The 105621-nt window shown below is 39.7% G+C and overlaps 2 protein-coding genes across 4 annotated transcripts; one reads left to right on the top strand and one right to left on the bottom strand.

Annotated features, from left to right (window-relative positions):
* Positions 1 to 14652: 14652 nt before the first annotated feature.
* On the bottom strand, positions 14653 to 61756 carry LOC117432192 (inactive serine protease PAMR1-like). Of its 3 annotated transcripts, none has more exons than XM_059002397.1 (13): positions 61476 to 61756; positions 44974 to 45141; positions 41343 to 41514; positions 40130 to 40244; positions 37818 to 38035; positions 34435 to 34542; positions 23745 to 23915; positions 22789 to 22980; positions 21948 to 22139; positions 21654 to 21720; positions 20333 to 20568; positions 19297 to 19592; positions 14653 to 17150 (listed from the first exon to the last, which is right to left on the bottom strand). In XM_059002397.1, exons 2-13 carry the CDS (start codon positions 45079 to 45081, stop codon positions 16620 to 16622), a joined length of 2406 nt encoding a protein of 801 aa, XP_058858380.1. In that variant the 5' UTR covers positions 45082 to 45141; positions 61476 to 61756; the 3' UTR covers positions 14653 to 16619. The 3 variants fall into 3 exon arrangements, with proteins under 3 accessions (XP_058858380.1, XP_033909637.3, XP_033909638.3); XM_034053746.3 differs by having other exon boundaries at positions 41343 to 41468; positions 61476 to 61755; XM_034053747.3 differs by lacking the exon at positions 34435 to 34542 and having other exon boundaries at positions 41343 to 41468; positions 61476 to 61755.
* Positions 61757 to 86248: 24492 nt separating this feature from the next.
* LOC117432062 (four-jointed box protein 1-like) lies at positions 86249 to 91295 on the top strand. Its single transcript, XM_034053490.3, has one exon. The coding sequence runs from the start codon at positions 86595 to 86597 to the stop codon at positions 87879 to 87881; it is 1287 nt and encodes a 428-aa protein (XP_033909381.2). The 5' UTR covers positions 86249 to 86594; the 3' UTR covers positions 87882 to 91295.
* Positions 91296 to 105621: the final 14326 nt, after the last annotated feature.

Raw genomic sequence — 105621 nt, 5'->3', positions numbered from 1 at the left:
AAAAACAAACCAATCTAACAACTATTTAGCCTAAACAGAAATGTATTTATTTATTTTTTACAATCTCCACAAACTGCAGGTTCTGTTGCATTCATAGCGCTTATAATGTTAGATATAGCTAGATATTACTACAGGGCGGACAATGGGTCAAACCAATATCTGTGTAAGGTGCATTTTTTTTGGTTTGTTTTGTTTTTTTGTTTTGTTTTTAATCAACGTCGGCCTTCTGGAGTCATCTTTCCACTTTTTATTTAATTTTAAACCGTTTAAATGCCTAACCAGAACAAAACATAGAATAGTGCATACACACAGAGCAAAAAAAAGTGGACGGGCAAAATACATAGTTGCCCTTAAGACTGGTTACACTCCTCTTAATTATTTCACAGGAAGTATTTCAGGACAATCTCTGTTACTAGTTAAAGAGTGAACATGGCTTTCAGACAGATTTTAGACATATATATATTTTAGCTCAAAGAGCCAGCTGCCCAACGTTTCGATATGTTGTACATATCTTTCTCAAGGGAGCCTGTGTTTGAATCAAAACATTGGAGTTATTTATAGGTTTGTGACGGCATGACAACTACTTGTTATTGTTTACATTCAAATCCATGATTTATTCTTACATGATGTAATGTTGTTCTATATATTGTGACATCATTTTTACTTATATATTTGAATCTGTATTAGTTCTAATTAACATTACTTTATATAAACTTATATTTTTATTATATCATGCAATGCTGGCTCTGAGGATCAGTCTTGATTTGGCCTCCCCAGCGCATCAGCATGCACAACTTTTGAATGAATTTTGTTTATTTATTTAAATGTTATATATTTATTGAAGTTAATTAGTTCATTCTTTTCTGTTGAGTCTCGCTGGCATAATCGTGTTCAGTCTATTTATCCATTTACTTTCTTTTATTCTTCTATATGTCGCATTGTCTAATTTGAGCTGTTCTACTACAAACTTTACATCATTTATGTCATGTCCCTGACTGGTGAAGTGCTGTACTATTGGTTCATTCATTTTTTTTTATTTCTAATTAATGAAAGGTGGTTTTGAATCCTTTTATATAAAGTAGTTCCAGTCTCTCCAACATATTTGATTTCATCACATTTTTCACAGGCTATTCCATAAACAGCATTGCTATTTTTACAGTAGGTATTAGTTTTTAGTGGATATGTGGTGTTCTTATGTTTAATTATATTTTTACTTTTGTCTATGTATTTACACACTTTACATCTACTGGTGCACATGTTCATAGAACCTATTTTGTCAATTATTCTTTTATGTTTACTGTGAACTAAAATATCACCTAAATTAGCTTCTCTTTTGAATGTTACAACTGGGGCCTTAAGAAATACTTTTTTTAATTTTTCTGAATTATGTAGAATCCGCAAGTGTTGCCAAACTATCTTAGAAATATTGGGCAAAAGTAATTATTAATGGGACTCTTTTGACCTTTTTATCTCTATTTTTATAATCTAGTAGATCATCTCTTTTTAGTTTATCCACTTTTCTTAACTCCGTCTCTATAATTCTTTCTTTGTATCCTCTTTTTTTAAGATTTGTTTTTAATACATTTCTTTGTTTTACATAGTCACTTTCTTTAGAGCATATTCTTCGTATTCTTATTCCTAGACCCTTTGGGATTGCCCTTTTAGTGTGTATCGGATGTGCAGAGGACATGTGTAAATACTGCTGCATGTCAGTAGGTTCAATTGAACCTTCTTCAAGTTTTAATATGGTATCTAAAAATCCTATTTCTTTTCTTGTCCATCGAAGGTCCACCTTAATATTGCTGTGTATTTAATTTGTCATTTTATGAAACTGGAAAAGAGATTCTTCTCCATGTGTCCAAACCCCCAAAATATCATCTACAAACCGAATGTATTCTAAAGGTTCTCTTTCCGATTTTCTAAGTAATTGTTCTTCCCATTTCCCCATGTATGTACTGGCAAAATGCATTCCTAATTTAGATCCTATTGTTGTACCATAGTTTTGTTTGTAATTCTTATTAACAAATGTAAAATAACTGTTTTCTAAAACTACGTTGATCATGTTCAGCACCTCTGCTGTAGGTATTGATTTATCTTGTCTATTATCTAGTGCTTTTTGACAAGCTTCTAAAGTTTCTTTACAAGGGACACTTGGGTAAAAGGATTTTACTTCCATGCAAAATAAAATTGTATTCTCTGGAAGGTTGTGTTTTAGTGATTCAAGTCTTTTTAAAAATTGTGTTGTATCCTTAACATAGCTTGGTAATTTCTCAACGTGTTACCTAAGTTGTTTTTCTGCTATTTCAGCTATTAATATATATTATATATTATATATTATGTATATATTATAAAAATATATATGCAAGTGCCAGCAGAGCAACAGAAAAAGAGGAAATATCGTGTGGGCAGAATATACAGTTTCCGTGCTTGCACTACTCATATTCAGGTTCATTGCCTCTTTAAAAATAGACCCAGGACACAACCGTTTTGTTTCAAAAGTGCTTAAGCGCTAAAATGTTTAATACAAAAACAATTTTTTAGCACTAACTAAAACACAGAAACGGGAACCTAACTAACAAACAGGTCAGCTAGACTGTTTACCTGCTAAAACAAAATCAAACAAAAACAAAACACACCGTTTTTAAACAAATAACAAGAAAAGGCTTTACAGTACCTTTTTCTTTCAATACACTTGAGCACACTATCAAGCAGGCTTCTTCACACACAGCAGCCCAGAACAGACTGGCTGCACGCTTTTTAAACCCTGCACCTGGCACTATTTTACAATACATGCACCCTACACAAACATTGGCTTGACCCATAGTCCTCGCTGTAGTAATATCTAGCTATATCTAACATTATCAGCGCTGTGAATGCAACAGAACCCGCAGTTTGTGGAGATTGCAATAATACATACAGTACTGTGCAAAAGTTTTAGGCAGGTGTGAAAAAATGCTGTAAAGTAAGAATGCTTTCAAAAATAGACATGTTAATAAATTATATTTATGACTTAACTAAATGCAAAGTGAGTGAACAGAAGAAAAAGTCATACACCATGGCAAGACTGAGCACAGCAACAAGACACAAGGTAGTTATACTGCATCAGCAAGGTCTCTCCCAGGCAGAAATTTCAAGGCAGACAGGGGTTTCCAGATGTGCTGTCCAAGCTCTTTTGAAGAAGCACAAAGAAACGGGCAACGTTGAGGACCGTAGACGAAGTGGTCGGCCAAGGAAACTTACTGCAGCAGATGAAAGACACATCATGCTTACTTCCGTTCACAATCGGAAGATGTCCAGCAGTGCCATCAGCTCAGAATTGGCAGAAAACAATGGGACCCTGGTACACCCATCTACTGTCCGGAGAAGTCTGGTCAGAAGTGGCCTTCATGGAAGACTTACGGCCAAAAAGCCATACCTCCGATGTGGAAACAAGGCCAAGCGACTCAACTATGCACGAAAACACAGGAACTGGGGTGCAGAAAACTGGCAGCAGGTGCTCTGGACTGATGAGTCAAAATTTGAAATATTTGGCTGTAGCAGGAGGCAGTTTGTTCGCCGAAGGGCTGCAGAGCGGTACACGAATGAGTGTCTGCAGGCAACAGTGAAGCATGGTGGAGGTTCCTTGCAAGTTTGGGGCTGCATTTCTGCAAATGGAGTTGGGGATTTGGTCAGAATTAATGGTCTCCTCAATGCTGAGAAGTACAGGCAGATACTTATCCATCATGCAATACCATCAGGGAGACATCTGATTGGCCCCAAATTTATTCTGCAGCATGACAACAACCCCAAACATACAACGAAAGTCATTAAGAACTATCTTCAGCGTAAAGAAGAACAAGGAGTCCTGGAAGTGATGGTATGGCCCCCACAGAGCCCTGATCTCAACATCATCGAGTCTGTCTGGGATTACATGAAGAGAGAGAAGCAACTGAGGCTGCCTAAATCCACAGAAGAACTGTGGTTAGTTCTCCAAGATGTTTGGGCCAACATACCTGCCGAGTTCCTTCAAAAACTGTGTGCAAGTGTACCTAGAAGAATTGATGCTGTTTTGAAGGCAAAGGGTGGTCACACCAAATATTGATTTGATGTAGATTTTTCTTCTGTTCCCTCACTTTGCATTTTGTTAATTGATAAATGTAAACTATTAACATGTCTATTTTTGAAAGCATTCTTACTTTACAGCATTTTTTCACACCTGCCTAAAACTTTTGCACAGTACTGTATATAAATAAAAACATTTCTGTTTAGGCTAGATAGTTGTTAGCTTGTTTTTTTTCTTTCTTCTCTCTATTAATTAAATTCTATTCATTGAAAAAAAGGAGAGATAACCAGACCGTTATTGTTTTTATATATTTTTTGAATAGGTGAAGTTAGCAGGTAATGTTCCTGTGCGGGGGTAGGGGTACAGGCAGGCATGAATATGTTTAAGTTCAGCACCAACCCTGAATAAAATGCTGTTCCTGTTATTAAGCAGTAGTAATAATCGGATGCAGTGGTATTTAAAAATAACAGAAGACAGTTTTCACTTTAGTGAAATAGGCTACAATATTTGTTTTCATTAAAAACTTTTTATTGAAATTAATGTTCAGCTTTCATATTGAAGCTTGTTGTGAACTACTCATTCAATCAAACCAAGTAGTGTAGGTACACGCAAGGCGTTTGAATATTTGGCCCATTGACCTTAGTGGTGAAAGTGATTTGTATAATTATACCCTTTCAAGTGATTATAATTCTGGTCAATATTCTTGAAAATCACTCATTCTTATATTCACAATGGTGATAGGGGATTTGATGTCCCACCTTATTTTGAATTTGAAAATGTTCCCCTTTTCTAAGGTGCTATTGTTACAAAGGTTCAATTGATTATGTTGATAAATGCACTCATATTGCCCCATGGCTTAACTAAGGAGGCTACAGCTGATCTTGTAATATGAATTGAGCTCATATTCCCTGGTGTATTGCCACCTCGTGTTTTCCAATTATCTAAGCATTTTACAAATTATAAAAACATTTGTGAAATTCACTTGTATTGCAAAGTATGTCTTGTGTACTGTGGAACAGATCCATCTTCTAGCAGCTGTCCCGATTGTAATTCAGACACCTTCATGATCGTATGGAAACTGGTGATGTTTTCATGTCTCAGCCTATAGAAAGATTTTTTACAATTCACTGATGCAGCCAAACTCATCATACACTGGCAACAGTCTCCTCGTACTGATGCACTAATGATGTTTACAATGGATTATGTTTTGAAAACCTGGTACAAAAAATTTAATTTAACAAAAATGCCTTGTCACTCATTGAATCTATTCATCAATAAGCTATGCAAGGCAGACTAGAAAGGCAAATTATGCAGTATGTTTCCTTGAAAGATTTGCTTTCATTACTTACATATCAACAGTCTACTTTCCAGATAGAACAGATGTTGTTGTTGTCCTAAAGCTTTTACAGGTTGTAAAGAAATTCAGTGGAAGGTGGCAAAATTATGCCATAAAATGTCCATTCTTATGTGAAGTATAAGATACTGATGAGGAGATTGCAGTTTCTCCTTTGAATTTGGGTAAAAAAAAAAAAAAAAAAATGAAGATGAATGAAACTATGTACATTTGTCCAATGCCAAATTCTTTAAAGACTTTTTTTAATCAGCTTCACCCTGTGCCACATGCTTTATACGTACAGTGCCTTGCATGAGTATTCACCCCCCTTGGACTTTTCCACATTTTGTAGTGTTACAACCTGGAATTAAAATGGATTTAATTAGGATTTTTTGTCACTGATCTACACAAAATAGTCCATAATGTTGAAGTGGGGAAAAAAATCGACATATTTTTCAAAATTATTTACAAATAAAAAACGGAAACGTCTTGATTGCATAAGTATTCACCCCCTTTGCTGTGACACCCCTAAATAAGCTCTGGTGCAACCAATTGCCTTTAGAAGTCACATAATCCGTTGAATGAGTCCATCTGTGTGCAATTAAAGTGTCTCATGATCTCAGATTAAATACACCTGTTTCTGGAAGGCCCCAAAGTTTGTTAGAGAGCATATCTAAACAAATAGCATCATGAAGACCAAGGAGCTATCAAAACAAGTCTGGGATAAAGTTCTGGAGAAGCACCAATCAGGGTTGGGTTATAAAAAAATATCCCAAACTTTGAACATCCCCCAGAGCACGGTTAAATCCATTATTAAAAAATGGAAAGAATATGGCACAACCACGACTCTGCCTAGAGAAGGCCGTCCACCAAAACTCAGTGACCAGGTAAGGAGGGCATTAGTCAGAGAAGCAACCAAGAGGCCAATGGTAACTCTGAAGGAGCTGGAGAGATCCACAGCTGAGATCGGAGAAACCGTCCATGGGACAACTATAACCCGGACTCTCCACAAAGCTGGGCTTTATGGAAGAGTGGCGAAAAGAAAGCCATTGCTGAAAAAAACCCATATCAAATCCTGTTTGGATTTTGCCAAAAGGCATGTGGGAGACACAGCAAACATGTGGACTGGGAAATTGGTCAGGATTGAGGGCAAGATGGATGGAGCCAAATACAGGGAAATTCTAGAGGAAAACCTGTTTCAGTCTGCAAAAGACCTGGGACTGGGGTGGAGGTTCACCTTTGAGCAAGACAATGACCCTAAACACACAGCCAAAGCTACAGTGGTTTAAAAACAAGAACCTGAATGTCTTAGAATGGCCCAGTCAAAGCCCAGACCTCAATCCGATTGAGAATCTGTGGCAAGACTTGAAAATTGCTGTTCACCAACGGTTCCCATCCAACTTGACAGAGCTTGAGCAATTTTGTCAAGAAAAATGGGCAAAAATTGCAGGATCCAGATGTGCAAAACTAGTAGAGACTTACGCAAAAAGACTCACAGCTGTAATTGCTGCCAAAGGTGCTTCTACCAAGTATTGACTCAGGGGGGTGAAGACTTATGCAACCAACAAATGTCCTTTTTTTTTGTTTAATTAACTTTTGTGTCACAATAAAAAATATTTTGCACCTTCAAAGTGTTAAGTATGTTGTGTAAATCAAATGGTAAAAATCCCAATTAAATCCATTTTAATTCCAGGTTGTAACACTACAAAATGTGGAGTCCAAGGGGGGTGAATACTTATGCAAGGCACTGTAAGCATGTGGTTTATGCAAATGAGCAACTTGCTTTGTGAAAGAAAATATGATATTCCTAATGTAGCAAACTAGTGTCACTTAAAATATACTACTCAACTTTTGCTAAGGGTCAAACTTTTTGGTCAAATTAAAAACATTACCATTAAATTCCTGTCTGTGACTGATATAGGCAGTCAGTTATTTTTTTCATCATTTTTATAAAGATGGCTTCATGAGGCTGGTATGAGGTCTAGAAGACCCTTAATCTGTTTACCTCTGACACTGACAAATCCAGGAACGTTTGAGAGGGGCTAGGGGTCAGACAGCGTGGGGAACGTTTCTTGCCGTATCATGTTGCAGACCCTATTAAGCATGCTTGGGACATGCTAAAGAGAGCGATAGGAGAACATCCACTGCAGCCAAGCACTCTGCAGGAGCTCCAGGACACTCTTATTCAAGAACAGGCCCAGCTCCAACAACATTGTGTACAGCATTTGATTAGTGGGATGTGCAGGCGTTGTTAAAGTATTGTCTCGTGGCAGACATGCAGGGTGATGATCGCTTTCAAAAACAAAGGCAGTGGGTCTTTATTAACTTTATTTTTATTATGTCTAATTTTTCACAGGCTAAACTGTATATTAACACAATCAGCCGTTCAATAAATATCACAGTATGAAAATCCTTCTCTCTATCAAAAGTTGAGTAGTATACAATATTTTTATAATAGAACACTTGAATTAAATAAAATCAAATGCTTTTCTATAAAGGTTTGACTTTACTGTGGTACAACTTTAAGAAACTAAGTCTAGTAGACAAATATTTTTATCAATGTCTTTATTATTACAATCGTTTTTTTCTTGTATTTTTATTATTGATTTACTGTTTAAAGTTTGGATAAACAGTTTGCATGTTAGATTAAGAAAAAGAAAATCCTGTAGCAAAACAAGGGTGTAGCAACTTCTGCATTTTTGTTGCTTCCCCTGCTTTTTCTGTAAATCAATGCTGCTTGCAAGCAGAAGTTGCCTGGAATTGATAAACTGCTAAAAACAGATAACAGATGTCTCAAGAGAGAGCAGACTGTAAGAATGGGGGGAGGGGGGGGGGGAGTTCCCTCCAGCGCTGTAACCTTGCTCTTGTGTGATTACAATAAAGAAACTGGAAACTGGAACTTGGTGTGTGACATATCACTTTTCTTACATTCACTTTAATGGTATATTGTCCTTTTAAAGAAAGGTGCAGTTTACAAGTAAAAGGATGAGCTTTGATACATGGTTTTATAATCAATTGCCAGTATTAAATTACAATTCCATTACCTGCTGTTGTAAAAGAAGTGCTGTATTTTATCTTGTAGCATTATTGCTACACAAATGTTTATTTTGATGTGAAAGTACCACACAACCTGCTTTCAGTGTTGTATAGCTTTAGAATTCCAAACAACATGTCTAAAAATATATTGTTGGGTTGTTTCTTGCTAACTTTGTTACATTAACAGTTTTTTTTTTCCTTCAGAAAACATAAAGGTTCACACTTTACAAAACAAGTAAGCTTGCACTACAGTGTACTTATGAAAACAAACAAACCACAAAAATCGCCCTGATTTTCACCTACTTGAATTAGGCAAGAAAACAAGGTTTTTCTGGCATTCCAGGTAAACGTTTTCTACACAAAACAGTTTTCTGGAAGTAGTAATATTCTATTTTTAAAATTTGTAGCAAACAAAACACGTACCAAAAAACATTCAAAGCTTATATGTAGAGCCCCGTGTTTTTCGCAAATACAAAATAGCACAAAATGTAACATAAATGTAACATAAAATGAAATAAAACTAAATGCAAATATAAAACTAAATAAAACGAAAAATCATTATAAAGCAAACATAGAATGACATTTTTAAATTGGGAGATTTATACAAAAAATACTTTTAATAAATACTTGCAATCGTAGTTGTCAAGGCTCATCCGTTACCATAGACACAGTCTGAAGGGATACTGAAGCTCTGAGTAGCACTTGCACAGATGTATAATTTGGAGCGAGTTGTTTGGGAATGAATTATAATGGAAGAGAAGAGATATTTGTTTCTAAAATTCTTAAACCACGCATTACAATTAAACAACACTACAAAGAATTGAGCATGAGGGGATGTGTGCAGCTGACAAAATAATGATGTGCAGATTTTGCAACTATGGACTGGAATGGGAGTCGAAAATTTATCCAGATGTCAAACCCCAGTTTATTTTATACCGGAGCCCTGCTTCAGTGCAATGTGATTGAAATACAAATCCTATCGTTTTTTTTTAATGGGTAGATTGTATGTGCAATTATTATGACAGCCCCACGATAGTAGGACAGTGTAAATGTGTATATATATATATATATCTTATTGTGTTTTTATAGAGGACATGGGCAGTATTTACTTTAAATAGGCAGTTAATTAAAGAGTGGGGGACTGTACATTACCGTTACTGCCGCTAATGAGAAATGATGGTAACTAAATTATTGTTCTGTGCGAGGTCTGTTTATGTCAAAATGTTTAATATTAATGTTTAATAAATATATATATATATATATATATATATATATATATATATATATATATATATATATATATATATATATATATGTATGTATGTAGTTAAACATGATGTGTACTATACTATGATTAATATCCATCTATTTGAGTTGTTTTATTAATGTGCATCTGTAATAAAACGACATTTGTGAAAAATAAAACGAAATCATGAAAAATAAAAATAATTTCACGGGGCTGTAGGCTACTTACATGTTATGGAATTTTATAGAGGTAAACCTGATTTCTCATTCAATCCCTTTCTGCGGCTAACTTTCATGTTCTCTCCCTTGCTCGACTCTTCGTGAGTCGATATAAATTCTTGCTAGCGCCTTTTCATAGTGCTCCCTCGCTATAACGCGGGTCTCGGGGGACACACAATATGAGCGTTATAACCGAAGAGCGTTATAAACGGGGGAAGGGTAACATTCCCACTCGTCGATCATTTTAATTAGCAGTTTTTAAAATATAAATAGCCTTGCTATACGGCGGTCGAGAGTTCAGTTCGAAGCAACAGACAAGCAAACCAAGTGCGAGAAGGGGAGCGGGTTGAGAGAGGGAAAGAGGGAATGGGCTCGCCCCAGGTTCGGCTGCCGGAGCGGGGTTGAAGCGAAGCTGAAGCATCTCGTCTCCCATAGAAAGTTGCAGCTCCTCTCACAGCAAAAACGTAAATACATTAGAAAACATAACCACGTAATAGGCCTAATATTCATAATTTAGTTATAAAACAAATGCTGAATAAGATGTCTGTATTTTAAAGTGCCTGCAGGTACTGGCCCATTCATTGTTAACATCATGACAACTTTTTACACTTCTAAGTCTGTTTCAAAACTCTTTTCAAAGTGGCCTCTCTAGTTCACTGTTTGAGATCTGTCCTCTAAATCACTGTAGGAAGAGTGAAAAAAAAAAAAACATAACAAGTGCTCTGGATTTTCTGTTCCGTACCACATCATGGATTATTATTGCTGTGTTACCTGTTTGACAATGTGGGCAATAATCCTTACACTATCAGTGCACTAGAGTGGACATTTTGAAAAGGGCTTTGAAACAGACTTTAAAGTTATAAGCATAAAAAGTTGTTAACTATGAAAATAAAAATGACATTATTTAAACAGTTGTAGCAACACATGGGGACGTGTAACGCTATATTTAAACAGTTGTAGTAACACGTGGGGACGTGTAACGCTATATTTAAACAGTTGTAGTAACACGTGGGGACGTGTGACGCTATATTTAAACAGTTGTAGTAACACGTGGGGACGTGTGACGCTATATTTAAACAGTTGTAGCAACACATGGGGACGTGTAACGCTATATTTAAACAGTAGTAGTAACACGTGGGGACGTGTAACGCTATATTTAAACAGTTGTAGTAACACGTGGGGACGTGTGACGCTATATTTAACCAGTTGTATAACACGTGGGGACGTGTAACGCTGTATTTAACCAGTTGTATAACACGTGGGGACGTGTAACGCTATATTGTTTGGAACCCCGCTACTTACTCTGGGTTCCCACAAAGTGTTTAGGTTGTGTTGAAGCACCACAAGCCCACCGGCCTCATTTGGCCACCCAAGAAAGTGCTTTGTACTATCTTTGTATTGTTTGCTAAACATTTTTGACTGTTATTGTAAACCTATTATAGACGTACATATATAATATATACAGGGTTTCCTACAGAAGAAGAAGAAGAAGAAGAAGAAGAAGAAGAAGAAGAAGAAGAAGAAGAAGAAGAAGAAGAAGAAATACCAGTATCTGAATTCCGCAGGGACAGTGCAAGGCTCTCACTAGTAGAAAGTGGATATATACCTACATTTTTGTTGTTGTGGTTATTAGGGATCCAGTATACCGGTAGTCCTTATGAGTTCAACACACATTTCTCAGTAGATGCTAATCCACCCAGGACTTTCTGGAGCTTCGTTCTGTAAGTCTTGCAGCAAGCTGATGTTAAGCCCATATTCGTCTTTTTGAAAAAATGAGTGGAAGCAACAGTTTTTTTCATGTTTTTGTTCTTTTAAAGCAAATCTTGCTCAGTGAATTAGGTTTAAGAGATTGTACTTCAACTCCATAGTTGCTGAAGCCTGGTGCTGTTGGTACAGAAACATTTAAATATACCCTCCCATATTTTAATATTAATTAGGTTATTTCCATTTGGAAGGAGAATTTCTCTAGCTAAAGAAAACTATATGGAAACCCACGCTACCCAAAAGTATTACCAAAATAGAGTGAGAAAAAGGTGAGACTTATTTTTCTTTTTCCATGGAAACCCGGCCATAGTTAACCTTAACCAATACTTTAAGTGCCATACAGAAACCAGGACCAGAGGACACAGTTGGAAATTAAATGGAGACACAGGACAAAGGGAAGGAGACACTTCTTTGCACAGAAAGTGGTATGGAATGGGTTACCTAGTCATGTTGTTGAGGCAGAATCACTTGGATCCTTGACATTTTTTTAAATCAATCACCTACTCGGAACCGGACAAGCTTAGATGGGCCTGAATGGCCTCCTCTTGTTCGTAAATGTTCAAATGCTGGTCCTGTCTTCCCCCTACATTCCTCACATTGAAATTCTGTCATTGATGTGAGCTGTGAGCGGATTTCTGCAGTGCCAATCCAACCTGAGAACTCACAAGTCCTATTTAGATTTTCTTTTGGAAGGGCTCCTTTTCAGAGGAACAATATGCCCACTTACAGGAGCTCTTTTTCTACCCCAGCCTTGAAGCTCACTGTGCTGTAAGTGCGCTGGAACACACTACTGCTTTTATTATAGAGCTCAGGCGAGCTGTGCACTCAGCCATCCATCATAGCTGGGTGAGCACTGGACAGGCCAGGATAGCGAGAGACTTCAACACGAAACATGGTGAGACAGAGAGCGAGAGGCTGACACAGAACAGGGAAATTGACTTGATTCATGGATGTGTAGACAGAAGCATGTCAAGACCACTAATCAATGGTTTAAAATACAGACTGATAGAGAAACAGATTGTTATATATATATATATAAGTGAAGTGAAAAAAAGGAAGATCATAAAAGCTTCAAGTTATATACCATAAAATACTATATATAGCATCTTCATGTACAAGCATCCCAGGGCGCTTGACACACCAAAAGCACCCCCAGTCAAAATAAAATCTTATCAAAAAGAAACACAAACTGAATTAATACACGGGGGGAAAAATTCATGTTATGTGTGATGAACCTAGAATGTCTTATGTCTGGCAGAGGAAAATTAAACACTTTTAGCCACAAGCCTTTGTTGAATAAATTAAAACCTGTCTCATTTTTAACTACATTTAGTAATACATGTCTGTTTTGATTTTTTTTAGTTTCTGTTTGCACTTTTTTTGTCAAATGAAACGGTTTTGTGTGCACGGTGTGTTTGTTTCTGTAGGCTGTGTTTTGTATTTGTAGTGTATACCTGCAACTACTGTTATAAACTGCAAAAAATGTTCGCCTTGCTTCACTTGGCACTGTACAAGACGGCATTGCGATTTAATTTATAGCTTGTCTGTGCGATATTTGAGTCAATAAATGGAAGTGGAAAGCAGATTGCGTAACAGCCCGAGTCTGAGATAATGACTGTAATCTTTTCGATGTGACCATTTTACCTCTGTGTGTTGTGAGGGGCACGTTTTTTTTTCATGACAGATGTGACACTGGCCTAATAGAAAATGAACACACATTTTCAGCTTTCCACATTTACTAATCTGAGTCGAAATGTTAAATGCAATGAAGAGAAGCTATAACAAATGGCGTGCTGCTACCCCCTGCTGGGGAGTTCTGTACACTGCAGTGTTGACACAGGAAAAGGCCCAGACTGCTTATGCATTTATTGAGTTGGAATCATGTGTTATCATGCTGCACTGTGTTTTCAATGATCTACCACGCTTTTACTGTGACGTTATCTTCACTATGGCATCTTCAGCTTGGTAAAACAGAAATAAGTCTGCAGTATCAAGAAATAGTACAAATTACAAAATAACAATACATAATTATAATAAGAACCATATCAATAAATAATAATAATAAAAAAAAACATTTAAAAAATAAAAAAGGTGAAGAACACAGGAAATTAATAAGAAAGATAGATAAAACACAAAATTACAAAAATGAGCAAGTCAAATAGATAAAAACAATTATATTTGTAAGTCAGGTTACAATTAACTAATGTATTCACGTCAACCCATTTTCTGTTTCTGTCATCAATATAGAGTGCAAACTGTGCCATGATGAGGCAATGTGATATGTACATGAATGAGTGCTCCAATATACGCACCTCCTCAGAAAACTAGCAACCAAACTCCACACCTGAATCCCTCCAGCAAACAGGCTCTCACACCTCCCTGCCACTGGCTTTCCACTGCCAGGTTCAGTTTGTTAAAAAAAATGTCAGTTTATCTTCTATTGCTCTGTAAAATTACAAAATCAGGAAAAACTATTTTTTCTTAATTTTGCTGCACCAATACAAAGGGTGATTAGCACATACAACTGTGGTATTTGCTATATCCACTAGGGGCAGAGTGTTGCAGGGGGCAGGTAATGGCACTCTGTGGTGTACCTGATACACTTTAAAGGTAGATATGAGTCTAACAGCTACATTGAGGCCACATAGGTGGTTTAAACTTCTGAGTTTTAAAAAAAACCACCAGGATTTGATTAAGAATATTGTCTGAAAATGCACCTAGATGTATTGACCGAAAAATAAAATAATGCAAAGTGAATTGAAACAATAAGTATAGCCTTAGTTAAGATAACTCCGATATTTCATTTCCATTCTGAGATTCTCTTAAGCCAGTACTGCATCTAGAATATATGTGCCAAACCTTTAGATTTCAAACTACAGCCAATTTTCTTGCCTGATTTGTTTGCACTGCAGTGTTGGCCTGCACAGTTGTCTCTGTGTGGAGCCAGCTCTTGTGCTCATAAAACTGTCCTTGAGTGTTATTATAGAAGCAAACAGCCATGTACACTTGTACATACATGTGTAAATGTTTTATTAGAATAACACAATACAATTTATTTACAGGTCCAGAACTCAATCAATTACAATTAGAACATCTCAACAGGTTACAAGAAGGTTCACACAGAAAAATCTACATAGTTTGATCTAAACAGTTACATCAACAACATTTGGTTAACGTTAGTATAAGCTATTGCACCTAAATACATACCTGATCATTGCTTTGTGAACTGCATAATATAGTAAAGCACAACTTCTAAACCTGCTCCTCATAATTGCATATTCTGGTTTATTGTATTCAAGTGATAGACACATCAAATTAATAATACAATTAATCTATGGGACCTATTTCTGGTTGAACCTCCCTCTGTATAGTATTTCAGACGAGGTCATGAATTCAGTTTTTCCTGTGTGGTGTAGTACTGGAAATGTGCAGCAGATGGCAATACCGGGGACTAATGTGTAAAATGATAATCATAAAGACAATATAAAAACAGCTGGAGCCATGTGGAGGGAGACAGCAGAGGATGTTGTACACAGTTGGGTTTCTAAATCAAAGACATACATGGCAATTGTTCAAATAGTTCAAGTCAGTGACACTGATTATTGTTGCCTTCAAAGAGTAAGTAGCGGGGTTCCGAAAAACATAGCGTTACACGTCCTCATGTGTTACTACAACTGTTTAAATAATGTACCTGTAATTTGTATTTTCATTGTTAACATCCTGACAACTTATTATACATAAATTTAAAGTCTGCTTGAAAGCTCTTTTCAAAATTTCTGCAGACATTTTGAAAAGAGCTTTGAAACAGACTTTAAAGTTATACGTGCAAACAGTTGTCAGGATGTAAACAATGAAAAGAAAAATGACAGGTACGTTATTTAAACAGTTGTAGTAACACGTGGGGACGTGTAACGCTATATTTAAACAGTTGTAGTAAGACGTGGGGACGTGTAACGCTATATTTAAACAGTTGTAGTAAGACGTGGGGACGTGTAACGCTATATTTAAACAGTTGTAGTAACACGTGGGGACGTGTAATGCTATATTTTTCATAACCCCGCTACTAACTCTTTAAGTTAACTTCTCTTTTAAAAAACATCAGTGTGAAGTAATTATTTAGTACAGGCTCCATGATTTAAATAGATGAGAAAATCACAGAAGTCACAAGAGACTTTATTAAAAATCCCAGAGTATAATGTGAAGTCTCCCGTGTGTACTGTATAATATAATCAAAGCATCTTAAAGTTTCAGGCATAATTGTTAACTTTACAAACAACACAGTGGTGTGTGTCTAGTGATTCTTAACAAGTTTATCCATCACTATATGTATTAACTGGTACAGTTTTTACTGTGCTGGATTTAAAAAACTACAAATACAAAATAAGTGAGATGTAACTCAATGCATTTGCTTTATACAGCATTGATTAAACAAAATTGAAAATACACACCAAAATTGTTCCAAACCAGTTCAATGGACAACAGCGTTTTTAAACATTGTTACTTATTACCAGCATAAGCAAAATTATCGCTACACCCCCCACCCCGATGTTTGGACTAAAGAACTAGAATGAATAGGAAACAGGAAGCAGCAGAAACTTGAATTCATCAGAAATGAAATATATGCATATCCTCAAATTACAAACATAAAAACTAAAAATTAATTAAAAGGTCTACAACATAAGAGACAAGTGATACTGTTGCTTGTACTAATGCTACGCTAAAGTCTTCATTAGATTCATTTCAGTACTACTGAATGTTTATTTTATCTGGGACCCACCTTGTCACTTGGAAAGTATGTACTGAATGGCCTCTAGTTCATAACTATCTTGTTGTTTTGCACTATTGGCAATAATGCCTTGAATATTCCTAAAAGCAAATACAGGGCCAATTACTGAGGTCAGACCTGATCTCTTCTTGTAGTCTATGGACAGGAATAAACCCCAGTCCATGCAGACGTATTTTAGGAGAAAGAAGGTCTTATTATTTCATGTTCTTCTCTATCCAGTCCTTGAAACTGGCGACTCTCGTGTATGCCGTGTAGAGCCCGGGGCTGCAGGCTTGTTCATATCCCCAGCTCACAAGTCCTAACAGACGCCAGACCACCCCGGACTGCTGCTGCCCGCCTGGAGAGGAGGACGAGGTGGCTGTTGCCACAGCAATGCCCCCAGTGTCGGAGGGGCAGATGTTGGAGAAGCCGTGAGGGTGTTCCCTGGCACAGAACATGTTGTCGGAGACACTCACTGAGATGCCATTCTGGGCATACTGACGCTCGCACGCCACGGCGTCACCCAGCTCAATGGCGCCCACCCGCACCGTCTCATTCTCGTGACTCAGGATGGACCATCCAGTGACAAAGCCCTGCGCCTCAGTGCCCTCCCCATTGTGGGACCCGGGGAGGCAGGCTGGCTGCACTCTCTCGCTGAGCCGGGCCTTGTCCAGCAGCTTGAGCACTGCCAGGTCCGAGTCCAGCACCAAGGGGTCATAGTTAGGGTGGACCAGGATGGCAGAGATCTACAGGGCAGGAAGTGTGGGAGTTATTGCTTATAATGGACTGGTGGTGTTACAGGAAGCAAACTTGACATAAAAGTTACATTTATTAATTTATTAAAGCAGCTGTTGGTGACAGAATTTGAGAACAAGAAAAAAAACAACAGATTTGGCTTTTGAAATGACAAATTAAACAAAATTAAATATTCTTAAAAACAGGAAATGTTAAACTTGTCTTCATAGGCTGAGTAATGAAGACACCACTATCATAGAGACCTTTTCTCTTTTAGTCAGACTTTTATACCCATTGCCCTTGTTAGCCCCACCCTTTGGCTAAACCAAAATAATATTAATAAAAAACATAACCAATTACAAAAACATAACTGTACAGTTTTGCCAAGGAATTTCCCCAACATGCATGCATTGTCCCACGTTTTTCTTCCTTACACTATTTCACCATTGAAATGCATTATTTAAAGTGTCCATGCAAGTCAATGGAATATTTTCCACCCATTATTAAAACATAGTGTCATGTGAAAAAAAATGTGCTCCTTCTAGAGTCCTGCATCAGGTTGGGTACCCAAGAGTCCCGCGGGTGACCCACAAAGCGGGCCGGGTTCGAGTCAGAATGTTAACTTTTTCCCAGTTTACAGTTCGGGTAAAAAAAATAAAAAAAATTTCGGGTGAGGCTCAGGTCTGAATTTAAATCCCCAAAATGTGTTCTGTCCTTTCAGCGTACTCGTCTGTAACCATTTCCCAAATAACGTATTCGAAGGTAAATGTATTTCCTGCAACAAAGCAAGAGGCGATTGGGGAGAAGGTGAATAATAGTTCGAGAAGTAAATCAGAAGTGTGGAATTCTTGGAATCATAGCGAATGCAAATAATGAACATGTGACTGGATTCGTTGTTTGTAAAACCTGTCATTATGTTTTTGTGTATGATGGGACATCATCTCTGTGAAAGCACAGGTGTAGCTCCCTTTCAACTGGTGGCACGAAACAAATAGACAGGTATTTTATAGTAAGGTAAGTAGAGATAGTTAATATGTTACTATGTTAAAATATATCCAGACCAAGAGGGAGCTATCACGCTGTTTGGCTATTGCATAAACTCAATCTCTGGAGATTGAAAAAAGAATGACTGAATATTTGTTTGAGCTCAGCATTAATGTGACTTAAGCGCTGAAGATCAAGACTTAAACTAGCCCTAGTTCTACTGTAGTTTGGTTGGCTCTATGCTTAAGTTAAGTGCGCCTTATAAAAAATACACATACATAATTTAACAAAAATAAGTATTACCAACTTTCATTTCTCTGCATCCTTTTTTCCCTTTTTAACCAAGGTTATTGATATAAGAATATCTATACAGTAGTAAAGTTAGCATTAAGAAATGCATATGATGAGATGCATATCCCTGGCAATATTACGGATTATCTTTTAGTATTGTTGACTTATCTTCTTTAGTACTACATCTTGTACTGTATCTTCTGATTGAGTGTTCGAAGTTACGGGTGGGGTATCACAAATTACTGCGCTCAAATAAACAATTCTCAAAAGGTCCCCCAGTGTCATAGAAAAGTCTCAATGGACATACACACCAATATTAAGAAGCCAGATACAAGACTTGCTACACACTATAACTCACTATTTGATTGCAGAATCTAGATGACAAACTCTTAGTTTTTTGAGGACGCAAAATCATTGGTCGCACACATGCTCCTAGAAAAAATGGTTGATTGTACAACAACTTTTTTTGTACTATATGTGACCAAATTGTTCGCATCATAGAGCCCTGAGACTTAAGCTCATGCACAGTACAGATAAACATGCTTTATGAATACATGACTCAAAATAAGCACAGGTTTAAAGCGCCGATAAAATGTTTAGACACGTGTAAGAGATAAATATGCTTTATGTATACGGCCCAAGAGTTTTGAATGAATGGTAACATAAAGTAAATAAATACCACTGTTTAAATATCCAGAAACATAAATCTTTCAAACAATTAGACTGTCTGAACCTAAAATAATTTATAAATAATAAATTAGAACAATCAGGTGTTTTACGTTCTTTTTAAAAAAAAAAGTAGAAACAGCCCTGGGTGCGCAGTTATGTCAGCTAGCGTTTATTTGTATATTTCTGTGGTGCCCCCCTACCGTGGTCTCTTACCTGCAGTTGCTGCTGGCTCTTGAGCTCCTTGGAGTCAGTTTGGTGGTGTTTGCCCACGAGCACACGGATATCAGCTGCCTTGATGACGTTAAGTTTGCCGAGTTCTGTGACACAGTGGGCTGCCACCAGGACACTGCGCTGGTTAATCAGAGCCCCGCTGCAGGTCAGCTGCCAAGTGTCCTGCTTGATACTCTCGTCCTTGAAGCCCGTGGCGGAGCGCCGATACACAGCTGCCAGCCAGGGCCACTGGGTGTCAGCCAGCTTCTGGAGGTTGAAGTTCGGGAGTTTACCACAAACTTTCGAAGAGGGAAAAAAAAGTGAGGTCTTAAGTAATTGTAAGACATAAAATACAACTAGCTTGCCAAATAGACACACATCCATAAAATTAAGGCATTAACACAAATGTATACTGGCAAACTAATACAGGTTAAACACATGCTGCATACAGAAACACTAAATACCAAAACAAAAACCCCAATGTTCGATGTGCATAAACACAAAGATATGCATACCAACTCTGTAAATTCCAATTTTAGGTACAATTAGTGTTTCTACACAACTCTCTACAAACTTTCTCAAGGAAGCAGAATTAGGGAGTTATGTGTTTCAGTGGTTTAGGATGTGATTAGGTTAGGATCCATATTAAGATTAGGATAAGAACCAATCCAGACACACCAGATCAGAGTTTCTGAGGCCACCTGTTTTAATTTTTGCAGCCACAACAGCCCCCCAGCAGGCTTCTTCATAATACTCCCTTCAATTGTAGTAATAGTATATGCTTTTCTAGTTTCATCGACCCATTTCATTGCTATGGTCAAGCTTGACTCTTACTGCTTCCCTTATGTTGCCGTCTATTGGTCTGGTATAATAAAATCTAGCATGGGGCCATCAGTAAATCTGGCTCGACTTTAGACCTGCTGACCACTGCCCTATATCAAAGAATAGTGATCAAAGTGACCAAATCCACCACCTTTAATCTGTGAGATTTTACACATACAGATTGAGGGTGAGTGCCGGGCCTCATTGCTATCCTCACCTGGAAGGCAGGTGGCGTGGCGGCCACTCCACTTGCCCGTTTTGAGGCAGGTGCGCCTGGTGCTCCCGGTATGCTGGTAGAAGGGGGAGGTGCACTCGTACTGCAGCTGGGTGTAGAGGTGGTGGAAACCAGGGGCAAGCTCCCCCAGCACAGGGGGGGCCTTGCTTGGGAGGACCTGTTTCTGGTGCTTTGCCAGGCTGGAGGATGAGGAGTAGAGTTTGTGCAAGGGGGTATTCCTACAGGGATCGGAGTGGAGACCATCACAAAAACAACATCTTCAGAAGCATTAAGGGAAAGCTTTGAAATACTATTATGAATAATAAGATTCAACCACCTATTAGGAGACAGTCAAAAATTCAGTTGGGGGTTCTGTGATCAAGTCTCTGTGGAAACTTCACTGTCTCCCTTCTTGTATAAATTGTTTATGCATTCTTCTAAAGATGAAGCCATCCCAGCCAAGAAGCAGAGACCTTCAAGAGTTCCTGCTAAGGGATGTTGCAACTAATTCCTCATCACAACTGGATTAGTAGTTTTCCCAACATAACTATTAAAGTGAGGGGAATAAACAAACTCTACTGTAACCAACAGTTCTATCAGCACCGGAAATATCTAAGCAGTCCCATTCTGGATTCAGGCCCAAATGTAGGCCTGAGACTGCACAAGTAAAAAATATCAAGCATCATCTTAATATGACAGTTTCTACCTTTTTATTTAATCTGTTGGATCTAAATGGTGTGTTTGATACTATGGATCATTGGTATTCTTTTGAGTTGCTTGGAGAGCTACTGCATGCAACCCTAACTTGAACTGCTCTTGTCTGGTTTAGCTCCTACATGACCATTGAGAGCAGACGCCATTGCTGTTGGCACCCAGATTCATAGTAGGCTTGGTGCTGATGCCACTGCAGCCACTTTCTGAATACCTCACGTATGCAAAGACCTGGAGTGGATGAATAACAACAACTATCTGCAACTAAATTGCAGCAACATTTGATGAACTATCAAAATCAAGCGAAACTGTCTATTTGACACTGGCTCCATGAGCATTACTGGATTGACTACAAGTCACTGCTCTTGACATACAAAGCTCTGATTTGGCTTAGAAATTAGTGAATTATCAAAGCATGAAATAACAAGGGCGCTCTGTATATCTGAATTACCAAGGACATAATTACACAAGTCCCCAGATCAATGTGAATAGTCAAAGAGTACTCTGAGTCACATTGGAAGTGTCTATTTATTTACTAAACCAACATTTGTTTGTTGGTTTTACATTCAAAAAATCAAAAATACACATGTAGAAAAGTTTTCCAGACAGAAACCTGAAGGGGAGTTGTGGGGCCAAGACCTTCTGTCTCACCAGGTCAGAGACCTTGGGTTCTCGGCAAGCTGCAGGAAGAGAACAAATAAAAACAATGAACAAGCCTATATTTTAGTGCTAGTCAACATTTTCATCGTAGCCTGCGGTGTGGCCCACTTCTCTCGCCACCATTCCTAATTAAATTGAAAAGAACCGTAACCTAACTTGACTTGAACTGAAATATGTTCTGTCAGGTAGAAATTCAGACAGAAGTTTTCTCAATCTTAAGGTGAAAAGGCGGCGCTGGGTGGCGTACCTCTGATACATTGGGGCAGTTTGCCACTCCATGTCCCATCAGGCTGGCAGGTGCGCTGGGCATTTCCACTTAGGCTGTAGGAGTTGTTACAGAAGAAGCGGGCGCCGATAGGCTCCCCTCCTGAGCCCAATGCCAGCAGATAGAAGCCATGCAGGGGCCTCCCTGGATCACCACATTGCTTCTTCTCTGGGACTGAAGAAGGAGTCAAGAACATAGGCGACTGCTGTTTATTGTACATTGTGTGCTTGATATACCGCGCAATACTACACCAAAAAGACCAAAAGTTGTTTCTTAGGAGGGGTTGCACCGAATAGTTGAGCAGTCGAATAGACAAGCGAGTTGACCTCAGAAACTGCTAGTTGACTAATCACACACTTCAATTCAAAACAGCAGCAGCAACATAGTGATGTTTCTGTGGGTTCATACTGTAGTAGCAGTGAGATAGCAATGTCAATATTGTAAATGTATGCAGCTGGATAGAAGTGCAGTTGTGGTTGTAATTCATTACATATTAGAACAATAATAAATACTTAAAAAAAAAAATCAAAACAGTTTTAAAATATAGTGCACAAACAACAAAGTGTTACAAAACTGTACACACACAAATAGAAAACCAGACATGATCAAATACATGATTTATTAATATTAATAACTAAAACATTTTTACCTTGACTATTCGACTGGCAAATAAGTAGTCATTCTATCCCTATTTCTTTTATGACTATCAGTTTGTATTATTCTTGTCATAGCCCCTCACAAATTTAGACCACAATCCAATGTAAAGCCCCGTAAAGGGCAAATTGGGTGTTTAGTAATTCACAACTCCCACTGAAGTGAATACCTTTGATACACTGGGGCTGCGTGCCGCTCCAGGTCCCCTCAGGTTGGCAGGTGCGCTGAACGTTTCCACTCAGGGTGTAGGAGCTGTTACAGAAGAACTGCACAGCTATGAGGGTGTCTCCTGGGCCGAACACAAGCAGGTGGAAGCCATTCAGGGGCCTCCCGGGGTCAGAACAGTGCTTCTTCTCAGGGACTAAACACAGGGAATTAGTGCGGACAGGATTAAACCAATACACAGGATACGATTCAAACTAACACCATGTCATCAATATCTAAAGATAGAATAAATCATTACAACTAAATTACACAACATAAACATGATTTTAAACAAACAAAGAAGCATACCTAAACCGCTGTTACTTCAACTACAAAAGGGGGTAACAGTCATTGTAGCTAGAAAAATAGTTAAGTAAATGGTCTGTGCCATGCACATCCATTCATTATATAGGTCTCACATGTGCAGTTTTGAAAGAAACACGTTATAGCAAACATTGTCATTTTAAAGCATATCTGGTACTACAATAGGTTAAATAAATCCATGCTTTTAGATTGTCTTGCACAACAAATTGTCCCCACACCTTCAATGGTTTATTTTTTGTCAATAACCAATCTGCTGCTTTCCCTATTGACTGACATGCGTTCAGCCAGTAACATGCTTTGACCCAGAAGACACTGCTGGGGTGAAATGACCCAGGAAGTAAAGCAGTAACAGACTTCCTGGAAGGCAAGACAATTTAATCTAGTGTGGTACCAGATATATGTTTTAAAATTAGCATACATGTTTGCTATGTAACAGTTCAGACCTGTGGAGCAAATGGAAGAGCACAATGGTTAAGAATTCTGGAACTATTTTGTTAGCTACAATTACTGTAAATGGAAGGATACCGCTAGTGAATTTTGTTTTGTTACACAATTGAACCAACTGTATAATATTTAAAACATCCAGTACCCCCTTACCGCAGCGTGGTGGCTCAGCGCTCCAGGTACCATCCAGCTGGCAAGTGGCCATGTGAGTGCCAATGAGGGTGAAGCCGGGGTCACAGCGAAAGGTCACCTGCCCCCCGAATCGGAGATCGTTTCCCTCCCTCATTCCATTGGCTGGTGCCGGAGGGGTCCTGCACATCACCACTGACAGTTCAGATATTTGAGAAAATCCACTTTATTACACAAGACCATTAGAAATTCAGCTTTCAGCAAATAAGACAATGTGCTTTACATGCTACTGTATATACTCAGGCAAACCAAGAAATGAGACAAGGCCTCCCGATGAGTACATTCCCAGTAGAGTCAGTGACACATGGGTATAAAAGCTACTTATGTGAAGGAAGCAGTAAGTTTCAGTAAGACACCTCATTTTTTTTGGTGTTGCCTGTAAACTTACAGAAGCATGTAAATATTTCCAGCAGTTGGACAGTGTATCACGATATGCATAATGCTTGACGCATGGAAAGATTTAATTGTTTCTGACAACAACAGGAAAGCTCTAATCTAGTGGTGTTATGACCACAAGTAATGTGGCTAGACGAATCATACTGTTCACATGTGGAGATGATGTGGTGCTGCCAGTGTTGTTGTTAATGTATACTGATGGAGATGGGTGTTCAAAGACAATAGGTCAATGTAACAGGGCGAGCAGCCCTGTACAGTATTTGTTTGTTTTATTTTAGAACGGGGTCCCCCTCCGGCCGTGTTATTTTGTGTTTGTTTGTTTGTTTATTTATTGTGTTTTAGGACGGCGAAGCGCCGCGTATATTATTATTTATGTATTTGTGACGGCGTAGCCGTTGATTAGAAAACTCGTGCAGAAGGTGGCCATCTCCCGAATTAATTAGGTGATTTAATTTGTTGCTAATTGGGAGATGGTCACCTGTATAAAAAGTCTGCAGCGCTCCAGCTCGGGGTGGTGGGTGTTTAGGAGTGAGAGCGGCGAGAGGAAACGAAAGCAAAACGAAATTAAAAGATCGTATTATTTTTGTGTTTGAGATTTTGTTTTGTTTATCTGTTTTATTTTGTGCTCTGTGAGCAAAGTGTCTTTTTTTGTTTAAATATTTTATTTATTTTTGTTGTATTTAAAATAAAAACGGCGCTGAAAGCCGGGGGTGGACCCCGTTCTAAAATAAAACAAACAAATACTGTACAGGGCTGCTCGCCCTACAGTGACCCATACATGCAAAACATCACATGATTTTGAACTTAGTTTTCCCTAGTGGAAATACAGGGGGAAATGAAGGGACTACCACAACCCTGGTATATATTTGCTTATATGCCAACAGTCCCGATGCATGGGAAGAAAGACACAATATTTATCCTTGGAAATTCTTTACAGCTCTAGGGCGTTGTTTGTTTTCTCTCTTTCTGCTGCTGACCCTCATGCACTGCACTGCCTGGCAGGGATTGTATTCACATGACCAGATCTCAGTTTATTGACATATGTCATATCCAGTCATATTGGAGAAGCGTATTGTTTCCTCGCTGATGTGTGTGATTTTGAGTATAATGTGGGAGCACATGGAATGTGAAGGACTGGAGCGCTACACTCTTAATTTCCATACAGAATTCGTTGATCACGGTTCTGTGATATATATTAAACGAAAAAAGGCCAAAAACCAAAAAATAAACATTTTCCTTAACGAAATAGTAATTGAAACTGGAAAGTGTTTAAAAGCTACAACGAAACCGAAACAAAAAAATAAACATGAAAAACGAATGTTCTGAGTTGTATTAATATTGTTTCAAGGAAATGCTATATAAATCATTTAATTTAAATAAAGTCAGCCTACCAGGTCCAGCAAATGATAATGGCATCTATTAAAGCAACACAAAAAAAGAAAGTGCTTGTTTAACAGTGACTGGAGTAAAAACTATTCATTTATTCTGCACAGTAGAGTTAGTGAAAAGCATGCATTTTGCTCATTACATGATAATGAGTGTTTGTGTATTTTTATGAGTCAGTGGCTGAGGTGGGATTTGAACTGGGGACCTCCAGGTTACAAGCCCTTATCTTTAACCACTGGACCACACAACCTTACTTGTGACAGCTGAACAGATTCCAGATGTTGGTAAGTATGTAGTTAGTATACTTTAATATTGAACACAAAATATACAGCATATCTGTATTATATTGAACACACAATATACAGCATATCTGTATACCCTCAGTTTTTAAACTATACTCCATACACCCATGCATTTTCAGAAACATTCATGACAACATGTACTCAACGGTGCCTTAATTAATCATATCAACTTCAACATTAAATAGACACAGTTTATGCTTACTAATTAATGTATACTGTCACTAAAATGTGACCAAAAAGAACCACATGTAATTCAGTTACTTCAAAACAACTAACTTTGTTATGCACTTGCAGTGCTGTAAGTGGACGCCCCTGGTCTCAAAGGGCCCATTTCACACACAGGCCTGAAAAACACAACACAGGCTCAAGTCCCAGTGAGCACTGTCTTTTCCACATCCTCCCAAATTCCTTTCCTTTTTCTGTTCCAATACATGGAGGGAATCATGGAAAAAACAGTTGCCTTGTGTGCACAGTAAACTTGAAATTCCTGTGCATTTGGCCTCTACTGCCTTTTGCCTCTAAAGTCCTATTAGTCATTGCTTTTGCATTTTATTCTACGTAACCCTTCCTTCTCCAGAGGATGAGGCAACATCTTTTAAAAAGCAGCTATCATAGTGTACTGATCTGTGGCAGGTCAGAGGCCCTGCACATGGAATTTTGTATATATTATGTGTTTGCGTGCGGTACAATTGTGTATATATTTGTTATTATGAATAAGTTCTGTAAATATTATGTGCGGTGTTGACAGGGGGGCAGTGTATCTTGCAGTGTAAATATCACTATGTATTACCCCCACCAACTGGGCATGCCTCCGGATTTGTGAGAATGTGTGTGTTTGAATAGAAGCCCTGATCTAATTGGAGCTGAAAGAAATGTGGCTAGATTGTAATTGATTTGTCAGCTGGCCTTGCCACATAGTAGACAGGGTTCTCCCCAGGAATTCTGTATAGCTGGGTGGCAGAGCATTATAGCCAAGAGCACTTTTAACAGAAAAATAAGATTGCCATTACCTTAAATATACTGTATAAAAAGACAAATAATTTGAATAATGATAGGAAATTCAATAATAAATAATAATCCATCCTGATTTGTACACAGGCTACACTGCTCCATTTACCCCCTGATCCTTTGCTTGCACATCATACCACCCAATTCCTTGCTGTAAAAAAGCCATTTCCATTTTTTTCCCCACATAACATCCTACCCGCTATCATGATGTTTCTTTTTTTTACGCACTGGCCCCTACTGCAGTTCTTCCAATTCGCTTTCTACAAGTTACTCTTCGTTGAGTATATCAGGCTGCTCTTTTCATTTTCTTTTTCTTTTTTCATCATCCACTTCGGTTTGGTAATTTCCACATTCATTGTCACAATTTTTGCTTTGAAAATATTCTGTTATTTTTTTTAGCAGTCATTTTAACATTTCAGCCTCTCGAAGTGCTTAAAACAGAAAACCCACCCCTTCAGCTCTCTGATTGGTTGAATGTAGTGTCAAGGAGCCACAGCTGTCATGTGGTTCCATGATTTTTTTTTCACCCAGCATGTGCAAGTGATCTAGTCTGCTAGCGGCACAATCAATCCTTATCTATTAAGGCACAGTAGCATCTGAAAGACGGACAGCTCTGGGTTTTTCAGCTGGGCAGCGACAGCCAGTTAGCCGGGTGCCCCGTCTGGCTGAAAAGGCCTGGGGAGAACCCTGGCCTAAGAGAGGGGCTTTGAGACAGCTCTTGGGTTCAGCTTGCGGAAGGGCTGACAGCAGCAGGTTGTGGTGGGAGATAGGCTTCGCTTAGCTGCTGCTTTATTTAATGAAATAAAAGCGCACAGAAAACACTTCCACTGCAATCCCCTGTCTCCTGCGTCTGTTATTCTCGCTGCTAGCCTTGACTGCAATGCTTCCCTTCCACGTTTTCGTAAACTGGAAATGAGGGCCTTTGTCAATACAAACAAACAATCCTCTGTAGATCCACTACATAGTTCAATAATTGGCAAGTCAATGTAAAACCACCTCCAAATAATAGACAATCTGGCACATAGTGGGCTAAGGCTGAATTATATTTGTAATATTTCACATTTCCTAAATTGTATGTATTTGTAGAATATGCTTCCTTGTTTCAATACCTGATAACGCTATAGTCATGTCACTGAAACAATATCAAACATTTGTTTAAAATATATCATCAGACCTACAGATTTCACATGAATACAGTGACATAGTATGTACTCATTTTTGTTTTGTTTTAGTACACTAGACCAATCGAAAATGTTCTAGTCTAAAATGTTTGCATTGTATTCAGTGTGTGTTTGAGAAGGTTCTGGCTCTTTAACTGCCCAGTGGCCCTTTTGGCCAAAAAGGTTGGTTAGATCTTTATAAAATTATATAATACTAGGACCATTGCAACAGACCTAGCAGATTGATACGCTAGGATCATTGCAAAAGCAGTAGCAGATTGATATACTAGGATCATTGCAAGAGCCCTAGCAGATTGATATACTAGGATTCTTGCAAGAGCCCTAGCAGATTGATATGCTTGGGTCATTGCAAGAGCCCTAGCAGATTGATATGTTTGGATCATTGCAAAAGCCCTAGCAGATTGATATACTAGGATTATTGCAAGAGCCCTAGCAGATTGATATACTAGGATCCTTGCAAGAGCCCTAGCAGATTGATATGCTAGGATCCTTGCAAGAGCCCTAGCAGATTGATATACTAGGATCATTGCAAGAGCCCTAGCAGATTGATATACTATGATCATTGCAAGAGCCTTAGCAGATTGATATGCTTGGATCATTGCAAAAGCACTATCAGACTGATATGCTTGGGTCATGTGTGAACAGGAGATAATGAATCCGAGCTGCAAATCTCCCTCCCGACCTAGAAGGGCGCTAAGTAAGGTTGGTGGTATGCCTTCATAGGGATCGGCCGACTCGATGGTAGGGCGGAACCGAAAGTCGGACATCTTGGCAAAAGGCCTGGCTGTGGGGCTGATGAACGGCTCTATTGTGATCAGCTGTGTTGTGTGCGTTGATTGAATAGAGCGTGGTGCCGCACTTAACACAGGGAGTAGTTTAGCAGTACAAAGGGGACACAGCTACGCGAGTATGACCCCTGACGTTAAAAACGTTGAACCCAGCCAGAGCGCTGTGTTGTGTGTTGACAGAGCTGTACGAAATCTTACTCAATTTATTAGTTTTAAGAGATCTTATTTCAACTCTATAGGTGGTCACTCAAGTCTGGTGCTGTCGGTAGTCTGCAGCAACAGACCACTGGCACCAATTCCCAGCTATGGTCATTTAATACATTTAGGGGTACAAACATGACTTTTTTTAAAGCTAGTCTACAATGAATTGCATCTTATTCCTAAGGGACATTAAAGTCTGAGCTTAAAGCAATTAGCTATCTTATCACTAAACACAGAAGTAAAAAGAATGAAAAAAATGTCTTTCTGTGCTTTGCAAAGGGTTTCATTATGCATTTATTTACATAAAATAAGAATAAAATCGTGTTTCTTTAAAAACAGCACATTAGCTAATTAAAGTGCAAATTGGTAAGATTTATGGCATTATTTTTTAAGCTACAATTATTTTAAGGGTAACAATGTTCAGTATTAACATATCAATGTTCAATTTGTCACAAAGGTTACTAAATTAATTACTCAGCCTTAAACAACACTGCACATATGACCATTACAACTGGGCATGTTCTGTACTAACATTGCATAGTCAAATGCACATTTAGTACAAGGGCACCATGTATCTTTTCTTTAACCAAATTTAATTACCAAACACATACATCCTGTTGTACATGGCACATGAAGTCTGTGTTGTCGGACAAGAGTGATGCATTAATTTTTGGAAAAGCCATTTCAATTTGATCAATTTTACTGACATAAAAAATTATAGTGACCAATAATATTCACTGTAGGAGACACCGGGGATTCATGCAATATGACCATGGACTTGTTATCCAAGGTACAGCATGAAACATTAATATTGGCCATAGCCAAACATGAAGAATTATATGATCAACAAAACAATTTTCTGGCACTGGAGAACAGAAGTGCTGCCTGGAAGGACCTTGAGTCAGCGCACCATCTAAACAATTGCGTTGTGATATTAGTATTCGTTCTATAACATGGATCTGTATTCGGCTAGAAAGATAGAAAGGGACTGTGACTATTCTACCAACATCGCAACTATGTTGTGCTGCAATACTATTTTTATTGGCCTGATGTTGATGCAAGAACATTTGAAAGTAAATGGTAATGCATGCGTTCTCTGTAGCAACCAGATTTTCTTACCTAAATTCTATACCAGCTTCTGTTCTGACTGCAGAAAGCTTGTTGTAATTCATTAAACCATGAGGTTAGCAATTTGTGCCCAGCCCTCGCCATTCAATTCAATTGGCTGTGATGCCAAGCCATTACACTGTCACACTACCTAGGATTGCACTTAAATACACTAGATGGTATTTTCTCTTTGCAGTGGATGAAACCACCAAAACGTTTCCTACATGAATCAGTTAGTGATGTGTTTGATAAATCAAGACCAAATTTGTCTGGCAGCGTTAGCTGTGACAAACCAACCATTACATTTGCGTTAATGAGGAGACTGTTTTATATTACCCTAACAGCTGAACAGGGTATACACCCTGTTTGGATATTTCCACTTTATTTCCTTAGTTACCTATCTGTTCATTGAACACAAATGTAACAGAAAACACTTGGTTTATTTTCTCAAGTCCCTTGGCAGGACCAAGCAGTGGGCACTCGCTCAGAGTTACAGTGCTTTCATTAGCACACAGCATGAAGGGAAATGAAGCATGGAACATATTAAAACAGTTCTAACGTTTCAAAGAAGGCTGCAGCCGTTTGTGTTTTCTCTCCCTCTTTCTCAAGTCTGAAGGATCTGGCTTCTCTCACAGAGGAAAAATCACAGTTGTGGTCTACAGTAAAACCTCTCCAAGTCATTAAACAAACACCACTACTGGCAGTTCCATTCCAAGCAGCAGGCCTGGCCTATGTGTACATGGTGCTAACAAAATGATTCCAGTAAAGGGCCCTACACACCAGACGAGACGCGACAAGCAAAACTGTGCAGCGATACGACAAAATGAATAGAAAATACACTTTTGGTATCTTTCACACCACAGGCGACATGGGGACGACACCAGGGCGACACTAGAACGAAGAGAAATAAATAGAATTGAATCCAATTTTTTGCGATTTGTCTTGCAACAACTAGGTAGTTGACCAATCAGAGAACAGCTTCAATGCACTTGGATAAGCAGGGTGAAGCAGTATCAAAAATGACAGAGGTAAAAATAATACTTGCTGTGGAAAAATACCCAAAGGTCATCGCAATTATAAAAATACAGATTTGAAAGGTAATATATGAGAGTCCATTTCAAAGGCACTGGAGAAGCCTAGTATGTATGATTTATTGACATATGTGTTGAAATACTATCAGAGAAGGCACTCAATTACTACACCACGTTGACAAATATGTACTAGTCTTGATCATAGTTTTATTGATCTGGCAGTTTTCCAATCTGTTGCATCGCTTCTGTGTTGCTTCTGGTGTGTATGGTCATGTCGCTGCGAAAGTATCTTGTCGCCCAATAGAAAATAGCATCACGCCTGGTGTGTGGTAGTCTTTAGTCTTACCTAATATTGCTATAATTTCATTGGTCTCAGACTCTTCTATATGAAAAACGCACGCATTACGGTAAAGGTGAATTTTATTTAATGGTAACTTATCTGATGCTATTGGAGTAAAGGTGAATTTTATTTAATGGTAACTTATCTGATGCTATTGGAGAGGAATATTTATTGAACGCTCTTTGCAGATAATTCAATGCTGTACTTCTAGTCAACTTCACACAAGTCACACAAAGGACTAAAGTCTGAAAGTCTTGTTGATTGACATGTGAGGCAATGTGTAAAAACATGTCAGTCATAGGAAAAGTACTGATTGGTATTCACATGATTCAATATGTACAGGTTCTGCGAGTTTGAGTTATTTTAAAGAAAATAAACAGCAAACATTAAGTTTAGTTTAGTTTTCTAGAGAAATATATATATATATATATATATATATATAGATAGATATATATATATCTATATATATCTATATATATATATATATATATATATATATATATATATATATACACTGTATATATATATATATATATATATATATATATATATATATATATATATATATACTGTATATACAGTGAGCCCGGGAAGAGTAATTGTCTAAAATAACAAAATATTGAGATTATTATTATTTTACAAGGACTCAGATTCACAGAAGCAATGTGTTGGATGTGTTCCTTTAACGGGAAGTACAGTATGGAAAAGTGTGTAAGATTTTTTCACCAATTCTATTGTTTATAAATGCCATGCATAAATATAATTACAAATCAAATACATGTTTAACATCATGCGTGCCTCTTTCATATAGGAGAATGTGAGATCTGTGAAGTAATGGTAATACACATCACTTACTGGAATTATGCTGTTGGCCCTGCTGTAAGAGGCCAGTGGAAGCTTCTTTCTAGCTCTAATCATTTTGACTCAATTTTAATTATGGTACTGCTTTCCAACCCCCCTAACAAGAGGTGGTCTTATGTCAATAGAATATTTCTATCTGTGTTCAATAACAAATACAGTACACACACACATGTATTTGAACTGTTTAGATTTAACACTGAGCCTTGTAATATTGTGGGATCCACAGATGTTAATGTAGTCTCCAGATAGTGGTTCTGGAAGTATGTTTTTAATATTGCATTGCTCCAGGATATTCAATACATCCTGCTATCCAGAGTTCCAGCATTTAGATTTACCTACAGATTGTTCTTATATTAAGTATGCTAAACACTTGACACTACAGTACATGCACTTACATGCACTAGATGGTATAGTCTCCCTCCATTGGATGAAACCAACTAAATATGTCCTACATGAATCAGTGACTAATGTGCTTGATAATCAAGGTCAAAATGAGACTGGTTGCTAATATACAAGTTTGTTCGGAAGCAAATGTATGGGCAGTCAGTATTGCACATACGCTGAACCTCAACCTGCAAGTTGCATGTTTGGGGGACACAGCCCAGCAATTTCTGTTCTTACTCTGGACACATGCATGCTTCACTTAGGTATGAGGATAAGTGACTTTTTATTACACCTTCAGTTAACAAATACACTGTTAGCTAAGTTAAAATGATTCATTGTTTTAATTTAATTTTAAGACTAGTCTGCTGAGTCTGCAGTACATATTTAATATATGAATCAGTCAAGAAAATAAGTGAGGCAAGGTTGGCTAGTAAATACGACTTTATATATTTTGTTTAAATATAGCTGATACAGCATACGTAAATAAATAAATAAATAATAGAAATAAATAACAGAAAATGTTTTTGAAGTTCATACTGCATAATTATCAGCTCTCTGTGTGGCTTGCTGACTGCTGCATAATCCAGTTTATATCCAGATCGTCATATTTCTTTTGTTGTGAGGAGACTATTGCCCAATGGTGTAAGGATGTTTTATCTATTTTTCCTCCTACGATGAGGTTTTATATACACACTGCTGTGCAAAAGTCTTAGACACATTCAGGGGTTATGAGCATCAACAATTTACTCAAAGCCTCCACTAGTGTTTTCCACTATTATAACAACTTAATACAGTTTAGTTTGGGTGAGAAGAAACCATGCTTGTTATTTAGCAATCTTTAATTCACATTGATCCGAATCTTCAAAGACTTGTGATTACAACAACTCAAAGTAAACTATACATGAGCAGCTAATATGAATTGTTGTAGAAGCTAATCCATCACATTTACCCAGTGGTTCTCAACAAGGGGGGCGTGCCCCCTGTGGGAGGCGCAAAGCAATCCAAGGGGGGTGCGAGAAGCGTCCAAAAATTTTTAATATATTTTTTAAATATTTAAAATGTATACGTGGCATGACATTCTGTAGATGATGCAGGTTGATTCTATGGTAGTATAACCCCCAAGATGTGCAAATTGTTTAAGACGTTTGCACAGCAGTGTGTGTGTATATATATATATATATATATATATATATATATATATATATATATATATATATATATATATATATATGTATCATTATTTCATTGTCTATACATTTTCTATCAAATGATTTGAGCCTGCTCGCTGTGTGTGTCTCTCACTCGCTCTGTCTGTCTCCTGCTCCTTCACCAGTTGTTTGATGTTCCATTTTTGTGTTTTTACGTTTCCTATTTTTATGTATTTCTTTTTTTCATAAAAATGAGGAACAAGCACGTTTTTGGCCCCATCATGAAAAACATCATAATTGGTTTAGCATTTAATTAAAGCGTATCCCTTACAAGAAATAATGACAGTAATTCAAAGGCATTTTGAACTCAGTATATTTGCAGCAGTACTCTTGAGCATCTATAGTAGCTTTATGGGCAGTATCACATTACTGCTGTACATTGTATTGTTATCTTGCTGCCTTATATCTTTGTAAGATCTGACAGATAAAAGGGAAGGGTGTAATATTGGTGAGTAACTCACTGTTCTCGCACTGTTTGCCTGTATAGCCAGCAAGGCAGGCACACCTAAAGGAGACAGCGGTGTCCAGGAGACATGTCCCGTCATGGAGGCAGGGCGAGGACAAGCAGGCTGAGGACAAACACAAACCCAACGAGTGAGGCCAGGGCAATAACGAAGTCTCACACTTCCACTACAGGGACAGTCCCGAGCACAAACACAGTAAGTGTAGAGGATGTTTTACTGCCCTATAGCATACAGGTCTTGTAACACCCACACCTAAAAGCTGTTCTATTCAACCAGTTAACAGTATTTAAATTTGACTCATCTAACAAGTACAGCTAAGGACTGTGTGAAGTACCAGTGGTAAAAATGTGTAAGATTAGGGTGAGAAAAAAGTAAATATATATATTTAAAAGTACTAAAACTAAGTTTTAAGAAAATAATAATTTAAAGAATCAGCAGTACCAATGTCCCAAACCGAAAAATATAATTTCCTAATTTCCTAAGCTGCTACGGGGTTAATGTGTTTTCTAAGTCAGAATGAAAGCTGTTGTGTTCTGAATGAGCTGTAACAAGATATCAATGAAATAATGATTTATGGATGAAACAAAGGAATGCATTAGACATTCAGAATCAATTACCATGCCTCCACCCTCTCGTCAGCTTGAGTTCGACTTTAAGATCACAAAATTGTCAAGACAGAAAAGCACCATCCCGTACATGGGGAAAGGTCTTGCTTTCTCTTCAAACCAGAATGGTTTACTTGATTCCTTATAGCCATCAATGGTTTGAAAAAGAATACTCTACAAAGTAAAATACGAATGATATGCTGCCCTGTCTTTGCAATCTGTCCAGGACCTTCTTGGAAACAATGGTCTTTTTTCCTGGTTGCATGTTTTTACATAAATAAAATAAAACAAAGTGGGATGCCTGGTTACCAAGAGAATGTACGAGCACAGAAGGAATGTGAGCCTCAGCCTGAGTGTGAACTGTTGCTGTGGTAACCCAGAACACTTTCCAGTTTTCTTTTTTATATAATAAAACAAGCACAAGCCTAAAAGAAAGAGTCACAATCTTATTTTCTGTTACATGGGAAACAGGAAGCCTGAGAAGTTATTGGCAACTGTTTTATGGTAGGACACAAGCTGCAGAGTCAGCTGTGGCTTTGCAAGCAATACATTGCAGTAAATCACTCAAGGGGTAAAGTAACGAACAAGAAAATATTTCTGTTCTACAATTATCCCTGTTCTAATGGAGTGTGACAGGGTGTCCCTGAGACCAGTTTCTGCCTCTCATTCTGTGAGTGCTACTGTATGGGAAAATATGTTTAAAGTGCAGAATTAGATAACCTTAATTTCAGGTTGGCCCCAAGGTGGGCATGTATATAAGCAGGCTGTTCGTGCTGCAATAGGAAGATGAGTCTCTTGCCACTTGATATTGGAGGCAAGTCTATTTTTATTTGTTTGATTGCTGTTTTAAAATTGACCTGTTCTGTGAACCAGTGGGACTAGTACCCACCAATATAAAATACTATTTTCCCCAAAGAACATTGTTTCTTTGTGCCAGTCCTTACACGGGGCATCAAAGTGTATATTTAAAAGTACTGTTTGTCAAAATAGTAACTAATGAGTATGTCCTTTATGACCTGCATAAGACAGTTTTGATGCTATGGCAGCTTACTGTCTAAAACATGTCTAAAACAAGGAGATGTACTTTAGTATGAAGACAGAGTGAAAAGCAGCATTTGTTCAGAGTAAGAGCAAAAAGACTAAGAGTGGAGAGAGGATACATTCTTGAATTGTACAATAAAAATGAATAGGGGTAAAGCCAGATTACTAATATTTTAGGCATGAAAAAAATATTTGATTCTCTCTCTGAAGTCTCAGAGTTCTCTGAGATCAGTCAAATTGAGGATTTTGCATGGCAATAAAGCAAGCATGAACCAGTTTGAAAAAATAGTTGTTACAAACTTAATATTACGTCTTAGTGATTATTGGTCTAACAAGTGTCTCTAAAAATATGTTGTTTTTAATTAATTGTGTGTTGCTTTATGAATATCTGACACATTGCATTTTGTATAGTATTTGGAATTTGATTTGTTTTCTCAGTCACTGTGACAGATCGAATGATTCTTGGTGTTAGATCTCCCTCCCGACCTGCGAGGGCGCTGTGTAAAGGGAACAGAGTACCCTGGACTAAATGGCATGACAGTTTATTCCCAGGGTTAGGTGGAAGTCGGCCATCTAGAAAGGGGACTGAGCTACGGTACACGAAACCAATGACCCAGACGGTAAACGGCATGGCATCCGCGGATTGGAGGAGCGGATGCGCTCGTTGACCAAGGGGTCATGGGTGATGTTATAAAAAGGGGACGTAGTGATATGATTTGTTCCTTTGTGAATGGTTAAATCGAACAACCAAAAGGAGAACCTGTATTGTGATACAGGAGTGTTTTGTTTATTTTGTTTGTCGTTATTAATATACTATTATATTATTATCTGGACGGCTAACACGATCCAGAGCTGTCGCCAAATGCCAGCACTAAACCCGGATCAACATCACTGCACTTTGTTGTCACTAAAGAACAGTTTTCACTACGAGCATAAGAGCACGCACTGTGGGCTGGTGTTTGTGTTTGTGTATGTGTTACGTGTGGGTGAACTGAAATGGGACTGTTATTATTTCAGGGCCAACCCGCGGATTATAAATAAGCAATACACACCACTGTATTGCTTCATTAACATTGTTATTGTTCACTGCTGTTAGCCATCAGGCATTGGATCATACAATTAAACCTTCATTGCACCTGGATTATCATTGTTTGTCTGATTATTGATCACCTGCACCTGCACACTGTTAACCACTTTGCCACAGTCACTTTGTTCAATTGGTACTACAAATGACTGTTTTGTAAGAACATAGTTTTACTTTTAGAGCTTCTTTCAATTGGAAACTCTTCCCTGGCTCCATATGGCTGACACCTAGGCTCATTGCTTTTAATAATAGTATGTTGCTATAGATGGATGCAATTGCTGATTGTATTTTTGCTGAAGTGTATTGCATCTTGTAGTTTGTGTTTGTACATATATTTATATATACATATTTAGGATATTTGCACATTACAAAGGAATTAAAAAACACACACCCTAATAACAAGGCAATGACTCTAGTAAAGTGAAAGGCACTGGATTACAGGTTTCAGTCAACAAATGCCATGACTGTGCACCTCTGTGCCTCTGCCACACCAGTTTTAGAGTGAGGTTGGAGATTCAATCTGTTTTTTATCATACACAGTTAGAGCAGATAGCCTTTGTATGATGCCAGAGATATACAGAGGGATGCTAGAATGACAGTCAACTTGCAAAGAACAAAGGTGTACTGTGCTTTTGTAATGTTGTAATTACCAGAATTTTCTTCAAAAGTGATATGAAACCCATCAAAGCTTTTATATCCATCCGACACGAAGAGGATGTGTAGAGAGCTTCCAGTGCTCCTAATTGTAGCAGGCCTCCCATTTCCACAGAATCTACCAATCACACGAGAGTAAACGCTGTCCCCGTCCCGTATCTCCACATAGTCATAGCGACAGTTGTAATCAAACTCCAGGCTGAGCATTGTGAACCTAGAGCAGAAACAGTGGAAAGAGGAAGAAGTCACTCAAGGAGCCAGACTACCTGACTGGTGAAGACATGGGGTGTATTTTAATGATCTAACTAAATGTCACCTTATAACCCTGAACAAATCTTGCTAGTGTTTATTTATCTCCAGCGGGGATTTCATGACCCACTTGTTAACATTTCTACAAAGAAAAGGAGGGGTCCCTGAGTGGCTCAGCTGCTGCGTGGTGTGCAGGGTGAGTTGTTTTTTTTTAAAACCTTTATTTTACCAGGTAAGCACATTGAGACTAAAATCTCTTTGGACTCCTGGACACCTAGCCAAGAACGGCAGCAGCAACACAATACAACACAGTACAAAACCATGGATACAAAAATGAAATACTTAAGACACAAACAAATCATAATAATACAGTCAACAATCAAATAGTAAGAAACAGTAACAAGTCTACTCAACTACTTAAAACATGCACCACTCTCAAGTAGATAACTGTGCAGCTTACTCTTAAATTGTACTTAAGTTTAGATTGTAAATCATTCCAAGACCAAGGAGCAAAATAGGCAAATGATCTTTTGACAGCCTCTGTACACACTTTAGGAACCGATAAAATTAAAAAATGTTTGCAATGTAATACTGTATTTACAAAAAGCGACTATAAAGGCTGCATGATATATAGGATCCAGTTTGCTTAATGTTAAGGGCGATGCAAACCTATAGACTGTGTCCCCATAATCAATTTATGGTAAGAATATACAAGCAATTTGCCTTTTTTTAACTACAGAAAAACAAGATCGGAGTCTATAAAAGAAGCCTATCATGATTTTTTTTTATTTAATAAGGCAGTATCAAGCAGCCAAGTCCATCAATCTGTCAGAGAATTGATAGCCAACTGGTTTCAATTTTTGATTTCAGACACTGCTGGCTTCACAGAGGCCAATTATCACTAATCTATCCAGTGTTGCTTTGGGTTACCTCAGTGAGCAAACTATCCTTCAGGTGTCTGCTTGAGCTCACCTCGGTGAAAACAACTGAGTTTGCATAGCCAGGACGCAAACCTGCACTGCCTTGACTTACCCTGCACACCACGTGACCTTTACCAGGTGAGCCACTCAGGGACCCACATGCTATAGATTTGATAAAAAAAAAAAAAAACTTTACATATGCTGTCTGCTTTGTTGTACGTATCACTATAATATCTTTATATCTTTCTGAATCATTTAATTGTTGCTATCTCAGGATCACAATATTTTGAGCATCTGTACTGTTCTATATGGGTTTGCTGCAACAAGTCCCAGCCTTAACTTACCCCTGTAGCCATTAAAACATGGTCACGAGAGTGGCACGACAGAGTGAAAGGTGTCAGTATTGTATTACTACTCGAAGAAGAAGAAGAAGAAGAAGAAGAAGAAGAAGAAGAAGAAGAAGCTTTGAGTTTGATCATGAGAAGATCTTGTAAAAAAACCAACCACATTGTGGTTTGTCAAACTTGTACTTTACTTGAACAAAAGTTATTGTATTTCTTGCTCTTATTGTATTACTTGTATTGTAACGCTTGAAATGTTTTTGCTTACGATTGTAAGTCGCCCTGGATAAGGGCGTCTGCTAAGAAATAAATAATAATAATAATAATAATAATTGCTTTAAAAAAAAACGTTATCTTACACATGTCAGATGATGTTTTAGATATGTGAGAAAATTCTCAGAATCACAAGATAATTATCTCAAGATCGTGACACAACAAAGAGTTGAATTCTCAGAATATGGAAGCAGAATTTCAAACATTGTGTACACAGTGTTGTTTTTTTCTTTATTCAAATCAAACAAGTTGTCACAAGTTGAAGTAGTATTTTCTCTTTCGTATTCAGAATGTGTTTGCGCGAACCAGTTAGCTTTTCTGGTACTCAAGCCATTAGACATTACGCAACCGGTTGTGAGGGTCATCAATTACATCAATGTAGTTCTTTTATATTTTTCCCCCCTTATGTAAGATACAGAATTAACTGTAAATATTAATGTACCTGATAAAATAGACTTGTTAATTTGCCTGTTGAGAAATATGGATAGACTTAGTGTTTTAGGGTTCTTGGTACTCAACACTTACCTTAAATGAATGGTGAATTCAGGATCAACATGCACTGTCCATTCACAGCGAGCATTGATGGGATAGCTCTCAAGCACAATTTCACCTCTTGGTGCATTAATAACGCCACCACATTCTAAAAAGAGGAAAATGGAATGATTGGTACAGGATCCCTACCCTCAAAACTGCACAGAACAGATTATAGTTATTGATGTGAATACAGTTTTGAAAAAAGAAACATACTACCAGTTATCAGTAGAGGCATACAATGCTTTTGCAGTGCACCCATATGTATACCTACTTTAATCTCAATGGATCTGTGTTCAGAATATAACAAGTATACTACCCCAGCAAGAACACCATAGTATATAACATGCAGCTTGTCTATAAAGCTGCAGAAACTGTCCTATATTTCTCCTCCTCAAAGAGTGTGTGTTATACTCCAGATATTACAATGGCATTCTAGTGAAGCTGGTTATGAAAACTCTCCATGTGTGTTTCACCCTGAATATCATCAGGCAGAAGAACCCAATGTAATAATTCAAAATGATGCACTCAACACAGGCAGAAATGTCTGTATATGATTTGCCTTGTGGAACAATTTGTCCCTGTTTTTCACTTAGTGGCAAAGAGGAAAGAAAACATGGAGGATATACTATAGTCCTTTTTTCATTTTAAGAACGGGGACCAGGACCAAAGGGCACAGTTGGAAAATAAGTTGCAAAGACTCAAATCAAGGGTAAGAGATGTATTTTACACAGAGAGTAGTGGGTGTACAGAACAGGTTACCAAGCCATCTTGTTGCTGTGCTCGAGTCATTGGGATCCTTTAAGAACTGACAAGACAAAGTTTTGGGATCAATCAGCAACTCAGAGCATTGATGGGCTGAATGGCATACTCTAATTACTAACCTTTTTATGTTAGGTTCTTATACATCCAGAACTAGTAAACACTCAATCGTGCTGTTGAATTAAAAAAACTAAAGAAACAGAAATGCAGTGACAAAGGTTTCAACTTGAAGTCTTTTTCAATCTATTCAATGAATAAATTGAAAAAGACTTTGTCAAAAGTCTGTCATTGAATTTTAGTTTCTTAAATTATTTCTTATATACAGAAAAAAGCAGACATTTTATACACCTGAACATTTCTGTGTATTTAAAGACGGTTCTATGCAGGTAGGTTCTTGAGTTGGTGTTGTGTCCAGTGAGACAGACAGCATTTGAGAGATACTCACTCATGCAGCCTCCTCCTGACCAGCCTCTCCTGCACTCAGAGCAGTACTTCCCCTTGATAAAGAAATCATCCCGGTTCGCCCAGGTTCCGTTGTGGCAGTGCTTACAGTTCTCAAATATACTGCAGCCTGGAGGAGAGAGGCAGTCAGCAGGGTAACACACAGGCACTGCAGCCTGGAGGAGAGAGAGAGGCAGTCAGCAGGGTAACACAGGCACTGCAGCCTGCAGGAGGGAGAGAGGCAGTCGGAAGGGTAAAGACACAGGCACTGCAGCCTGGAGGAGAGGAGCAGTCAGCAGGGTAACACACAGGCACTGCAGCATGGAGGAGGGAGAAAGGCAGTCAGCAGGGTAACACAGGCACTGCAGCCTGGAGGAGAGAGAGAGGCAGTCAGCAGAGTAACACAGGCACTGCAGCCTGCAGGAGGGAGAGAGGCAGTCAGCAGGGTAACACAGGCACTGCAGCCTGGAGGAGAGGGGCAGTCAGCAGGGTAACACAGGCACTGCAGCCTGGAGGAGGGAGAGAGGCAGTCAGCAGGGTAACACAGGCACTGCAGCCTGGAGGAGAGGGGCAGTCAGCAGAGTAACACAGGCACTGCAGCCTGGAGGAGAGGGGCAGTCAGCAGGGTAACACACAGGCACTGCAGCCTGGAGGAGAGAGAGAGGCAGTCAGCAGGGTAACACAGGCACTGCAGCCTGCAGGAGGGAGAGAGGCAGTCAGCAGGGTGACACAGGCACTGCAGCCTGCAGGAGGGAGAGAGGCAGTCAGCAGGGTAACACAGGCACTGCAGCCTGGAGGAGGGAGAGAGGCAGTCAGCAGAGTAACACAGGCACTGCAGCCTGCAGGAGGGAGAGAAGCAGTCAGCAGGGTAACACAGGCACTGCAGCCTGGAGGAGGGAGAGAGGCAGTCAGCAGGGTAACACACAGGCACTGCAGCCTGGAGGAGGGAGAGAGGCAGTCAGCAGGGTAACACAGGCACTGCAGCCTGGAGGAGAGAGAGGCAGTCAGCAGGGTAACACAGGCACTGCAGCCTGGAGGAGGGAGAGAGGCAGTCAGCAGGGTAACACAGGCACTGCAGCCTGGAGGAGAGAGAGAGGCAGTCAGCAGGGTAACACAGGCACTGCAGCCTGGAGGAGAGAGAGAGGCAGTCAGCAGAGTAACACAGGCACTGCAGCCTGCAGGAGAGAGAGAGGCAGTCAGCAGGGTAACACACAGGCACTGCAGCCTGGAGGAGAGAGAGAGGCAGTCAGCAGGGTAACACACAGGCACTGCAGCCTGGAGGAGAGAGAGAGGCAGTCAGCAGGGTGACACAGGCACTGCAGTCTGCAGGAGGGAGAGAGGCAGTCAGCAGGGTAACACAGGCACTGCAGCCTGGAGGAGAGAGAGAGGCAGTCGGCAGGGTAAAGACACAGGCACTGCAGCCTGGAGGAGAGGAGCAGTCAGCAGGGTAACACAGGCACTGCAGCCTGCAGGAGAGAGAGAGGCAGTCAGCAGGGTAACACACAGGCACTGCAGCCTGGAGGAGAGAGAGAGGCAGTCAGCAGGGTAACACAGGCACTGCAGCCTGGAGGAGAGAGAGAGGCAGTCAGCAGGGTAACACACAGGCACTGCAGCCTGGAGGAGAGGAGCAGTCAGCAGGGTAACACAGGCACTGCAGCCTGGAGGAGAGAGAGAGGCAGTCAGCAGAGTAACACAGGCACTGCAGCCTGGAGGAGGGAGAGAGGCAGTCAGCAGGGTAACACAGGCACTGCAGCCTGCAGGAGGGAGAGAGGCAGTCAGCAGGGTGACACAGGCACTGCAGCCTGGAGGAGAGAGAGAGGCAGTCAGCAGAGTAACACAGGCACTGCAGCCTGGAGGAGGGAGAGAGGCAGTCAGCAGGGTAACACAGGCACTGCAGCCTGGAGGAGAGGAGCAGTCAGCAGGGTAACACAGGCACTGCAGCCTGCAGGAGAGAGAGAGGCAGTCAGCAGGGTAACACACAGGCACTGCAGCCTGGAGGAGAGAGAGAGGCAGTCAGCAGGGTAACACACAGGCACTGCAGCCTGGAGGAGAGAGAGAGGCAGTCAGCAGGGTAACACAGGCACTGCAGCCTGCAGGAGGGAGAGAGGCAGTCAGCAGGGTAACACAGGCACTGCAGCCTGGAGGAGAGGAGCAGTCAGCAGGGTAACACAGGCACTGCAGCCTGGAGGAGAGAGAGAGGCAGTCAGCAGGGTAACACAGGCACTGCAGCCTGCAGGAGGGAGAGAGGCAGTCAGCAGGGTAACACAGGCACTGCAGCCTGCAGGAGGGAGAGAGGCAGTCGGAAGGGTAAAGACACAGGCACTGCAGCCTGGAGGAGAGGAGCAGTCAGCAGGGTAACACAGGCACTGCAGCCTGGAGGAGAGAGAGAGGCAGTCAGCAGGGTAACACAGGCACTGCAGCCTGCAGGAGGGAGAGAGGCAGTCAGCAGGGTAACACAGGCACTGCAGCCTGCAGGAGGGAGAGAGGCAGTCAGCAGAGTAACACAGGCACTGCAGCCTGCAGGAGGGAGAGAGGCAGTCGGAAGGGTAAAGACACAGGCACTGCAGCCTGGAGGAGAGGGGCAGTCAGCAGGGTAACACAGGCACTGCAGCCTGGAGGTGGGAGAGAGGCAGTCAGCAGGGCCTTCAGATGACTCCTGGCCACGGGATACCATATCGGATACTGGTGCTACCAATCAAAACAATCATTATGGCCATTACGATGATAATAAATGATTTAAGATGTTGACTTAAAAACCTAGTCATATCAACAACATTTAAAGACAGTCTTAATAATTAAAACTAAAAGCATTGAGGGAGAATTGGTGGTTCTGTTACAGTACAGAGGGGTACAGATTGAGGGAGAGTTGGGGGCTCTGTTACAGTAAATAGAGGTACAGATTGAGGGAGAGTTGGGGGCTCTGTTACAGTATAGAGCGGTACAGATTGAGGGAGAGTTGGGGGCTCTGTTACAGTATAGAGGGGTACAGATTGAGGGAGAGTTGGGGGCTCTGTTACAGTATAGAGGGGTACAGATTGAGGGAGAGTTGGGGGCTCTGTTACAGTATAGAGGGGTACAGATTGAGGGAGAGTTGGGGGCTCTGTTACAGTATATAGAGGTACAGATTGAGGGAGAGTTGGGGGCTCTGTTACAGTATAGAGGGGTACAGATTGAGGGAGAGTTGGGGGCTCTGTTACAGTATAGAGGGGTACAGATTGAGGGAGAGTTGGGGGCTCTGTTACAGTATATAGAGGTACAGATTGAGGGAGAGTTGGGGGCTCTGTTACAGTATAGAGGGGTACAGATTGAGGGAGAGTTGGGGGCTCTGTTACAGTATAGAGGGGTACAGATTGAGGGAGAGTTGGGGGCTCTGTTACAGTATATAGAGGTACAGATTGAGGGAGAGTTGGGGGCTCTGTTACAGATTGAGGGAGAGTCTGGGGCTCTGTTACAGTATAGAGGGGTACAGATTGAGGGAGAGTCTGGGGCTCTGTTACAGTATAGAGGGGTACAGATTGAGGGAGAGTTGGGGGCTCTATTACAGTAAAGAGGGGTATAGATTGAGGGAGAGTTGGGGGCTCTGTTACAGTATAGAGGGGTACAGATTGCATATTGGGGTATTGTTGATCCCTTACCAGGGTGGATGATGCAGGGATCACACTCGTTTTCTGCATTCCGGCAGCATGGCACGGCGTAGCCAACCACTTCCCCCTGGCTGGGACACTTGCAGCTAATCTGATCATACTCACAGCAGCCACGACACATGATGCTCCACTCAGCGCCGGGGCAGTTCTCACTGGCAACTGGCAAACAAAAACACAGCAAACATCTGTAACATTGGCCTGGGTTTTCCACTTCCCTGTATTTTATAAGTTGTAAAAAGTGGCAGCTCCTGTATAGAGAGTGTTGGGGTACCACCCCACCAAAGTACGCAAGAACAAACACACATTTTTATATACAGCCTGTTCCACCTAATCAGGATACTGATATGGGATACAACTCTGGGAGACGATTCTTCCCAATGGTATTTATGTTGTTTAATTGGGACGTCACTTTGTTTAATTGGGATACAGTATTTTCAAATGATGAACAGAGATCGCTTTTCAGAGCAAGACAGGTCGCGTAGCACAGTGCAGTGAGGATGTGATTACGCTGTGACTTGTGTAAATTGTGTATACCACGGTGAACTTTTGAAGAAGGAGGAGTCTCCTGTGGTTTCTCAGGCTGCTTTTGCAAAGAAAGTTGGCGTGTCAACATGGCAGGTGCCTTGTGATAAGATGTGATTTAATTATTTTTCATTTAATGTAGAAATAAAAAAAACAGCGATTAATTTTGATTAGGAATAAAAAAAAACATTGACTCGTATTTTAAATTATGTATTTAGAATTTAATCATAATGTGATGTGATTTCTTTCTTTTTCTTTTCATTAAGAAACAAAAAAGTATGACTAAGGTTGTCTCAAATGCCTCTCGTTTAATTGGGACGGCTGCTTATTCGGGATATTTTTCCTTCTCCCGAGGCGTCCCGATAAAGCAGCGCCGACTGTACATATATATTTGTATGTGTGTGTGTATGTGTATGTGTGTATGTGTGTGTGTGTCACTAAATATGAATCATGAACACAGCAAATCTATAGCAGGGTGTTCTTCTCCACCGCACCTGTGGCCCATGCACAGTTATGATTTCCAAGGTCTGACAGGAGGCAAAGCCATGGTTATTTACAGTGGGTTTGGGGCACAACACCAACATTGGGACTGAATTATGAAGAGAAACTTCAGGTGAAAAGATTCGAGCCGTCCTCAAAAGACTGAGGTAAGGAGTACATACTAAAGTATACAACCGCATGGTACACAAGCCCAGCGTTAGCTGTAAGTGACATAGGCAGCTGCCTAGGCGCCAACTAATGGTGGCACAAAAAAAACAAAAAAAATAAATATAGTGTGGGTATTTTGTATTACTAAGTTTGGATACAATGCTGATGTAATCCCACATCCTGACTAGCCCCGGTGTATGGGTGAACTTTTAAATAAAATTCAAATAATTCAATAATACCTTTATTATTATTATTTTTTTTAATATCACCATGGTATATATATTGCGGTGTATGTGATCATTTTGTAGTGCATGGGAGAGGTGTCATGGCCGTAGGCTGAAAGACTACAGGTCCCAGAAGCCTCTAGGGCTGAATGGGAATCACCGGGGTGCACTTGGGGATCGTTTAATGTCATTATTGGTTAAGTGTTTGTGTATAAACGCCTGTCTTTGTCTGTGTTGGTGGTGGGTTGAAGTAGGAGTCTGTGTGAAGTCTGGAAGACACTGTAAAGGTTCTGTGTGAACCTGGGTGTACTGTGTAAAACTTGTGTACTGTGTGTAACAAGTGGTTTTATTGAAACAGGTAACCCGCTTAGTGGTCCCGTGCCAGTGTAAGTGTAGGTAAAAGTTTAGCTAGTGTTCCGAGTGGGAGCTAGGCTTTAGTTGTGTGTTCTGTTTATTATGTTTGTCTGTGTGAATAAAAGTGAATGAAATGATCTGTGTCAATAAAAGTGAATGAAAATATGAAACATGCAGTTCTGTGTTTGGGTCTGCTGTGGGTGCAAACCAGCATTAGCAGGGACGCTTCCTTACAATATATAGAAACATTTGAACAATTTTTACATTTGAATTTACCTCCCAACAAGTAAAACCCACCAGTTAGTTTATACCATTCCCCCTGCCACTCTAGTGTAGGTATTATAATGGCTAGTACTTCCTCTAAAGTTTATTTTCTCTTTTATACTCTTTCAAGTTATTCTTTTTTTCTGTAATTTTATGTTTTAGTCTCTTTGTGTTTCGTTTGTACCAAGCTGTAGTCATCTGCGCATCACCCCAGAAATGTGCACTTTTCTGTGAGGAGATTACATCTGAACAAACAGCTTGTAGGGCAATAATTAAACCAGTAAGTTTACATCACAAGGTTTACAGTGTTTACATTTAAAAAGCACAGTCAGTTCAAAAGTCCTATGAGTTTGTAATATGAGGGACGCTGCTCCGTCACATGGCCATTTAAAGAAAGGTGTAATAATACAAAATTGCTTTTTAAAAAAGGTTTTGTTTAAAAGAAAGTTACATTTCATTGAGGGCAAGTAAATACACAAAGAAATGATGATGAAAGAAACACATTAGTAATAAGTACAACAAAGAACAAAGGTATACCACCGCCAGAGGGAAAAGGGTTATGCAAAGCACGCTTATCAGCAACAAACTGCATGCAAATTGCATCTAAACTGGCTGAGGAGATACATGTGCAGATACATTTGTTGTCTAGAAAACACATTATAACAAAAATCAATGTTTTCTTGGGTGAATGATGACTTTGAAAACATTTGCATAAAACCATTTGTGGTGTCAAACTGATTACAGTGCAGGTATTGTCTAGTAGACCATGTCTTGTCAAAACAAGGCCAGCATATCATAAGCAAAATGTGTATGCCAGGACATGCAAACATTACACATTACACATCAACTGAGACCCCTATCCAGGCCAAATGTTTATTTTTTTTAGCTAAAATGTGCAATTAAGATCCCTCATTGTAGTAATTACCCAGAACAGCTCAGGAGAAATGAAGGACAGTGGGCATCTTCCAATCCCATGGCTAAGCCAATTGCCTCTTTACAGTCAAAGGTTTGAGAGCGGATATTGATGAGCTACAATAGGCCAGCCCTGCAGGTGTCCACTTGAGCTCATTAGACTCCTGTTCAGCAGGACCCGCAGTAACGCAGTGCGGAGAAACAGTTCAAGTCCATTTTGCCTCCCTAACCACGACGAGTGCCAGAGCTAATGAAACACTCCAGAGAGGCCCATCAACTTGGCAGAACCAGGACACAATCAGGACAAAGAAGAATATGTGGGGACATGTCTTTAAAATATTAAAAGGAACTGACATAGTTAACCCAAACCAATACCTTAAGTACAGTGTAAGGGAAACTGTGCAACCTGTTAAAGAAATAAGTAAATTCAGTGTTTGCTTTAAGAACTAACGTTGACTGAAAAAGGGAAGTCTATTCCGACTATGTAATCTCTGACTGATTGATAGTTCCACTGGCCAATTTATTTACTGAAAGCTGCGGCCCCTAGCCAATCAAAATGTCTGTCTTTTCGATTTGGAGAGCAGAGTACAGACAAAATGGAGCAGTGATTGAGCGTTGTTGAAAGTGTGCTACTTTAAAAAAAAGGAAAACCCGCTGCCATTTCAGGAACTTGTTTAAAGTGTTTTGTACATTAAACTGGAGTGCGTATTGTTGTTTTGTATACTTTGTGTTTAAGAAAAAGTTGCTGCAAGTCAAGCCATGGAGCAAGCGTGAGCCAGAGCTGAGTAACACATGGCCATGGTGTGGGCCTGATTGGAAATAAAGGGCAGCAGATACACTTTTTAAGAGAAGACATAGTATCTCTGACCAGGAATGGGAAAGCTGATGAGAAAGCGCACGTCTCGGCAGTACAGTGAGTCAAGTGTCAGTGAAAGTTGCTTCAGAAAGAAAAGTGTAGTTAGACGAACTAATGCACATTGCACAGTATACAAGAGAGTCATTTGTTTACGTAGTACATCGAATTAAAAAAGGTCAAGCATTATATTAAGTGAAGTGCCAACTGGAAAGCTAGTAAAGATTTATTGGACCCAGAACCTGAACTGTGTTTTAAAAGAAGAAAACGAAAGTTAAATTCTGGGTGAGGTTAATAATGTGTCTGGCCTGGGGACATTGTGACTTGTGCAGATAAGAGAACGCTAGTCTTTGCCTGTCACAGGGGGATTACAGCAGTCCAGTAGTTGCCATCACCAGGCGAAAAAGCTAGTGTCGCTTGGGGTGGTTGTTAAAGGAGCTGCAGTGCTTCGCCAGACTTGTCATTACCCTGCCAGCCTGGTGACATCCTCCCAGATTTGTCATTGACATCCTCCCAGGCTTGTCATTACCCTGCCAGCTCACTGACATCCTCCCAGACTTGTCATTACCCTGCCAGCTCACTGACATCCTCCCAGACTTGTCATTACCCAGCCAGCTCACTGACATCCTCCCAGACTTGTCAATACCCTTCCAGCTCACTGACATCCTCCCAGACTTGTCAATACCCTTCCAGCTCACTGACATCCTCCCGGACTTGTCATTACCCTGCCAGCCCGGTGACATCCTCCCAGACTTGTCATTACCCTGCCAGCCCGGTGACATCCTCCCAGACTTGTCATTAACATCCTCCCAGACTTGTCATTACCCTGCCAGCTCACTGACATCCTCCAAGACTTGTCATTACCCTGCCAGCCTGGTGACATCCTCCCACTTGTCATTACCCTGCCAGCCCGGTGACATCCTCCCAGACTTGTCATTACCCTGCCAGCCCGGTGACATCCTCCCAGACTTGTCATTACTCTTCCAGCTTGCTGAGATCCTCCCAGACATTGTTGACTCCTGAGTGGGAAACGCTGATATTGAAGACGTCACGATCGTAACTATACTGAGCTTTTGTTTGCTTTTTCATGTTTATATGTAGAAATACTGGTTTAACAATTTAGAAGGTTAATTGATTTGAAATCTGAGTTTAATTTAATTAATACAGTAAAATACTTGACCACAAAGGTGAATAAGGGTTGTTGTATATGTTAATATCCAACAGTTAAACTGAGGTTCTGAAAACTACAGTGTCAAGATCAATCATAATGACTTGATGATTTAAAGTAATGATATACTGAACAGTGTAAGAAATTCTCACTGCTATTTTTGTTTTATCAAATATTGATTGAGTTTTACAGAAATATATGAGTATTGGGGTTAAGTAAGATAAAATCAATAATTTGCCTGACCTTATTTTTCTTTTCTGTTATCCCAATGTAAAAATAAACCACAATAGTAATTTGAAATGTATACTTTTTAATAGAAGTTGTAAGATTATTTTATAATCTTCATTAAAGCGTATACTGCACAATAAAAGGTTTATATAAAAACCAGGAGTGAGTGCAGTTTTGACAATATCAATTCTGAGCTTACTGTCAGGGGCATAAGATAAGCAGAGGCAGAATTCCACAGAAACCCATAACACCGGCGAAAACTTATCATGCAGGACGAAAACAGCTGGAGTCATGCCGTCCTGTCTTCCAATCTCATGGTATATTAGCTACTCCTTATCTGCATATTATCTGCTTAATAATAACATATTTCTGAGAGCTACACGTGTAGAACTTAAACTGCTTATTAACATCCATATATGGAAATTGTTTGTATTTGAAATGCTGCGCATGTCTTGTGCTTGAGGGATGAAACTCTCTTATGCATAAATGATAATGCAACCCAGCATCCGGAGCTCGCTGCTCTGTTTGTATTCTATTACTACAATAAATGCACCTTATTTTTACTACCTTTACATGTTAGTGGTGTGTGTTTTCTTACAAAGTGTTATAGGTCTGTGTGGTAAGCTGGCTTGAGCGGTGACGTCAGACCCGGAACAAACACACAGCACTGCGAGTGAAATTAAAGGAATCCACAGCAGATTGGGTAATGAATGTGCTGCAGCACTTTTATTAAATAAACAAAATAAAAAGGCTGAACAAACGAAAAACACTCTGACAAAACAAACGGCACGTTGGCCAACAACAAACAGTAACAAGTATTGTGCTGGTTTACAAGCCAGCACGCATAGCAATTGTTATTTTTTAAAATTATTATTACTCCTGTCTCCACACCCGTTCTCCACTCATGAACCCACTAACCCCGAGTGAGTGACTCGTGCATCTACAGTGCCTTGCGAAAGTATTCGGCCCCCTTGAACTTTGCGACCTTTTGCCACATTTCAGGCTTCAAACATAAAGATATGAAACTGTAATTTTTTGTGAAGAATCAACAACAAGTGGGACACAATCATGAAGTGGAACGAAATTTATTGGATATTTCAAACTTTTTTAACAAATAAAAAACTGAAAAATTGGGCGTGCAAAATTATTCAGCCCCCTTAAGTTAATACTTTGTAGCGCCACCTTTTGCTGCGATTACAGCTGTAAGTCGCTTGGGGTATGTCTCTATCAGTTTTGCACATCGAGAGACTGAAATTTTTGCCCATTCCTCCTTGCAAAACAGCTCGAACTCAGTGAGGTTGGATGGAGAGCATTTGTGAACAGCAGTTTTCAGTTCTTTCCACAGATTCTCGATTGGATTCAGGTCTGGACTTTGACTTGGCCATTCTAACACCTGGATATGTTTATTTGTGAACCATTCCATTGTAGATTTTGCTTTATGTTTTGGATCATTGTCTTGTTGGAAGACAAATCTCCGCCCCAGTCTCAGGTCTTTTGCAGACTCCATCAGGTTTTCTTCCAGAATGGTCCTGTATTTGGCTCCATCCATCTTCCTATCAATTTTAACCATCTTCCCTGTCCCTGCTGAAGAAAAGCAGGCCCAAACCATGATGCTGCCACCACCATGTTTGACAGTGGGGATGGTGTGTTCAGGGTGATGAGCTGTGTTGCTTTTACGCCAAACATAACGTTTTGCATTGTTGCCAAAAAGTTCGATTTTGGTTTAATCTGACCAGAGCACTTTCTTCCACATGTTTGGTGTGTCTCCCAGGTGGCTTGTGGCAAACTGTAAACGACACTTTTTATGGATATCTTTAAGAAATGGCTTTCTTCTTGCCACTCTTCCATAAAGGCCAGATTTGTGCAGTATACGACTGATTGTTGTCCTATGGACAGAGTCTCCCACCTCAGCTGTAGATCTCTGCAGTTCATCCAGAATGATCATGGGCCTCTTGGCTGCATCTCTGATCAGTCTTCTCCTTGTATGAGCTGAAAGTTTAGAGGGATGGCCAGGTCTTGGTAGATTTGCAGTGGTCTGATACTCCTTCCATTTCAATATTATCGCTTGCACAGTGCTCCTTGGGATGTTTAAAGCTTGGGAAATCTTTTTGTATCCAAATCCGCCTTTAAACTTCTCCACAACAGTATCTCGGACCTGCCTGGTGTGTTCCTTGTTCTTCATGATGCTCTCTGCGCTTTAAACGGACCTCTGAGACTATCACAGTGCAGGTGCATTTATACGGAGACTTGATTACACACAGGTGGATTCTATTTATCATCATTAGTCATTTAGGTCAACATTGGATCATTCAGAGATCCTCACTGAACTTCTGGAGAGAGGTTGCTGCACTGAAAGTAAAGGGGCTGAATAATTTTGCACGCCCAATTTTTCAGTTTTTTATTTGTTAAAAAAGTTTGAAATATCCAATAAATTTCGTTCCACTTCATGATTGTGTCCCACTTGTTGTTGATTCTTCACAAAAAATTACAGTTTCATATCTTTATGTTTGAAGCCTGAAATGTGGCAAAAGGTCGCAAAGTTCAAGGGGGCCGAATACTTTCGCAAGGCACTGTATATACAGCTGTACTGGGATTCAATTACTAATTAATCATTCACTTGAATCCCAGCACGTGAACTAATTTGTGCAATCCCTGTGCCCACATACAAATACACACTTTACTCTGCATGTGAAGTGATTATGCCAACCTCGTGTCTAAATACAAATATACATTTTAAATCACTCGTGCTACATAACCCCACCTTATATCCCGTGACCCAATATATACACCAACAATAACACGCTACATACAACATATAACACAAAAATATGCACAGGGCCGGGGCACCCCGCCACAATCTGTAATTATTTGTATCTCGGAGTAGGGGTGTCTCCCGGTTCTGGGAGGGAGGGATTTCCTAATTCATATTTGCTATTTACTATCACTGTTAACTCAGATGGCCACCGTGTAACTAAATCCCGAGCCCTGCCTTGCCCAAATAGGGTGAAGTTGTATTGACGTGTTTAGAAGTATGCACAGAATAGGCACATACCCAGAGGTCTATAGTGAAGTGACTGATAGGGTAAACAGAGACAAATAGTGTTGGCCGTGGGGACCAAGATCCTGTCGCTACTCATCCTTCCGAGATGACAAGTTCATTAAGGAACCCCTATTAACGGCGGGGCAATATCCAACCCTGTTAGAACAGTACAAAACCAGGACCAGAGGACACAGCTGGAAATGAAGACACTTCTTCACACAGAGAGCGGCGAGGGTGTGGAATGGGCTACTTAGCCATGTTGTTGAGACAGAATCACTTGGATCCTTAAACTTGACAAAGTTCTGAGATCAATTAGCTATAGCAACCAGACAAGTTTAGATGGGCTGAATGGCCTTTGTTCATTTTTATGTTCTTATGTATGACTCTTGTGCCTTTACCAGTTGAGCCATACAGGAACCAAAATGATTGCTAATTTCAATGGTAAGAATCTTTACCTGATACAGATAAAGGCTCAGTAAGTGCCTAATTGCAGAGCTGGTTTCTTACTTTAAACAGCATTTTTTTTAGCAGCACCTCATGTAGAACTTGGGTCAGCCTGCAGTGTCCTCATTTGTGAGTCAGGAGTAAATGAGTCAATTATCCCTGATTGACATACTGTATGAACAAGGATGTCTTTCTTTCCAACATATCGGCTGCTCTGCATACCCACAATACTGGGGGCTTCTATACACACAGCGCTGTGGAAATACACATATTTACATTGGGGAGCTAGCTTTTTACTTTCCAGGGAGATGAAGTGGCCTTCTCCCAAGCCCATGATTAACCATCACCTTGCCACACACAAAGAAAAAAAAGCTTTCTGTTTATATCCAGAGGAAATTTCTGGTTCAGGATTTGATCATTAAGTATTTAAACGATTGACAGATAGTATTAATGCAGATATCATATAGTGTTTAGAAGTTATTTTGCAAGCATTTTAGGTCTGGAATCGGGTAATGGCTTGAGTGTTGTGATTTGTGGTTATAGTAATTGTCTGTTTTTCCATCCCAGATGTTCAAAGACATGCTCAGACATGACTCAAAGCACACTTTGCCAAAACAGCCACCTCCAGAACTCCCCACATGAACACGCACATACAGAACATGAGAAATGTTATGAAAAAGACATGGTTATTCCAAGCACACAAGCACACAATTATTTTGTGATACTCTTCATCAAAACTACTACTTCATCAAATCTACTACTATATCAATTTCAGATACAGTAAACAGATACTCTGTTTACTGTATCTGAAATTGATATAGTAGTAGAAGCATAGAAAAGTGTACTAAAGCACAGTGTATTCATGGTAAAGCATAGGTAAGTTATTTAGTTATACCATTGGTTTAGTCCTCTTCAAGTGGACTAACTTCAGGGCTAAAAAAATCCACAGGAACTGAACACAGTCAGTCCCAATGGCAGAGTACTAATCCGAACATCCAGTTAATTAGTTAAACTGATCTGATCAAGTGGACCAAGTTAGATTATGGGAACTAACCGATAGACCAGTATATTGAAAATATAAACCAGAATTTTAGACGATTTGAAGAAACATTTTCTGTGTGTTTTAGTGCAAATATAATTAGACCACATTATTTTCCCCCTATAGATTATTTACATTTCATCGCTTTTCCCCTATATTCATCTTTAACATCGACAGGACTTTAAAAGTATTTGTCATATAAACGGCACATGGAATCCACCGATCTATACAATGCTTATGCTGTAAAATAGTGTACACACCCCAACATTGTGCTGTGAATACATGTAATAATGTATACTAGCCTGCTTGATAAAGGCTGTTTGGTATTCATGCTTTCAATATTCATAATGCGTTTGTGTGGAATTTTACTATGCAGAAATTCCCATCCAAACTGCAGTTAACACTAGAACGACCAAGGCGGTCATTTTGACCGTTTTTGGAATTTAAATATAAATTGCGGTGTGTGTGTTTAAGAATTGCGTAGCTACAAAAAGTGACCGATACATATAAAACATATTATAACAATTAAATGTTGCAGTATTATTTGTATTTATCAGTCGGGCCTTGCAGCCATGTATTGAAGTTTGATTATATCAGTCTGCATTCCTGATAGCCCATCAATCAGCCTTGACAGCTCATGGCGCCAAGCTGTCTGTCTGCACTCTAGTTAGGCTGCTATAAGTCACTTGTTTTTCTAAGAAATTCATTGTTACCCTGTAACAGAGGAGATCTGTGCTGACTGTCTGGCGTATGCATGGTGCTGCAGGAAGAGGGCAGCAGCCTCGTAAGATCCGCCTCCCAGTCATGGCAGTGACACAGAGCGGTGGGGAAGAGGGTGTGTTCGATTTCCCTCTCTCTGAGTGGCTGAGGCGGGCCTTGGGGGATTGCTGGGCCTATAAAATAATGCTCTGTTGTTCCCTCAGACCTGCCCCTTTAAGACGGAAAACGAGCCCGCGGAAGCGCTGCTGCCGGACCAAGCACAGCTGGAGAGGTACAAAACAAAACAAAATACGTTTTTTTTTTTAGTAGCAGGGAAAAACTTGGGCAGAACCCCAGAAAGTATGTGCATAACAGGTCGAGGGAATAAGTGAGTGTAGGACGGAGACCCAGGCCGTGCGGATAGCGACGGTCGGGGTAAAGCTGCTTGTTAAAAGTGTTTTATTTTCTCTTTTTCTTTGTACCTTCTGTTTTGGATTATTATTTGTTTAGGCACCTGCAAGTGTCTACCTGACCGTGTCTCATTTACCATTGCTGGTAACTGGGAACAATGGACCTTTAGTGCCACCTGCCTGTCTCCTGTGTCAGTGAATTAACCACCCTTCCACATACCCCAATACACATTGAAAATGGATCGTGGAAGACCCAGGACAGCAAAGTAGGAATTACTGCAAATTTTGCCAAACAACGATTCTGATACAGCAGAGATGGACAGTGACGAATCTGGCTCTGAAGCAGACTGCGAAGATGAATCTTCCAGCAGCAGTGACACCAAGATGATCCCTGGTCAATGCTCTTGTAGTAATTAGAAGCTTTCATTGTACTAGTACATGCCTGTGGAAGGGTGGTTAATTCACTGACACAGGAGACAGAAAACTGTAGTGCTAAACACCACTTTGGTTCACGATTTATTGTTGTCCACAAGGTGGCACTGTTATCCTACGATTACCAGCAATGGTATAAGTTTTCACGGATCACCTTGGGTACACTCGCAGGTGCACAAAACAATAATCAAAACAGAAGGCACAAAGAAAAAGAGAAAATAAAACACTATTAACAAAACTACAAACTAAAGGTGCTGCACTCTGCAGCGTTTCTCCGACCGTTGCTACCCGAACGGCCCGAGACTCCGACCTACACTCTACAGTTACTTCAACAGTGTAGGTTAAAATTATACTTTCGGGGGTCTGCCCAAGGTTTCCCCGCTACTGCTCTGTTTCTTTTCTTATTTTGTTTTGCTTTATTTTGTTTGTGGGTGGTCTCCTTTTGTTTCTCCGTCTGGCCGTAAGGCTTCCGCTGGCTTGTTTACGTCCTATAGGGGCAGAGCTGAGGGAACAACAGAGTGTTATTTTATAGGACCAGCAATCCCCCAAGGCCCGCCTCTCAGCCACTCAGAGAGAGGGAAAGCTAACACACCCTCTTCCCCTCCTCTCCGTGCTAGAAGCCTGGGTTACTGTTGATAGCTGTGCCAAATGCGCAAAGACAGTCTGCAGTAAGTGCACTGCATATTTCGAAAAGCACAGGATCTGTGTGATTTGGTCCAGCACTTAGACTTTGTAAACGATTGTACAGACGTGCTCAAATTTGTTGGTACCCTTATAGCTCATTGATATAATGCTTCATTCCTCCTGAAAAGTAATGAAATTAAAATCTATTTTATCATGTATACTTGCATGCCTTTGGTATGTCATAGAATAAAGCAAAGAAGCTGTGAAAAGAGATGAATTATTGCTTATTCTACAAAGATATTCTAAAATGGCCTGGACACATTTGTTGGTACCCCTTAGAAAAGATAATAAATAATTGGATTATAGTGATATTTCAAACTAATTAGTTTCTTTAATTAGTATCACACATGTCTCCAATCTTGTAATCAGTCATTCAGCCTATTTAAATGGAGAAAAGTAGTCACTGTGCTGTTTGGTATCATTGTGTGCACCACACTGAACATGGACCAGAGAAAGCAAAGGAGAGAGTTGTCTGAGGAGATCAGAAAGAAAATAATAGACAAGCATGGTAAAGGTAAAGGCTACAAGACCATCTCCAAGCAGCCTGATGTTCCTGTGACAACAGTTGCAAATATTATTAAGAAGTTTAAGGTCCATGGAACTGTAGCCAACCTCCCTGGGCGCGGCCGCAAGAGGAAAATCGACCCCAGATTGAACAGAAGGATAGTGCGAATGGTAGAAAAAGAACCAAGGATAACTGCCAAAGAGATACAAGCTGAACTCCAAGGTGAAGGTACGTCAGTTTCTGATCGCACCATCCATCGCTTTTTGAGCAAAAGTGGGCTCCATGGAAGAAGACCCAGGAGGACTCCACTTTTGAAAGAAAAACATAAAAAAGCCAGACTGGAATTTGCTAAAATGCATATTGACAAGCCACAATCCTTCTGGGAGAATGTCCTTTGGACAGATGAGTCAAAACTGGAGCTTGTTGGCAAGTCACATCAGCTCTATATGTTCACAGACGAAAAAATGAAGCTTTCAAAGAAAAGAACACCATACCTACAGTGAAACATGGAGGAGGCTCGGTTGTGTTTTGGGGCTGCTTTGATGCGCCTGGCACAGGGTGCCTTGAATCTGTGCAGGGCACAATGAAATCTCAAGACTATCAAGGCATTCTGGAGCGAAACGTACTGCCCAGTGTCAGAAAGCTCTGTCTCAGTCGCAGGTCATGGGTCCTCCAACAGGATAATGACCCAAAACACACAGCTAAAAGCACACAAGAATGGATAAGAACAAAACATTGGACTATTCTGAAGTGGTCTTCTATGAGTCCTGATCTGAATTCTATCGAACATCTATGGAAAGAGCTGAAACTTGCAGTCTGGAGAAGGCACCCATCAAACCTGAGACAGCTGGAGCTGTTTGCTCAGGAAGAGTGGGCCAAACTACCTGTTAACAGGTGCAGAAGTCTCATTGAGAGCTACAGAAAACGTTTGATTGCAGTGATTGCCTCTAAAGGTTGTGCAACAAAATATTAGGTTAGCGGTCCCATCATTTTTGTCCATGCCATTTTCATTTGTTTTCTTATTTACAATATTATGTTGAATAAAAAATCAAAAGCAAAGTCTGATTTCTATTAAATATGGAATAAACAATGGTGGATGCCAATTACTTTTGTCAGTTTCAAGTTATTTCAGAGAAAATTGTGCATTCTTCGTTTTTTGTGGAGGGGTACCAACAAATTTGAGCACGTCTGTAAATGAAGCCCATTCTGTTCAAATGTTTATTTATTCATGTAATTTCGATTACAGTACATCTCTGTATAAACACATAGCTTTGGTTGTGTATATACACTTTGTGATGTAGGCAATATAAACCCATTTATTTTATTTTTTTTACATTGTTTCAGTTGTACAGGCTAGCTGCAGGGATGACGTCAGGCCAGAAAGAATCACACACAGACAGGCAGTACTTGCAGTGAAACCGAGACGTTGTTGCGCTCAGTGAGTTTACTGTAAAATAAACGGTTTAAACAGAAAACAGGACATGGCACTTGCGGCCAAAATAAACAGACAAACAAAACCAACAGACACTAACAAACAGGGACGAACACAAAACAAACACGTACCACGTAGCAATTGCTTCTTTTTATTTCTCTCCTCACTCTCTCCCATTCCTTCACCCTGAACACACAACCCAGAGTGAATGAAACGTGCATCTATATATACAATTGTGTTGGGATTCAATTACCAATTAATTATTCACTTGAATCCCAGCACGTGAACTAATCTGTGAAAACCCTGTGCTCACATATCAAGTACTTTAAATGCACGTGAAGTGAAGTGCAATCCCCGTGCCTAAATACAATTATACATTTTAAATAACTCGTGCTACACACACCCATTTATATCCCGTGAGGCAATATCTATACACCAACATTAACACACCACACGCAACATATAACACAGAAATGCACACAGGGGCGGGGCACATTGCCACAATGATATACACATTTATTTTCAAATATTTGTTTTTCATTTTTTACCGTTTTTTGAGGCTGTGCTATATGTAATATGTTACAATGTTTCGGTTGTGTAGATGCTTTACATAACGTTCCTGAATAAAACTATGACTTATATTCAATTGTTTGTCCTTTTATTATAATATTTATATTACATGATTTTCCTAGGTATGCCTATAAACGCTGTCATTCTAGTGTTAATATGCATAATTTGCATTGGGAATTTCGAGAATATACTAAGAAATCAAAGAAACATTTTAGTGAAAATTCACCATTTATTCTGTTGTTAATGTCTATAGACTCACCATGGTTTATTGTTATAGATTAACTGTATTATAAAGGTACAAAGCTGAAAACAATATTCATATTCTTTCAAATAAACTATCTTCACAGTCTACCAAGAGAAACACAGGGATGAAGAATAAGTCTAGTTTTAATATAACAAAGGGATTGGGGTTTCACTGATTACAGGGACAGAACTCTGGGCACTAAAGGAAGTGTGCTGTCTCACACAAGTGTTGCTGAGAAATTGGAGACACAGAGAGGTAACACGTGGAAGGTTACAAAGGCTGCTGTGTGTGCAACCAGGACTGGTGTTTTGCAGACTATCGAAGGAGCCTGTCAGGCACCAGCTAAGACAAACGACCATCCTTGTTGAGAGCGACCTTTTGCATGAAAGCACCAGCACCAGCCTTCACCGTGTTTCTCACCTCTTTGTTTAGACTGCACCGTGTGTCCACAAAATAAATCACTGTTTTATTTGGAACTACATTTTCTGGACCCCATCATCAGTTAAACTTAATCTAGTTTGACTGATGATCCCAATGATCTAATCAACGTTTGGTACACTACAATTGGGATTACCAATGGTACTGACATTGCAAGTGGATCAAACTCATTTAATCCCTCTGTTGGGTGCATCAGGTGGACTAAGTTTGGTACATTGCAATTGACCCATACTTTTTAGTGAGACAATCTAGTGCACAGTATTAGATTAAATATATGTGTTTGTAATGGATGCATTATATCAGTATCAATATCACCCTGAAGGAATGAACCACCTGTGCACTATATGGCTTGCGTGACTGATGTTCAATACCTATACCTCCTGGGTGGTCTCAGCGTACCCAAGGCATGCAGGTATTAACTGTCCCTCAACATGAAGACCCCGTTAATGAGCTGGGTACTCTAGTGAGCAATCTGAGCCATTTTTGTAAAAGAAAAACAAAACTGACAAACAAGCCAATACCAGTACATTTCAGAAGTTCATTGTCCTAATACCTACCTTTGAGGGAATGGGCAAATGGGAACTATCAACAAGGAAAAATATAGTAATCAGTTACTAAAGTAATTTTTATCTTTAAACATCATCTTTAAACAGTATTTTAATCATATGGCTATAGTACTGATGAAAATATGATACTGATAAGAATATTATTTTTAGTTTTGGATAATATAAGTTATTTTAAAAAGTCTAGACATAAACCAAGAGTTATATATAGATATATAGGTTTAAATATAAGTTTAATAAACTAAAAACCATCAACTTAAATTTATAGATAATTCTCCAAGGGCTGTAGTTAGTTACAGTATGTCTTTAATTGGAACATAATCCTCCAGGCTCTCAATGAATTATTCATTTGGTTAAAAAGATAATAATAATAACTAAGTTCCCACAAACCTAATTACTTAATTTTGAAAACAGTAGACTGGGACTCCTATTAGTAGAAAGTTCTGTCCATCAACATTCATTTACCAAAGACACTGCTGTGTAGCTGGACACACAATAGCACTTGTATACTTGACATTCAAAGATGTTCACTTCACTTTAATTTAGTTTGACCTCATCAGGAAAAAACAAAAACAAAACGAGCTGGTTTGAAAACTCAACACAGCTATTAGAGACAATTGAACATAGACTTTTATTGTGAAAAAAGTTTTAATTCTTTCTTGAACCATCATCAAAATCTTTTCAACTATCCGCAACAGTTAAAAACACACACACTAGCTCTGACCAACTGGAAAAGAGCTATGCTCCGAAAGGCAATTTGACAAGAGACAAAAGACTACAGGATTTATTCTAAAGGATGGAGAGAGAAAGAGAAACTTACCGGTTTGTAAAGCCGACCCCTGGATAACCATTAGCAGCAGTATTGCCCTGCATATCACTCCTAGCGCAAGTCCCCAGCTCAGTGCCGACTCCTGTGCAGACGACAGCATGGTGTAGCCTCAATCTCTATTGTAAGAGCAGGCAGTTTATTTTCTGTTTATGTGACATGACCTGAAGTGTGGCTTCATGTTACAGCCAACCTCAAGTATTTATCAGTGGTGGATGTATTTCCAAAACTCCTTGAAACATCATCAAGGGAGACGTCACTCAGCCTGCTCGGAGCCAGACTCCGGTACACTTAACCCTTTCCTCACCCACACATTTACTGGAAAAACAAACATCACTCCTCTGCCAGACTCCAGCTCACTCCAAACACTTAACCCTTCCCTCACCCACACACTTACTGGAAAAACAAACATCACTCCCCTGCCAGACTCCAGCTCACTCCAAACACTTAACCCTTCCCTCATCCACACACTTACTGGAAAACCCTCCCATCTGCTGCAGTAGGCAGTTCAGGAATCTCTGTGAGCTTCAAGGATTACGAGAAAAGCTTCAGCACTTAATATTGTCTGAGATCAAAACAGATCAAGGTGCTTGGGTCAGTAGTGTGACTTGCTTGACCCAGCACTATTGGGGGAAGTAGGGCAAGTTCACAAGCTTTGTAGAATATGTAAAGCCAAGATATCTGTCAAAATGGTGGCCAGTTACACCAAGCAAAACTGTACCTCTCTGTACAGGGTGATGGAGTCGGGAGTCAAGTGGAGAATGGAATATTCTTTCAGTGACTGATAATAAAGTGTGAAATACAAATGGGTGCCGCTTTTATTTTCTGGTCTCTTGGAGTTACCTGTGATTGGCTAACCTCTGAAAAACAATCTGAGATGTTCTGCAAGGTAAACTGGAAGCGACACAAAAAAGAACAAATGAGGAAAGACAACTCACCAGAAGAATACAAACCCTAAAATTGAAAAAGACTTCTAGTCAAAACGTTTGCCATTGAATTTAATTTTCTTTTGTTATTTCTAAATTCAGCACTAGTGAATGTTTAATAGTTTTAGATGAAAGCTAAAATGTGAAAAGAAAACAATAAAGAATGATCAAAAGTATAGTGTAGTTTGGTAAATCTTTTGACAATCTCTGGTAATTCCCACATACAGGAGTATTTCCTTTAAAAACAAATGTTCACGCATCATCTCCAACATTTAAAAGTAAAACCTTTGTCAAAAGTACTTTATATAAGGTAAACATTACACAACAGGTGTGTTTCTGGCTGAATATCCCATTGAGAAGTATATGGCTAATATGAATACAACAATATATCAAACTCTTCAAACAGCACAATTATGACAATCATATCTGGCATTTTGTGGAAGTGCATGCAACTTACAAAAAAGTTAACTAACAATAAAAACGAACTGTCAAATATTGTTTTGGAACAGAAACACATACTATCAATGGACGCTGACAATAATAAAATACTTGCAGGCGCACTAGTTTCATGCTTGTCTTACAGTCACAAAATTATGTTTACTAAAGCATAAACACCTTTCTCTTTCTTTCTAACAAAACAAAGGAAACCCAAAGAAGGTCTCGTGATAATTATGTAAACAATTCCTAGAGTGAAAAAAATTACAGGAGGAAGAGCCTCTTACTTGTAAAGCTCCTAAATTCTGGAATGATGCCTCTTCTGTCAGGGAAGCCAGGACTCTTGCTGTTTCTAAATCAAGATTAAAATGTATTTTTACAAAATAGCTTTTTTATCTTAATTAAGAACATAAGAAAATGAGAATGAGAAAAGGCCATTCGGTCCATCAAGGCGCATCCCTTGTTAGCACACCATTCTCCCCTACGGTTGGAACTAATTTAATAGCACAGAATCTAGTCTTATTTTAAATGTTTTAGATCCTACTACTCCACCTGGTAGGCTAGTCCATGCATTTATAACTCTGTGTGTAAAAAAAGTGCTTCCTACCTTCTGTTCTAAACTCACTTTTACTCCGCTGATGACTCCACTATAACCTTTTCAAGGTCTTCGTCCCCTATTTCCGTCCCGTTCATTTTAAAATGTGGATTTTACGCCCAATATGCAATACTGTACTTTACATTTCTAAGCATTAAAATTAATTTGCCACAATCTTGCCCTATAGAAAAGGTCAAAATCCCTTTGAATCAGCTGGACTGCAGATTCAGTCCACTATTCCCCCAAGTTTGGTATCATCTGCAAATCTGACAATGTGTTTCTTGGTCAAAGTCATTTAAGGATGTTTTTTTTATTGGACTGTTTTCATTGTTCTATTTTTACAAACTGGTTTTTTATCTTAGATCTTCTAATTTTACAATTAAATTGTATTTTTTATTCCAATTGTATTACATTTTTCAGACTTTTAATTGTTCTATTTTTTCAAATTAGCTTTTTATCTTACTTTTTCTAACAACTGTTTACACTTACAACTTTAAAATCTGTTTCAAAATGGCCACTCTAGTGCACTGGGGTTTGAAACACATAGCAAGTGCTGTGGCTTTTCTGTTCTGTACCACATCAGTCATTATTGCTGTGGTGTCACCTGTTTGACAATGTATGACCTACAGTTTGTAGTTTTAGTAGAAATAAAATTAATTGATGTACAATTCAGAAGAATAAAGGAAAATAATTAGACTCAATACCATGATGCCTGAAGGTTTAAATAGAGAGGAATAGTAGATTGTTACACCATGTAGTAAATGACATCACAAACACATGAATGTATTCTGAGTCTAGTTGCCATGGCATCAAAAGCCTATAAGCACCTCTGCTATTTGTTTTCAAACACACTTTCCCTTGACAAAGGTATGTTAAGGCCATTGCACACTGGATCGGTTCTGTCATTTAGCATCTGCTTTTATACACCTACCTGCCTGCCTAACTACAGGCAGGTGTCCCTCATTCTATTACAGCCAGATGTTTGTCTTCTTTCTTTCTAGGCTTGGCCACACCTTCACTGAACACTTTCTCTTGCTCTCTAGCATCAATCATTCAATTACCACCTGGCCACATTCCACACTTTTCAATAACACAATCAAATAATCAAACAATTATCCATTTACATTATGTGGCTGTGCAAAGGCAGTCACAAAACACACATTTCTCAGTGTGTAGGAGCTGGAGTCAGATGAATTTACCAGCAGCAGCACTGTCAGGGCCAGTTAAAATGTTTGCAGAGTTTAATATAGCAGTGGTTGGCCATCTAAAGTCTTGCGGCGGTGCTTGTATTTTATGACTTAGCTTGGCGTTTACCAAATATGACTGATGGAGGGAGAGAGAGATACAGTAGATATATATATATATAAATTAATCCACATATCAAATCATTTAGCTAATATACTGGCCATGGTGACTGGTTCTATATATGACATATAGAACTGGTTTCTCAATGTATTCAGCAACAGGTCTCTCATGGAAAGGGAGTGCATAACAACCTATTTTCTTTGAAACGAGATCCAACAGTTTCCAGCATCTGGATGAAATCAGACTCCTTGAGGGGTAATTACTCCCACTGCAGACTGGATTGACTTAACCTGGATTCTGTTAAATGCACACCACATAAAAGAGTTTCATTGTCATAATAATAATAGCAATAATGATAATAACATTAATAATCGTTTCTTTATGGCATAACTTCAGGTATTCCTTTTTAATCATTTTTATTTTTAATGTATTTGATGTATTAACCCACTTCGGCCTATCCCTGTATATTTATTGAGCAATCCGTGTTACAGCTACAGCAGCACCACAATATGCTGTAATGGGATAGGAAAGTGCTCTCAGTTGTCATTGTATATTTTATATATTGTTTGGCTCAGTTTCAATAATGTGTCATCCACATAAACCAAAACACTCTTGTTCCTGCAGACATTTTCCTAGCTACATTCCACAGGGCAGATAAACCCCACAGAACTGGTAGTGTGCTCACGGGATTCCTTCTCATAATTCACTGCTGATTTGGGCAGGGTTCGTGACAGGCTAGGCTTTTCTACAATAGAATATGTTTCTTTCTTGACATTACAAAACTGTAATTTTCCTAAACATTTGTTTAATTACTATGATGACTGTAATTTTGTATGCAGGGTGATTATGAAATCACTTAGGGATTAAACAGCAGTGGTTGACAAAGAAAGTTGCAGAGCATTGACATGAAGGATGTGTGCATTGTCATAATTTGCATATTAAGGGTACTTTGCTTCCCTAATTTTTATAAAATACATTAACCTTATTCCAGGCTCACATCTGGTAGCCCAACATTAAATAAATTGCATTAAAAAGATGCATCCTTTAACAGCCATTTTAGTATTGGAAACAAATCATTTTAACCATTCAGACTAAATGTAAAGTCCAATAATTCACAGCCAGGTATGAAAAAGATCCAGCGCAGGCATTCATGGAATCCTTATAAAGGTTTACCAAAGTATACTTGCATGGTCATTTTACCATGCTTTTGCCATGGTTATACCATACATTTAACATAGGTTTACCATGGTTTGCCAGGTTTTAAAAAAATGCTTTACCATGCTTACCTATGTTTTCCATGCTTTCACTATGCTTTAAGACACTTTGATTGCTTTTATATAAGAAACTGTTACAAGGGGACTGGAGGCAACCTTGGCTTTTCTGGTCCAATCCATTAAAATACATTGTTCCAAAATCCAAAATGCCCAAAATGCTTAACTATTTCATTTATCTTCCATATGGTCTAATTAATACAAGTCGTGTCGCCGTTAGCAATGATCCTTAACATGTGTAGATCTAGAAGTCAATGACGAAATATTGGAAACATTCAAACCGCAGAGTGTTCCATGTAAACAGATTTAATAAGGCAATCAGCATAAAGGCCAGTCATTCTTCTCTCTTAATTGTGCAATACAACTGGACGGTAGCCTAATACCTAGAGATACCTGCCCTGAGGAAATACCTACTGACCTCCTCGATTAGATTTCTTGCCCGGCAGTCCATGTCTATTTGCATTAATCACTGTCCCTGAGCTGAAGGAGCATCTCTGCTAACTCAGGTCAGCAGATTCGTTAGCATTCCCCAGACACAAAGTTCTGTCATAAATCCTGACATGATCCCTGATCAGCTGTGGGGAGTGGAATCTCTGACCTCAATAATTTATTATCTGTTGGCACCCAACTCAAGTTCAACACACGGTCAACAGTCAACTGTCTCCCTACTGGGTACTAACATCTTGAGGAGGCTAGGCGGGGGCCACTTGTGAAATGTTTTTTTATTTTCTCAAAAACTGGAGAGGCAGACTCTGTAGTTGTATTGGGGTTTGCAGCTATTTATTGTAAAGCAAGACTTTTTTTCAGAAACGCAAATGACAATTACAAACACCTAAAGAACTGCTCATTACCATCCTAACTGATATTCTGCCTAGTCAATCAGCATGTTGACAACATGTTTTGAAAATCACACCTACATTGACATGTCTAAATTCAGTGTTACCTGTAGGAGAGTGAATTCAGTTCTAATTTCGGTACTTAGGCACCAATGATGCAATCTCTCTTCCACGACGTCTCACGACAATAATAAGCCGCAAAAAGGCAACTGTACGCTGACTGCAAATTTTTTACATTGAAACGTAGCATTTTCTTGACACTATAAGTGAACCTTTGTAAAATTGTTTTGCAGAGGTATTATTATTATTAGGCTTCCAAGCTAGTGGTATTGTATATAAATAACTGGTACACACCTGACACAGGTCACGTTTTGGTACACATACCACATTCTGGCCCTACACTGGCGTTAAAATAAGTCCCGGTGTCACAGGAAATAAGTTAGCTGGGAAATAAGTTAGCTGGGAAATAAGTTAGCGTTTGCCTTTTTGAGCCTTTCTACGCATGCGCAAATCTTAGAACTTAAAAGCAAGGTTCATCCAAAATTACAGGACGCCATTTGTATTTTTTGAGAAATGAAAACTGGTAGCCTATTGCATTGCAGACAGTCATTTTTGTTTAAATATGTTGCCATCTTATTTATCGAAGTGTATTGCAGACAGTATTTTCTTTGTTTAAAAAGGTGACATTTATCGTAATGTATATTTAAGTTTTTTATTATAAATACATTTTATCTTCAGGAAATTGCTCGCTATATTTTTTTTTTTTTTTTTTTTTTTACATCAATACATATTTTAAAAACATTATGTTGTCTGTATAATTTATATCTATGCATATTTAAAATCACTACTTGCCAAAAATGTTGTTTTACTAGACACTTATTTCCTGTGACATCGGTACAGAGTACTGGTGAGTACCAACAGAATTTTACCCCTGGAATGCTATATCTTTTGTACATAAATATGATTTTCTCTTCATAATGCAAAATTATTGAATATTGAATTAAAACAACTGTATTTGTGACATACATTTCAAGGTTAAAAAAAGGTTTTAGTAAGATATGGCAATGTACTTATTTTGCTCAGTCTGGCCTACTTCCATTAGATGACAAACTACTTCAAAAACCAGATTTCATAATCGTGATTATTTGTAATCTGGATAAATGTAATCCAGCAGTGGCATTTCTGAAAAAACAGATCAAAACTATCCAGATAAAAGTAATCTCGATCACAACATATAGGATTACAAAATCAGATCATTTTGATCCAGATTAAAAAGAAAAACCAGCCCCAGGTGATCAAGGAATGTATTCCGGTTGAGTTCATTTTAAAATGTCAAAATCACAATTCAGATATCATTTAACACAAAAATATGATTGTTTACTGTGGCATGAGGATTGTTCTTTTTTTTCAACAGTTTGTCTTGCACATTTTTGTCTATTTTATAAAGTTTAATTTAATTACCATATGACGGCATAAAATAACTAAAACAACATTGGAATGTATGTAAGAATCATTTGATATCCCAGTCTGGTGAACAGATTTTTGTCTCTTTAAGAGTTGTTTTGTTATGCAATCTGTTGTCAAGGCTACCATGTTTCTGTGTTACATGTATTTTCCAGACATTACATTGTGTACAAAGGCAGAACTGGGAATTCGCTCTTGGACCCGTGTGGGTTGCTGCCAGGACTAATGACCCTGGAACCCTAACTCCTAACCAACCAGCAGTGTTTATAAATAGACACAAAAACATTAAAACATGACTTTGAAACACAGGAGGATAGCCCCATGTAATCAAATAGGGGATTGCAACACAAAAAAATGCAAAACAAGAAAAAAATTAATGCTTAGCTACTGTTTAGTAAGTACAGTGACATCTAGTGGCCAATGATGGTTTTGATCTACTGTTGAATGAGTTTTCAGTGTGTTTACTTGGAAAGGCCAGGGAACACCAAAACACTTTTTTTGGAACGTGGTTTAAAACGTGGTACCAGGAAAATGTTTGTGTAGCAGGTGGACTGCAACAGGCCGGATAGCAGGACCCAGGGGAATTCTTTTAATTCTATCAACCCTTTTTTATTCCTTTCCTTTCTTATATTCAAATTGACTAATTGTTTAATTGTTTACAATTCAGTATACTATATAAACAAGCCGTTTCTATCAAACTGCATTGAACACTACCTGAAACTTTCCGTCTGCTGAAGTTGGGCAAGGCTGTGTGGCGTGCTGTCAACGTATCTGTTTTGTATGCCCGAGCGAGCACCAGTCGCTGTTTTCACTATAGATTGACTTATGTTTTCACTATTCTGTTTTCAATTTATAGAATGTTTTCACTGTATAGAGATTTACTTTTACGCTTTTACTTAATATTGTGTTTAATTTAATATTGTTGCTTTATTTTCCTGCTTGTTTGGTATTATATATATATATATATATATATATATATATATATATATATATATATATATATATATATATATATATAGATAGATAGATAGATAGATATATATATATACACACACACACACACACACACACACACACATGGTCTTGAGTACACTGCTCACTGCACATTTCACACTGGCACTTTTGCTACATAGTCCTTGTCAGTGTTTTAAGGGAATCATTATTAAACAATACATGATATTGAACATTTTGCGTACTATTACACCAACCTAATGTCTTGTTTCTATTACTGGATAGTATCAATTGTGTACAACTACTGTCTCGAGTTGCCTTGATATATAATCAATGATCTGAATTGCTGCTGTCTGCCTTACTTGAATTGCACAATATACATTCTGAACTTTTTCTAATCATTTATTGTATTTTAATAAACAGCTCCACTGGAGCATTTTGAACAGCATCATTTAATTGAAGGGGATCAGTGTGGGGGTTTGATCTTTGATTGAGTTTAATGTTCAATTTCCCTCTATAATTATAACATCTAGTAAGGGTGGTGTAGTCAACTATATTATAGTAGTTAAACTGGGTACGTGGACGGGCGCTACATTTGCATTGGTATAAACTAGCGAATGAAGCTAATTGTTAATTGTTTTGGAAGGCAGGGATGAGTGTGGAGGGATGTTTCTATAAACCTTACAGCGAATCATATTAGTGTGCAATTACAAAAAATACTTTTCAGCCTTTCAAGGGTGCTCTGTTAAACATGAACTAAACTAGGAGAAGCATCAAACTTGGAAGCTTCATTGACCTTCCTGAGATCCATATAGAAGCGAATGGTACAGTTCAGCTTGGGCACCAGCACAATTTGCCTGCACCATTTGCTCTGAGAAGGCTCAATGTCGAGAGTGGAGGGAAGACAACCAGCCAGCGATCATTTTGACAAACTCCTGGGGCAAAACCAATCTTTAGGACCAGGCCTAGGCCCCCCAAAGCTCTCAGGTGCATTCTGAGCTATTTTGGACCACTTTCAGAAGCAAATTTGAACTTGATTTTGTAAAAAAAGAAATTCAGAAATTTCAAATAACAAACATAGATTTTGAAATGCAGTGTTTGCTCCAGGACTTACTGTTTGAGGGTCAATTTGCCCCCCTGAAGAACAACAAAAAATAAAAATTTAAAAACAAAGTTTTAGTATTTAGTCAGTAAGAATGATGTTTTTTTAAATTACCTTGATAAAAAAGAAAAAAAAAAAAAAACTGGTAAAAACAAGGTGTCCCTACATTACATACGTCACTTTTTGCAGCTGTTGTGCAGAAGATCCTTCTTTCCTTTTCATGTCTGAACTTTGCCAGGGCTTTCTCATAATCAAACCCCTTCCAGTGAGGTCCCTCAACTCTTATGACAAGGAGGGTATTCAGTCTGTCATGTGCCAGTCTATTCCTGAGGGCTGTCTCAACACATTGAGCCCTGAGCCCTTTACATATCCCCTCATGCCCAAGTCTACACAAATAACATTTCAGAAATATTCCCTTTGCCAAGACAATCTCTGACACATATTTAAAATGTTAAATTGCATTACATTCTTTTTGTTGTTGCTGGGAAATAAAGAAAATATGGAGTGAATTTGAAAGCTGGCTGTCCTCCATATTCCAATTCTATTCCCACTGCCGCCTTTGTGAAACAGTTCTAATGTGATACCCCCTGGCCTCGTTAGCAATGTTCTTCTCACTTATTCTAAAGAAGCTAATCCTGCATAACTGGAAATCAAGCCCAACAGCTAAAATCAACAGTAGGAAAACATAATGCTTTACTACTTCAATATTCAAGTGATTGGCAGAAGATGAAATCTAAATTGCTGTTTCATAAAGTTTGGGACAAGAGCCTGAGGGCCCAATTTATTTAAAATGTATCTTATGTCTGTTTCATACTGTGACCGAGCTGTTGTTGCAGTGACGTGTGGGTAGTGATGTCACGGACCAGGAAGTAAACAAAGGCAATGAACGGATGGAATGGCGGTGGTGAACCTGAACGCTACGGCGCTCACTGTATTTGAATAAACAAAAGATTTAAACAAACAAACAAACAAAAAGGCACAAGGACCAGACAAATAAACAAATAAGTATCGTGCTGGTGTAAACATGTAAATATAGGGGCGGGACACTCCGCCACACATACTTTTTAAAAGTGCTAGTAGTGTCTTCATTTGCAGATACTGTCATGCACAGTTGTTGTTTTGCTGTTTATGAATGGCATGTTATTAAGGCGACCTAGAGGCTGCTTTGAAAAATCACGCTATGAGCACCTTTTCACAGGATGCACCAATAATAAAAAAAATCCCCCTGTTTAATGCCTTTCAGCGAAGTACAAATCAAAATGCAGGCACTTACCGATGTTGAAGAAAACTAAAAGAAAAGAGCAAAAATATGATAGATGATCTTTTACGCAGCTAATTTAATTCCATATTCTGTACTTAAATGCAGATATAAACACATAAAACATTTTATATACAGTTGTAGTCAAACGTTTACATACCCCAATGGAAATTTATAATTTCTAGGAATTTCTCAAAAACAAAGAATTTTAGGAAAAATCTTTTGTAGCAAAGGTTTTGCTTTTGTGGATGAGGAAAAAAAATGTTACAAAAAAAAGATTTACAATTATTTATTTCAGCAAAATTAAATTCATAATTAGTTGAGGCACCTTTAGCAATAATAGCCTCTTTTAAACGATTAGGATATTTGTCAATGAGCTATTGATTCTTTAGTGATTTTTGACCATTCTTCAACGCAAAACTGTTCTAGTTCATTCAAATTCCGAGGACTTCTCTTGTGCACAGCATTCTTCAACTCATACCAGAGATTCTCAATTGGATTTAGATCAGGACTTTGAATAGGCCACTCCAGATTATTCTTCTTTAACCATTCTGAAGTAGATTTTGATGTGTGCTTTGTGTTGGAACGTCGGAACATCCAGTTGAGATTTAAAGGTTTTGTAGAGGAGGGTTTCAGATGTTTGGTCAATATCTTTTGGTATGCTATGGAATCCATTTTACCATGTATTGGAACTAAATTTCCTGTGCCATTAGAGGAAAAACAGCCCCATAGAAGGATATTACCACCTCCATGCTTGACAGTAGGTATGGTGTTCTTTTCTTTGTACACCTCACCAGACTTTCTCCAAACGTAACAACTATCAGCGTGACCAAATAGCTCGATTTTTGTTTCATCACGCCACAAAACCTTTGACTAGAACTCATATCCATCATTCAAATGCTGTTTTGCAAACTTTAAGCGACTGTCCTTGAGACATTTTCCTAAGAGTGTTTTTTTCCTTAACCTGCAAACATTGAGATCTTCACCATGCAATACTTGCCCTATGGTTTAAATGGAACCCCCAGTCCCACTTGCAGCCAATTCACTTTAAATACACTGTGTAACAAATTTCTTTTTTTTTTTGGTTACAGGGTAGTAAGTGTTATTTCCTAATTGCTTATGCCTCAAAAGTATAGAAAATGGCTATTATTCCCCACAAACTTTGCTTTTGTGACCAGGTGTCACAAAGACGGCCGGAGTGGGTGGCGTCAGACCAGAAGCAGGAAATAAACAGACAGAGAGGTGTGGTTTGGTGGAGCTGAGCGAATGGTTTCGCTCAGCATTTAATAAACAGCACAGAAAATAAAAGGTTTTAACACAAAACACGGGACACGGCACTATACGCCAAAATAAAAAGACAAACAAAACGTACTACACTTAAACAGACAGACGAACAAACACGGTGAGTGAAAACACTTCTAATTACTTTACTTTACTTTGTTTTATTTTCTCCTTCTCTCTCTCCCATTCTCCACTCACCGAACACCCAACCCTGAGTGAGAGCTACGTGTCTCTATATATACTGTTGTGCTGGGATTCAATTACTAATTAATTATTCACTTGAATCCCAACACGTGAATTCATTACATGCAACCCCGTGCTCACATATTACATTTAACCAGCACGTGAAGTGATTTGTGCCCTCCTCGTGCCTAAATATAAATCTACATTTTTAAATACACGTGAAACACAGACCCGTTTATATCCCATGTACTAATGACTATACACCAACATTAACACACGCAACATACAACACATAACACACAAAATACACACAGGGGCGGGCACTTCGTCACACCAGGACAGTGATATTTTGAAATTTACCTATTTTCCAGAACATTCCAGATAGATTCAGTGCTGAGTAAACTTGGAGTAACTTCTAGAACTTTCTAGAACTTTCCAGTAATATAAATAGCTGCTCCATAATGGTAACAAGTACCCGTCTCTTCCCCTGGCTCACTCGGTGCACCTCAAAGAGGATTACAACAGCATCAAGACCTTGCTGGACACCTTGAAGTATGATGAGTATGGCTGGGAGGTCATAGGAGACTTCAAAATGGTGGCATTCCTGTTCGGTCTCCTAGGCGGTTTTACCAAGTTTCCCTGCTATCTTTGCCTTTGGGACAGCAGGGACACCAAGGCGCACACCACAGGCGGGACTGGCCACAGTGGACCGAGTTCTCTGTGGGGAGGAACAACGTCAAGTGGGAGCCACTGGTGGACCCCCGGAAGGTGCTGATGCCACCACTGCACATCAAATTGGGCCTTCTGAAACAATTTGTCAGAGCTCTAGATAAGGAGTCGGCAGCCTTCAAGTACCTTCAAGACTTCTTCCCTAAGCTGTCTGAGGCAAAGGTCAAAGCCGGTGTCTTCGTCGGACCACAGATAAAGAAGATCCTGGAGTGCAATGAATTCCCCAAGAAGCTCACTAGTAAGGAGAAAGCGGCTTGGAACAGCTTTGTCGCAGTGGTTCGGGGCTTCCTGGGCAATCACAAGGCCGAAAACTATGTGGAGCTGGTTTAGACTCTGGTGAAGAACTACGGCACAATGGGCTGTAGGATGTCCCTCAAAGTCCATATCCTTGATGCTCATCTTGATAAATTCAAGGAGAACATGGGAGCGTACTCGGAGGAGCAAGGCGAGCGCTTCCACCAGGATATACTGGACTTTGAACACCGCTACCAAGGACAGTATAACGAGAACATGATGGGAGACTACATTTGGGGGCTGATTCTTGAAAGTGATTTATAGTATAATCGTAAATCTCGAAAAACTACTCACTTCTAAATCTTTTGTAGTCATTTTTGTATTACTTTAGCATAAATACATGTTAATTTGGATTCATATGTTGTTTTTTTCTGACTTTTCTCATTGGAAATAGGTAAATTTCAAAATAGCACTGTCCTGGTCACAAAAGCAAAGTTTGTGGGGAATAATAGCCATTTTCTATGCTTTTGAGGCATAAGCAATTATGAAATAACACTTACTACCCAGGAACAAAAATTGTGTTACATAGTGATATCATTGGCATTCAATCTCGGATTGTTATTAACCTTCTTCACAATTCTTCTACTTGTTCTTGGTGAAAGAACCTTCTTTCTTCCAGACCGAGGGAGTGTTGTGACAGTACCATGAGTCTTGTACTTCTTGATAATAGAAACAATAGTTGAAATTGGGATACTCAAATTCTTGGAAATCCTTGTATCCTTCTCCAGCTTTACGGCAATAAATAATTTTCTGCCTAAGGTCTTCAGATAGCTCTTTACTTTTTCCCATATTGACTTATTGGTAATAGCAGCAATAGCACCTTGTAGACAATACTATCATATCATCAAAGGGTATGAATACTTTTGAATTAGCATTTTTGGAGTTTTGCAAAAAAAAATTGCTGAAATAAATAACTGTAGACATCTATTTCTTGTAAACTTTTGCTACAAAAGATTTTTCCTAAAATTCTTTGTTTTCGATAAATTTCTAAAAATAAGAAATTTCCATTGGTGTATGTAAACTGTTTATTTTAGGGCTGTGCACATACTCAGATTTTCCAAGTCACTCCCTTTGTTTAGGCTGTCAGGTATTGTTTGAAACTGAATCAATGACCTTTTGAAGTTGATGTCCTGCCTTAGTAAAGAGGCCAATCTAACCCACAGGTAGACAAATCATATTGTTCAGTGCAGTTCAAATGCTATCCAGCGCTGGTCTGGAGGGACGCTAGGGAAATAATGTCCGTTATTCGAGAAGCTATATATATACAACTATGGCCAAAAGTTTTGCTTCACCCTATAGAATTAACTGATTTTGCTTCAAAAAGAATGAAAACAAATGAATAATGTTACATTAATATATTGAATTAGATACCGCTTTGTAGTTTTCCATATACTAAACAAAAAAACATTTCGGGAAGCAAGCAAAATGTTCTCTTAGCCGAAGTGTTCTCCAAGACCGAGTTGACCACCAGACACAATATGAATCAATAAATAAATAAATAATTGAAGGGTTTTGAATTCAATACGATAATAATTATAATAGTTATAAAACGCATTGTTACAATGCTGCATTCTGATTGGTACATCAGTGTTCCAGAGATACGGAAGACATCAAGTGCTACATAGCAAGCATGTCAGGCTCAAAATGACAAGAGCATTATTCCCTGCAATGTTAAATTCTGACCAGTAGAGGTCTCATTTTTTCATTTTGTCACACCAGAAACTACATGGACTGAATTAGTGAATGGTTGATGGGTGTGGCAATGTGCCCCGCCCCTGTGTGCAATTGTGTGTTATATGTTGTATGTTGCGTGCGTGTGTAAATGTTGGTGTATAGTCATTGGTACACGGGATATAAACGGGTCTGTGTTTCACGTGTATTTAAAAAGTGTAGATTTGTATGTAGGCACGAGGAGGGCACAAATCACTTCACGTGCTGGTTAAATGTAATATGTGAGCACGGGGTTGCACAGAATTCATTCACGTGCTGGGATTCAAGTGAATAATTAATTAGTAATTGAATCCCAGCACAACAGTATAAATAGGCACATTTTTAGTCAGTCAGGGTTGGTGTTCGGTGAGTGGAGAACGGGAGAGAGAGAAGGAGAAAATAAAACAAAGTAAGAACGTAAATTAGAAGTGTTTTCACTCACCGTGTTTGTTCGTCTGTCTGTTTAAGTGTAGTACGTTTTGTTTGTCTTTTTGTTTTGGCTCGAGTGCCGTGTCCAGTGTTTTTGTCTGTTAAACCCTTTTATTTTCTGTGCTGTTTTATTAAATGCTGAGCGAAACCATTCGCTCAGCTCCACCAAACTCCAAGTCTCTGTCTGTTTACTCCCTGCTTCTGGTCTGACGCCACCCACTCCGGCCGTCTTTGTGACACGTGGTGTCATCGTGGGATAGCCGCGCCTCCAAGCGTCAGACCAGGAGGGGTCTGGATTAAAAAAAAAAAAAAAAAAAAAAAAAAGTCAATGGCAGAAGACGCCATCAAACTGCGGGGCTGGTTCCTAGAGAATGCTGGGCTGGAGGCCCAGTCTCTGCCCATAGTCGTCCGGGCCCTGTGGATGATGGACAGTGAGAGATGGGAGGCCTATCAGGAGGAACACACCCCAAACACCTTGGAGGAAGGTGTGGAGTTTGTCCTCAGCTACCTGGAGGCAACCATAAATGGAACAGCAGCCCAGGTAGCAGGACCACCAGCAGAGGAGTACCTGCTGTCCCCATCTCCACCAGCAGAGGGTGAGTACCTGCTGTCCCCATCTCCACCAGCAGAGGGTGAATGCCTGCTGGTTTTGCCTTCACAGCCCAAATGGGAGGAGCCTGAACGTCCTACGCCTGAGTGGAAGGAGCCCGAACATCCTACGCCTGAGTGGGAGGAGCCCGAACATCCTACGCCTGAGTGGGAGGAGCCCGAACGTCCTACGCCTGAGTGGGAGGAGCCCGAACGTCCTACGCCTGAGTGGGAGGAGCCCGAACGTCCTACGCCTGAGTGGGGGGAGCCCGAACGTCCACAGCCCAAGAGGGGGGAGTCGGTGCGTCCACAGCCCAAAAGGGAGGAGTCGGTGCGTCCACAGCCCAAAAGGGAGGAGTCGGTGCGTCCACAGCCCAAAGGGAGGCAAGTCGGGGCTTCCACAGCCCTGGGACCCAAGCCACCAGCAGAGGGAAAATGCCTGCTGGTTCAGCCCCAAGAGCCGGAAGGGGAGGGGTTACAGGCTCAACCCCCTGAAAATTTTTGGGGGGGAGAAGGGCAGGATGCTGGTGTCCCCCAGCAGCCTCTCGCTATGCTGCTGAAGGCAGCACGGCGCGCACATGCCCAGCCGCCACAGCAGAGGGAGCCAGCACCGCCAGGAGCAGAGGAGCTGGAGCTGCCTCTGCCTCCAACACCTCCAGGAGCAGAGGAGCTGGAGCTGCCTCTGCCTCCACCACCGCCAGGAGCAGAGGAGCTGGAACTGCCTCTGCCTCCACCACCGCCAGGAGCAGAGGAGCTGGAGCTACCTCTGCCTCCACCACCGCCAGGAGCAGAGGAGCTGGAACTGCCTCTGCCTCCACCACCGCCAGGAGCAGAGGAGCTGGAGCTGCCTCTGCCTCCGCCACCGCCCGGAGCAGAGGAGCAGGAGCTGCCTCTGCTGCCCGTACCTCCGCAGGGAGTACGGTGGCCGGAGCCCCAGAAAGGGGAGCTGCCGGCCACGAAGAAGGGGGAGGAGGTCTGGAGACCACTTTCCCCAGCAGCAGTTTTGCTGCAGGAGTTCTTGTGGCCGGAGCCCCACAGGAGGGAGCTGCCGGCTACGAAGAAGGGGGAGGTCGGGGGACCACCTGCCCCCGCAGCTTTTTCGCTGCAGGACGGGACCAGCATGCTGTCAGCCGTGCCACTACCGGCAGGGGAGCTGACAGCATTGCCAGCCATGGGCCTACTGAAGCCTCCCTTCCCAGCCCGAGACTTTGTCCTGGACTGCTGGATTTTTAAGGGGGGAGGTGGCCGTTGAGGCCATGTGTGCTGCGCACAAGGGGGGGTATATGTGGCAATGTGCCCTGCCCCTGTGTGCAATTGTGTGTTATATGTTGTATGTTGCGTGCGTGTGTAAATGTTGGTGTATAGTCATTGGTACACGGGATATAAACGGGTCTGTGTTTCACGTGTATTTAAAAAGTGTAGATTTGTATGTAGGCACGAGGAGGGCACAAATCACTTCACGTGCTGGTTAAATGTAATATGTGAGCACGGGGTTGCACAGAATTAATTCACGTGCTGGGATTCAAGTGAATAATTAATTAGTAATTGAATCCCAGCACAACAGTATAAATAGGCACATTTTTAGTCAGTCAGGGTTGGTGTTCGGTGAGTGGAGAACGGGAGAGAGAGAAGGAGAAAATAAAACAAAGTAAGAACGTAAATTAGAAGTGTTTTCACTCACCGTGTTTGTTCGTCTGTCTGTTTAAGTGTAGTACGTTTTGTTTGTCTTTTTGTTTTGGCTCGAGTGCCGTGTCCCGTGTTTTTATTGTGTTCAAACCTTTTATTTGTTGTTAAACGCTGAGTGCAGCCATTGCACTCGGCTCATCATCACAACCACCGTCTCTGTGTATTCCTTTTCTGGTCTGACGCCACCCACTCTGGCCGTCTTTGTGACAATGGGTTAATTTGTGAAATAAATGTTAGCTTGCGAGGTTCGGGGGGCGTGGAGCTGGGGGGGGGGGGGGGCGCTAATCTCTAATCTTTCAATTTTCTAATCTCCCGTTAATTAGTATCTATTTACTATTTAAGACCTGATCACCTGCACCTTTTCTGTTTAGTGTTTCGTTTTTGTAGCAAACGCTCAGACGCCATCGTTTCGTGCTTCACCGTTAATATCTAAACTTCGTTGCCTCGCTCACGCAGGTCGTTTCTCTGCACATCGCTGCCAAGATATTATCAATCATTTTTCTTACCTGCTCAGGTGATCTTTCTTTTCATTTAGCTTCTCTTTCGGCTCCAAGAGCTCCAACGTTACTCTTTCCTGTTCCATCCAGTCTCCACCTCGGCATTATAGCCGTCCAAAGCGCAGCTTCATTACTCAACTTGTCTGCAACTTTATCAGAAAGTCTGGTCCTCCGTTAAACGTTCAAGCTCCTTCGACATGACATCGACATTCCCGTTGTCTGCGATTGCCTTACCTTAGCTCTATTTAATTCTACCACGAAGTTTTGTCGGTGGAATCTTTCTTTACTCCTCGCCTGCAATCAGGCGCCCCTCCCCCCGCTCCCACAGAGCCAGCACAATTACTGTTTCATCAGAAGATCCTGCCCTGGACCTCCATCAGCTATGGTCAATCTTTTAAAGACGTATCCAGCCCATTCTAAACTCAATTTTTAACTAGTGGCGGCTCGTAACTCGCCTGGTCACAACATTCTCCAACTACACTATTGTACTGTAACTTTTCCACCGGTGCCTCACAGACTATAGTTACTATGGCAACGCCCTTATTGAGTGACTGCGGGGAGTGGTAAGTTGTCATGGTGACCAGGCAGCTTCATCAGGCTCTGCATGCTCTGCGCCTCAGCACTGCAATCTTCTGGCTTCCTGTTGCTGCACTTTCACACCTGGCGGAGACGAATTCAACGCTCCGAACCATGACATCTAAGTATTGCGTTAACTTATTTATATTCATAACTATCTGTCCTAAACATGTCTAGAATATCTATTATTCAAATCTAAAGGAATAAGCAAATGTTGTTCTACATAGACAAGGATTTTAATCGTAATAACTTCATAGATTCTACCCTGCTTCACTCAAGTCAATGATGTAATTCCAATCATAACCTCTGGATGGCAGTATAATACCACAAGCTCTCTCTCTATACATTAAACCAGTTTGGTTTTGCTGCGAAGCTCGGACACTACAGCTTTTTTATCTATTCCCGCAGTTCTCACTCGGATGGATTCTCGGGAGTTCCCCTCCTGCCTCATCCTCTGTCTATCTATATCAAATGACATTCTTCAATTTAAACTCTTACCCCCCCACCCGCCCCGCCCCGCCCCTTTGAGGCGGACTGCTCCCGACCAAATCAATAGATTTCTCAACAGCCTCAGAGCAACGGATTCTTCATCCTCTTAGGTTCTACAGCGGCCTCAGCTCTATGTATTCTCCATCTCTGGCTTCATCTAAATCACTTTAACTCACAGTCCAATATCCACCGCATTCAGCAGATCTCTGTGCTCTACAGCAGATCATCACACTACCGATGGCAATCCACCATTCACTATTACAGATCCCTGCTTCAGCAGATATCTGCGCTCTACAGCAGACCACCGCTCATTATTGACAGCACTTCTTTGTTTACTTCCTCAGATCTCTGCACCGTTCAGCAGATCCCGTCCTCTACTGTTAATTGCTCCTCACTGCAGCAGATCTCTGCTCCCTCTTCAGATCTACTCACTATTATAGCATGCAAGTTGCTTCAGTTCACAGTCTAAATCTGTACCTGCACTACTCCAGATCTTCCAACGCTTCCGCTTTCCTCCAATACGCAGATCGTGGAAGCATTCCGCAGTCAAGGCTAATGCTAATCCCCATCTAATCAAAAATACGAGGTGCTTGTCTTTCTCAGCAATCTATTCATATGTCCACACATCCTCTCAAATATTACAGCATTAATACATGGTGAGAGACGCGGTGAGACTGGAAATCTGTCTTGTTTATGAGTTAGGGAGTTCCACTGTAGGAGAATAACTGGAGTTGTGAAACCCAGTCTCTCAATGTATTAACTGACACATAGGGTAGTCAACATCTCATCTCTGCCCTCCATTCCAGAAAATGGAGCACAAAGCGTGCTGAGCTTCCCCAGCAGTCGATTTACACACGTTCGTTCAGTCCCAGCTGCCACCTCAACTGTCAGTTCCAGCTCCCCTTCGGCCTTCACTTTTAGTATTCAAGTTCCGTCGACTGGTCCCGTCTGCTGAGTGCCCCCCCCCCCCCCCACCCCCCCCCAATTCCCCTGCTTCACCAGCTGTCATTTGACTGAATCATACTCTCAGTAACCTCCTTCAATCTGCTCAGCATTTCATATCTGCAGCTCTCTCCCTCCTTCGAAAGCTTCATATTGTACAGCTTGGTCAGTGTTTTAAACGTTCTGTGCCAGAATCGGATTCATCCTATTCCTTCAAATCAAACCAGATCATGGCTTTCATCATCCAGCTAGGGATTTTTTCTTCCCACCATTCTCTCCATACCAGTAGTTTGTCTGACTCTTTGCGGAATCTTCAAAGTCCCCCCCCCCCCCCCTGCTGCACCTTCCCGCCTGCCCATATCAACAGACATTCTCCATTCACTCATCTCTACTCTTCGGAAAGTTTGCTTGTCCCCTTATGAAGATCTCCTCATGGAGACCATCTGCCTAACAGCTGATTCTTAAGAGCCTTCCCTTCTGCCTCACCTTCCCGCTGTCCGCATCAATGAACATTCTCCGTTTGCTCATTCTACTCTTCGGAAACGCCACTTCTCCCCATACAAGGATCTACCTATGGAGATCATCTGCATCTGAGCCCTCTTCGGTCTCCTTAGGAGCTCAGAATCCACAGTTCTAATTTACTCCATCATTCAGTTGTGTACCTCCAGACGAATCCATTTCAGCACGGTCAGTTAATTCAGCTGTCAAGCAGATTCCCCTATCTGCCCCTTATTTTCAACGTCAAGGTATCTCATCTGCTTCTCGGCCTTCTTCGGTTTCCTCAGAACTCGCAGTTTCTTCTGCTTCTAATTTTCTTCACCATTCGGTTGTACCGCCAAGACGGATCAATTTCAACGTGGTTAGTCCATTCAGCTGTCAAGTAGAGTCCCCTATCTGCCCCTTTCACCTTCCATCCTCCAGAGCAAGCCTCCCTCCTCTACTCCACCCCCTCATTGATTTCTCTCGCTCCTAGGATCACTCGTCACTGGATTCCAACCTACCTCCTCCAGAGCTGGCCTCCCCCCCCCAATCATTCCGTAGGCACAGCCTCCTCTGCTGCGAGGGCCAACATCAATCACAGCCTTCTTCGGCTTCCTCAGAAGCTCAGAATTTACAGTTCCTTCAGCTTCAAGCTTCCCTGCAGCGACGAATCAGCCAACCTCTCCACCCTCCTTTTCTAGAGCAGGCCTCCCTCCTCAGCTGTATTCTCCCCATTCATTTCGTATAGGTGCAGCTACCTCTGCTGCAAGAGCCAGCATCAACCACAGTCTGATCAAGACCATGGGCCGCTGGTCCTCTTCCGCAGTAGATTATTACGTTCATTCATCTCCTCCGATATAGTTCCAGCCCATTTTAAAATCGCTAGCATGCCCGGAGTGGGGGCTACCTGTTCGCCGGGGCCACCTGAGGTTTTCCCCTAATTAGCCTCAAGGGGTTTTTTCCTCTCCACTGAGCGGCAGGTATACACATAGTCCGGTTTACACATAGTCACATCCCACTAACAAATTTACTAATCTCCCTCTGTTCGTCCTTCTGGTCTTTTGTTTATGTTATGCGTTGGCATGTGCTGTCTTGTTTGTCTCACGGTGTGGGAGTTTTCGTGAGGTGCTGGGGGTCCATCCTTTGGGGGGCAAGAGAGGCTCACTTCCCCGACCTCAGGGCTAGGCAGCCGCCTCCCTTACCTTCAGGGGTTCTCACCGCGTGAGTCAGAGCGGACCCCCGCCCAAACTCTGTCCTGCGCTCATCTCACTCGAGGCTCTCTTCTATTCTGCCTCTCTTCAGGACGTGGTCACTCGGGCCGAGTCCTATACTAACCTCAATGCTTTGTCCTTATTTTCAGGTCCCAGGCAGCGTGATGCCTCGGCCTTCCCCCCCAGCCCACGCCCAGTGAACTACTTGTTAACCAATTTGTACACCTGGACCTGTGAGTTAGCCTCAGGGTGGTTTGTGTAGGAGAGTTTTGGAAGAAAGTGCGAGAGAGAGAGAACAAAACAAAACAAACAATCAAGAAGAAACTATTCTAAACAAACTGATGTACAACAGCAAGTCCATCTAAACTGTGTGTAACACGGCATTGGCAAAGGCTATTATTGTGTACATTGGCTGATAAAATCAGCAACGAATGCATTTACAAGACACCAGAATTTCTTTATAACAAATCATGAAACTTTACACTAGTAGTGTGTCGTTAAAAAGGAATATATATATATATATAAATGATGCATGGACTTCCCTATATATTACACTTGTATTTTTAAAACTGTATAAATAACCTGTTCCTTCGTTCAACTAAGTTTTTTCTTGCTAATTTAAAATAGTTTTCATCTTCAGAGATGTGTCTGCGCGCTTGCTCTGTCTGTAAACTATTGTTCCCATGTAAATCTGACTGGCCTGCTTATAAAAAGAAATCTCTTTTGTATCTGCGACTAGAAAGGATGGTGGTAATTAAATCACATAACATAATAAACTGTAAACCCCAAGATGGAATTACTGCTTTCTATTTTGTTCAATCTCCCATTACTATTTTAGTTCTAAATCTTCCATATACCTACAATATCACACACCTGTCACTTCACACATTCAAATATCGAATACATATATATGTGTCTGGCTCCTGTAGTGTATTATATGGGTGGCGGTTTGACTCTAGAGGTGGGATATTAGCTGTTATAGGCTTCATAACAGCAAACGTATTTGTGAAATAAAGGTTCATAAAAACCACTGGCACCTGAAATAAAATAACTGATAAAAGTGGATTGAAAACTACTTCCTGTATAATTCCTATACAAGCACACTAGAGGGTGCCCTTTTCATGTTTATGGACTTTTTTTTCTATCACACAGAACAGCTGTTGTCCATCTATGCCAGCATGTTAGCCCATTGAAGTAAAGTAATATCAAAAGATTGTGTGAATTGTCAAAAAAAACATTTGTATAGGTTAAGGAGTTTTAAAGAACCATTATGAACATTCCCTTGTCAAAGACTGACTTATTGCAAAGTCCAACACAATTGCGTCATGCTCACACTGACTTCACAGCTAGGTGTTGAACATTTTGGCTTCTTTAAGCTTCTAATAAAGGAGATATTTTATTTTTAAATTCTGTTATTCACTTACAAACCTCTAAATGGCAATCTTGGATATTCTGTGGGCTGCTTACTCTACAATAAGCTGTGGATTTCTAGAAAAATATACCATTCTGACTTGAAATATTGTTTTGTAAAACAGATGCGAAGAAGGCAGCGAAGATCTTTTTTGGAGCCTGCGTAGTGATAAAGATTCTTTGTAAAACACACCCTTGGCTCAGAATCGTTTGTGCGCTGACCAGTGGTGATGCCGGTGGCAACTAGAGTTGTGTGGCACAGTGATTCACACAGAGTGAAGCAGCATGTTCATATGCAAGCTGTGGAAACTGCTTGGCCTGGCGTTTGTGATGCGTTTCCTTTAGTGATCAGAAACCATTACAATACCAGCAAGCTGACTGTTCATATCAAGGTATTTGCAAAGTTTAACTGCTTCATCATTTTTAAATACATTTTCACTTCTGACATGCAGAGAAGTGAAAAACAATGAAAGAAACAAATCCCAGTTTTGGACTGAGACAACCAGAACCTAGTTCCCTAATTTTTCTCAAAAGGGGAATTTCCACGTGACTTGTAGGACCAAAAGTTTAAGATCTATTCAAATCTTTCCTGTCATGCAGTTCCATTCCATATGTAGGTCTCAGACGGTCAGTATTGAGAGTAGCACATACTATACAAGCACACTTTAGGAATACTAGAACAGTCAATGCCAATTAAAAAAATAGAAATATATATGCATGAAAGACCAATTATAATGGATCATTTAAAAGGTTTTAACCATTTTTAACAGTATTAATCACACTTAGATGAAAGACCACAACACCAGAAAATTGGCGACAGCATACTTATAAAATGTAAATAAATATTAAGATCAATGACATGCCTAAACCTTTTGTAGTAGTTCCATCACATTCACATTACAGGATCCAGTCTATGACAATATTTCCAGCCTTTAATTCCAGAGAATGTTATGAATACATATGTTAATAACTGAATTCTTGTCTATTATATGTTATGTGTTAACAATAAACACACTGTGAAATTCATCACTAAATGAAACCACGATATAGTTGTACAGTTGTAAGCATGGGCACATGTAGATTGCAGCGGACAGAATGGAATGGATGGTATGTTTTGATTTATAACTACTGTACTGGTTTTGGATTAGGAGATACTTCTGAAATAGTTTAGAAGATTGTCTTGGCAGATACTGGAATAAAACAGGGATCCCCACTGCTGTTTCTCCTCTTAGTCCATTACTGACTCCTGCTCCTCAGGAGCAACATTCTCCTGGAATAACATTGTTTACAACATACCATCTGCTTTACTTTTAAATTAAGTTAATATATACATTTCACCTAGAATGAAATCAAAGCAGGAATACATCTTTAAATGTGTTTTTGTTACTGGATTGTATCAGACTAGCTCCAAAGCACATCTCCCAGTATAAAGAGCTCTCTACTCGGATTACTGAGACACTGAGGTTCATAATTAAAATGTAATCCCTGATTCTTTGATTTTATGCAGGGGAGCATAAAATCAAGAGAGAATGGGACCACTTACTGAAGAATGCCTCTCTTACTAATATAGCCCTGTAAATGTGTAACACTAAAATCACATCTATGCAATCTATTCAAAACAAATACTACTGCAAATACATGGTTCATTAGTGTTTCATAAAAAAAAAACTTTTTGGTTGCTTCTTTTTGTTAGTGGTTTTTAAGGGGGAGGGGGGAATCAGCATGTGTTTTTTTAAAAGCTTCAATAAGCCATGCCAGGTTAAAATAATAATTGCTTACCAAAGTTAATTGTTTCCTGTACTGAGGTGTAATATTTTGTGTTCAGGTTAGAGGAATATGCTTTAATGATTTCTAATCGCAACTCTTGGCAATACTATATCGGCCAGTTCGTTCAGTGATACCTGTATTAAGTGTATTTTTAGATCATGTTACACCAGACTGAGTGTTTGTCTGTGTCATGTTTTAACTGTGCCACTGCTTGTCACATTTACGAAGCCCTTGCTGTTGCTCTTTTAAGAATTTGTCTGTGGGCCCCACTCCTTCTGTTCCGCCCACCAGCATGCCGCTCCAGTCACGTGTTGCAGAGACTGGCGTCTCTCTGAGCCTAATCTAATCCCAAAGTAACCAGAGAGAGAGAGACAGAGAGAGAGCAAACGGGTATAGTTGTCTGTGGGGAGAAAAAGCAAGCATACGCGTGCAAAACAAAGAATGAAGCAACATTTCAAAAGGAAAAGCAAAGACCAAGCTAAAGCGGTTTTGGACCCTATTGTATTCCAACAGAAACTCATTTGAATGAATTGAATGAATTGTGACAGTAACGTTAGGCAGGATAATACTGCTGATTCTGTGTATAAATCCAATTTGTGTTGCCGGGAACTTGAATTCATTGACACACGTTGGGTTGCTGACACTGTCTTGCCGACAGTGCGCTTAAAAAAGCGGAGAAGCGATTATCTTCAGCAAGCATGAGGATTGCCTTGGCCAGATCACTTGTCGTGTTTTTCCTGTGCTCCTGTGCGTCTCTTCTATATGTTTGGACCGGACTGGTTGAAATCGGGCACGGCAGGTCCAAGCGGGCTTTGGGCACGCCGGGGGCGGCAGTTCTAACTCGCCAGCCAGATAAACAATCTCCAAAAACTTTCCGAGCTCTCCTGGAGGGGCATGTGGTGCACAAAGCACGCTTCAGTGCGTATAAGAATATCAGTAACCACACAGGCTATGGGTCCGCTACCGGTAATCTTAAAGTCGAGCAGACGAATTTAAACACCCACAACAGCAACCACCAACAGGTACACACGGGACTGCATGGGCTGGTAGAAGACGGGGTGTTCTGGAGCGATCGACTGGAGTCGCTGTTGCCGAGAGGGTTTAGTAATGCCCACGCTCAGAGCTGGAAGAGCGAAACCCGGGCATCCCAGATTGTATCCCTGGAGAAGGGCTGCGGTCGGACTTCGAACCGACTGGCTCGTTTCTCAAACGGCACCAAAGCTTGTGTCAGATACGGAATCAACCCAGACCAGGTGCAGGGGGAGACCCTCTCCTACTACCTAGCCATCCTCTTGGGCATCCCAAACCTGCCGCCGCTTGTCCTCTCCCAAGTAAACCCCAACAGCGGACAATGGTCAAGAGTGAGGGGGGAGGTAATGGACTCGCAGTGGTCTGAGAACGCTGTTGTGTCGCTTACAGAATGGGTGTCAAACTTAACCGGCGTAGTCACCCCAGCGCCCCTTAGACAGGAGGGCAGGAGGCTGCACCCGCTTCGGGAGGACTTGGATAACAGGACTACAGGGGAAGTACTGGAGCTGGTTCAATGGACCGACCTTATCTTGTTTGACTACCTGACGGCCAACTTTGACAGGCTGGTCAGCAATGTGTTTAGTCTGCAGTGGGACTCCAGAGTGATGGAGAGAGACACCAGCAACCTCCACAAGGTTCCCAGCGGCGGGCTGGTGTTTATAGACAACGAGGCCGGGCTGGTCCACGGCTACCGGGTGCTCGAAATGTGGCAGAAGTACCACGAAACGCTACTGAGCTCGGTGTGTCTCTTTAGGAAAATAACTGCCAGCCGGATCTTTGATATGCACCGGCTCCAAGATGCAGCAGCCAGACTACTGATTCTATACCGGGACAGCGAACCGCTAGCGCCAGAACTAGGGTTCTTGTCTGAGGACCAGGCTGGTATTTTACAGAACCGTGTAGATCAATTGTACAAACATATATTGAACTGCAAGGAAAAGTATAGCCAGTTTTAATATATTCAGGGTCTTAACGTTGTTTTCACGATAAGGAACTAAGCAGTTATGAATGTCTTTTAAAGACGGGGAATCTGCAAATGAAAAAAAAACAAAACATTTTGATGTAGGTACAGCGTTAACAGACAAATATTTAGTGTGTGTGTCTTTATACTAAAGTTCCCCTTTTAACAATTACCTACCTCTGAACCGCGGGAAGGCTCCGTTTATCTCTGGTTTATTTAGTTTGAAATTGGGGGCAAACGGAGCCGTGTTAATAGCATTCACTTTGATTTAATTTATATACCGACTAGAAAGAAAACAAACAAACAAAAAAAGATTTGAAAACGCTGCTCCGATAGAAATGTATTTGACCAGAAATGCTAATAACGGCTTATTTATATCCACAGTCCTCTTAGGAGTGACGCGTATTGTGTTACAATGAATGTGATTGTGTTAGAACAAAGCACCTCAGAATGACTGGAGTCTACAGTAGCTTTATTATATATAGGGAAAAAAGCGGTTTCTTAGATTGAGAACATCTTGTTCTGTGAAATAGCCGTTAGAATAGTACAGCAAAAGCTCTAACACGCAGCCTTAATATCAACACCCCGTAATTTTGAGGAGAGATTTGGAATGTATGAAAAGTTGTAAAGGAGGTATGAATATGTAGCTTTCACAGCCCTTTCAATTAGAAAGTATTAATTTGTAGTCTACCAACGCCTTAAATTAGACATGATTCTAAGCGTCAGAAGCTTAATGTACAGTTTTAATGTAACAGAGATTTTTCTTTTTTCTTTTTTTTTTTTAAAGAAAACAACACTAGTTGAATAAAAAATCTTGAGTTTTATTAAACATGTTAACACAATACATATCTATCGTCTTATCAGCTAACATTCCATTGCTATTTCTATTGTCAATTGTATTTGTATTGGTTGATAATACTGAATCTAGCTTTTTTCACATCTTCAACATCAGTAGAATAAAGGCTACCCCTAGCTCAGTGGTCCTCAAAGTGGTGTCCGTGGCAGATGTTCTTAAATTGTGGGTCGTGAACGCATTTCTGGCGGGTCGTAGCGTGGGAAAATAAATAAACCTTTAAACACGCTTTCCAACAAAGCGTCACAGCAGTCTGTTGACAGTGCTGCTCGCTTATGCTGTGCTTGTACGTACTCGACATATTCTTTTTTTTCCATGAAGGGTCTCTATGATACAATCAACCAATTGAATATCTGCATTTTCTCTGCGGTAGCCCAATCATAAGTTAGCTAGGTGGGACATAAACTGGGTCTGTTTCAGTTGCAGGTACTGACAGTAAGTTTAACCAATAGGAGAGTCAAATATCTGCCAAGTGTTTTATGCAGCTGTCCAATCATAAGCAACCAGAGGCCGTTCACGGTATTTTGCGTGAAAATTAAAGGCGAGTGAGTAGCCAATGGGAAAGTGAAAGATCTGACAGCTGTCTAATCGTTTGTGAGTAGAGGCGGGGTGTTAACATGGGTGTAAGCATTACATTTCGCTGACTGTTATTGAGAAAAATAATACATTTCAGTAATTAGAATTAAATTATATATATAAACACCATAGTAGATTTAGTTATGAATCCATGTCGCGGGAAGGCAGTGTTTAAGATAAGAACCTATGCAATAGTTGGCGTGCCCGCAAACAGCCAATTAAGATCAATTTATGCCCTTGCCCAAATTATTTTGAGGATCACTACCCTAGCTGGACCTGCTTCTGTGATTTTTTAAAAATGATTTATGACGCAAGCTTTTAAAAGTTTCAAGTGGTCTCTTGGGTTGAGCACTGCTGGATGCACATCTCCTGTATCTCAGCATACTGGTCATGTGGCTCCTTACTCAAACCACACTGCAGTGCAGCACTCCACTATCCAGGGCTCTTAATTGTGCCACATATGAATAATTTATTTGGTACTCTACTCTGTATTGCAGTATATTTATACAGGCACTGGACCACAATACACTGAAATATTGAGCTTTGTTTTTTTTTAATATGATGCATTTATTGTGCTTTGCAATAACTATTTTTTGCTTGACCAGATATCCCTGTCCTTTACTATAGATACAGTATTTAAATGAACCCATTGAACCACCTATACATTACTTTACTATTTCCATGGTTTACTGCTGTAGAATTGTCCATGTATAAAGGTATTAACACTGTTATACTGTAGAAACAACTTGTTAGAGATCCGGTTTTAATAGCCCCTAACGCACAATTAAAATCTTGTAGTCAGGGATTAAGAGTCAGTCTAATGTGGCCGTGCTGTATCTTATTTTGGGAACCTTAAAGGATTGTTGTTGGTAAAAAAAATAATCAATACAAATTGGATCTGTCTTTGAGGATCTGGACAATTTTACTGTATTCCACAAGGACAATCAGAGACTCAGACCCAAATGCAGGTAACAGTATGCATCAGGGCATCAAAAGCATTTCAGTTAAGAAAATAATAATAATAATAATAATAATAATAATAATAATAATAATAATAATAATAATAATAATAATAGAAAATGATTGAATAATTTAATTTCTGTTAGAAATTCAAAGTGGGACACACATTTCCCCTTTCCTTCAGCATAGTAAACCCAGTGATGTGAACCCCGACAGAACTCCCATCAAAATAGTTTGATTTGTTTTATTTTGCAACTGTTTGAAAGTTAAATAGGACAGGCAATTAGTCACATTTTTGCATTAGTTACTTAATAAAGAGCCCTTATGCCCGAGCAGTCCTATTGTTCAGAAGAGCTGCTTAGTGTCACATGGCTGAGCCTTTACCAGAAGCAGTCTTGTACACACTTGAAAACCATGTAAGCCCAAGGGCCCTTCTGTAAGTCAATGTGTATTTAGTGTGAGCTAAATAAAAGCAGTGTGTTGCATTACCCATTGCTACACTGGGATGAATGTTTCAGAAGCGTTTGCGAGCAGTTGGCGCTAGTTTATAATTGCGTTTAAACACTTAAATATATACGTACACTTGATCAGTTGTACGTATATAAAACACAGATGCTGGGATTAAAGATTACATTGCAAACTTCATCTGGTGTTGAGGCATCTTCAGTTTCTGCTGGTGTATAGATTTTGGTTGGATGGCTTGGTTTTAATGTTGCACAAGTTCAGACAGGCACTTACTGGCAAGGCCCCAGTGATTCGGAAACACAATGTTAAATGCTGTGTTAGCTGAATGAGTGCTACAGTGTCTGTAAAGAGCGATTGCAGGACAGAAAGCTTCTTTCGTCTTTTGTTACTAAAAATGAAAATACTGCATTCCATGTTACTGTTATTAATGTACTGTATGCTCTGTTTGTTAACAGATGTATCTCCATCAAGCACTTTATGTTGAATTTGATACTTTTATGTGATTACGAGGTTGTACGTATTGGACTATCAAAATAAATGAAAGTGTAATATTGATTTGTATGTTTTGTTTTTTCCCCCTGCTTTATCATTTTGATTTAATTATAGGATGCCCAATATTGAAGTTCCACCCTGTATTGCATTTCAGATTAACTGGTTCCAAAAGATCCAAGTGGAGGGAGAGAGAGCATGCAGACTTCCAAACAAAAATGTACAAATTAGAGCAAAGAATACAAATGGGAGTTCTGTGATCATGACATTTAGAGCAACTATGTAATATAGCAGCTGTATTTTGAACACATCAGTGTATGTAAACCATAATGCACCATTTTTTTGTGAAAGAAAAAAACTGATATACTTATATAGTAACCTTACACATTGTTTGTTACATTTTATTTTAACAAATTGCATTTTTGTGTAACTAGATGCTTGTGGAAGACAATGCAAAGAGAGAAATACAGTAATCTAGTCTGAAGAACGCATATAGAGAAAATATGATACGTATGGCAAGAAACTGGTTTTACAATGTGATTAATTTGGGTCTCTAAAGATTTGAAACTATGTGCTTGGAAAATGCATCACACACCATTAATATTATTAGAAGTCATTAGGAAGTGTAGCAGCAACTACACTTTGCCTGAGAATATAGAGTTTGCACTCAGATTGTCAATTATATTTGAAATGTTTAAACCACAGCAGGCTCTATATAAACACATTAAATATGTTCATATCAGGTTTTTTTTCTGTTTTTTTTTTTTTTATTTAGACTTAATGACTTATAATATATTAAGTGTTGGGTGGCTTAGGGTCAGTGCAAACCCAGTAATGCCAATGAAAGCTTCAAGTCCTTGGAAGAGTATTTGGAACAGTGTTTGGTGGCTAACAGAATTCAGTCCTGCACACAGGTCAAGTCAAAGACGGAGGTGAATCAAATGAGAACACAACAAGGGAACCCATAGAAGAGCTGTTATAGTCCTGTATCTTAAATCCAGGTTCAAACGTCACTATTTTGAATCTATTAAGTGGTTGTTGAGCTGGATTTCTTACAACAAAGAGGAGATTAGATATTGGACTAAATTTGCAGGCTTGTATTTTAGGGTAACTACATTAGTTAACTGGGAATACAGCCTACAAGTAAAGAGTCTGGGTTTAAGAAAATGTCTGTTATACAATGAACAAGTGGGTAGGATGGAGAAAGTACGACTGGTTTTTAGAGGGCGATTGTATTTTAGTTTTTTTTATTTATTTAGTGTCCAGTTATAATCCCTTCCCCCCTCCCGCCCAATTGCTTTTCTCCTCACCACAGCAATTCCCCACATGGCTCACAATAAAGGCCAGCCCTGCAGGTGTCTGCTCTGAGCTCACTGGGCGCCTGGCCAGCATGGTTCACTGTAGAGCGATGAGCAGAAACAGTCCCTGCCGGTTTTACCTCCCTGGGCGCACCAAAGCCAATGCAACGCTCCCTTCGGAGTCCCCAGTGAAGACCGAACCTGCGCGGAACTCACCCTGCGCACCACGTGGCTGCGCTTCTCCCAGGTGAGCCACTCAGACCCTGCATTTTAGTTTTTTTAAAAGAATGTTATCACATAACATTTGTTGATTCCGTTAAAACATTTCTAAAACATACTACATTTAGTGTATGTAAAATAGCTGTTTTTTATTTGAAATGCTTAAACATTTTTTGGGAGACCAGTTAGGAGTGAATAGTCCGATTGTTTTCCAAATGGTTTCGTGTGGGAACATCCGGCATTAACATTTTTGAAAATCCAGTATTGCACCGAATATAGCCTTGCAGCCAAATAATATTTCTCAAGAACAGGCAAGGATAGCCCTCCTAGTTTAGAGAGTGAGAGTCTCCTTTTCTTTATTCTGGGCTTGGAACCTTCCATTGAAAATCTACCCAACAGTGAGATTGCAGCATTTTCCAGTTCAGCCTCTTCTACTATTAATTCTAATTATTATACTGATTATTGGTAACCTAAAACTTCATTCCAATCTTCACATTTTTCATGGACCCAGGCTCCACAAATAATATCTATTGATCAGTTTCTTCATCTTTGTAGGTGTAAAATTGACTGCATTGGAACTGTGAATGTGAAGAATTCCCCAGGGGCTTTGCAAAGCATGTAACTGTTTCTCCACTTTGCATAACCCTGTATCAGATTCTGGGAATATAGGATGGTGTCTGTCTGTAACCTACTGTAAGTCTGTCTATCTGTAAGTCACACTTCCATTTTTGCATATATCTGGATAATCACTTATCAAATTGTCATGAAACAATGGTCATTCGTATTGCATACTATTCTGTACTGTTGATCTATGTCATGAGCATCCACTTTTTCATTGTAATGCTTGCTGCAGTTTTGAATTGACGCCATGGTGGGGATGTATGTCACTGACACGCTTGTTGGATTTGTGAATTGTTTTAAACAATAAACAATCAAATTTAGTTAATTCCTTTTCTGAAGTGGAAGACTACCAGCATGGGACATACATATACATATTTACAATACAAGTACCTGCACTTGTACTTGAAATAGTTTTGTCAAGACTTATGCTAAAAAAAAAAATCTTTAAACTATAACAAAATATTCTTGTGGGCAAACTATATATTGGGATTGCAAATTGCAGTATGGGATATATTTGGTCAGTGATTGATTAACCCTAGCGCAAGGAATATTTCACAATATTTGGAAAGCGTGGATGTTATTAGACACAGAGCTTATTTGTGGAATTTTTCAGGGATCACTAGGGATTTACTCAAATGCCATATGTGGTCCCTTTGGATCACAGGTTGCAAAGCTAACACATTCAACCACAGCTGTCTAAAATCAGAAATTCAGATCTGTCCTTAATTACCCCACTTGACCCTACTAAATGTGCTGACTTGGATCTTCAATACATAGTTCTCTGTATTGAATTAGCTGGCTTTCTGATTCCACATCTGGTCCCATTACACAGTTTTTTTTTTTTTTTTTTTTTTTTTATCTAATACGTGTACTAATTTAATTGCCAAACTCTAGATTAAGATGCACTTCTCCCATGAGTCCCATTGGAATTCAGATAAGAACATAAGAACATAAGACATTCTAGAATGAGAAAAAGCCATTCGACCCACCTATGCTCACTCTCTATGATGCCAGTGTGGTCCGTTAGCACTCAGGAGAGGGGAAAAAAAAAAACTATAACCAGGCTGGTAGAGGAAATTAAACCTCTGGGAATCTGTGGCTAAATGGACCACCCTTCTTCCAGGCGGCTAGCTAATGGTCTTGTTATGGCCACAGAGAGGGTTATACAGTATTGTTCATGACAGCATCCAGTCTATTCTTGAAGGATCCAATAGTCTCTGCTTCAACAACTCTGTCTGGCAGCCTGTTCCAATGGTTCACCACGCTTTCTGTGAAAAAGCTCCTTCTCCCCTCAGTTCTGAATATGCCCTTCTTCAGCTTCAACCCGTGGCCCCTGGTTCTGTTCTCTGTGACCTGTGAAAAATAATTCTCAGCAGTTACTTTGTTAAACCCCTTGACAATTTTAAATACCTCTATTAGGTCGCCTCTGACTCTCCTTCTTTATAGATTCAGCTCTTTCAGTCTGTCTTCAATGACATGCCCTTCAATCTTTCAATCGTGTTGCTTTCCTCTGTACTCTCTCCAATGCCTCAGTGTCTTTCTTATGATATGGGGACCAGAACTGTACACAGTATTCTAGGTTTGGTCGTACCAGTGCACTGTATCATTTTAATATAACTTCTCTAGATTTGAATTCATCTGTCTTGGCTATATAACCTAACATTCTATTTGCATTTTTTATAGCTACTCTGCACTGTCTAGTTGGCTTAAGAGATTAATCCACTACTACCCCCAAGTCCTTTTCATACATAGCCTCCTCTATTTCATTACTATTCATGTTGTACTTGCCTCTAATGTTTTAGTACCCGATGTGCAAGACTTTGCATGTATTCACATTAAATTTCATCTGCAATGTGTCAGCCCAAGCTTGAATCTTGTCTAAATCTCTTTGTATCGTTAAAGTTACTGATTGGAAGTTGGCCACCCCTCCCAGCTTTGTGTCGTCTGCAAATTTGCATAACTTACTGATTACGCCTTGGTCCAGGTCATTTATATAAATTAAGAATAGCAATGAGCACCAATCAGTGGCATTAACTTTCGCATTGATGAGGCAGTGTGACTTTGTGGTTAGAGCTCAGGAATTGGAAAGCAGTGTGACTTTGTGGTTAGAGCTCAGGAATTCGAAAGCAGTGTGACTTTGTGGTTAGAGCTCAGGAATTGGAAAGCAGTGTGACTTTGTGGTTAGAGCTCAGGAATTGGAAAGCAGTGTAACTTTGTGGTTAGAGCTCAGGAACTGGAAAGCAGTGTGGCTTAGTGGATAGAGCTGCAGAACTGCAAACCGTTCTGGGTACTAAGTGGTTTCTGTCCCTGTGCTGCATAAAAAACCCAACCCCTACCCTATACATAATCCTGACCTTAAGAATTCTTTTTCTGTTTCCTATCAAGTAAATAACCCCTCCCCCAGTCTAATTATTTGTATGTATTGTGGCAGTGTGGGCTAAAGCTGGAGGCATAGAGGAAGTGACCTAATGTTGGAGTTTAACATTGGGGGAAGTGTACCAGTGGTTAGAAGTGAAAGGACGGGGGAGGGGAATATGTTAGAGCTGTGGGGCTGGAAGCCAGTGTGGATGAGGGGTTTGAACTGAAGTGGTTAGTGCTGAGGATTGGGAGGATGGGCATCCTTATGTTAATGTTTTTTTTTTAAGAATAAAAAAAAAAAAGTTTTTAGGGGTGTGCAAAAACTCATACTCTGAATTGTCTTTCAGAAAGAAATGTCAGTTTACGACCTTAGTATGCCAATACAGCAGTAAAAATGTCAACGCCCCGAATGAGAGAGAAATATTCATCCAATCGGCTTTTAAAACAATCAATGCGGAAATTAACTGCCATTGATTGGTGCATTGTAAACGTGAGGGAGGACAGCTTTTCTTCTTTTTAAATCAACACGTTAATCAAAGGATTAATTGAATACCTGCCGATAAATACTTCTTAAAGACAACTCAAGTAACAAGTTTTTGCACACCTCTAGTATTTTTCATATGCACTAGTATTACTGTTTTTACATTACTAGCCATTTAAATACATTGTATTCAATTTATCCTTTAATTTTCTATTCTGTTTATTTATTTATTTAATTGTTTTTACATTGTAAGCACAACTGATTCAAGGATTATATTTGATCTGCCCCCCCCCCCCCCAGCTTCACAGTGACTTTTCACAAGTACTACTTTGGCTATAGCAAGCCACTGATATGAAGATAACTGATAGTTTTTAAAAGCTGCTACAAGGATAGCTGCCCCATAATTCAAATGTAATCCTAGGATAAATCTCACATACCATGACAAGTCCTGCCTGATGTTCTGCATGTAGACAGACACTACTACTTTCAGACTCTGAAGTCCTTATCTTCAAAGGTGTGGATCTTGAGAATACATGCTCATTAAATACAGTACTACATATCACACTGCATTTCATTCCCAACTGCTCTTGAGTAGAGCGGTTTATATTACTCGAGAGAAGCTGTTATTTACTTCATGCTAATATTGGACTCAGTCTTTGCCAAGATAAAACGAGATAGCAGGTGGTGGGGAACGACCAAGATGTAGCTTCGCTGCAACATCTGTACACATTGAAGTAAGATATGAGCCTCCAGCGCTTTTCCTCCAGGTAATGTGGATTTCCTATTAGCCAGGTGTTGATGGCTGAAGTGTAATGCTGGCTCCAGGGATCAGCTTATTTGCGGCCTCCCTGGTGCATCAGCACACATAACGCCAGCGGTGCTGGTTCCAGAGATCAACCAAAGAGTGGCCTCCATAGCGCCTGAGCATGGCAACCGTCTGGAATGGGCTGGGTGGGGCCCTTCACAGAGATCGTCAGATGGGCACCTCCCTTCTTTGTTATTTTGGCAATTGTAATATTAGTTTCTAAGGAACACAACTTTTTTTTATAAAATAATTTTGAAATATATTACATTTTTGTGGGGACTGTTTTTTGTTGTGGTTGTGAGGCAATTTCTGCTTTGCTGCTTGATGATGAAGTCACCAAATGATAGACAACCATTATCCCAGGCTACCAACAATGGTGTCCGTTTTTGGAACTATGGAGACACTCTGCTAAATTCAGTATACTAGCCTTAGTATATTCATTTTCTTTCATGTGTTATGAAGGCATTAGCCAAAATGTGTTACACTTGTAAAAGGTAAGTTTAATGCACCAGCATTTCTTAACTAACCTTTATTTAACAAAGATCAAGAAGAAGTCCTACAGCATAAAATCATTAAACACCGTTACAAGACAGTTAGGAATCAGTCATGTCCGCAACTCTCACACATATAATCCTCTTTATACACAGGTTACAAAATTCAACACAATGTAAAAAAGCCTTCTGCAGGCTTGGGATTGAGTTTGGATGATGCAGTGTGGCTTAGTGGTTAGAGCTGAGGAACTGGGAGGTAGTGTGATTTAGTGTAAAAAACATTGAGTTTGGATCTCACAGGATACAGCTGTCTCCATGCACTGGTTATAACTGAGGCACTGGGAGGCAGCGTGGTTTAGTTGTTAGAGCTGAGGAACTGGGAGGTAGTGTGGCTTAGTGTAAAAAGGTTTTATGTAGGCTTGGGATTGAGTTTGGAGCCCACAGGGGACAGCTGTTAGAGCGGAGGGATTGGGAGGCAGGAAGAAACCATCTCTCTGTTGCAGGCATACTCGCTTTGTCCAGTTCTATGTATGACTCTATACTGCAGGCATACTCGCTTTGTCTAGTTCTATGTATGGTTCTCTAGCTCCCAAACTGTTTATTAAATGTGATTCCCACAATTATAAAACAGATGGGGTGTCTCAGTTAGTCTTATCAGGGAAATAATTAGTACATGTGTGAAGCAGTACAGCCCAGCTAATCACTGGGTGAATTAGAAACTGAGATGGGCTATTATCCAGAAGAATGTCTTTAGAAAAGGCATCGTGTACTATTGAATGCAAAACAAAACCTGAATTTCCATCTTTTTCCAATTCTGTTCTATTATCTTTAATCTGCTTGGTTAATTATGATTTGAACTATTTGTTAATAACTGTCCTTCCAGGGTAAAGCATTTTGTGAGTCAGTACTATAAATAACGGTGATGAGCCTCTCTTCTCTCAGGTGACATTGATGTTACTGGTCACTAGAGACAAGCTGCTGAAGAGGTTCAAATGGATTCAAGAGTAAGTATAATCCTAAATATTTGCAATATTTCTGCTTGATCAATGCTGTCAGAAACGCTGTAACCCGAGAGCCAGACCAACACCTTTATATATGCATGGCTGTGGGTGCCATGTTGTTGTTTAAGCCATATTTGTGTAGTGTCAATTTGGAATGTGTAAAAGCAAATCATTGCTAGGTCTTCAGAATGGCGCCTTACTGATGTGGAGGGACACAGCCAGTAAAATGAAAGACTTACTATTATCCTGAGCTCCCTTTCATGCTGCCCACGTGGAGGGGAGGTGGGGGAGGGGCGATTGGACAGCCTTCTTTTTTTCTTCTCTTTTTCTCTGATTTATATTTTCTTGTGTATTCAGGGTTTCTGGGGGGTGGGGGGATTAAACAACTTCTTTGTTCCTTAGTGTTGTGTTTCTTGCATTGGTATAATACAAATGTGTTTACAAAAATTAAACAAATCATCACTATTATACACCATTGCTTTACAGAAAAATACCCTCAAACGTGTTCTGTTTACATTCCATTTCTTTTGTTTTCTCAGATACCCCAATAAATTAGACATTTAAGCTTTGCTATCTTCTGTGGTAGTCTCCATGGTTGCCATAGAGATAGGCTGTTGTTTTTTTCCTGCTTAAAATAGTTTAATTTCATACACTACAAAAATCAAAAGCTGTAGTCGTGACATATTCTATGGCAACAGAGGGCTCTGATTGGTTGTGATGGTGTGTAATGCTGTATAACCTCCTGCTATTAGTAGAGGTGGTCATATGTATGTCACACTACATTTTTCTATATCTGAAAAAGCGTTTATCCAGTTGTAATGAAAGTTGGGGGTAATAGATTCTGGGGGATATGTAGGAGTGTCTGTATGCCCATGTCATGCTTACATTTGTGCATATATCTGGAAAACGTCTCATTAAATTGTGATAACTTTCTATTAATATTATTTAGCATATGAGTATCGGATTGTGTCGCTCTGTCTATATGTCCGTCCATCTGTATGTCACACTTTTAGAAATATTCAAACAAACTTAGTCCAATTGCATTTAGACTAGAAGTCTTTCTCAATGAGTTTTCAATCATTCACATACTTATATGACAGGGTGAGGTGGATTCCAGGTCTCTTAATGGTCCTGTTAGAGGAATGTGTATGTGATGATTTTACATGCAGTAGACATTAACCTTGCATTTGTACATGTATTTTGATAACACAAGCAGTTTCAATAGACTTTACTGTGACACTAACACTAGATAATCTCTGTTCTAGGGCATGCCCTCTGAATGTTGAGTCAATGCAGCCTATCTGCTTCCTCGCTGTCCTATATGTTCAGTCTATCTATTTAAATTTAGTGTAGCAAATAGAATCAAACATTACAACTAATCAAGAATAGTGTTTGCTGTCAGCGCAATACAGTAACCACAATAGCAACTAGATGCAGTCTGATTACCTTCAGCAAATCACATTAACAACAGGACGGTGCTCTCTTCTCTAACAAAGCCAGGAAGGATGCTTTGAATAAAATACAAACTGTGAATAAGTTACTGAACAAACAGCACGATCAGCATTAACACATATACTACTAGATATGTTTAATGACTATGTTAGTTTTATTTTGTATTTTGCTACGCATTTTAGGACCTAACCATAACTTAAATACTGAAACTTACACAAATACACCAAACTGCACTCAAATCTGTTTGTAAAATCATGAAAAAAAAACAAACAGAAAAACTGTAAATGTTTTTTTTTTTTTTTTTTTTAATATATCCATTTTCTAATAGCAACAGACGCCTCATAAGAGGGCTTAACCGTCTGGCAAGGCCCTTCTCGTTATGTTAAATGCCCTCTCCTTCATCTCAGGACATTTAACAGCACGAGACAGGCCTTATCAGGCGGTAAAGGCCTCTTCTTCGGGTTCTGTTGTTTAACTGTTCTGTACATACTGTGGTGACATTCTACTAAAGGATATTGTTCTTAGTTTAGCTGAAGTATAATCCTTTATTCATGTATGTGTTCCACATTCAAGGCTGGCGATAGAATTTGAGCTAAATGGAGTGTATAAACCCAATAAGACCATGAGCTAAATTGCCATTCGACATATGGTATCACATCCTTACCTTTCTGAATACCATTCTATAGGTATAGAGTAATATGTGTTTCTATATGTGGGATGCAATATATACTAATGCTGAGCAAACCACTTTTTTATGCCAAACACATTGTATCGTTCACTGTCTCGTTAACATACTAAGAATGCAATTTGTGCCCTAAAGCAAAAGCTTAGTAACTGGCCGAAGAGAGTCAGTGAATTCTACAGTTTATTGTGAAGACACACACCTTATGATGCTGAGAAAAAAAAAATCTTAATCTTGAAAAATGTGCAGTCATTGCAGTACAGCAAATCTTCAGTTTTTAGTTGGGGTCTCTATCAAAATGGGTTTTTAAAAGGGGTTCCCCCAAACACAAGAAAGAACACTTTCTTTCCTTATTTACTGTAGGTCTGTTCATTCTGAGTGGTTCAGAGTTTGATTCCTGATTCGACAGAAATGTGAGACTGCCAGCAAACTTGGGTAATGTTTAAAAATCAATTAGGTAATGAATGTTAATGAAGAGTAATGTGTTACTTGCGCCCCTCTAAAGCCCCAGGGCACAGACAGAGGACAAGGCAGAGGACAGATATCCCTAATTACCCCGCCTCCTAATCTGGTTTTGTTTAGAATGGTAATTCAAAGGTGTTATGTCCCATTTGGTTCATCCTGCTTGTTTTTTTTGTTAACCCTTGTGTTGTCTTCCCTTAGCTAGATGATGCCATTATAACCTCCTCCTGCTGCACATAGAAGTGGGAGCATGCCAGTTTACAAGTCATGTAGAGGCTTGTGTGCCTGCACCTAAAACTACCTTTAAGGAATGTAAACAGAGAAGCCAGCAGCACCTGCTTTCTGATGAAGTAGGGCACAAGAAGAATAAAGAATGGAGGAATGGGTTAAACAGTCAGCAGGAATTATATTAGTGTAACAATATGGATGAATGCAGGACACTCCTGTGTGATCCTCCATTACAGTCTTAAAGGGATAGCTGCGATTAAAACAAATGTTCCCTGTTGTGCACTATAGCTAAATGGTTGAAAGGTAAGTAGCGGGGTTCTGAAAAATATAGCATTACATGTCCCCAGGTGTTGCTACAACTGTTTAAATAACGTACTTGTAATTTTTCTTTTCATTGTTAACATCCTGACAACTTTTTACACTTACAACTTTAAAGTCTGTTTCAAAACTCTTGTCAAAATGTCCGCTTTAGTACGCTGGAGTTTGAGATCTGTCCTCTAAATCACTGCAGGAAGATATAAAAAAACAAAAAAACAAAACATAACAAGTGCTCTGGCTTTTCTGTTCGGTACCACATCATGGATCGTTATTGCTGTGTCACCTGTTTGATAATGTGGGCAATAATCCTTACACTATCAGTAAAACACCAAAGTTACGAACACACCAGCTTCAGCAGTAACATGAGTTGTGGTTAAATACAGAATTAAATAATACCACATTACACCCCCAACAACACGGAACATTCATCCAAGACAGACAAGACTGCATTCCATCCCACTTAATGCACAGATGGTTATCTGAGGATATCTTGTAGCGTGCAGACTGGAATGTGTGTCACGGCGCAGACAGCAAAGGCAAGCGTCAACCTGCCTGTTTTTATAAGTCAGTGCACACTCGCCATTTCATTTTTTCCTTTGTTGAGAGTTTGAAGGCATGCTGGAATGTTTTGCCATGTGGAAGCATAGCGACCCTGCCCCAGTAATCTCTCTGCTGATCAAATGATGAAGCTGAGTCCTTTACTAATCAATCAGACATGGGGATTCCCTGGTTGTCATCAAACAGACACTCTTGGATTTCAAAGGGTTTTTTTTTTTTTTTTTTTCCCTTGACTTTCGTCTCCAGGTGGACTGATTTACTTCCTCAGAGATACTAAAAGGGATTCCCATACATAGATCTCTGTCTGTAGTGATGAACACAGTGTTTACACTTTATAATAATGTCTGTCAACTGCTTTGAAATCCAAAGCATTAGCTACTGTTCCTTAAAATTATCGCTGGGACTAGAAAATTATTACAAAATAACAACAAAACAGTTGTTATACATGTGTTGTTGTTATGCAATACTATTAAAGCCTATTGAAATTCATATCATATATATATATATTTAACCAACAAACTTTTTACAAATTAGATTGGAATCTTTCGGCAGGAGAATTAGGGATTGTTATATGAATGTCATTAACGTAGCGTATAAACATAAAGTTTTCATACCAACTGTCATGTGGCTTCAGCTTTGGGATTTTAAAACTACAAACATTCTCTGTCTTAGTTAAACAAGGCACAATAATTCTGTTTTCATATATTATAAATTGTATTGTCCATTGTTAGGAGAATAATACAAAAGCTTTTTAGATGACTGACCGATGCACAAAGGCACTGCTTAGCGGTTTCTATTACAATTAAAAGCTATATTGCTTAATTACAGGGTGACAGAAGAATTATTTTCAAATAACATTTTCTATTTTCTGGTTTTGTTTTAACTGAAGCTTTGTGGTCCCTGCAGACTTTAGAATTACAGTGTAAGAGGCAAGGTCAACAGTAAAGAAAGGATAACTTTGCATTAGAAAGTTTAAAAACACATACCCATGCACTAGCATCTTTCAGATGACAAACCACGATCGTGTCCCTACTCTATAACTACATCTGAGACGAAAAACAAAAGCTGATGTGTAATGTCTCTTTTGCAAATAGGGGGTCTGTCTGTGGTTTCTTAGTGAATGTAAAACACACTGCTCTTTGTGAAAAAGGGCTGTACAGAATTCCCCCATGTCCTTTCCATCTAGTTCATAGTACTTCTTAACAATTTGCCATTTTTTGTGCTGCAGTCAAGGGACACTTATTATTATTATTATTTATTATTATTTATTTCTTAGCAGACGCCCTTATCCAGGGCGACTTACAATTGTTACAAGATATCACATTATTTTTACATACAATTACCCATTTATACAGTTGGGTTTTTACTGGAGCAATCTAGGTAAAGTAGCTTGTTCAAGGGTACAACAGCAGTGTCCCCCACTGGGGATTGAACCCACAACCCTCCGGTCAAGAGTCCAGAGCCCTAACCACTACTCCACACTGCTGCCCTTGAAGTAGTGACAGTGCCTGGTCAATAGCCTTGTACAGCATGACTTCCCGAGCAAGCCAGTTTCCTCAATGTGCCACTCTATCTGGTTCAACAGGAACTTGGGACCCTTTCAGTTTTTGTAGAGATCAAAGGTGCCACAATGGGAAACAATGCAATCTCTTGAGGAGCATCCTGTAAGCTTCCTCTCTTTGTATTCTTCACACAGACAGTCAATAGAAAACGGTCTGATAAACCTGGCTTCACTCAGATAACTTGAAATAAACCCATGGTGTCCCACCCAGCACCTCAAGGGCTAGCTTTTCATAAGTTTTTCTCTCTTTCTTTCACACTCGGTGATGCTCTGCCATTTCACCAGCTATGGTACTATTCAGAAGTGTCCGGAACAAAACGTATTCATAAAATCAATAAATAATCGTTTTATCAAGTAAAACCATGGAGAACAAATTCTTATTTTCATTAAAGAGCTGTCTGAAAAGGCTCACATAGCAAAATGCATGTGCATGGATTGTAGTATCAAAACACAGATAAGGAATGAATTCCCAAAGGTGCGTATTTTTGTAGTATATACATGTTTGCTGTACAGCTATATATATTTATACTGACGTTACATCTAAGATCCCTTAAGCCTCCTCCAGGGGTGGTCTCACCTAGTGTAAACAGGGAATTAGTGCATTCTTCAGTTGTGCAGATTGCAAGATAAGCCCGTTCATATCATGTATAGCCACACTGTAGGCCACTGTAAGCTGCTGCAGTCCATTCTGCCTTCAATGCATGATACTGGAGAAACAAAGACACATGGCTGACATACCTGAAAAAAAAGAACATTTTATAAGAAGAAATAGCTGACCTGGCACTATTCAGAGTTGAACTAAAGAGCTCAGAGGCAAACTGGATTGCAAATGGATGTCACACCGAACTGGGCAGTTTAATAAAGTGAAAGGTTGGTAAAGCACAGGCGAGCAAGAACTATGGAAAAAACACGGGAAAAGAATGTAAATGCATAGTGTATGAATAGGGCCTTGTGTTTTACATGACTTGTCTTTTAACCTGTAATTTGGTCCTACAGCCACAAGATGTCGATATAGCCTCCACAGTAAGTCACTTAATGAGAAATCATTAAACAACGATCCCATTACGTTACTTTAACAATTTGAATTGCTCATCCCATGACTACAAAGTACGTATTAGCAGATTATCAAACAGAATACTGTAGATGCCTACTGACATTTATTTCACCCTTACCCTGTGACTACGTATAACAGGATTTTAAAAGGATGTTTTCTTTTAATATTATTTCAGAGAACTCATAAGTGTAAGTACATTATTTATAGGTTTGAAATTGCTAGTACACTTTTACATAAATCATTTCATTATATATATATATATCGTCAACAGATGAGAAGATATTGTTTTTTTAATGGTTTTTTTTTTGTTTTTTTTAATGGATTTCCCGTCTCTGGCACCGATCCCAGAACACTACAGATATTATAACCATTTATCATTTATTGGTATCTGGGCATTTTATCATAGTTTTGTTTTTATTGGTTTTGTTTTGCTCTTTGAATATAATTTTTAAAAAATGTTGTTCATAAGAAGCCCATAAGTGTTACTTATGTTTGCATGAAAGACAAAAAATTGCTCTGTGAAAATGTGTCCATATAATAAAAAAAACACTTCTTTCAGCATCCACAGAATTTGTAACAACTGACAAATATATTTTCACTTTTCTTATTAAATTGGGACATAGTTCTTCTGCATTTCTCGAAAATTTGGTCAAAGAAATTCCACTACCATTTTATTTTGCATATACAGTAGTTGATATCCCTCCATTTCTGATTTACAGTAAACCCTAAAATACAATCTTAACGAGAGGGGTTCTTTATCCAAACTACAAACATGTTGTGGGTCTAAAATCCTCACTGCCTTC

Source organism: Acipenser ruthenus, chromosome 27 (genome assembly GCF_902713425.1).
Source record: "Acipenser ruthenus chromosome 27, fAciRut3.2 maternal haplotype, whole genome shotgun sequence".
In the NCBI taxonomy this organism is placed as follows: domain Eukaryota; kingdom Metazoa; phylum Chordata; class Actinopteri; order Acipenseriformes; family Acipenseridae; genus Acipenser; species Acipenser ruthenus.
Note: the sequence above shows the minus strand (reverse complement) of the source record. Positions and strands in the feature narration are given on the sequence as shown.

Bases quoted from the DNA above. Each gene is read 5' to 3' on its own strand.
- LOC117432192 (XM_034053746.3), bottom strand. From the start codon at position 61,584: ATGCTGTCGTCTGCACAGGAGTCGGCACTGAGCTGGGGACTTGCGCTA. The intron at 34,543-37,817 runs GTAATTACAACA...GTTTGTCCTCAG, and splicing joins CACTTTTGAAGAAAATTCTG to CCTGCTTGTCCTCGCCCTGC. The intron at 22,140-22,788 runs GTATTCACTTCA...CTCCTTCTTCAG, and splicing joins GCAGCCCCAGTGTATCAAAG to TCCCAGAGAAGAAGCAATGT.
- LOC117432062 (XM_034053490.3), top strand. From the start codon at position 86,595: ATGAGGATTGCCTTGGCCAGATCACTTGTCGTGTTTTTCCTGTGCTCC.